We start from the raw sequence: 121,896 nt of genomic DNA on the forward strand, positions 1-121,896 counted from the left end.
AGCTGTTTTTAATCCTTAATTTACAGATGAGGAAATTAAACCTCTGGAAGATTAGGTAAATTGCTCAAGGTTCATAGGGGTAATAAGTAATGGAGTCGGAATTTAAATTCAGGTCTGTCCATCTTCAAAGCTCATAACTACGTTACGTCCTTCACAGTGTGAAAATAGAGTGATGCAAAAGGTCTGTTTAAAATGCTTAGCACACACATAAACGTTTGCACAAAGAAGCTTGGCATTTGCTGTGGTAAATACCTGAAATGGAAGGCCCAGTCTGCCTTTGTTAACTAGAGAAATAGCTCTAGTTATCAGTCTGTAAAGACACTGTGGAGATGTCTCAGCAGAAAATAGAGATGTATATATGATTTCCCTAAATTCTCTGTTTTCTCTCTCATCTACTGATAAACTGTGGTAAGCAGAACAATGCCCCCCCACCAAGGATGTCCCCATCTGTGAAATCTCTGAATATGTTATGCTCCATGGCAAAAAAAATTAAAGTTGCAATTGGAATTAAGGTTGTTAATCAGTTGCCCTTAAAATAGGGAGATTATCATGGATTACCTTGGCAAACCCAGTGTAATCAAAAGTGTCCTTAAAAGTAGACAAGGAAGGCAGGAAAGACAGGTTGAGTGATGTGATATGAGAAGTATTTAACCTGTCATTTCTGTCTTTGACACTGGAAGGGGGCCACAAGCCACGTAATGTGGGAAGCCTTCAGAAGCCAGAAAAAGCAAGGAAATGGATCCTCCCCAGAGCTTCCAGAAAAGAACACAGACAGCCCTGCTGACACCTTGATTTTCACCCAGTGAGAGGCATGTCAGACTTCCTTTTTTTTCTTATTTATTTATTTATTTATTTTAATTTTTACTATGTTCTTTTTGAGACTCTTTTTGAGTCTCACTCTGTCACCCAGGCTGGAGTGCCGTGGTGTGACCTCAGCTCACTGCAGCCTTGACCTCCCAGATTCAAGCAATTCTCATGCCTCACTTTCCCAAGTAGCTGGGATTACAGGCGCCTGCCACCATGCCCCACCCAGCCTAGTTTTGTATTTTCAGTAGAGGTGTTTTTTGTTTTTTTTTTGAAACAGAGTCTCACTCTGTAGCCCAGGCTGGAGTGCAGTGGCACGATCTCGGCTCACTGCAACCTCCACTTCCCGGGTTCAAGAGATTCTCCTGCCTCAGCCTCCAGAGCTCAGACAATCCGCCTGCCTCAGCCTCCCAAAGTACTATGATTACAGGCCTGAGCCACCGCGCCTGGCCTTTTTTCTTTTTCTTTTTTTCTTTTCTTTTTTTTTTTTTTGAGACAGAGTTTCCCTCTTGTTGTCCAGGCTGGAGTGCAATGGCACGATCTCAGCTCACCGCAACCTCCGCCTCCTGGGTTCAAGCGATTCTCCTGCCTCAGTCTCCCGAGTAGCTGGCATTACAGGTATGCGCCACCAGGCCCAGCTTATTTTGTATTTTTAGTAGAAACTGGGTTTCTCCATGTTGATCAGACTGGTTTCAAAATCCTAACCTTAGGTGATCCGCCTGCCTCCACCTCCCAAAGTGTTGGGATTTGGGAGGAATTAGCCGCCGCCACATGTCAGACTTCTGACCTACAGAACTGTAAGATAATACATTTGTGTTGTTTTAAACCACTAAATTTGTGGCTTATTGTTGTGTCTCAAATCACTACCAGTGACAACAGAAAATTAACATACACCTAGTACAGGAAAGGAAAACTTCCTTCTACTCTCTTAGGTTCTGCAGCTGGTTTAAGAATTAAACTGACAAATTAGCTAATCCCAGCTACTTGGGAGGCAGAGAACCCGAGAGGCAGCAGAGGTTGCAATGAACCAGAATCACGATAATATAGATTAAGGCTGGGCACAGTGGGTCATGTCTGTAATCCCAGCACATTGGGAAGCCGAGGCGGGTGGATCACCTGAGGTCAGGAGTTCGAGACCAGCCTGGGCAACATGGTGAAACCCTGTCTCTACTAAAAATACAAAAATTAGCTGGGCGTGGTTGTTCACGCCTGTGATCCAGGTTAGTCAGGAGGCTGAGGCAGGAGAATCACCTGAACCTGGGCAATGGAGGTTGCAGTGAGCTGAGATTGCACAGAGGCAGGAAAATAGCGTCTGGAGGCAGGGGGCATAAGGCTAATTCACACTTAAGCTATAACAGGAAATATCCTCTCCATAGGGCATATGCCATAAATGACTTTGTCCTCTTCATTTACCTTATCCTCTTCATTTACATAGGGCATACCCCAAGTAGAGGGTATTTAAACTCACAAAAACTCTGTAACAGTGCCTGACTCCCTCTGCTCAGGCCCTTTCCCACACTGTGGAGTGTACTTTCATTTTCAATAAAACCCTTCATTCCTTCCTTGGTTTGTTTGTGCATTTTGTCCAATTCTTTGTTCAAGACGCGAAGAACTTGGATATCCTCCACCGCTGACATGTTTTGGCAAACCAGCCAGGAGGGAGAGGTAAGCCCAAAGTTTGGGATTCATTTTTCTCCCTTTCCTTCCTGCTCCATCCATGGAGCAGATTTGGGACTTTCCAACTTGGGACCCTTGGTGGGCAGTGCCTAAACCTGGAAGCAACTGCAGGTTTCTGGCCGTGGCCAGTGAAACTAAGGGGTTTCCTAGTGGAGAAGCCTAACCACCATTGCCCAGATCACTTACGGAATCTGGGTCTTTATTTATTTATGTTTTTTTCTTCTCTTTCTTTTTCAGTCTTACAGTGGCTATTTCTTAGTAGCTCCTTGAAATTGAGGGCAATTGGCTGGGGTCACTCCCTGGTACTGCCTGAAGGCCGAGGAGGGAATGGGAAGAATTGCCCTGCCCCAAAGGGGGAAGACTTTTTTTTTTAATCTTTTCCACGCATGGCCCATGATCTCTACCTGCTGCGCAGTTCAGAGCAAACTTGCACATATTTCAGGCAACTTAAACCTTCTTTTCATATGCTAAATTCTTCCCATGTTGTACTCTACTGGCTAAGGAACAAAAGGCTTACCCGGCATCCAGTTCTCATTACAGTTCTTGGCTATTCTTATAAATCCCATAGTATGCTTTGGAGGGGAAACCTGCATTTGATGCACCCACCTAAGGCCAGAGACGTCTGGAACTCCAAGATTGGACCCTACAGGAGGATGCTCTGTGGGTTCTGCGGACCTCAAACTCTCCAAAGAGGACGCTCTTGGCAGAGGTTCTAAGGTCTAGTATTAAACCCTCCTTAGAATTTTCTCTTGCAGATCGAGCACGGTGGCTCATGCCTGTAATCCCAGCACTTTGGGAGGCCAAGGCAGGCGGATCATTTGATGTCAGGTGTTTGAGATCAGACTGACCAACATAGTGAAACCCTGTCTCTACTAAAAATACAAAAAAATCAGCCAGGCGTAGGGGCGCATGCCTGTAGTCCCAGCTACTCAGGAGACTGAGGCAAGAGAATCGCTCAAACCTGGGAGGCAGAGGTTGCAGTGAGCTGAGATCACACCACTGTACTCCAGCCTGGGCGAAAGAGCCAAACTCGGTCTCAAAAAAAAAAAAAAAATTATCTCACAGTTGCAATGCTGCTTGGCCCGAAAATTGTTTAGAATCTGAAATTTACTGTCTAATAGGAAAGTGTGATGGCATTGCATGTATCCAGGCTTTTGTGCTGCTGTTCTAAGCAGGGGGCCTGGTTAACATGTGACGCCCTCCTTTGGTACTGTTTGGCCCCAGTGCTCCTGGAAGTCTAGGGAGACTGGGAGGCTTAGCCTTTCAATATCAAACTGCCATGGAGACTGCTTTATCTGAAATTTTGGTACAGAGCCTTCCTTGTATTTTCTATTAGATTGGAGTAAAACCACAAGCTTGTATTGCTATCTCATGGCTGAGGTTCCAAAGTATTGGATCTTTGTTGATGTGTGTGTATGCATGTCTAGATGTGTTTATTTGTATGTACACTTACTGTTTTATGTTGTGTCTACCAAATTGGCTTTTAAGTAAAAGTGCACTCATAAATTAAGTAAGTAAGTCTAAGCAATTTTCAAGTTCACGTGACTTAAAGTGCAACTTAATAAGCTAGCTTTAAAATTATTGGCGGAATAAAAATAGAAATGCCTTCAGAATTGTCAGCATACCTTCCAGTGTTAACAGCGCCACTGCATTCCAGCCTGGGTGACAGAGAGAGACTCTGCCTCAAGAAAAAAAATGAAAAGACCCAAAGAGGCAATCAGCCCTCCATATCTGCAGGTTCCACATCCATAGATTAAGCAAACCTCAGATGAAAAATATTTAGAAATAAATAAAAAATAGGCCGGGCGCAGTGGCTCACGCCTGTAATCCCAGCACTTTGGGAGGCCAAGGCAGGCGGATCACCTGAGGTAAGGAATTCGAGACTAGCCTGACCAACATGGAGAAACCCCATCTGTACTAAAAATACAAAATTAGCAGGGTGTGGTGGCGCATGCCTGTAATTCCAGCTACTCAGGAGGCTGAGGCAGGGGAATCGCTTGAACCTGGGAGGTGGAGGTTGCAGTGAAGCGGAGATTGCGGTGAGCCAAGATCGCGCCATTGCACTCCAGCCTGGGCAACAAGAGTGAAACTCCATCTCAAAAAAAAAAAAAGAAAGAAAGAAAAACTACAAATATACAAATTTATAAAACACCAATTCAGTATAACAACAGCTTACACAGTATTTACATTATATTAGGTATAAGTGATCTAAAGATGATTTGAAGTATACAGGAGGGCCAGGTGCAGTGACTCATGCCTATAATCCCAGCGCTTTGGGAGGCCAAGGCAGGCGGGTTGCTTAAGGCCAGGAGTTCAAGACCAGCCTGTCCAACTGGTGAAACCCTGCATCTACTAAAAATAGAAAAATTAGCCAGGTGTGATAGTGCATGCCTGCAATCCCAGTTACAGGCTGAGGCACAAGAACCGCTGGAACCCAGGAGTCAGAAGTTGCAGTGAGCCAAGATCACACCACTGCATTCCAGCCTGAGTGACAGCAAGACCATCTCTCAAAAAAATTTTAAAGTATACAGGAAGACATGCATAGCTTGTATGCAAATACTATGCCGTTTTATAAAAGAGACTTGAACATCCTCAGATTTTTGCATATGCAGGGGGTGGCAACTAGAACCAATGCCCGGTACATACCAAGGAACTACTGTATACCTTTTTACACAAAGAATTATAAATTATGGGGGTGTGACAAGACAAAGGGGCTTTTCGTGTAATGGCAGTAAATTGTGGGACAGTGACTAGGAAATATAAAGGGGGAACCAGTGGAAGTTAAAGGTTATTTTAGTAAGACTGTTTGTATAGGTCTATTTCAGTGTCAATTCCCTTTCTGTGGTGATAAGAATGTTCTCTTCCTTGTACACAGAGGGCACGTTTCTCATGGAAAATTGTATGACCTGCTTTCAGGTAGAAAGGGAGAATCAGAGAGCTTTTCCTGCATCAGCTATTTCTCCAGTAACTTCAGCTCAAATGAATATACCAAAACAACATATTTTGGGGTGGCATATTATGAAGCCCTTTATTTTAAATTTTTCAAAAAGCAGCAAGCACTAAACATTCTCTGCTGCCTGAAGTTTAGCCAGTTGCCAGCTGCATTAGTGCGCTGGCAGCAGAGAAATTCATGTTGTTACAAGGTTGGACTAATCAATGAGTAAGTGCTCAGGTATCATTTTGAGTGGCAGCATTTTAGTTCTGTAAAAGTAATATTAAAATATAATTTTCAAAAAGCTAGAATCATAACTCATGCAAATATAAAATGAATACATGTCAAAGATTTTATACAACTTGTTAATTAATGAAAGAATCTATAAGATATCAAAATCAGTTCAAAGTGCATTTGAGAAGCATGGGTGTTTCTAGGCAATTTAACAAAGGAATGTTAGTAAGATTGCTGTGTTGGATACAAAAATGGTTTATGTCCTATAGGACCATGAACCATAACCTTCAGGATTATCCTTTCCACCACCAGACAGCAGCCAGTTGCAGCTAAGAGTTAATCTCTGCCTCTTCTGACTTGTGAAGTAACTGAATTGTTGGGAATCAATCAAAGACACAAGCCCAGTATTGAACTGAAAGAAGACAGTAACCTCTTCCTTTTGCAACTTTCAGAGAATATTTGTGGCAAATATAAATCTGACTAAGGAAACTGTTAAGAGTTCCCAGAGTCCGAGAGAATGGATTGCCCCATCAGTGCACTCGGCCTCAGTTCTTTTTCTTGACGACACCGGAGATAGCCAGTCATCACACATTCAGCAAACCTGCTCCTCCCTTAGACTTTCCTGGTTTGGAAAGTGGCAATCCCAATGGCCCAAGCAGAAACGTTGAAGTCATTCTTGACTCTTCTCTTTAGATCACCCCCTACATCTGAGTCATCCATTTATTCAATATTCAACAAAAATACATTGAGGGCCCCCCAAGACAGTCACTTTTTTTTCTGTCATGAGTGGCCATTTGTAGACAAAACAGACAAAAATGTTTTGTTTTGGTTTGGTTTTTTTTTTCCTTTTGGTGGAGAACGGGGTCTCGCTATATTACCCAGGCAGGTCTCGAACTCCTGGACTCAAGCTATCCTCCCGCCTCTGCCTCCCTGAGAGCTGGGATTACAGGCGTGAGCCACCGCGCCCGGCCAAGACAAAATGTTTACCCTCATGGAGTTCACTTTGTAGTGGGGGAGAAAACAAACAAATCAGTAAAATCTAAAATCCACAGGAATTCAGATGATGAGAACTGCTGTGGGAAAATTTTTTTAATGGAAAAATATCAGCAGAATTGGGAGATGGGGCTTAGAATTTTAACAGGGTGGTCAGGAAGACTTCACAGAGTAAGTGGCATTTATGAAAAGATGTAAAGGGAACAAGAGAGGGGGCATGTGCGTATCTGCTTCAGGCGGAGGATTGTGTGCCCAGTGTGTCAGAACAGTAAGCAGAGTGTGCCTGGACCAGAGTGAGTGAGATGGTTTAGCTGTGTCCCCACCCAAATCTCTACTTGCATTGTATCTTCCAGAATTCCCACGTGTGGGCTGGGTGTGGTGGCTCACCCCTGTAATCCCAACACTTTGGGAGGTCAAAGCGGGTGGCTCAACTGAGGTCAGAAGTTTGAGACCAGCCCGGCCAACATGATGAAACCCCGTCTCTACTAAAAATACAAAAATTAGCTGGGTGTGGTGGCACGTGCCTGTAGTGCCAGCTACTCAGGAGGCTGAGACAGAAGAATCACTTAAACCCAGGAGGCGGAGGTTGCACTGAGCTGAGATCGTACCACTGCACTCCAGCCTGGGCGACAGAGCAGACTCCATCTCAAAAAAAAAAAAAAAATTGAGGTTTGGGAATCTCCGCCTAGATTTCAGAAGATGTATGGAAATGCCTGGATGCCCAGGCAAAAGTTTGCTGCAGGGGCAGAGCCCTCATGGAGAACCTCTGCTAGGGCAGTGCAGAAGGGAAATGTGAGGTTGGAGCCCCCAACAGAGTCCCTACTGGGGTACCACCTAGTGGAGCTATGAGAAGAGGACCACCGTCCTCCAGACCCCAGAATGGTAGTTCCACTGACAGCTTGCGCCATGCGCATGGAAAAGTTGCAGACACTCAATGCCAGCTTGTGAGAGCAGCCAGGAGAGAGGCTGTACCCTGCAAAGCTACAGGGGTGGAGCTGCCCAAGACCATGAGAACCCACCTCTTGCATCAGCATGACTTGGATGTGAGACCTGGAATCAAAGGAGACCATTTTGGAGCTTTAAAATTTGACCGCTCCACTGGATTTTGGATTTGCATGGGCCCTGTAAGTCCTTTGTTTTGGCCAATTTCTCTCATTTGGAATGGCTGTATTTACCCAATACCTGTATCCCAGTTGTATCTAGAAAGTAACTAGTTCGCTTTTGATTTTACAGGCTCATAGGCAGAAGGGACTTGCCTTGTCTCAAATAAGACTTTGAAGGGGTGACCTGCTCCTCCACACCTGTGAGTGTTTCTTGTTAGGTGGAAGGAGAGACTTGAGAAAAGAAATGAGACACGGAAACAAAGTATAGAGAAAGAAAAAGTGGGCCCAGGGGACTGGCGCTCAGCATACAGAGGACTCTGAGTTCCGTCAGTATTTATTGATCATTATCTTTACCATCTTAGAAAAAGGGAAGTGGCAGGATAATAGGATCATCGTAGGGAGAAGGTCAGCAGTAAGACATATGAATAAAGATCTCTGTGACATGAATAAGTTTAAGGAAAAGTGCTGTGCCTTGATATGCATATGCAAACATCTCCATAAACCTTTTTAGTGCATAAAGAGCAGTATTGGCCGGGCACGGTGGCTCAAGCCTGTAATCCCAGCACTTTGGGAGGCCAAGATGGGCGGATCACGAGGTCAGGAGATCGAGACCATCCTGGCTAACACGGTGAAACCCCGTCTCTACTAAAAAATACAAAAAATTAGCCGGGCGAGGTGGCGGGCGCCTGTAGTCCCAGCTACTTGGGAGGCTGAGGCAGGAGAATGGCGTGAACCCGGGAGGCGGAGCTTGCAGTGAGCCGAGATCGCGCCACTGCACTCCAGCCTGGGGCACAGAGCAAGACTCCGTCTCAAAAAAAGAGCAGTATTGCTGCTAGCACGTCCCACCTTCAGCCCTAAGGCAGTTTTCTCCTTTCTCAGTAAACAGAACATACAATCGGGATTTACACTGAGATGTTCCATTGCCCAGGGACGGGCAGAAGACAGATGCTTTTCTCTATCTCAACTGCCAAGAGGCCTTCTTTCCTCTTATCCTAGTCCTCCTCAGCACAGACCCTTCACAGGTATCAGGCTGGGGGACGATTAGGCCTTTCCCTTCCCACGAGGCCATATTTCAGACTATCACATGGGGAGAAACCTTGGACAATACCTAGCTTTCCTAGGCAAAGGTCCCTGCGACCTTCTGCAGTGTATGTGTCCCTGGGTACTTGAGATTAAGGGAATGGTGATGACTTTTAACCAGCAAGCTGCCTTCAGTCACTTGTTTAACAAAGCACACCCTGCACAGCCCAAATCCGTTAGACCTTGAGTCACCACAGCACATGTCTCTTGCAAGGACTGGGTTGGGGGTAGGGTTACAGATTAACAGCATCTCAAATACAGAACAAAATGGAGTCTCTTATGTCTACTTCTTTCTATATAGACACAGTAACAGTCTGATCTCTCTTTCTTTTCCTCACAAGACTTTGGACTGTGGACTTTGGGGTTAATACTGAAATGAGTTAAGACTTTGAGGGACTGTTGGGAAGGCATGATTGGTTTTGAAATGTGAGGACATGAGATTTGGAGGGGCTGGGGCAGGATGATACGGGGTTTTGCTGTGTCCCCACCCAAATCTCAACTTGAATTGTATCTCCCAGAATTCCCATGTGTTGTGGGAGGGACCCAGGGGGAGGTAATTGAATCATGGGGACCCGTCTTTCCCGTGCTATTCTGGTGATAGTGAATAAGTCTCATGAGATCTGATGGGTTTATCAAGGGGTTCTGCTTTTGCTTATTCCTCATTTTTCTCTTCCGCTGCCATGTACCAAGTGCCTTTTGCCTCTCGCCATGATTCCGAGGCCTCCCCAGCCATGTGGAGCTGTAAGTCCAATTTTTTTTTTTTTTTTTTTTTTTTGAGACGGAGTCTTGCTCTGTCGCCCAGGCTGGAGTGCAGTGGCGCGATCTCAGCTCACTGCAAGCTCCGCCTCCCGGGTTCACGCCATTCTCCTGCCTCAACCTCCCGAGTAGCTGGAACTACAGGCGCCCACCACTACGCCCAGCTAATTTTTTTGTATTTTTAGTAGAGACGGGGTTTCATTGTGTTAGCCAGGATAGTCTCGATCTCCTGACCTCGTGATCCGCCCGCCTTGGCCTCCCAAAGTGCTGGGATTACAGGCGTGAGCCACCGTGCCCGGCCTGTAAGTCCAATTAAACCTCTTTTTCTTCCCAGTCTCAGGTATGTCTTTATTAGCAGTGTGGAAATGGGCGAATACAGTAAGCCAGGAAGAGAGGAGCTGGAAGTAAGGTCAGAGTTGTGACAAAGTGTGGGGAGTGCAAGGGGAGAGGAGAAGGGGGAGGAAGAGAGCAAATAACAATTATAAAAAGTGACTTTAGCTTTGTTGGAGCTCAGAAAATGATACCCCAAAGGATGGCACTTTGGCATGCTGAGTACTTCAGAGACTAAAAAGCCTCTAAGCAAAGTCTCTCTGACCTCCTGCCCTCCTGTCTCTCGCTTTCCTTTGTCCCCTGAAGAGTCACAGAAACCGTATTTCCTCTTCCCCAAGGTTTATCACAGAAACTAGAACTTCTCTCCCCACGAACAAGCCATAAAACCTAGAAAGGTCACTCTCTATGTTCTCCGTTGAAGACCCTCATTCCAAAAGGGTCCTGCCCCAAACCTAGGAGGAAAGAATGCTGCATAGAGAGGCCAAGAAGGATCTGAACAGACAGGCCTTGCTGGGTTTCCCCGCTTGGTCCGTTACCATTAGATCATACCCTTTTGTCCAATCACATTCCTACACCGCTGCCCGTTCTTCATCAGACCCAAGCACAGAAACACAGTTTTCTCTGGGTCTTTTGGTTTTCATTTCTGAAGACTCTGGCGTCACCTAAAACTTTGATGAAGTACATTTGTTATGCTTTTCTCTTATTCACCTTTCTTTTATTATGGGAGTGCCAGCCATGACCCTTATGTGGGTGAGGAAAGATATCACACTTTTTTACCTCTACAGCTTTTGTTGTGACTGGGAACTGTTGGAAGGATTTGAATAGAGTAGTAGTAATGTGATTTGACTTAACATTTTAGCATCATCACTGTGGTTGCTGTGTTAAGAATAGGCCTGAGAGACAAGGATGGAAACAAGTAAATGTTAGGAGGCTGTTGCAGTAGACCAGAGGAGTAACAATAGAGGTGGTGAGAAGTAGTTGGATTCTGAATATATTTTGAAGCTAGAGTCAACCGGATTTAGAGACACAGTGGATGTGGGATGTGAGAAAAAGAGAAAAAACAGAGGAGCCTCCACAGTTTTTGGCCTAAGAATAAACTTCAGAGATTATCCTATAAGAGGATATCTAGAGCTATCATATTCTTATTTTGCTGTTGAGATGGAATTTCACTCTTGTTGCCCAGGCTGAAGTGCAATGGCGCAATCTAGGCTCACCGCAACCCCTGCCTCCCAGGTTCAAGTGATTCTCCTGCCTCAGCCTACTGAGTAGCTGGGATTACAGGCATGCACCACCACGCCTGGCTAATTTTGTATTTTTAGTAGAGACAGGGTTTCACCATATTGGCCAGGATGGTCTCAATCTCTTGACCTCGTGATCTGCCCACCTCAGTTTCCCAAAGTGCTGGGATTACAGGTGTGAGCCACCGCACCCGGTGAGGCGGAGTCTTACTCTGTCACCCAGGCTGGAATGCCATAGCACAATCTTGGCACACTGCAACCTCCACCTCCTGGGTTCAAGCGATTCCACTGCCTCCATATCCCGAGTAGCTGGGATTATAGGCATGCGCCAGCCACCGTGCCCAACTAATTTTGTATTTTTAGTAGAGACGGGGTTTCACCACATTGGCCAGGGTGGTCTCAAACTCCTGAACTCAGTAGTAGAATAGGAGGCATATGGCCTCCCAAAGTGCTGGGATTACAGGCATGAGCCACTGTACCCAGCCTGTGTTAGATGACTTATTGTCTAACCCTTAAAATTTTTATAGTTGTCTTTTTCTTTTAAAATTCTTATTTTTAAAAAATTGGTTTGGTTTTGTTTTTGAAACAGGGTCTCACCCTATTGTCCAGGGCATGATCTCAGCTCACTGCAGCCTCTATCTCCCAAGTTCAAGCAATCCTTCCACCTCAGCATCCCTAGTAGTTGGGGTACAGGCATGCACCACCACACCTGGCTAATCTTTTTGTATTTTTTGTGAGGCTGGGGTTTCACTATGTTGCCCAGGCTGGTCTTGAACTCCTGGGCTCAAGGGATCTTCCCAGGTTGGTCTCCCAAAGTGCTGGAATTATAGATGTGAGCCACCATGCCCAGTCTCCATCTTGGTTCTAACCTCCAAGCTGCCCTTCTTAATCCCTGAGTGTAGGTTGAGCTAACTTTGAGAGGAACTTAGTTTATAGTTTAACTTTGTATGACCACTTGAGACTGAAAAATGACTCCCAAGCACTTAGTCTACTACAGGCAATGAACAAGTTGTCAAACCTGCTCAGTAGTTCAGTTTCCTGCAGGAAAGTATATGTCACTCTGGCATAAGAATGATTTTGAGCTGAAAGCAATTGAGAAAAACCAAACACAGGGCAAGCTCCCTGCCCTCCCTATATGAAAACAGGGCATATATTCTCCTTGTGCAGGCGACCGCCCCCTTTCCCATGTCAGGAAGGGAAGAACAGCTCTTATCCCCAGAGATGGAAATGGCAAGAAAGAGATGACGTGTCTACATGAATACACCTTACTAACTAGCCCTAATCTCCCCTTAGTATTTCCCATATATTTACCTCCCCACAATTTACTACCTCCTAGAAGCAGAAAGTCAGAAACCCCTTTCCTTTGCCTTGTGACTTCTCTATACATTTATTGTCCTTCCTCTAAATGGCATAAAAACCCCCAAGCCTCGCTGCCTCTTCTCTTCTCTATGGATCACCCCCACCTTTTGCCACATTAAACTTATAAAATAAAACCTGGGGCCATTTTATAAAATAAAACAGGCGTGGTGGCTGATGCCTGTAATCCCAGCTCTTTGCGGGGGGCCAAGGCGAGTGGATCATCTGAGGTCAGGAGTTAGAGACCAGCCTGGCCAACACAGCAAAACCCTGATAGAGCAAAGGAAAAACCTTTTTCCTCGTCGGCAACCCTCTTTAGATATGACCAAGGAAGATCTCCCAGAGGGTGGAGCGATAGGCACAGAGAACACCAACTGGTGAGCCCTTCCTGGGGGACAAATTGGAACCTGATTAGGAAATTCCTCATTCCTAGGGTAAGAAACCATCTGCTCATTTGTCTAGAATTTCTACAGAATGCTTTGTATTTCCCTTTCCTAATGGGAGGGTTTTCCTGGCCCCATTCAACCATTGTACATTGGTGGGAGATGGGGCACAGATACCTTGTCTTTTTAGTTCGTACGTCTCTGGATCAAAAACAGCCACGTCTGAACATGGTGCAAGCACTGCCTCGCATCATTCCCAAATATAAGAGCTATCACATGTCACCTAGAGATTCTGAACTTTGAGCTTAATCCTGTAACTGGACAGGATTTGAGGGTTGTCTCTCTTTGTGGGGTATTTTGCATATGGAAAGGAGAGAGAAACTAATATGTATGGTGATCAATAGATAAAAGTGGGCTGGGCATGGTGGCTTACATCTGTAATCCCAGCACTTTCTGAGACTGAGATGGGCGGATCACCTGAAGTCAGGAGTTCGAGACCAGCCTGGCCAACATGGTGAAACCTCGTCTCTACTAAAAGTACAATAACTAGCTGGGCATGGTGGCGGGCACCTGTAATCCCAGCTACTCTAGAGGCCGAGGCAGGAGAATCAGTTGGACCCAGGAGGCAGAGATTGCAGTGAGCCAAGATCGTGCCATTGCACTCCAGCCTGGGCGAAAAGAGCAAAACTCAGGCTCAAAAAAAAAAAAAAAAAAAAGATAAAAGTGATATTATAGATATTAGATAGATATTTATTAGATTGATAAAAGTGATTAAACAGGCCAGGCGCAGTGGCTCATGCCTATAATTCCAGCACTTTGGGAGGCCAAGGTGGGTGGATCACTTGAGCTCAGGAGTTCAAGACCAGTCTGGTCAACATGGTGAAACCCCGTCTCTACTAAAAACTAAAAAAAAAAAAAAAAAATTAGCTGGGCGTGGTGGCCTGCACCTGTAGTCTCAGCTAGTCGGGAGGCTGAGGCACAAGAATCACTTGAACCCAGGAGGCATAGGTTGCTGTGAGCCAAGATTGTGCCACTAGACTCCAGCCTGGATGACAGAACAAGAATCTGTGTAAATAAATAAATAAAGCCTCTGAAAGATAATACAGAAAACTATCTTCATAACCTTGGAGTAAGGAAGTTCTTAAGTCATTAAATATACTAACAATAAAGGAAAAGATTGTTGTATTGAGCGTTAAAGTTGAAAGCATTTAATTATTAAGGCACCATTAAGGCAAGCCATAAATTTCAATCAAAACCACAATGAGATACCACCTTACACCAACTAGGATGTCTAGAATCAAAAAGACAAATGATAACAAGTGTTGGTGAGGATGTGGAGAAATCAGGACTGTCACATACTGCTGGTAGGAATTTAAAACGGAAGAGTGGCTGTGGAAAACATTTTGAGTTTTGCTTTGTGGCAAGCCACAAATATATAAGAATATATAAGAACTCCTAGGCCAGGTGCAATGGCTCACGCCTGTAATCCCAGCATTTTGGGAGGCCAAGGTGGGCAGATCACCTGAGGTCAGGAGTTTGAGACCAGCCTGGCCAACATGGTGAAACCCCATCTCTACTAAAAATGCAAAAATTAGCCAGGCGTGGTGCTGCATGCCTGTAATCCCAGCTACAGGCTGAGGCATGAGAATCACTTGAACCCAAAGTTTGCAGTGAGCTGAGATCACGCCACTGCACTCCAGCCTGGGCAACAGAGTGAGACTCTGTCTCAAAAAAAAAAAAGAAAAGAAAAGAAAAGAAAAAAGTCAGAGAACCCAAAAGAAAAACGGGTAAAGGATTCAAGCAAAATATGATATCCAAATAGTCAAAAATGTAGAAAAATTCCTCAACCTTATTAGTAATCAAATTAGGTAGAAGTGCAAATAAAAACATAATGAAATATAATATCATTACACATGTTCCAAATTAGCTGAAATTTTAAAATGTGATAATGCCAAGAGTTAAAAGCATTTGACATTATCTAGTAAAATTTAAGATTCAACTATTTGTGACCCAGTCATCTCACTCTTATGAACCTGTGCTTGTGTCCACTTGGAGTCATGTACAAGGATGTTCGCAACAGCAACTGTTTATCAGCAATTAAATGGCTACATTGTCATCTGTTCATACAATGGTAAAAATTTGACACTACAGTGAAAATGAATGAAGTATAGCTACAGGCAACAATATATATGAATCTTGAAAACCTAATATTAAGTAATGGAAGCCCAGACAAAAGAATACATGCTGTCTGAAATACTTGTTCATTTATATCAAGTTCAAAGCCAGGCAGAACTAAACTTCGACGTTTGGAAAGGCATACATGGGCATTATAACCAGAAAGTAAAGCAAGGAAATTATTACTGCTAATGTCAATGTAGTAGTTTCCTCTGGGGGCTGGGAAGGGGATTTAATGGCGAATAGGTACATATGAATCCTGGGTTACTGGCAATCTATTCCTAGATCTAGGGAGTGGCTACACTCTTTATGTTAACCTAAATTAATGTTTAAACACTCTTCCTTTAATAAATGGTTTTCTAAAGTAATCTAAAAAACCCAAAACAGGCCAGGCGCGGTGGCTCAAGCCTGTAATCCCCGCACTTTGGGAGGCCGAGACGGGCGGATCACGAGGTCAGGAGATTGAGACCATCCTGGCTAACCCGGTGAAACCCCGTCTCTACTAAAAAATACAAAAAACTAGCCGGGCAAGGTGGCGGGCGCCTGTAGTCTCAGCTACTCGGGAGACTGAGGCAGGAGAATGGCGTAAACGCGGGAGGCAGAGCTTGCAGTGAGCTGAGATCTGGCCACTGCACTCCAGCCTGGGGGACAGAGCGAGACTCCGTCTCAAAAAAAAAAAAACAAAAACAAAAAACAAAAACCCAAAACAACAAAAAACTTCCCAGTTAGAAATTATAGCTGTGAGTGATCAATCTGCTGCTTATCATAGACATTTGTATAGCTCTTTTGTCTATTTGTTGACATTTTTGTGGTCACAATGTGAAAGAGAGAGAGCTAAGTAAATGTCATCCATTTCTACAGCATCTCTATGTTTTAAGATGAAGCTCTGTGGTTTGTAATGTATTTCCCCTAAAGGAAATAAAATTTTAAAGAGTTAACATGAGAATTCAGAGAATCACCATTTGCAAAATTAATTTTTTAATATTAAAGTGTTTATCAAAATAAAATACTTTAAATGTGCCCCTTATACATTTTTAAGTTGACATCTAAAATTTGACATCACAAATGTAAATAGTTACAAAGCATGTAATTACTGGCAGATTTGTAAAAATTGTTTGTAAATTAAACATCATTCTTATAAATATATTCAGTAGAATACATGTAAAAGACAAAGGCCAGAGGCTATCACCTAATTTAAAAATACATGAAAAAGTACTTATTTACTTGTTTGTTTTTGTAGGTTGGGCAGTGGCTCGCCATGTTGTCCAGGCTGGTCTTGAACTCCGGGGCTCAAGCAATCCTCCCACCTCAAGACTCCCAAAGTTCTGGGACTACAGTCACAAGACACCAAAGCAGCTAAAAAGGTCTTTATTTTCATCAAAGTGTTATTTTTAGCATTAAAATTTTGTCATTTTTTTCCTCCTTGATCTAGTATTCACATTCCATTTTTCTCACAGATTTTATCATGATCTATTTTATGCTTGGATTGATCGCCTTTTCCCCTAGAGCCTAAGGAGGGTGTAGCCCTGCCAACAACTTGTTTTCAGCCCAATGAAACCCATTTCAGACTTCTGACCTGCAGAACTAGAAACTAAACTGAAACTACATCCATAACATTTTTTTTTTTTCCAGGAGAAATAACTTTATTTGGACTGAGAGCTGGAGAATGAGAATAGGACCTGAGACAGCGTATTGGGCGAAGGAGGAGAGGTGAGGTTCCCAAACGGCAGTCAAAGCTCATGGACCAAACGAATTCTACTTCCCAGCAACCTTGCAGTTAGTGCAACCAACAAAAGGCCTGCTGGGGAATGTATTTGCCGCTAAATTCCCCAAGTATGCCAACATTACAAAAAAGATAGAGGTTTTTCATCATAATTAAATTTCCACAAACCTCCCCAATCACAAGTATTATAAGCAGAAGTAAAAAACCACGTTTTACAGATCTCAAACTTGTCTTCAATATTTAGCTCATCACCTTCAAAAACTAGTTCCCTTGCTAAACTCATTAGCTATATGATCTATCCAAGCAGCAAGAAGATGGCCAGGCCATGGCAATCCTCTTCCCATTTTCCCTAGCCGCTCAGGGCTGAACAGCAGGGTGAGGCTCAGGTGGGGGTAGGGGTGGAGAGCACAAGGGCTACTTTTCCCAGTACAACATGGCCTCTGAAGCTTGATGGGAGAGCAGAACTGGTGAGACTTGAGAGAAGGGTCCAGGGCCTGTATTCAGTCAGAATCACTGATGGAAGAAGAGAGGGAAGAGGAGGAATGTTTGCCATGCTCGTGGTGCTTATGCATCTTTTTATGGGCTTTCTTCATTTTCTTCTGCATCTTGTCCACTATCACTGCTGGTCCTACCATGCCAGGAGCCAAGGGATTCACAGGAGGCATTCCAGGGGCAGGCGGTGGGTATAGAGAAGGTAGGGACCCGAGGGTTGGCATCCTGGATACCCTGGCTGCGGCACAGGATGAGGGGCCTACCTGGGGGGAAAGCTGGATTGCCCTGGGGAGATCCTGGGGGAGGAGGACGGGGGCCTGGCGGAAAGGGTGGGTTGATAGGTGGCGGGATTGGAACCTCCAAGGTACCCGATGTTGGGGGGATATGGATTTGGCCCTGGCTGCCCGGCATTGAAATTCCATGTTTAGGTGTGTCCTCCAGCCTGGAGAGCTACCAGGACTTCCACATAAGAAATGTCTCTTTTCTGGCCGGGTGCAGGGGCTCATGCTTGTAATCCCAGCACTTTGGGAGGCCGAGGCGGGTGGATCACGAGGTCAGGAGTTCGAGACCAGCCCGGCCAAGATAGTGAAACCCTGTCTCTTTCCACCACCGCCTGGGCTTGATGAGTTCTCCCCATAAAATATGTTTTTTAAAAAAGAAATCATGGCCGGGCACGGTGATTCACACCTGTAATCCCAGCACTTTCTGAGGCTGAGGTGGGCGGATCACTTGAGGTCAGGAGTTCGAGACCATCCTGACCAACATGGTGAAATCCCATCTCTACTAAAAATATGAAAATTAGCCGGTTGTGGCCAGGCGTGGTGGCTCACGCCTGTAATCCCAGCACTTTGGGAAGCTGAGGTGGGCAGATCACGAGGTCAGGAGATCGAGACCATCCTGGATAACACTGTGAAACCCCATCTCTACTAAAAATACAAAAAAGTAGCTGTGCGTGGTGGCGGGCGCCTGTAGTCCCAGCTACTCGGGAGGCTGAGGCAGGAGAATGGCGTGAACCCGGGAGGCGGAAGTTGCAGTGAGCCGAGATTGCACCACTGCACTCCAGCCTGGGCCACAGAGCAAGACTCCGTCTCAAAAAAAAAAAAAGGAAAATTAGCCGGCCGTGGTGGCACATGCCTGTAATCCCAGCTACTTGGGAGGCTGAGGCAGAAGAATTGCTTGAACCTGGGAGGCAGAGGTTGCAGTGAGCCGACATCGTGCCATTGCACTCCAGCCTGGGCAACAAGAGCGAAACTCTGTCTCAAAAAAAAAAAAAAGAAAAGAAATCATTTGTCATCCTAAAGGTCGAAGTGTCTTGACAGTACATTCCAGACTCAGTAATCATTACAATTATTAGTGGTACATAATTAGATGAAAACAATAATGATACAAATTTTGATAAATTATTATTAAACAAAAAAGGAAATGAAGCTCAATTAAATGGATGTCATGTAGAAGTCTTTTTTTTTTTTTTCTTTTTTTTCTGAGACAAAGTCTCACTCTGTTGCCCAGGCTGGCGTGCAGTGGTGCAATCTCGGCCCACTGCAACCTCTACCTCCTGGGTTCAACCAGTTCTCCTGCCTCAGCCTCCCAAGTAGCTGGGATTACAGGCACGCACCACCATGCCCAGCTAATTTTTGTACTTATAGTAGACAATGGAGTTTCACCATGTTAACCAGGCTGGTCTCAAACTCCTGACCTCGTGATCCACCCGCCTCGGCCTCCCAAAGTGCTGGGATTACAGGCGTGAGCCCAGCCGGAGGTAAGCCTGTCTTTTGCAAAGCTTTAGGAGGCAATTGTGAAAGAGGAGGTGAAGAGGAAGAAACAACCTGATTGCTTCACTCTCTTCACACCCATGGGCAGTTTTGGGAAAGTGCCTTTGGAAGTTGAGTTTATGAATTGTTTTCCTTGAAATTATCCATGCCAGGCCAGGCGTGGTGGCTCATGCCTGTAATCCCAGCAGTTGGGGAGACCGAGGAAGGCGATCATTTGAGGTCAGGAATTTGAGACCAGCCTGGCCAACATCGTGAAACACATCTCTACCAAAAATACAAAAATTACCCTGGCATGGTGGTGAGCATCTGTAATCCCAGCTACTTGGGAGACTGAGACAGGAGAATCCCTTGAACCTGGGAGGTGGAGTGTGCAGTGAGCTGAGATCTTGCCACTGCACTCCAGCCAAGGCGGCAGAGTGCGACTATTTCAAAGAAAAAAAAAAAATCCATGACATCATGGTAGGCTGAATAATCATCCCCATATTGTCCACATCCTAATCCCATTAATGTTACTTTATGTGGCAGAAGAAACTTTGCATACATGATTAAATTCAGGATCTTGAGATGGGTGGGAGATTATCCTGCATTGTCTGCATGGGCTCAGTGTAATCACGGAATCCTTGTAAGAGGGAGGCAGGAGATCAGAGGGACACAATGTGATGTACTGATGGAGGCATCGAAATTCACAGATGCTCTGCTGTGGCCTTCAAAGAGGAAACAGGAGGCCATGAGCCAAGGAAAGCAAGGAATGCAGCTCTGAAAACTAGAAAAGACAGGAACAGAATTCTTCCCTAAGCTTCCAGGGGCAGCATGGGCGTGCCAGCACCCTGGCTGCTGCCCTGTGAAACCTATTTCAGACTCCCAACCTCCAGAACCATAAGGTCATAAATGTGTGCTGTTTAAAGCTACTCAGATTGTTGTAATGTGTTACAGCAAAAATAAGAATTTAATACTCCCATTTCTCTCTTGGGAAGTCTTTTTGTACTTATGTTAATACAGACAATAACACCTCTGTTAATATAGACAATATGGAACCTACTGTTCTGTTTGTAAAGTGACCATTTTTCCAGTTTAAAAAAAAAAATGTCTAGGACACCTTATCTTTTTTTTTTTTCTTTTTTTGAGACAGAGTCTTGCTCTGTCACCCAGGCTGGAGAGTAGTAGCTCCATCACGGCTCATTGCAGCCTTATCCTCTCCAAACTCAGGTGATTCTCCCACCATAGCCTCCCAAGTAGCTGGGACTATAGGCATGAACCACCATGCCTGGTTACTTTTTTTTGAGACAGAGTTTTGCTCTTGTCACCCAGGCTGGAGTGCAAAGGCGCTATCTCGGCTCACTGCAACCTCCACCTCCTGGGTTCAAGCGATTCTCCTGCCTCAGCCTCCCGAGCAGCTGGGATTACAGGCAATTTTTGTATTTTTTTTGTAGAGACAGCATTTCACCATGTTAGTCAGGATGGTCTGGAACTCCTGGGCTCAAGCAATCCGCCCACCTCAGCCTCCCAAAATGCTGGCCTTACAGGCGCAAGCTGCTGCACCCAGCTACCTTATCCTTTCTTTCAAATTGCCCCCACCTCCCACACATCCCCGAAGGCTAATGAGGAGAGAGACATTTGATCAGCACATCTGATTTTCTGCAAGATTACAACCTGTTCAGTTGCTGTAGCCCTCGGGTCTCCTGGATATCATAAAACATTCTGTACCGCGGAGCACCACAAGGTGATCCACCCCAGTAATGCTAACACTTTGGGAAACTGAGGTGGAAGAAATGCTTGAGGCCAGGAGTTTGAGGCTACAGTGAGCCATGATCACACCCTCCACTCCAGCCTGGAAGACAGGGAGAGTCCTTGTCTCTTAAAAAAATATATATATATGGCCGGCCGCAGTGGCTCACGCCTGTAATCCCAAGACTTTGGGAGGCAGAGGCGAGAAGATCACCTGAGGCCAGGAGTTCAAGACCAGCCTGGCCACATGGCAAAACCCTGTCTCTACTAAAAATACAAAAAAATTAGCTGGGTGTGGTGGCGTGCACATCCCAGCTACTCAAGAGGCTGAAGCAGGAGAATCTTTTGAACCCGGGAGGTGGAGGTTGCAGTGAGCTGAGATCACACCATTGGACTCCAGCCTGGGCAACAAGAGTGAAACTCCATCTCAAAAATAAATAAATAAATAAAATAATAATTTTAAAATAATTAAAATTTTTAGAAAGGAATTCTGCACTTTGGGTCTTATTTTCCTCATTTTCCAGTTGAAGAGACCTGATTACATGAATTTTTTTTTTTTTTTTTTTTGAGACGGAGTCTTGTTCTATTGGCAGACTGGAGTGCAGTGGCACGATCTCGGCTCATTGCAACCTCCGCCTCCCGGATTCAAGCAATTCTCCTGTCTCAGCCTCCCTAGTAGCTGGTACTACAGGTGCAGGCCACCACACCTGGCTAATTTTTGTATTTTTATTAGAGACAGGGTTTCACCATGTTGGCCAGGATGGTCTCAATCGCTTCACCTCGTGATCCGCCCACCTCGGCCTCCCAAAGTGCTGGGATTACAGGGGTGAGCCACCGCGCCCGGCCCTGATTACATGATTTCTAAAGACACTTCCAATTCTAAGAAATTATAATTCTATTTTCTGCCAGTGATGGGCATTTCTTGAACTTTATCAAGAATGCAGAAAATAGTCTTCACTCCATCTGCTGAGAACTAAAAAATGTACAGGGTCCTGTCTCCCTAGGACCACTAACATGAGAGGCTCTCGCTGAGGAGGGACTTTAGTACAGGATGGATTCTTTTGTATTTAGGATGGTGACTTCCTCACTTGGAAATTCTCTGTGTACATTTAGAATTATCTGGAAAGCAGACCACAAGATGTACAGAACGAATGGCTGAACACAGAAACCAGAAAAATGGAGAACAGTCATCTCAGTTCCAGAGAAGGTTTCATAGGCTGTCTCCCCTTACTAGAACAATCCTCCCACATCCCACCCCTCACCTGTCTCATTCCTGCTGATTCTTCAGCTTGCAACTCAAGTGTCATTTCTGGGAATTCTTACTTCAGCCAAAGATAGGTTAGGTTCCCACAACCTGACTGTGCTTTGTCACATCCATCCCCCTCATGAAGGCCAAGCAGTATTGCTCTCCCTCACTAAGCTGCGAGCCTGGGAAGGGCAGGGAGTGTGGCTCTCACACTCATCCTGTTCCCAGCGCAGTGCCTGCCACTTAGTGGGTGCCCAACAGATTTGCATTTAATGACGGCCCCTCTGCTGGCCTTCAGATTTCAGTGCTTATGGAATAATTATTTCTGTCCCCTGCCACTCAGCCCTGTACTATGCTTTGTGATGGAAAAGAGGAAACCAGGAATAAGAAAATGTGCCCCACAGATTTTGCCAAAACCATAATCTGTTAGATAAATTGCTGAGAGGGAAAACACAATACTTCAAACACTCATTCCATTCAACACAAAATACTTAAATATACATACTTTGGGAAAGTACATCACGTATCACCACAGAGCAATGCTGTTGGATTGCCATTATATAAGGAATATCTCATACTCAGTTTCTGGATTTCTGCAACAACTGGTAAAAGGAAAAATATCACATTTCTTAAATTTATATATGTGTAGGCTGGGTGCAGTGGCTCACGCCTGTAATTCCAGCACTTTGGGAGGCCAAGAGGGGAGGATCACTTGAGGTCAGAAATTTCAGACCAGGCTGGCCAACATGGTGAAATCCCGTCTCTACTAAAAATACAAAAAAATTAGCCAGGTGTGGTGGTGGACGCCTGTAATCCCACCTACTTGGGAGGCTGAGGCAGGAGAATCACTTGAACCTGGAAGGCGGGGAGGTTGCAGTGAGCTGAGATCTCGCCACTGCACTCCAGCCTCGGTGACAGAGCAAGACTCTGTCTCAAAAAAAAAAAAAAAAAAAAATCTTTTTATTTTTTTTGAGACAGAGTCTTGCTCTGTCACCCAGGCTGGAGTGCAGTGGCCAGATCTCAGCTCACTGCAAGCTCCTCCTCTCGGGTTCACGCCATTCTCCTGCCTGAGCCTCCCAAGTAGCTGGGACTACAGGCACCCGCCACTTCGCCCGGCTAGTTTTTTGTATTTTTTAGTAGAGACGGAGTTTCACCGTATTAGCCAGGATGGTCTCGATCTCCTGACCTCATGATCTGCCCGTCTCGGCCTCCCAAAGTGCTGGGATTACAGGCTTGAGCCACCGCGCCCGGCCATAAAAAGATTTTTTTAAAAATTTATACATGTATAATTGAATAAGCACAGAATATCTCTGAAAAGATATACCAGAAACTGAGAATTAGCCAAGCCACACCCACACACTTTACTGTCTACATTAACTTGACTTTGCTATTCCACTGTCTTTACCAACAATACTTTAGTATTTCAGGAAGCTCATACCCCAAAAATAAAAACTGTAGCGGGAATGGTTAATGGATACAAAAAAATAGAATGAATAAAATGTAGTATTTGATAGCACAACACGGTGACTCTAAACAATAATAATTTAGTGTGCATTTAAAAATAACTAAAAGTACTAAAAGTACAATAGTATCATTATTATTTTTTCTTGAAACAGAGTCTCACTCTGCCACCGTGTTGGCCAGGCTGCCTCAAACTCCTGACCTTAAATGATCCACCCACCTCAGCCTCCCAAAGTCCTGGGATTACAGGCGTGAGCCACTGTGCCTGGCCTAATTGTATTGTTTGTAACACAAAGGATAAATGCTTGAGGTCATGGATATCCCATTTACCCTGATGTGATTATTACACATTGCATGCCTGTATCAAAATATCTCGTGTATCCCATATACCCTGCACTCACAAAATAAAAATTTTTAAAAAACTTTTTATTTCTATAGGTTTTTGGGGAACAGGTGGTATTTGGTTACACGAGTAAGTTCTTTAGTGGTGATTTGTGAGATTTTGGTGCACCCATCACCCGAGCAGTATACACTGAACCCAATTTGTGGTTTGTTATTCCTCTCTCCCTTCCCACCCTCTCCCCTCAATCCCCAAAGTCCATTGTATCATTCTTATGCTTTTTTTTTTTTCTTTTTTGAGACGGAGTTTCGTTCTTGTTGCCCAGGCCAGAGTGCAATGGCATGATCTTGGCTCAGCACAACCTCCGCCTCCCGGGTTCAAGCCATTCTCCTGCCTCAGCTTCCCTAGTAGCTGGGATTACAGGCGTGTGCCACCACACCCGGCTAATTTTGTATTTTTAGTAGAGACGGGGTTTCTCCATATTGGTCAAGCTGGTCTCCAACTCCCGATCTCAGGTAATCCGCCCACCCCGGCCTCCCAAGTCCTGAGATTACAGGCATGAGCCACAGCGCCCGGCCCTTTATATATATATATATTTTTTTTAGTTTAAAACACTTTTTAAAATAAAACTTTTAAATAATGTTATTGTTCATTTCAGGAATACCCAGACAACGTATTTTAAACTGCTTAGCTTTCCAGTACACAGTTATCAAATGATTATTCATGCTAAAAAAAACCTTTATAAACCCTCACCTTGCTAAATCATGATCCGTACCCAAACTTAATCTGAACCCTTCACTGAAAGACCCACCTTAATCCAGCCTAGAACCTCATAAATACCCTCCCTTTGCCCTCTCCTCTCAGATGCAGCTAAAGTTCCGCAAGGCAGTGTGCTCCCTTGCTATGACATGGATAAACTCAGCTTTGCCTATCTGTGAGATTTCGGGTGGTATTTCAGGGCGCTGACATTTGGCAAAACTAATAGTATAGGTTACATCGGAGGAGGGAACGGAGAGAAGAAATGTGGAAGGTGTCTTTTTGGACCTTTGAATTTTTACGTGGGCACGTATTGTCTATTCGAAAATAAATGCTAAAACAACAAAAAGTTTAAATGCAGGACACCATTGTGTAATCTCCTCTCTGACCGGAAGGTGTCGCCTCCACCTTTCTTGGGGCTGGGAAAGGGTAAAGCTGTAGAGAGGAAAGGCCCCGGGGAAACAGCGGGGACCTAGATTGAGACTGGAAATTTTAACTCCTGGCAAGAAGGGTCCAGAATCTCTCTTCACAATAATAGCTAATATTTACTGAATACATATTAAATGCCAATGAAGATTTTTAAAACAGGCCGGGCACAGTGGCTCAGGAGGCTGTGGCCAGTGGACCCGTCAAGTCCAGGAGTCAGAGAAAAGTCTGGGCAACATGGTGAAACCCTGTCCCTATTTTTTTTTTTTTTGAGGCGGAGTCTCGCTCTGTCGCCCAGGCAGTGCAGTGGTGTGATCTTGGCTCACTGCACCCCCACCTCCCAGGTTCAAGCAAATCTCTGGCCTCCCAAGTAGCTGACATTACAAGCGTGAGCCACCATGCTAGGCTAATTTTTATATTTTTAGTAGGGGTTTCACTATGTTCGCCAGGCTGGTCTCGAACTCCTGACCTCAAAGTGATCCGCCTGCCTCAGCCTCCCAAAGTGCTGGGATTACAGGCGTGAGCCACCGCGCCCAGTTTTAAAACAGCATTCCTGAGGTAAAATTGGTATACAATTAACAGCACATATTTAGTGTACAATTTGATGAATATTAACGTATGCAACCATGAAACTATCATCATAATCAAGATAATGGAACATATCACCCCCAAAGCTTTCTTGTGCTAATTTGCAATCCCTCCCTTCCTCCCTGTCAGTTTTAAGTACTTTACGTAGATAATTTTGTCTTTACTACCACTCTTTGAGATATTATCTCTCACATTTTACCAAGGAGGAAACTGAGGTATGGTTAGATTAAATAAATTACCCAAAGTCATTCAGCTAGCAAGATGTAGAGCTGTTATTTGAACACAGGCTGATTGACACCAGATATATACTACATCAGCAATTTTCAAACTGGAGTACATGTATCTCTGGGGTGTACAAAGCCTTTCCAACAGGGATCGGGCTGAAATTTCCAGATTTTTGACTTCCACATGCAGTCTCCATCTTGACACTTCGCCAAGAATGTTCTCTACGTGTCAAAGCATCTTCTTTCCCCTCTCCCTGCTCACTTTACAGAAGGTTACTGCCACTCTCATTCATTCTATGGTATGTTGTTCTAGGGTAAACACACGCACACACATACACACACACACACACACACACACACACACACACACACACAACCTCTTGACCACCAAAGATAATTGGAAATATTGTCACTTTGTGTAGATAAAGTACGTTAATGAAAAATCTTTTTGGAAATCAAGATTTATAATTCTTTTAACCAAATTAAAGGCACATCTAATCAAGTTGAGTGCTGATAAATCAGTTTTTGATGAAAGATTATCATAAGGTTTTGGTATAGGCCGGGCGCGGTGGCTCAAGCCTGTAATCCCAGCACTTTGGGAGGCCGAGGCGGGCGGATCACAAGGTCAGGAGATCGAGACCACAGTGAAACCCCGTCTCTACTAAAAATACAAAAAATTAGCCGGGCGCGGTGGCGGGCGCCTGTAGTCCCAGCTACTCAGGAGGCTGAGGCAGGAGAATGGCGGGAACCTGGGAGGCGGAGCTTGCAGTGAGCCGAGATCGCGCCACTGCACTCCAGCCTGGGCAACAGCGTGAGACTCCGTCTCAAAAAAAAAAAAAAAAAAAAAAAAAAAAAAAAAAATAAGGTTTTGGTATATAACTTGAAAGAGTTCACAAAATTCACTGGCATTGCTAAAGCTAAATGCCTTCTATTCCTATTTATATGAGTGAGATTTCTCAAATAAGATACCTAAAGAAATTAAAAATTGGAATACAATTAATCTTGATTCTTGTTTCATTCTAGAAATAAGCAAATTATCGGCCAGGCATGGTGGCTGACACCTGTAATCCCAGCACTTTGGTGGGTGGATCACTTGAGATCAGGAGTTCAAGATCAGCCTGCCCACCATGGTGAAACCCCATCTCTACTAAAAACACAAAAATTAGCCAGGCGTGGTGACAGGCACCTGTAGTCCCGGCTACTAGGGAGGCTGAGGCAGGAGAATCACTTGAACCCAGGAGGTGGAGATTGCAGTGAGCTGAGATTGTGCCACTGTACTCCAGCCTGGGGGACGGAGCGAGACTCTGTGTCAAAAAAAGAAAAAAAGAAATAAGCAATAGTTATCTGTGAAGGTATTCACTAATATATTATTGGATAATTGGAAAAAATCCCAACCACATTCATGTAATTAGCAAATGTGTTTCTAATTTTTACTTTTTGTTATGTCTAATATTTACCAAAATATGTAATATTTTTTGGCCAGGCTCAGTGGCTCATGCCTGCAATCCCAGCACTTTGGAAGGCAAGGAGGGATGATCACTTGAGGTCAGGAGTTTGAGACCAGCCTGGCCAATGTAGTGAAACACCCTCTCTACTAAAAGTACAAAAAATTAACTGGGTGTGGTGGCGCATACCTGTAATCCCAACTACTAGAGAGGCTGAGGCAGGAGAATTGCTTGAACCCGGGAGGCGGAGGTTGCCGTGAGCAGAGATCACACCACTGCACTCCAACCTGGGCAACAGAGCAAGACTCCATCTCAAAACAAAATAAGTGATATTTTTTAACTTCTTATTTTAAAAATGCATGCTGTTTTGATCCAATATGTCTAATTGTGATGTCACCTCAATCCGCAAGAAGCCTTGAATATATTTGAGCCTTATACAATAAAAATGCTTTGATATCTGAAGTTAAATACATGTTTTTATGGCGGAACTTTTGATAAGATGACCAATAAAACTTTTAAGCATAAAAACATATTAAATAAAATTCTCTGATAAAAGTGGATGAAAGCTAGGCACGGTGGTTCACACCAGTAATTCCAGCACTTTGGGAGGCTGACATGGGATAATTGCTTGAGCCCAGGAATTTGAGACCAGCCTGGGCAACATGGCGAAAGCTCGTCTCTACAAAAAATACAAAAATTAGCCTGATGTGGTGGCAAACACCTGTAGTCTGAGGTACTCAGGGGGCTGAGGCAGGAGGATTGCTTGAGCCTGGGATGTTGAGACTGCAGTGAGCCATGATTGCACCACTGCACTCCAGCATGGGTGACAGAGACCCTGTCTTAAAAAAAAAAAAAAATTAGATGTTGACTGAAAATATGCAAAATAATGTATGCTTTTAAAAAATTATTAAAAAAATTATTTTAGGAGGTAGGTAATAAAAAATGTTTGAGTCCATATGTTTCCTCATGTCTGCATCACAGAAAACACAATTATTATTTTTGATTGCTCAAACCAAAATCTCTTCAGGGATGTGTTACTGTAGTGGGAAATCAGAGGCTGGAGAGGCTAAGTGGAGTTCAGGGGGGAATATTTTAAGTGTACACTGGCTCAGCGGACATGCATCTTGAAAGTCTGAGCAGCAAAGAAAGAAAACGAATGTCTTTTATGCACTTTGAGGCGGGAATTATATGATGCAGGAAGCTGGCTTACAAAAGCGAGAACAAAGCAGTTAATTATCAGGTGACATTCTTAGGACTCAGCTTACATCTTGGTAAAACATGTCTCGCAACTGCTGCTTATCTATCTTGTGACTTTGCAGCTGCACAGCAAGAAAAACAGGAGCTTACAGAACTTACAAAATATGTTGGGGAGAGAGATGGTTAATGCTTTAGAGACCTTACAGAGGAGCAGTTAATATTCTTTCTTAACTCTTTTTTCGGGGGGGCTACTTCACACCAATTCTAGCCTAACTTTAAACTGTAAATTTAATTTCTTTTAATTTTTCCATTTTATTATGAACTGAAATGTGTTCCCCAAAATGTATATGGGTTTTTTTGTTTTGTTTTTTTGTTTCATTTTGTTTTGTTTGAGACAGGGTCTCGCTCTGCTGCCCAGGCTTGAGTGCTGCAGTAGCGTGATCTCGGCTCGACCTCCTGGGCTTAAGTGATCCTCCCACTTCAGCCCCCAAGTTTCTGAGACTGCAAGTATGCACCACCACACCCAGTTAATTTTTTTTTGTTTATTTATTTTTATTTTTTTGTAGAGATGAGTCTCCCTGTGTTGCCCAGGCTGATCTCTAGCTCCTGGGCTCAAGCAATCCTCCTGCCTTGGCTTCCCAAAGTGCTAGGATTACAGGTGTGAGCCACCACACCTGCCCTCCAAATGTATATGTTGAAGCCATAACCCCCAATGTGACTATATTTGGAGAGAGAGCCTTTAAAGAGGTAATCAAGGTGAAATGCAGCCATAAGGGTGGGTAATCCAATGTGACTGATGTCTTTTTTTTTTTTTTTTTTTTTTTTTTTGAGACGGAGTCTCGCTCTGTGGCCCAGGCTGGAGTGCAGTGGCCGGATCTCGGCTCACTGCAAGCTCCACCTCCCGGGTTTATGCCATTCTCCTGCCTCAGCCTCCCGAGTAGCTGGGACTACAGGTGCCTGCTATCTCGCCCGGCTAGTTTTTTGTATTTTTTAGTAGAGACGGGGTTTCACTGTGTTAGCCAGGATGGTCTCGATCTCCTGACCTCGTGATCCGCCCGTCTCGGCCTCCCAAAGTGCTGGGATTACAGGCTTGAGCCACCGCGCCCAGCCCGACTGATGTCTTTAGAAGAGGAAGAAGAGAGTTACCAATGCATCATCACAGGGGATAGGCCGCTATGGGCAAAAGTCCAGAGGGGCCACAACTGGTAGCTGTCAGCTGTTAACAGTCCCAGGAACTGTAGGAATAAATGCTTCTGTCTTGAAAAGGGGTGGTTCTGGGTGCTGTGCCACAAAGTCCACTATGCTGTCATTATTCATGGACCACACAATTGTGTACCAAGATAATTTAAAAGAACCTAAGAAAAAAAACCGGACAATAAGCAAATTTAGCAAAGTTGCTGGATTCAAGGTCCACATACAAAATAAATAGGAAATTAGATGTTATTACTGAAATTGTTTACATAACATCAAAAGAACCAACGGCCTGGGAATGAATTTAATATAAGATGTGCAACACCCACTACACTGAAAGCTACAAAACACTGCTGAGAGAAATTGAAGGTGGACTTAATACTTAAAGGATAGAGCATGTTCATAAATTGGAAACTTAATATTATGAAGATGTCAGTCATCTTCAACTCTACAGCTTCAAAGCAATCCTCCCAAATCCCCAGCAGGTTTTTTGAAGAAATTAACAAACTGATTTAAATTTATATGGAAATTCAAAATGCCAAGAATAGCTAGGGCTATCTTGAAGAAGAATCACAAAACCTAGAGGATTGCACTACCCCAGACCAAGAACTATAATAAAACTCTAGTGTGTGTGTGTGTGTGTGTGTGTGTGTGTGTGTGTGTGTGTGATATTGTTGCAAGGATAGGCAAAGTAAACAATGATACAAAACAGAATCCAGAAATAAACTCTCCCATGTATGGCTACCTTATTTATGATAAAAGCAACACGCTATAATGTAGTGGGAAAAGGATGGTCTTTCAATAGATGATCTGAGCCATATTAAAAACATCCATGTAGGAAAACAAGGTCTCTTGACCTAGCTCATACTATGTGCAAAAAGCAATATCAGATAAAATTAAAACAAAACAGCTTTCAGCTGGGTGCAGTGTGATGTCAGCACTTTGGGCGGCCGAGGCAGGCAGATTGCTTGAGCTCAGGAGTTCGAGACCAGTCTGGGCAACAATCTATCAAACTCTATCAAAACAATAGAAAAAATTAGCAGGGCGAGGTGGCATGTGCCTCCTGTGGTCCCAGCTATTCAGGAGGCTGAGGTGGGAGGATTGCTTGAGCCCAGGAGGCAGAAGTTGCAATGAGCTGAGATTGCACCACCGTACTCCAACCTGGGTGACAGAGTGAGAGGGTGAGACCCTTTTTTCTAAAAAAAAAAAAAAAAAGCTTTTATTTGAAAACATAAGGAAAGCATTTTTTGACCCTGAAGTAAAGATTTCTTTCTCTCGATTTTGATTTTGATTTTGATTTTGTAGAGACAGCTGCTTTCAAACTCCTGGCCTCAAGTTATCCTCCCACCTCAGCCTCCCAAAGTGCTAGGATTACAGACGTGAGCCACCACACCCAGGCAAGATTCTTAAATAGAATAATAAAATCACTCACTTAAACTATATTAAAATTAAGAACTTTTGTTCACCAAAAGACATTACTGAAAGAGTGAGAAGGCAACCCATAGACTGAAGAAGATATTTGTAGTACTGAAGTTTATTCTGAACTTTCTGCAAATCTGAAAATCTCACAAAGTCCTCTAATCTATATATGTAAAGAATTTCAAAACCCAGCAATCCCATTACTGAATGTATACCCAGAGGAATATAAATCATTCTACCATAAAGACACATGCATGAATATGTTCACTGCAGCACTGTTAACAATAGCAAAGACATGGAATCAACCTAAATGTCCATCAATGACAGATTGGATAAAGAAAATGTGGTGCATATAAACCATGGAATACTAAGCAGCCAGAAAAAATGTGGTACATATAAACCATGGAATACTATGCAGCCAGAAAAAGGAATGAGACCACGTCTTTCACGGGAACATGGATGAAGCTGGAGACCATTATACTCAGCAAACTAACGCAGAAACAGAAAACCAAATCCCACCAGCCTCGCCAACATAGTGAAAACCCGTCTCTACTAAAAATACAAAAATTAGCCAGGCATGGTGGCACACAGGCATGGTGGCGCACAGGCATGGTGGCACATGCCTGTAGTCCCAGCTACTCGGGAGGCTGAGACAGGAGAACTACTTGAACCCAAGAAGTGGAGGTTGTGGTGAGCCGAGATCACGCCACTGCACTCCAGCTTGGGCAACAGAGCGAGACTTCATCTCAAACAGAAAAAAAAAAGAAAAGAAAAGAAAACCAAATCCCACACACTCTCACTTCTAAATGGGAGTTAAATGGTAAGAACTTATGAACACAAAGAAGGGGACAACAGACACTGGGGTCTACTTGATGGGGGAGGGTGGGAGGAGGAAGAGGAGCAGAAAAGATAACTATTGGGTACTGGGCTTAATATCTGGGTGATTAAATAATCTGTACAACAAACCCCTGTGACACATGTTTACCTATGTAACAAACCTTCACATGTACTCCCAAACCTAAAATAAGTAAAAAAAAGAAAATAGTTAAAAAAAGAAAAAAAACAAACAAACAAAAAAGAATTTCAAAAGAAAGTGAATCCAGAATCATAAACAAAAGCCTTGAACAAACCATTTTTCATCAGAGGATATCCAACCACAATGAGATACCCCTTCACACCCACTAAGATGGCTAGAATTAAAAAAACAGGGCCAGGCGCGGTAGGTCATGCCTGTAATTCCAGCACTTTGGGAGGCCGAGACGGGCAGGTAACTTGAGGCCAGGAGTTCAAGACCAGCCTGATTAACATGGCAAAACTCAGTCTCTACTAAAAATACAAAAATTAGCTAGGCATGGTGGTGCACACCTGTAGTCCCAGCTACTTGGGAGCCTGAAGCAGGAGAACTGCTTGAACCTGGGAGGCAGAGGTTGCAGTGAGCCGAGATCGTGCCACTGCACTCCAGCCTGGGTGACAGAATGAGACTCTGTCTCAAAAATTAAAAATAAAAATAACAGGCCAGGTGTGGTAGCTCACACCTATAATCCCAGCACTTTGGGAGGCCGAAGTGGGCAGATCGCCTGAGGTCAGGAGTTCAAGACCAACCTGGCCAACATGGTGAAACCCCGTCTCTACTAAAAATACAAAAAATTAGTTGGGCATGGTGGGGCGTGCCTGTAATCCCATCTATTCGGGAGGCTGAGGCAGAGAGAATCGCTTGAACCCGGGAGACGGAGGTTTCAGTGAGCCGAGATTGCACCACTGCACTCCAGCGTGGGTGACAGAGCAAGACTCCATCTCAAAAAATAATCATCATAATAAAAAAAAAAAAAAAAAAAAACAGGTAGTAACAAGTATCAAAGTGGATGTGGAGGAGTCAGCTTATACACTGTGGGTGGAAATGTAAAATGGTATAGTTACTTTGGAAAACAGTCTAGCAATTTTTCAAATGATTAAACACAGAGTCACCATATAACTCAACAGTTCTACTCCTACATATACACCCAAGAGAAATGAGAACATACATGCACTTAAAAACTTCTACATGACTAGGTACTAGGCTTAGTACCTGCATGATGAAATAACCTGTACATCAAACCCCCGTGACACAGGTTTACCTATATAACAAACCTGCACATGTACCCCGAACCTAAAATAAAAGGTAAAAAACAATTCTGGTCGGGCGCAGTGGTTCACTTTGTGAGGCTGAGGCAGGCGGATCACCTGAGGTCCGGAGTTTGAGACCAGCGTGGCCAACATTGCCAAATACCCTCTCTACTAAAAATACAAAAATTAGCCAGGTGTGGTGGCACATGCCTATAGTCCCAGCTACTCGGGAGGCTGAGGCAGGAGAATTGCTTGAACCCATTGCACTCCAGCCTGGCTAACAAAGTGAGACTCTGTCTCAGAAAAAAAAAAAAAATATATATATATATATATATATACACACACACACACACACACACATATATATACACACACACATATATATACACACACATATATATGTATATATACACATATATATATCACATATACATGTATGTGATAGCAAAACGGTGGATCCAAGTGTCTATCAACAGACTAATGAATAAACAAAATGTGGCATATCCATACAATTGAATATTATCTGACCATAAAAAAAATGAAAGAGGGCCGGGCACGGTGGCTCACACCTGTAATCCCAGCACTTTGGGAGGCCCAGGTGGGCAGATCACCTGAGGTCGAGAGTTTAAGACAGCCTGACCAACCTGGGGAAACCCTATCTCTACTAAAAATACAAAATTAGTCGGGTGTAGTGGCGCATGCCTATAATCCCAGCTACTAGGGAGGCTGAGGCAGAAGAATCGCTTGAACCCGGGAGGCGGAGGTTGCAGTGAGCTGAGACCGCGCCATTGCACTCCAGCCTGGGCAACAAGGGCAAAACTACGTCTCAAAAAAAAAAAAAAAAAAAAAAAAGAAATGAAATATTGATACTAGAAGTTCAGTGAACCTTGAAAACCTTATAAATGAAAACAAGCCAGTCACAAAAATACACTTTTTGTTGTTTTTTAAGACAGGGTCTCACTCTGTCACCCAGGCTGGAGTGCAGTGACATGATCATGGCTCGCCACAGCCTTGACCTCCTGGGCTCAGGTGATCCTCTCACCTCAGCCTCTTGACTAACTGGGACTACAGGTACCCACCACCATGCCTGGCTAATTTTTGCACTTTTTGTATAGGCAGGGTTTCATCGTGTTGCCCATGCTGGCCTCAAACTCCTGGGCTCAAGCGATCCGCCCACCTCTGCCACCCAAAATGCTAGGATTATAGGTATAAGCTACCACACCCCACCAAAAGTCCACATATTATATGATTACACTCATTTGAAAGTTCAGAATAAGAAAATTCATAGATAGAAAGTTATTTGTTGCTTAGGGGCTGGGCACAGGGAGTGGGGAGATAAAGGATGATAGTGAAAAGGTATGGAGTTTCTTTTTGAGGCAATGAAAATGTTCTAAAATTGTGGTAATGATTGCACACATCTGTGAATTTATTAAAAACCATTGAATTGGCCAGGCGCAGTGGCTCATGCCTGCAATCCCAGAACTTTGGGAGGCCAAGGTGGGAGGATCACTTGAGGTCAGGGTTTGAGGCCAGCCTGGGAAAAAAGGTGAGACCCTGCCTCTACTAAAAATACAAAACAATTAGCCAGGCATGGTGATGCATGCCTGTAATCCCAGCTACTTAGTAGTTTGAGGCAGGAGAATTGCTTGAACCCGGGAGGTGGAGGTTGCAGTGAGCTGAGATTGCGCCACTGCACTCCAGCCTGGGTAATAGAGCAAGACCCTGTCTCAAAAAAAAAAAAAAGCCATTGAATTGTACACTTTATTTTCACAGTCGCACACCACCACGCCCAGATGATTTGTATTCTTAGTAGAGGTGGGGTTTCACCCTGTTGGCCAGGCTGGTCTCAAACTTCTGACCTCATGTGATCTGCCCTCCTCGGCCTCCCAAAGTGCTGGGATTACAGGCGTGAGCCACCGCGCCCAGCCCAGAGTTGTACACCTTAAATGGGAGAATTGCGTGGCATGTAAATTGTATCTTAATAGAACTGCTTCTTTAAAAAGAGGATATCCAAATGAGCAATAAACTTTTTTAAAAAAGCATTCAACTTTATTTTACCAGGAAAATACAATTAAAAATCAGTCTTCTGTTAACCAGTGCACGCTTAACATGATGGCTAAAATAAACAACTCAGGATCTACCAAAGTGTTGCCAAGGGTGTAGAATAACTGGAATTATCTTGTACATTCTTATTGAGAGTGTAAATTGGTCAAACACTTTGGGAAATGATTTTGTAGTATCCACGAAAGCAAAAATCATATATACCCTATGATCTAGCAGTTACACTCCTAGATATGTCCCCAACATAAAGGTGTATAATATGTTCACGAAAAGGCATGTATTAGAATATTCGTAGCAGTGCTACTTATAGTAATGGAAACCAAAAGGTATCTGAGACAGGTCTCAATCAATTTAGAAAGTTTTATTAAGGTTAAGGACATGCCTGTGACACAGCCTCGGGCGGTCCTGACAACACGTGCCCAAGGTGGTTGGGGCACAGCTTGGAATTATACATTTCAGGAAGGCATGAGACATCAATCAATATATGTAAGTTGTACATTAGTTCAGTCCGGAAAGGCAGGACTGAACTCCAAGTGGAGAAGAGGCTTGCAGGTCATAGGTAGATAAGAGACAAACGTTGCATTTTTTTTGAGTTTCTGATTAGCCTTTCACTGAACGCACAATTTACAAGAATAGTCACTTATGCCTTAGTCTGGTTTAGTGAAACAACAGGACAAAGGAAGCAATCAGAAATGCATTTGTCTCATGAGAGCAGACGGATGACTTTGAGTTCTGCCTATCCTTTTTCCACAAGGAATTTCCTGGTGGGCAAATTGTGAGGGAGGTATATAACTTCCTTCGTTTTTTTCTTTCTTTCTTCTTCTTCTTTTTTTTTAATCTTTGTAGGTATCTTATTTAGGAATAGAATGAGAGGCAGGTTTGCCCCATGCAATGCCCATCTTGACTTTTCCCTTTGACCTAGTGATTTTGGGGAGATTTATTTTGCTTTACAGTAGCAACACTCAAACTACCCATCAGTCATATAATGGATGAATAAATTGAGGCACATTCTTACAATGAAATACTATGTAGCAATAGAATGAGTAATCTATAATTACAGCAATATTGATAAATATCACAAACATATTGTCGCATGAAGTAAACCAGAAATAAAAGTAAAAATTTGTACCTATGCCTGTTTTTATAGGCAAAAAGTACAGGCAAATCTAATCTATGCTCTTAGAAATCAGTATAATGGTTTTTCCTGGAGACTGGACCAAAACTGGGGAGTGGGCTTCAAGAATGCTGGAGGCTGGGCATGGTGGCTCACGCCTATAATCCTAACACTTTGGGAGGCTCAGACAGGTGGATGGCTAGAGCCCAGAAGTTCAAGACCAGCCTGGGCAATGTGACAAAACCCCTATCTCTACAAAATATACCAAAATCAGCCAGGCTTGGTGGAACCAGCCTGTGGTCCCAACCACTCAGGAAAGTGATACAGGAGGATCGCTTGACACTGGGAGGTTGAAGCTGCAGTGAGCTGTGACTGTGACACCGCACTCCAGCCTGAGTGGCAGAGTGAGAACCTGTATTAAAAATATATATATATATATTAAATAAATAAAAAAAGAAGAATGCTGGAAATGTTCTGGATGCTGGTTACACGGGTGTTTTCGATTTGTGAACATTCATTGAAGTACACTTATATAGATTTTCTGTTTATTATACTTCAATAAAAAGGTAAAGAAAAAAAAAAGGAAGCCATTAATTTTCCTCACTGATCATCCAAGATGTACAAGGGTACGCATCCGGGCTGAATCTATGAGGTCCTCAAGCAGCTGGGCTCTACTGGTCCCTCTGCCCTCTTACCTTCAGTGTATGGCTTTTTGGTGTTGGGGGTTTGTTTGTTTGGTTTGTTTGTTTGTTTGTGATGGGGTTTGGCTTTGTCGCCCAGGCTGGAGTGCAGCAGCAGCCTCCCGGGCTCACAGCGATTCTCCCACTACGGCCTCCAGAGTAGCTGGGACCACAAACACACCACCATGCCCAGCTAATTTTTAATTTTTTGTAGAGACGGGGTTTTGCTATGTTGCCCAGGTGAGTCTTGAACTCCAGATCTCAAGTGATCCTTCCATCTCCGCCTCCCAAAGTGTTGGGATTACAGGCGTGAGCCACCATGCCCGGCTTTCAGCGTGTGGTTTTTACCAGTGTGGTTGCAAAATAACTAGTCTCCCTCCAGGTATCTTGTCCTTGCTCCAGTAAGGAGGTGGAAGGACCAAAAGCTTTATGAGGCTTTGTCATTTTATTAAAGCAGGAAACACTGGCTGGACGCGGTGGCTAGCGCCTGTAATCCCAGCACTTTAGGAGGCTGAGGCAGGTGGATCACCTTAGTTTAGGAGTTTGAGACCAGCCTGGCCAACATGGTGAAACACCGTCCCTACTCAAAATACAAAAATTAGCTGGGTGTGGTGGTGGGCACCTGTAGCCCCAGCTACTTGGGAGGCTGAGGCAGGAGAATCGCTTGAACCTGGGAGGTGAAGGTTGCAGTGAGCCGAGATCATGCCATTGCACTCCAGCCTGGGCAACAAGAGTGAAACTCTATCTTAAAAAAAAAAAAAAGAGAGAGAGAGAAGAAGAAGAAGAAGGAAATATTTTCCAGGGACTTCCGGTTACTTTTTGTAGGCTGGAATTCTGCCACATGGCCAAACCTAACTGCAAGCGATTCTGAGAAGGTGACGATTTTAGTTGGGCACGTTGCTGCTCCAAATAAAATTGTACTTTTTGTCAGTGATAAAGAGAACAGATAATGGGGTGTGGTGGGGGGAAGTTGGAAGTACCCAGCCCAGGGTGGAAGCTTCCAGAGATCTTATATTTTGATGGGGGAGATGGGAGGGTCAACGGAAAACAGTAGCGCAGCTTGGTAAATCCTCCGCCGGAATCACAGGTGCTGTAGGAGCAGAGAGGTCTTGAGGAAGCCTTGTCAGAGTAGGAAACACACCTTGGGGGCCATTCCTTGAAGGACTAGCGGAAGTCCTCCAAGCGGAAGAGAGGAAGGCTTTTCAAGCTTGATAGAAAGCGTCTTTCAAAGTTATCGGAGATTTCAGTGGAAATTGGGAACCCAATGTTCGGTGTTCCTGAAGTGTGAGGGTCAAAGGCTGAACATGGAGCCGGCGGGGAGGGGGCAGGAAGAAAACAGTCATGAACGTCTGGTATGCCATGAAGAGGAATAGAGCTTTACCCCCAAGAGCTCCTGAAGGGTTTTTTTTTTTTTTTTTTTTTTTTTTTTTTTTTTTTTGAGACGGAGTCTTGCTCTGTAGCCCGGGCTGGAGTGCAGTGGCCGGATCTCAGCTCACTGCAAGCTCCGCCTCACGGGTTTACGCCATTCTCCTGCCTCAGCCTCCCGAGTAGCTGGGACTACAGGCGCCCGCCACCGCGCCCGGCTAGTTTTTTGTATTTTTTAGTAGAGACGGGGTTTCACCGTGTTAGCCAGGATGGTCTCGATCTCCTGACCTCGTGATCCGCCCGTCTCGGCCTCCCAAAGTGCTGGGATTACAGGCTTGAGCCACCGCGCCCGGCCCCCTGAAGGGTTTTAAACAAATGAATGACATAATCAGATTAGGATTTTATTTTTTAAAAAGAATGAGATGGGGTCTTGCTATGTTGTCCAGGCTGGTCTTGAACTCCTGGGCTCAAGCGATCCTCCTTCCTCAGCCCCCCAAAATGCTGGGACTACAGGTGGGAGCCACTGCACCTGGCCCAGATTTTAAATAGCTAGCAGTACATCACCTGACACAATTATAAGGGTTAGTTGAATGGAGGCAGTCATGTGCATGGAGAATATGTGAAGTATAATAATAGACATGGGGTGGAGGAATGTTCTGACATAGAAGGAGCAGCAACAGGGTTTTTGCAACAGTCTGGATGGGATATGACAAATATTTCAATCAGGGCTACAGGAAGAAGGATAGAAAGTTCTCTGTGCTCCAAATGGGACATAGTTTGCTTATTAAGGTAGGATTCTTAGAAAGAAAAAAAAAACACGTGGGCTTCTTTTCTGATACTGGTTCCTTTCCACTTCCTACCAAATCCTTGATGAAGAGGGGAATTCAAGGGGGAGGTAGGAGAAGGGAAACCCTTCAAGAAGCCATTGTTATGGGAAGAAATATTGGTGGGATCCTGGGTTCTGAAGTCCCTTCTCTTCCTTTGCTGTTGAAATGTTGGCCCTCCCTTTCCTTCTCTCCTCTTCTCATTTCCTGTTCCCTAGCTAGTCCTCTACACCCTTGGCTTCTCACTACTTATTTGCTGCTAACTGCCCATCTTTATCTTCAGATTTCTTTCTTTAGTGGTTGACATGACCCTTTATATCCCACTGTCTCAACATCTTCACCATCAGGCCTTACACATTCTCAAACTTAATATAGTAAACTGAACACACTATTTTCTGTCTTTCTATATCTCTCTACCTGCATGGATGGCACCATCCACCCAGTTAAAAGGGATCAGAATATGCCAGTCCAAACTGTGCCACTTTGGCATAAGTATGATTTTGAGCTGGAAGGCAATTAAGAAACACTTAAAAGCAGAGTATAAAATTCCCCTTATGAAGGAAAGTGTCTCTCTTCCCCTCTCCCATATCAAGAGAAGGAGAATAACTCATATCACAAGAGACAGAAAGTCAGCACCATCTTGAATCTGCATAAACAAATCTTACTAAAATAGCCATTATTTTCCATTAGTGCCTCCCATATATTTACCTTCCCATAATTTACTGCCCCTAGATGCCCAAATCCCACTTCCTTTGTCTTGTTATGTATCCACAACTAGTCCTTTGTTAAAATGGCATATAAGCCCCCATTCCTAATTGCTTCTCCTGTTTTCACTTCTTCCCTGTGAAGTTCTCACGTGCTTGTGAAATAACCTTTCCGTTCATCTGCCTTTTCTCAGTTTCATTTGCAGGCCCCAGATACTAAACCTACCAGGTAGAGGAAAAGGGTTTTCTCCTGTCTGTAATCCACCGTCTAGAATTCTGGCAGTCTTCCCAGCCTCTTCCCTTACTCTCCTGTCTTGCATTCACTTAGTCTCCGACACTGGTGAGCCACCTGAGCCCTGTGCTGCTGTAAAACAGGTGAGTTAAGAAATTTACCCATCGTTTTGTTTTCCAAAACCCTCCAACCTTTTGTGTTCCAACGAAACAGCTAACTGCAAAGAACCACCCTGCTCACACATATTCCATAGAAAGCCTCATCTCCATCCTTCCTTATAAGATTCATGTATGACTCTTTTGTTTCGCTGCCTCTATGAAACCTCAGGTCCCCTTCCTTTTCCCTGAGATGTTATTAATTAATGAACATGTTTTCGATTGCAATGGCCCAAATAAAACCACCTCTGTAATTGTCTGGTACATTTTGTCTTTGATGTCAGTAAGTCATTCCTGATTCTATCTCCTAAGCTAAGTAGCTGTTGAACATCCCCTCCTTTCCCTCCCACTGCCCGTTCACCAGCTTTTACCTGGATAACTGTAGCGGTCTCCTAAATGGTTTCAAGGACTCGGCTTTCTTCTTCTCCACCCCATTCTTCACATTACTGCTAGAACGATCTTTCTGAAAAGCAAGTCATTATCCAATCTCTGTTTCCCAGTCTAACTTTGAAGACACACTACCCCCTCCGCCCGCCCCACACATGCACACACACAATCCATGAGTACACTGAATTACTTGGGTGAAATACTGTGCTTTCTCTCACCTCTTTTTTTTTTTTTTTTTTTAGACAGAGTCTTGCTCTGTTGTCCAGGCTCCTGGAGTGCAGTGGTGCAATCTCTGCTCACTGCAACCTCTACCTCCCAGATTCAAGTGATTCTCATGCCTCAGCCTCCCGATTAGCTGGGATTACAGGCGCCTGCCACCACACTTGGCTAATTTTTTGTATTTTTACTACAGACGGGGTTTCACCATGTTGGCCAGGCTGGTCTCGAACTCCTGACCTCAGGTGTTCTGCCTGCCTCGGCCTCCCAAAGTGCTGGGATTACAGGCGTGAGCCACCGCACCCGGCCTCCCATAGCTTTTTGTGCTTTCTTCTATCATTTTTTTTTGTCACATTGTATTATAACTGTTAACTTGTTTGTTTCCTTCCTCCCTCCACTAGGCTGTGAGTTTCTTGAGGATAGAAACTTCATTTTATTTATCTTTGTATTCCCAGGCCTGGTACAATACCTGACATATAATAAATGTATGTATCAGCATTTACTATAAGTACTATAATACCAAGTGTCACTTGAATGCTAAATGCCACCTAATCCTCACAATTGCCTTCTCAAATATGCACAAACGTTTATATTTCAATGAGTTGGACAATGTACATGTTCTCATTAACATCCTTTTATTCAGCGTAGTTGATAATTTAAGCATAAGAATATTCTTTTTATCCCATCTGAAATCCCAAAGATACAAGAATAAAAAGTTTTCCTAATCATTTAACATGTATTCTGCCCACTTCTTTTTTTTTTTTTTTTTTTTGAGACGGAGTCTTGCTCTGTCGCCCAGGCTGGAGTGCAGTGGCGCAATCTCCGCTCAATACAAGCTCCACCTCCCGGGTTCACGCCATTCTCCTGCCTCAGCCTCCCGAGTAAGGCGCTCGCCACCATGACCGGCTAATTTTTTTTTGTACTTTTAGTAGAGACAGGTTTCACCGTGTTAGCCAGGATGGTCTCGATCTCCTGACCTCGTGATCCGCCTGCCTCAGCCTCCCAAAGTGCTGGGATTACAGGCGTGAGCCACTGCGCCAGGCCCACTTAACTTCTTAAGTCTTGAGGATCACCATTTCCTTTTATTCCAAAAGAGGGAATGCTCTGGTAAGTGCTGCAGACCCAAAATGTACGTGGGGTGGAGCTTTTAGTGAGTGGAAGGGGCTTTCATGACTACCTTCTTTTTTTTTTTTTTTTTGGAGACCGGGTCTCACTCTGTCGCCCAGGCTGGAGGGCAGCGGAGCAATCCCAGCTCACTGCAACCTCCGCCTCCCAGGTTCAAGCGATTCTCCTGCTTCAGGCTCCCGAGTAGCTGGGATTACAGGCACGCGCCACCACGCCCAGCTAATTTTGGATGTTTCGTAGAGACAGGGTTTCACCATGTTAGCCAGGCTGATCTTGAACTCCTGATCTCTAGTGATCCACCCGCCTCAGCCTCCCGAAGTGCTGGGATTAGAGGTGTGAGCCACCGTGCCTGGCAACTACCTTTTCTTCAGAGTTCCCTCTGTTCTCTTCCTTTGATAGCCGAGAGGCAAGCCAGGGAATGACCTCCTTTGCGTGTCTTCCCCCATCTGCCCTCACTATAGGAACTCCTAGAAGGACCAGGACAGACACAAGGATGTAAGAGAAAAGGACAGAACAATTAATGCAACTGTGACTCTGGGCTTGGGGAAATATTCTCTTCAGTACACACATTTATTTATTTATTTGTTTATTTATTTTTGAGACAAGGTCTCACTTTGTCACCCAGGTTGGAGTGCAGTGGTGCAAACTCGGCTCACTACAACCTCCTCCTCCCGGGTTCAAGCGATTCTCCCACCTCAGCCTCTGGAGTAGCTGGGACTACAGGAACACGCCACCATGCCTGGCTAATTTTTGTATTTTTGGTAGAGGCGGAGTTTTCCTATGTTGCCTAGGTTGATTTCGAACTCAGAGCTCAAGTGATCCGCTCACCTTGGCCTATTAGAGTGCTGGGATTACAGGAGTGAGCCACCATGCCTGGCCTTTTTAATTTTAAATTCACGAGGTACATATGCAGGTTTAGATTCAGGGTGTAAATATGCAGGTTTTGTTACATGGGTGTATTTCGTGATGCTGAGGTTTGAGCTACTGATCCCATTGCCCAAATAGTGAACATGGTACCTGAAAGTAGGTTTCAATGCTTGCCCTCTTTCCTTCCTCCTCCCTTTTGGAATCTCCAGTGCTTATTGTTCCTATCTTTGTGTCCATGTGTACAACATGTTTAGCTCCCACTTAAAGTGAGAACATGCAGTATTTGGTTTTCTGTTTCTGCATTAATTCACTTAGGATAATGGTCTCCAGCTGCATCCATGCTGCTGCAAACGACATGATTTCATTCTATTTATTTATTTATTTAGATACAGAGTTTTGCTCTTGATGTCCAGGCTGAAGTGCAATGGCGCGATCTTGGCTCATTGCAACCTCCACCTCCTGGGTTCAAGCAATTCTCCTGCCTCAGCCTCCCGAGTAGCTGGGATTATAGGCACCTGCCACCACGCCCAGCTAGGTTTTTGTATTTTCAGTAGAGATGGGGTTTTGCCATGTTGGCCAGGTTGGTCTCAAACTCCTGACCTCAGGTGATCCACCCACCTCGGCCTCCCAAAGTGCTGGGTTTACAGGTATGAGGCACCGCACTGGGCCGATTGCATTCTTTTTTATGACTACATAGTATTCCATGGAATATATGGACCACATTTTCTTTATCTAATCTACCATTGATGAACATCTAGGCTGATTCCATGTCTTTGCTATTGTGGATAGTGCTGTGAAAAATGTACAGGTGCATTTGTCCTTTCGGTAGAAAGATGTATTTCCCTTTGTGTATATACCCAGTAGTGAGACTGCTGGGTTGAATGGTAATTCTATTTTTAATTCTTTGAGAAAACACCAAACTGCTTTCCACAGTGGCTGAACTAATTTACATTCCCACCAACAGTGTGTTAAGAGTTCCCCTTTCTCTGCTACCTCACCAACATCCATTATTTTCTGACTTTAATAATAGCCATTCTAACTAGTGTAGATGGTATCTCATTGTGGTTTTGATTTGCATTTCTCTGATGATTAGTGATGTTGAGCATTTTTTCATATGTTTATTGGCCACTTGTACTCTTCTTTTGAGAAGTGTCCGCTCATGCCCTTTGCCCACGTTTTGATGGAATTATTTGTTTTTTTCTTGCTGATTTAAGTTCCTTATAGATTCTGGTATTAGTTCTTTGTTGGAGGCACAGTTTGTTAATATTTTCTCCTATTCTTTAGGCTGTTTACTCTGTTGATAGTTTCTTTTGCTGTGCAGAAGCTCTTTAGTTTAAGTAGGTCCCATCTGTCATTTTTTTGTTTTTGTAGAATGTGCTTATTTTCTCTGACTTTTCAGTCAGAATTTACAATCAAGGGGAGCGTAATTGATCCAGTGGAGACCCAGGATAAAAGGGTGTATTGCCTAGAGAATCTTTTCTGTTAAACATCATTCATCTTACTTCCCTTATCCCTTTGCCTCCAAACCTGTTTCCAAAACAAAAGCATTGCTCTGAGGAAGTGCTTGCACAGTGATAGATAGCCCACGTGGGGAAAGGCTGGGAGAATCATGCAGAAGAGAAACCGAGAGAGATGGAGAGCGCGTTCTGGCCAGCCACTTTTCTTGTCATCAATCACTGTTTGCCCCGCAGTAGTGCGCTGGGTGAGCGCAGCCTTATAATTAAAATTCTCTATTCTAACCTGTCCTCACATCTTTAAAATGATTCTTTGAGAAGTCTGGGTTAAAAGGTTTAAGGAAGAAGCCAAATTGTGAGTTTTGGGGGAAAGGACGATCATCATCTTTAAAAGAACTTTTGGTTTCCAAAGAAATATGTATAGAACTAAATGCACAGATTTTCTTTTCCATTTTTATTTTTTTAGCCAATTCCCAAAGCCCTAAATCACATTTTCCTTTAGATTTAAACTCTAGAAAAACATTATTATTATTATTATTATTATTTGAGACAGGGTCTTGCTTCATTGTCCGGGCTGGAGTGCAGTGGCACAATCTCAGCTCACTGCAACCTCCACCTCCAGTGCTGAGGCGATTCTCCTGCCTCAGACTCCCAAGGGGCTGGGATTACAGGCCCATGCCACCACACCTGGCTAATTTTTGTATTGTTAGTAGAGACGGGTTTCACCATGTTGGCCAGGCTGATCTTGAACTCCCAACCTCAAGTGATCTGCCCACCTCACACTCCCAAAGTGCTGGGATTACAGGCATGAGCCACTGTGCCCAGCCTAGGAAGACATTCTTGTCTTCTCTAGTTCACCCTCCACCACCGTCTCCTCTCTGGAGAGCCCCCTAAATGGCTACACAAAACAGCTAAACCACCTTTCTTCCCCCTGTGACCTTGCCCATACAGTGCCTCCTCTGAGTGCTTGTTCCTATCCCATCTCCTTGCAAAGGTACTAGAAAGTATTACAGCTGAGGTTCAGACATATTCATCTGTTACCCATTTACTAGTCAGAGAAATTAAATTATTTGATTGAATGAGTTCTGCTTCAAGCGACAGAAGAATGTTCCACCCTCCAGTAATGACATAGAGGACTAATTGAGTCTCTTTCCAGCTTCTGTCCTGAAAAGCAAACAATCAAACAAACAAAAAATAAAAGACATTGTGATACTCAGAAGCTCAGTACATATATAGAGGATACTTGACCTCTATATACAAAATAACTCACAAATGCACAATTGGATTATTAATAGTGTTATCTCACAGGAGTAGAATCAGGTAACCTTTACTTTCATTTTAGTATTTTCATATAACAAAGATGTATTATGTAAAAATATTAGGAAAAGTCCATCTATTTTCAATCTGACAGAAAAAGTATTGTTTTAATACCAAGATTAGCTTTTTCTGACATAAACTATTTTCAAGAGTTTAGGACAGGCTGGGCACAGTGGCTCACACCTGTAATCCCAGCACTTTGGGAGGCTGAAGTAGGCAGATCACCTGAGGCCAGGAGTTTGAGACCAGCCTGGCCAACATGGCAAAACCCCATCTCTATTAAAAATACAAAAAAATTAGCTGGGCGTGATGGCACATGCCTGTAATCCCAGCTACTCAGGAGGCTGAGGCACAAGAATCGCTTGAACTTGGGAGGCAGAGGCTGCAGTGAGCTGAGATCACACCACTGCACTCCAGCCTGAGCAGCAGAGCCAGACCCTCTTTCAAAAAAAAAAAAAAAGGTTTAAGACAAAAAAGGAAAGCTCACTTTCTATCAAAAATAAGCTTCCAAAAGACAATAACAGGGCTGAGTGTGGTGGCTCATGCCTGTAATCCCAGTACTTTGGGAGGCCGAGGCAGGCGGATCCCCTGAAGTCAGGAGTTCAAGACTAGCCTGGTCAACATGGTGAAACCCTGTCTCTACTAAAAATACAAAAATTAGCCAGGCGTGATGGTGGGCACCTATAATCCCGCAACTCGGGAGGCTGAGGCAGGAGAATCACTTGAACCTGGGAGGTGAGCCACTCAACCTCCGCCACTGCACTCCAGCGTGGGCAACACAGTGAGACTCTATCTCAAAAAAAGACAATAACAGTAACTTGAAAGAGGCTCCTCTTCACTTCTGCCACCTAACCCATAACTCCACCCATTTCTCCGCTGGACTTACCTCATTCACAGGGATCAGAATACTGAATTGTTGCCTGTTCATCTGTAAAATGAAATAAGATATATAATTACTTTGAGGGTCTCCTATATTCAGAGGGAAAATGCTTCATAAAAGCTACTGCTTTAGCCCTTTCCAGAGAATCTCTACAGGTTATGATATTCAGAATTACAAGAAAGTTTCAATCACTAATATTTGTACGTTGTGACAAATTATTAATCATAGCAAAAATAATGGAAATAGCCCTTTGAGAACGATGGTTCACATTGTTCTCTTCTTGGTCTAAGGACCACATCATATCAAATGTCTCTAGTGTACGCAACTTAAAAATGGCACACAACTGAATTAAAATATTTTAGGAGATTAGATAATTTAATTATGTGCTACTTGGCTTGGGAAGGAGTATTTGTAAAATTAAGAGAGAAGCCATGAAGAATGAGGCAGAAGTAGGTTGGGAGATGCAGGTAAGATCTCAGCTCTCATTTCGGCCCAGCCCTCTCACCTGGTAGGTAGTAGTCATAGACCTTGATGGTTGCTGGTTTCAAGTTGGTGACCAGCACACTTTGGCTGATGGTAAAGGTGTAAGTCTGAGTGTTCTTACTGAGCTGTGGGGAAGACAGATGAAACAATACCTTAGAACTAAAATGAAAATTACACTCTATGCAACATGGAGTTAAAAGACCCTTGCTGTCTTCATGTAGATTTTCTGAAACCCTGCCAGGAACAGTGGCTCACGCCTTTAATCCCTGCACTTTGGAAGGCCGAGGTGGGTGAATCACCAGAGGTCAGGAGTTCCAGACCAGCCGGGCCAACATGGTGAAACCCATCTCTACTAAAAATACAAAAATTAGCCGAGCATGGTGGTGGGCACCTGTAATCCCAGCTACTCAGGAGGCTAAGGCAGGAGAATCGCTTGAACCTGGGAGGCGGATGTTGCAGTGAGCCAAGATGGCACCACTGCACTCCAGCCTGGGTGATAAAGCGAGACTCCATCTCAAAAAAAAAAAAACAAAAAACAATTCTGAAACTCTCTACCTACCTCTACTGCCCTATGACAGTCTGCCTTAAGACATTGCCTCCTGCTGACTTCCTGGCTCTTTCTTCTTAGGATCTTACAGCTCTCTGGCCCTCTTGTGAACTGGTTCCCTTTGTTCATGGTCTACCCTGACCCATGGTTTCTCCACTAAATTAGTCAAAGTGGCCAAAGAAAGCAGAGGCTTGCATTTTACTCCAACAGTTCTATGCCCCTTACTGGTTTGCTCTCTTCATTCTGGTCCCTGAGCAAATGATACCTCCTCAAAGGGGCTTTCCTTGAACACCTTATTTAAAAATAGTCACATCCCTGGCCTGCCTCACCAGCACTCTTTATCCCCTTATGCTGCATAACACTTATTACTACCGAAAAAAGAAAAGTGCGTGTATACACATATACATGTAATTTTAAAGAACTTGAATATTGTTGTCTCTCCACTAGAATATCAGCACTCTTAGGCCAGGTATCATATCTATTGTTTTCATTGCCACGTCTCCATCACTTAGAAAAGTGACTGGCATATGTTGGTTGCTCAGTAAATATTTGTTGAATAAATTAGCAAATGGAGAATCTAAGGCAATTGTATAAGTTACTTTACTATAACAAGAAAATAAATCCCAGCTACTTGGGAGGCTGAGGTGGGAGGATCATTTAAACCCAGGGGTGGAGATTATAGTGAGCCAAGATTGGGCCACTGAAGTCCAGCCTGGGCAACAGAGTGAGACCCTGTCTCAAAAAAAAAAAAAAATTATAAATTTAGGTATAGAGCTATTAACGCCTAATTGGAAGGGATTTCCAAAGTTCTTCAGGTATAGTGCCTCTCAAAGTGTGGTCAAGAGACCTCCCCTACTCCAGGGATCCCTGAAATTGCATCAGAGTATCTGAGAGGTCAGAATTATTTTTAGAATGATATTAAGACTTTTTTTTCCACTCTCATTCTCTTACAAATATACAGGAGATTGTTTCCTTCTGGGGAAAGAGATTTAAAAAACTAAAAAATAAACAAGTATACAGTAGAGTTATCAGAGGCTACTTTATGTGTAATATTGCAATGGTTTGAACGTAGGAATAAATATAAAATTTCATTATCTTTGATTAAGCCAGATATTAAAGCAAAAATGCAAAACAATGTCACTATTCTTATTTTTTTGTTTTGGAAAATAGTTATTTTCTTTTTCTTTTCTTTTTTTGAGATGGAGTCTCACTCTGTTGCCCAGGCTAGAGTATAGTGGCACGATCTCGGCTCGCCGCAACCTCTGCCTCCTGGGTACAAGCGATTCTTCTGCCTCAGCCTCTCAAGTAGCTGGGACTACCGGCGTGCACCACCACGCCCAGCTAATTTTTGTATTTTTAGTAGAGACGGGGTTTCACCATATTGACCAGGCTGGTCTCAAACTCCTGATCTTGTGATCTGCCCTCCTCAGCCTCCCAAAGTGCTGGAATTACAGGCATGAGCCATCATGCCTGGACAGAAAATAGTTATTTTCATAAAAATGTTATTTATATTAAGATGTAGTGAGTTTATTACTGTTTTTAAATTAATTAATAAATATTTTAAGATTATCTCAGTTTTAATTTCTAACATGATAAAGACCAATAGTTAAAACCCACTTCACTGAAAGCTGTTTGAGGCCCTCAGTAAATTAAGAGTGTAAAGGGATCCTGAAACAAAGAACTTTTAGAACCACTGTTCTTTTCTATCATTTGGTCACCATAACGAATTAAAGCCAATGACTAACATGAACCAAAAGAAAGCTGGGGTAGGGCCGGGCGCGGTGGTTCACGCCTGTAATCCCAGCACTTTGGGAGGCCGAGGTGGGTGGATCACGAGGTCAGGGGTTCGAGACCAGCCTGACCAACATGGTGAAACCCCATCTCTACTAAAAATACAAAAATTAGCTGGGCGTGGTGGCAGGTGCCTGTAATCCCATCTACTCGGGAGGCTGAGGCAGGAGAATTGCTTGAACCCGGGAGGCGGAGGTTGCAGTGAGCCGAGATCGCACCACTGCACTCCAGCCTGGGCGACAAAGCGAGACTCCATCTCAAAAAAAAAAAAAAAAAAAGAAAAAAAAAAAAAAAAGAAAGCTGGCTAGTAGCAGTTTTAATATCTGACTAAATGGCAACTAAGGCAAGGAAAAAAATGTGTGTGTGTGCATGTGTGGTGTAGGAATCTAAGGCAAAAGTATTTGATATAAATATATACACATATATAGTAATGGGGAAAGGATAGTATGTACTAATATAAGGAAAATTTAAGAAGATATGTTCATAATATATATATCTAATTATATAGTCTCAAATATATCAGGAAACGACAGCCAAGAATGTATGGATAAACGGATAAATCAAATATCACAATTAGAGGCCAGGGGCAGTGGCTCACACCTATAACTCCAGCACTTTGGGAGGCCTAGGTGGCCAGATCACTTGAGGTCAGGAGTTCAAGACCAGCCTGGCCAACATGGTGAAACCCTGTCTCTATCCAAAAAATACTAAACAAACAAAGAAATAAACTCTATCATAATTGGATATTTTAACATATGCTTTTCAGAAACTGTTAAATCAAGCAGAAAAATAAGCAGAGTTATCAAACACATGAACAACAGAAATAATGATCTCAGACTTCTAGATCAGAATCCAGGCCCAAGAGAAAAGAAATAGATGTTCTTTTAGAGTGCACACTGAACACTTGCAAAAACAGATCACGGATTAGGTCATGGAAGAAACTTCAGCACATTCCAGGCAATCAGGATCATGAGGACTCTGTTCTCAGACCATAATGCAACAAAATTAGACATCAGGAACAAAAGGATGGCTTTAAAACTTTCATGTGTTTCCCAACAAATTAAGAAATATAAGTGAATGACAATGAAAACGCTACTTGTCTGAGATTGTGGGACAGGGATGGCATGTACCTCGAGGGACATTTATAGTACAAGTTCATTAAAGAATAAGGAAGACTATATATGTGAATAAGGTCATCCTCTGGTGAAATTGATCAAGACCACAAGGGAGAAGATACACAGAAAAGAGGAAATAACCACAGATACCATCATTAGCACTGGCTTTTAGACCATTAGACCTGATGCTTCAGATTAGAAGCCAACTGGCAGATTTGGCAGGACACACTGAGGAGCAAGCAGTTCATCACCGTCTCGGACGTGGTGTCATAGAAATCAGACCCCCCAGGTTCTGCTCCCACCCTAGACACGGACAGATGGGATGACTCGGACAAGCCACTCTCTCTCCAAGTCTCAGTCGGTTGCTGTAAGACTTCAATAAGTTATGTGTGAAAGCATCAGAGACTTGGCAAAGTTTTAAACCGCAACATCATGATTACAGGGTAGTGCCTGATAAGCTAACCCAAGCTATGTCAAAAGAAGCTATACACGGCTCACACAACGTGAACAAAACCCTGGTTCCCGGGAAGATAGGAAACACAGTTAGATGATCGGGTTGGTGGCTGGGCAGGGGGTCGGAAATGGATGTTACCAACAACAGCATCTTTTGATTTGGGATATTCCTGTCTATTGGTTATATACAATAAGGATAACTTTGTTCCTTGTGTGGAGTGGAATATCATGAAAAGGAGCATTGTTAACAATTTTTAGAACGTTGTTAGTCCTTGAGAACTTCTTGCTTTATTAAAATGAAAGGTTATATACGATGTCTGATTAATATTAAGTAATATTAACATTATGTTAAAATGATACAAATGGCTATAGAGTAATGAGGGCTTACTCTGTACCAGGTACAGTCCTAGATATTTTTACATGTCTTAAATAATTTAGTTTTTTCTAGAACTCTACGAGATAACTATTTTGACCCCTACCCACACACATTTTACAGCTAACTTTCAACAATTTGTCCAGTTACACAGCCAGTGCTAGAACCAAGATTGCAGCCCAGGCAGTCTGGCTTCAGAGCTTCTGCTATTAACTACTATAGCATACTCTAGAGTTGCAATGTCACTTGTGGCTATTGAGCGCTTGAAATGAGGCCAGACAGAATTGAGACGCGCTGACAGTGCTGTAAAGGTGTGGTACAGAAAAAAAAAAAAAGAATGTAGATATCTCATTAATACTTCTGTATATTAATTGTATAGTAAAATGGAAATATTTGGGGTATATAGGCTTGCATAAAATATACCATTAAATTTAATTTCATCTGTTCCTCTACTTTTTAAATGTGGCTACCAGAACTCTTTAAACAATGTAAATGGCTCACATTATAGGTCTGTTGGACAGGGCTTCTCTAGAGGCACAACGGGGTGTTTTATGATATACCAGCATGGAGGCAGAACTCATGGCATGGTGTGGACTCGCTCCCAGGCCCCTCATCCCCATGTGTGTGACACCCATATATACAGATTGGAAGAGAAGTCATGAAGATCCATAAGCAATCCAGTTCTTTGATCTAGTTCCTGAATACCTACCTCATCCAAGTAAATGTTAAGTGTGTCAGTTCCAAATTCAACCTTCTTCACCAGGGGTTGCTGGAGAAGCTGCATAAGAGAGGGAGAAAAACAGAGACTAAGAGCCAGAGCCTTCCCTATCCCCTAGGGTAGTCTTCCAAAGCTCTGCCATGATCAAGGAAACAATATATACTGTGGAAAAGGTAGGAAAAGGGAACTGAGACTATTACAAGTTGTGTGTCATATGTCTGCTACAACCTTGCAGCCCATTTAAATAATCCAATCATGAGTTTGTATGTATGTGTATATGTACATATATACATATATACACACACACGTACATATATGCACATATATACATGTACATATACCTACATATGTATATATATACACACTGTGTATATGGATGCCATATATATATGAAAACTACTTTTCTTACAAATGTACATACATATACATACATATATATGTATGTATATACATGCCATGTATATATGTGTGTGTGTATATATACACACACATGCCATGATGCCCATTTTACCAGTTTTTTTGATTATACTGTCAGGTCCCCTCACAGCTAGATAAATGAAGAAAACAGAAGTAACTTACTAACTGACTGGTGCCCTCCATGGGACTGAACCCAGATAGCATCTTCACTTCCACAATCACCATATTGGAAGAGCTACGGCTCCCCACATAACTGAGAGCAGGAAGAAGAAAACACATGTGAGCCTATTACTTCAGTGCACTCTGCATCCCCAACACACATACACACACACACACACACACGCGCACACACACACACGTGTCCCACCTCAGCTCCTCAGACCAGGTGCTCTGCCGGCCACCAGCACCCCAGCCTTCCTCACCTGGTGTGAATAGCGAGACTCAAGGATCGAGGTGAAGTCAGTTGCTCACATCTAGCTTTTCCCATTTCCACGCTAAGACTAAAGGTCTTCATATTTTTAAGAGGGAGAATATTGTATCTCAACACCGTCTGGTAGGAAGAAATAGCCAAATCAGGGTTGGAAAGAGCTTTAAAGATTGTACAGTTCAAACTACTTTTCTTACAAGTGAAAAACAGAGAGCGAGAGAGAAGGCCTAAGGGGAAGATGCCCTCAGACTCTCCTTCCCAATGTACATTCATTCTCATGGATCTCTACTTACCTGTACATAGACACAGCCCTGGCCTGAGGCCTCCAGCGTGTACATTCCAGGGACATCGGGCAGAGTCTTCTGCTGAAATACCAATCTGTTGGCTGACTGTATGTTGAATGTATGCTGGAAATTCTCAGTGGATTTTACAACCAGGTTGATCTCCTCAGATGGCGTGTAGGCGGTAGTGGCATATTTGGCAAGAGCTTGAAGAGCAACTACAGTATCCTGAGGGAAACAACCAAACGTATGCTTACCATTTTGTGAGTCATTGGAATTAACCTTGAACAACTCTATAACCCACACATGTGGTTGTTGTTAGTTGGCTTGGATGATGCCTCCTCTAAGCATTTAGAGAATTATACCCACCTCCTCTGGAGAAGCTGACATAGAAATCACAGTAGCTTACTTTTATAGAAAATCACCATCAACAAGCTACTACTGAACATCCGCAGGCTACTTGGTTAACCTATCGATTCATATTCAGAAAGCAAACAGCTTCAGAATGAGTTATTGCTAGAAGCAAGTGGATAACTGTTCAGTATATATTTTACAGCTTCCTCATTTGGGGAGGAAACAGTATTAACATGATAGCCCTAGAAATTGCAGCCTATGACGTCATTTAACTGTGTGATGATCTTCTACATCACAGTTGGAAGGAGCATCAGGGACCTAGGAAAGTCCTTCCTTGCAGGCTGGCTTCTTAGCCGTGATACCATGTGACAATCTTTTATTTCTCTGGGAATAAGACAGATAACTGTCACTAAGTGAGCCTGGTACAGTGACGTTTGAACTGTTTCATTCTGAAAACATAATTCATATAAATTACAAGGGGAAAGAAAAATGAATAAAGTATTCAACAAAATTGTCACATCTCGCTCTATGTTATGAAAATTTCAGGCCGGGTGCGGTGGCTCAAGCCTGTAATCCCAGCACTTTGGGAGGCCGAGACGGGCGGATCACGAGGTCAGGAGATCGAGACCATCCTGGCTAACATGGTGAAACCCCATCTCTACTAAAAAATACAAAAAACTAGCCAGGCGAGGTGGCGGGCGCCTGTAGTCCCAGCTACTCGGGAGGCTGAGGCAGGAGAATGGCGTGAACCTGGGAGGCGGAGCTTGCAGTGAGCTGAGATCCGGCCACTGCACTCCAGCCTGGGGGACAGAGCGAGACCCCGTCTCAAAAAAAAAAAAAAAAAGAAAATTTCTACATGCTTGATACTGTGTAAAATATCTATTACAAAAAAAACCCCCTATTTCTTCATCTCACAAATGAAAAAGACATTCTTATTTCGACATTATCACTGTCCTACAAAACAGGAAGACAGATCACCCACCCTGGTGAAGCCGTGAAGAAGTTCTATCTGTGCAGCTTGGCCATCTACAAACAATTTTTGTTTACCCTTTGTGGACTGGAGCCAGGGAGGTTTTTTACTGCTTGAACATATGGGGACAATTCAAAGAAAGGGACCTCACTGTCAGCTGAAAAGCCAGTGTGAGTAATATATATGACCTCTTGTGATAGCCAAGGATTTCATTGAAAAAATGATTCTGACATATACCTGTCACTGCGAGTTGTAAACATTTCATCTACTGCTTTCCAAAAATATTATTATATATTTTATTTTTTTAGGACTGAACAAGAAGAAAGGAGTCTTTTCTAATCTTTGGCCAAGCATTTCCCTGAAACAGGGAGGCATAGTACCATATAATTTTTTTAAGTTTCAGTTAGGTCATTACCACATTTAAACTTGGTGCCTTTAACATTTTTACCAAACATGCAATCTATTAAAAGATGTTCATTCTTTCAGGTCTGATTTACATGTTATATCTTCAGTGAAACTGGCCAATTTCAACAAATCAGATTATAATCTTCTTGAGGACAAGAAATATATTTTCTTAGTTACTTCTGTAGCCTCATCAAAGTGATTTGGACATAGTAGATATTTAATAATATTTTCAGAATAAATAAATTAATGACTACTCTCTTCATTATAATCTAAAATAATTTTTTTATGATTTGAGTTTATCATACAATTCTACCCCTCTTTTTTTTTCCCTACTGCCACACCATTCATTCAATTTCCCAATTTCCCCTTACCCCTAACCTAGATAAAACAGTCTCCTGATCTCTTCAAGTCCAACGTTTCTCTCCTCTAAATTATCTCACACACCAAGTGGCTAATTAATCTTTCTGAAACAAAGTTAAAATTGTTGTTGTTTTTGTTGTTGAGACAGAGTTTTAACTCTTGTTGCCCAGGCTGGAGTGCAATGGCACCATCTCAGCTCACCGCAACCTCCGCCTCCCAGGTTCAAGCGATTCTCCTGCCTCAGCCTCCCAGGTAGCTGGGATTACAGGCACCCACCACCATGCCTGGCTAATTTTGTATTTTTAGTAGAGATGGGGTTTCTCCATGTTGGTCAGACTGCTCTCGAACTCCCGACCTCAGGTGATCCACCTGCCTCGGCCTCCCAAAGTGCTGGGATAACAGGCTTGAGCCACCATGCCCGGCCCCAGTGTTTCACACTCAACAAAAAAAGAAAATTAAATGCATCTGGTACTATTTATGTGCTCATATAACCCATTTTATGAATACTTCTATATATTTTTCACAGGCTTTTCCTCTCTAAGGCCCTGGACCGAGAGGGCAAGGACAATACCTTTTCCTCTATCTCCATACAAGATCTAATTCTACCTGTTAAGTGGCAGTGGGAGAACAGGCTGTTTACCTGAGTAGAAGAGAAGCCCCCATATGCATTCCGTTGCTTGGCCAACCAAGCCACTATGCTAGTGGCCTTGGCTATCTCCTTTTGAGTCAGGCTGGGCTTGGTAAGCTGGGCCAACAATGCATATGCTGTAAGTTCCACATCTAGAGCCATAGGCTCAGACCAAGGGCTGGCATTCGATGATGGAGTAGGTTTGTGGCTCCAGTGAATGGATTCTCCTATGGAAAAAGAAACATAACTAGGATGTCCTTAGAAGGAACTGGCTTTCCCACATTCACTTTGTAAATGCAGCATCTTAGAGCAGAGAAAGTACCAACTGAGAATTAAACAGAGTAGAAAAAAATGTCTTAGATGTAGCTGATTCATTGACCTTGATGTAAATGCAAGGATGCATGTGTGCGCATGTGTGTAAAGCTAGAAGCATCAATAAACGTTCCTGCCTCCAGCAATTACATGAAAACCACTCTTGTTACTTTATCAGTTTTGATGTTAATGGAAATAGGTAAATAGAGGCTTCTTACAAGAATCTCTGTGTTTGGGGGCAATTTTTGTTTGCTTACAGTTTTATGAATTTTTCAGGATTTATTTTATTTAATCAAAGATTTAGGCTGGGCGTGGTGACTCACGCCTATAATCCCAGCACTTTGGGAGGCCAAGGTGGGCGGATCACCTGAGGTTGGGAGTTCGAGACCAGCCTGACCAATATGGAGAAACCCCATCTCTACTAAAAATACAAAATTCACTGGGTGTGGTGGCAAATGCCTCTAATCCCAGCTACTCGGGAGGCTGAGGCAGAAAAATCGCTTGAACCCAGGAGGTGGAGGTTGCGGTGAGCAAAGATCGCCCCATTGCACTCCAGCCTGGGCAACAAGAGTGAAACTCCATCTAAAAAAACAAACAACAAACAAACCAGATTCAACATTTTAGGTAGAACAAAAATGGCAGAGCATATGTAAGAATTCTGAGAAACCATGAAGAAATGCTAATGAGGCCAACTATATGAAATATGCTTAGAAGGCAGTCCAGTGATGGCGGGCACCTGTAGTCCCAGCTACTCGGGAGGCTGAGGCAAGAGAATGGCGTGAACCCGGGAGGTGGAGCTTGCAGTGAGCTGAGATCACGCCACTGCACTCCAGCCTGGGTGACAGAGCCAGACTCCGTCTCAAAAAAAAAAAAAAAAAAAAAAAAAAAGGACATGAGACCAAAAGAAACCTCTGTGACAGCCAAGATGACAGTTAACGGATAACTTGAAGAAAAAATAAAATAACAAATGGAAATGAGAAGGGTATAAGTTAGAAGACTAATTAAACAGAATTTTAGAGATAATAAGTAACCACAGAAGGGCAATCTAATTGGAAGAATGTAACAGGAAACATGTGAGCTTGCAATACAAGATAATGGAAAAGAGATCATCACAATAAATCAATATATGGTGGAACAGGTCCCATTGTCTCAGACACACATTTCATGACTAGAGCTTCTTACACACAAGAGGAAAAGCTACCCCACCCCCTATGAGAGGACAGTTCAGCCATGACACTCATATAAATGAAGGCTGAGACTGCATTTCTGCCTGGAAGAATAATTTTAAATACACAGTCAGATAAATTAAATGCATTACAAGATCTGCCATAACTTCACATAGTATTCTAAATACATTTAAAGTGGTCCAGGCCAGGTGCAATGGCTCACGCTTATCATTCAGCACTTTGGGAGGCCAAGAAGGGTAGATCACTTGAGGTCAGGATTCTGAGACCAGCCTGGCCAACGTGGTGAAACTCCATTTCTACTAAAAATACAAAAATACAAAAATTAGCCAGTGTGGTGGCAGGCACCTGTAGTCCCAGCTACTTGAGAGGCTGAGGCAGGAGAATCACTTGAATCCAGGAGGCAGAGGTTGCAGTGAGCCAAGATTGCACCACTGCACTCCAGCCTGGGCAACAGAGCAAGGCACCGTCTCAAAAAAATAAAAAGCAAAATAAAAATTAAAAAAATATTTAAAGTGGTCCTACGTCAAAGAACTTTCAAAGGTCTCCAAAAGGGTAATTCCACAATGACAATATACTTTCTGACTAGCTTCTTCAATGTAGTTTCTCTTCCCATTAGAAGTATAAAAATGTGGCCGGGCGTGGTGGCTCATGCCTGTAATCCCACGGGCAGATCACCTGAGGTCAAGAATTCGAGTCCAGCCTGGTCAATGTGGTGAAACCCCTTCTCTACTAAAAATACAAAAATCAGCTGGGCATGATGGCACACGCCTGTAATCCCAGCTACTCGGGAGGCTGAGGCAGGAGAATTGGTTGAACTGGGAGGCAGAGGTTGCAGTGAGCCGAGATCACGCTATTGCAATCCAGCCTGGGCAACAAGAGAGAAACTCGGTCTCAGAAAAAGAAAAAAAAAAGTATAAAAATGCCCTGTGAGCACTTGCATGTGTTTCTCACAAACTTCCCAACAATAATTTTATGACTTAACAACTGTTACTAAAATGAATCCTAGAGTTCATGTGTGGGACAGAGGATACTAAGGAGATTATAGATAACTCACAGCTTACGTTCCCAATTTCAAACAACTCTTAACAGGACCAACATACCTGAGATGATAGCCTGTTGATCTAACTGTTTAAGGAGAATGTTTCTGATGTCCATTTCCCCAGCCAGGGAGAAAATGTAAGCCAACAGGGCCTGTGTGTAGAGGCTGGTGGTGGAGGTGGCCGAATTCTTGAGACACTGTAGACCCTGGCTCACCATTGGGTCCTCAAAAGTGAAGAAGAAGACCATAACTTATAAGGCATTCCTTAAAAAATGGGAAGTAATCAGGAAATCATCTTATCCTTCTTGACCATAAAAGGGTGACTAGGGACAAAGATGGGTCAATGTCTCTAGGAATAGGCATGAGAAGGAGGGTATCAAGAGGAGGAGCCAGGAGAACTTACATCTACGTCCTTTCCCATCTCCAGCAATGCAGCTGTAACATATGCAGTCAAGGAGACCTCATCATCAACACCACCCTAGAGACAAACAGGGAGACAGTGAGTCAGGGCAGCAGGCAGCAGCTGCAAGAATTACGTGGAGATTGCAAAACGGCATCCCCTCTGAATAGATGAATTATTTTTAAAAAGAAAAAAAATAATAAAGAAAGTTCTTCTTTCCACAGACTTTCTGCAGCTCAAGCCTCCAGGACACACAAAGAGGGAACAGGCTGGACTTCAGTAACTGCAGAGCCTTAAACAGCCTGCAGGAGGCAGCACATGGACTTCAGCTGAGTGGGTGTTGAAGAAACCCGAGAGGAGTTAGGAAGCATAAGAGGTTTAAAGTAGGGAGGAATAAGAAGAGAATCTGCCGCATCACTGCATCTGAGCCTCCTCACACGCAGCTCCCGTCAAGCAGGACAACGCACAGCCCTTCTCCAGGGGAGAGTAGGTGAGACCTTCCCTGCTTATTGCCTTTCCCAGAAATATCAAAGCAAATTTTAAAAAATATCAAATCAAATTATTATCCTCATTCTATAGATAAGAAAACAAATACTTAACAAGATTAAATAGCTTGTGGCCAGGCATGGTGGCTCATGCCTATTATCCCAACTTGAAGCCAAGGCGGTGGGGAGGATCCCTTGAGCTCAGGAGTTTGAGGCCAACCTGGGCAACACGGTAAAACCCCATCTCTACAAAATGTACAAAAATTAGCCAGGTGTGGTGGCATGCGGATCCGTGGTCCCAGCTATTCAGGAAACTAAAGTAGGAGGATCATCTGAGCCTGGGGAGGTCAAGGCTGCAGTGAGCCGTGATCATGCCACTGCACTTCAGCCTGGGTAACAGAGTGAGAACGTGTCTCAAAAAAATAAATAGGTAAATAAATAAAAAAGATTCAGCCGGGTGCGGTGGCTCACACCTGTAATCCCAGCAGTTTGGGAGGCTGAGGCGGGCAGATTACCTGAGTTCAGGAGTTCAAGACCAGCCTGGCCAACATGGTGAAACCACGTCTCTACTAAAAATACAAAAATTAGCCAGCCATGGTGACACATGCCTGTAATCCCAACTGCTCAGGACGATGAGGCAGGAGAATTGCTTGAGCCTGGGAGACGGAGGTTGCAGTGAGCCAAGATTGCTCCACTGCACTCCAGCCTGGCCAACAGAGCAAGACTATCTCAAAAATAAATAAATAAATAAATAAATAAATAAATAAATAAATAAAAAGATGAAATAGCTTGCTCACAGTTACATGGCTCATCTGCAGCAGGACTGGAATTTGAAACCAGGACATTTAATTCTGGAGTTCATGTGCCAAACCACGAACCTTGGCTACACAGAGGATGGATTTCTCAATGGACTGGCCTCCTCTCATAAGAAAGTAGGAAGAGGCTGGGTGCGTGTGGGTTACACCTGTAATCCCAGCACTTTAGGAGGTCAAGGCGGGTGGATCACTTGAGGCCAGGAGTTTGAGACCAGCCTGGCCAACATGGTGAAACCCCATCTCTACTAAAAATACAAAACTTAGCCAGGCATGGTGGTACATGCCTATAGTCCTAGCTGCTCAGGAGCCTGAGGATCACTTGAACCCGGGAGGTGGAGGTTGAAGTGAGCTGGGATTTTGCAACTACACTCCAGCCTGTGCAACAGAACGAGACTCTGTCTCAAAAAAAAAAAAAAAAAAAAAAAGGAAAGAAGGAAGAATACCTCTGGGATCTTGCTCTAGTCAAGTCCTTTATTTTAGTAGAGACGGGGTTTCACCATGTTGGTCAGGCTGGTCTCGAACTCCTGACCTCATGATCCACCCACCTCAGCCTCCCAGAGTGCTGGGATTACAGGCGTGAGCCACCGCACCCAGCCCCCAGGTATATTTCATACAGCGTGTAAGAGAAGATGAAGACGAGAACTTAGGGGAGACTAATAAGATCCTGCAGAGGAAGTCTAATGAATCCTATAAAGAGATTTTTTTTTTTTTTTTTTTTTTTAACACTCAAGATTTTTAATCTTTGCCCTGGAATAGCAATGTAAGTGATTTCTCTAGAAAAGTTTATTCAAGTCTTTCTTGCACTGAGTGTGTTCTGAATTGAACGAGTTTTCCTGCAGGATCTACGCCTCACCCTGTTTGGGACAGGTACAAGCAATAGTGAACAGAAGAGAGCAGTGCCTCTGGAGTGCAACTGCCGTGCTTCCAATCTCAGTCCTGCCACTTATTAGCATGTACCTTGGGCAGTTTACTTAGTCTCCATCCCTTAGTTTCTTCATCTGTAAAATGGGATTAATAATGACATTCCAATACCTAGCTCACTGATTTGTTGTAAACATTAAATAATGTCAAATAAACCACATGCCTAGAACAGTGCTCAGCAGAGTAAACCTCTTACAAAAGACGTTGGGCTGCCTACTAGTCCTCGCCACAGGAAATGGCTTTCCCATATGGATTTGGTGACATAGTAAGAGGCCCAGAGATCTTTTAGTCCAGTAGTCTCAAATTTCAGTGTGTATCAGAATCATCCGGATGGCTTGTTAAAACACAAATTTCTGGCCCACCCTCCCAGAGTTCATCATTCAGTAGATGTGCGCTGGGAGTCAGAATCTGCATGTCCAACAAGTTCCCAGGTGATGCTGATGCTCCTGATCTGGGAACTATGCTTTGAGAACCATGCTCCAGTCTACATTCTCTCTCTCTTTCTCTCCCTCTCTCTCTCTCTCTCTTTCTCTCCCTCTCTCTCTCTCTCCCCTTTATTTTTTATTTATTTATTTTTTGAGGCAGGGTCTCACTCTATCACCCAGGCTGGGTGCAGTGGTACAATCACAGCTCACTGCAGGCTTGACCCCCCGGGTTCAAGTGATCCTCCCACCTCAATCACCCAAGTAGCTGGGACTACAGGCATGCACTAACATGCCTGACTAATTTTTCAGTTTTGTTTTGTAAAGATGGGGTTTCACCATGTTGCCCAGGGTGGTCTCAAACTCCCAGGCCCAAACAATCAGCCCACCTTGGCCTCCCAAAGTGCTGGGATTACAGGCATGAGCCACCGCACCCAGCCTTCATCTGTATTCTCATTCTACAGATATGAAAACTGAGGCCCAGACCAGCTAAGCATTTTGACCATGGACACCCAGAGCCACAGTGGAAACCAGAAGAAAACTGATTCCCAGGCCAGTGCTTTTTTGCTTCTGCTCAGTCAGAGGTGTGAGGTCCTTTGAGACAGTGGCCGGCTGCAGGCCCCTGGACAGATCCGCACCTTCATAGCTGTGTGAAGGAGAGTTCCCACGTTGGCATAGCAGCCGCTGAGGAGCTGGTTTCCTGCCATCCACTTGAGAGCATCCTGGATGTTCTTGGGATCAATGAAGATGAATTTCTGAGCTTGGCCAAAGCATTTTGTGACAAAGGCTGTCAGCCTACATGGGTAAAGAGGAAAATGTGGCATGAAGGTGAATTTCCAGGTGAGGGTGCAATCATTTTTTCATGTATTTGGGTGCATACTTCCAGAAGGGGAACTGAGGGAACATATGCCACAGCAGGCCCAGAAAACAGAGGCATGAATGGGCACCAGTGAGGACAAGAACAGAGGAGGCACAAGCTCAGGGAGAAGATCGAGGGACTTGACCATCCATGAGGGTGAAATAAGCAGTATTAAAGAGGTAGAAGACTGAGTGCAAGAAGGAATGGGGTTAAGGGGAGAAGTATTGGAATAGTTCCAGAGGGCTCAGGAATTATGCTGTGGAGTACACAACTCATTGGGAATTGGGCGATATTACCATGTGTTTCCATTTCCATCTCGCTCCCCAAAGGCACTGTATGAGCCATTGCTGTGTTTGTACGTCAGCTCCTTCTGGTACCCTGGGAAGCCAAATGTGGTTTTAGATCACAGTGACAACTTCAAAAAACACCGCCGTGCTTTTCAAGGATATGGGACACTTCAGGGGCTGGAATTCCCTGTATCTTATCAATCTGTCATAGGGCCTAGTGGAGGAGAGTGTCCAAGAAAGAAAGATTGAACCAACTTACCTATCTCCAGGAAACCCACTGCCCGAGACCTGATTTCCTCCGTCAGCAGCCCTGCCTTCTCCAGGTACTGCAAGACATAGATGATAGGAGCAAACAACACCATGTTCTGCTCGCCACAGCCACTGGGCATCTGCACCAGACCATCTAGGTTCTGCAGGGCTGTGCCCATGATGTCTCCTGGGATCCAAAAGGAGAGAGAGAAGGTGGGGGTACAGAGAAGAAGGAACCCTCTAAGAGTTATCATCATTCACTTAACAAACATGTATTAGCTATCATTTAGTAAGTACCTACTATGTGCCCTGGGAAGACGACAGTAAATCAAACTCAGTCTCTACCCTCAAAGAACTCACAGAGGAGCAAACCATTACAACACATTACAATTTTTATTCCTTATAGACAATTTCAATACAGTACTACAATATCATACTGGATATGTAGGAGGTGCTAGAGGACACAGAGAGGTGCATAGGCTGTCTAAGAGAGTTCAGGGCTTTTAAGAAGACATGTCGCTGAGCTGATGAGTGATGTGACAAAACTTACATCACTTAGGCTCAATCTCTAAGTTCCTCTACCACTGCACATATGTTCCTCACCCTCCAAATCACCAAGTTTCTCTAAAACACAGTCCTGACACTCTTCTCCAAGTTGTCACTGACCCCTTCCTATGCTTCCCAAGCCAGTGAGCCTGACATACGTGACTCATTAACATCTGCACTGTAGCCAACGAGCTCCATTCAAATCTATAAATGTGTCCTGAATGTCAACTATGTTGCAGGAACCGTACTAGGAACAGAAAAGAAAAAGATGTGGCCCTTGCTCTTCAGGAGACCCCAACACAGTGTGGAAGACAGACATAGACACTGAACTCTAATAGAACAAGACAAGCGCTATGTCAGACTGATGAATAAAACAGACAAAACAGAGACGTTGTGACTGCAAAGGATCTCAACAGAGGGCGAGCGAGTAAAGAAAGAGTCTAACATTCACAGGGCTCCTACTACATGCTAGATATTGTGCTGGGAACTTTAATATTGCACTTAATCTTTACACCAGTCTGAGAGGTAGGTTATTGTTACTGTTTTACAGAAGAGGAAAGAAGGTCCAGAACTGTTCACTAACTTGTTCAGGGTCACGCGGCTACTAAATGACAGGTTAGATATGATTTTTAAGTTCATGCTTTTCAATCCACTTCCTCCCTTGCCCAAAACAGTAAGTGTGCTGCCTATTGTAAATATGGTTGTATCTTCCCTAAACTATACCCAAATTCCTCATTTTTAAAAACGGCTGCTGCAAATATTTTGTCTTCCCTTCACCCGATTTATAGACTGTCTAAACCTAAATACATATCAAGCTTCAGTGACCTTAACTTCTTCCTACCCTGACTCCTTTCTTTTTTTTTTTTTTTTTTTTTTTTGAGATGGAGTCTTGCCCTGTCACCCAGGCTGGAGTGCAGTGGTGTGATCTCGGCTCACTGCAAGCTCTGCCTCCCGGGTTCATGCCATTCTCCTGCCTCAGCCTCACAAGTAGCTGGGACTACAGGCACCCGCCACCAGGCCTGGCTAATTTTTTTTTTGTAATTTTAGTAGAGACGGGGTTTCATCGTGTTAGCAAGGATGGTCTCGATCTCCCGACCTCGTGATCTGCCCGCCTCGGCCTCCCAAAGTGCTGGGATTACAGGCGTGAGCCACCACGCCTGGCTTCCTTTCCATTTTTAACTAGAATACAAGTCTAATCCCGTCTGTATTGTTGCCTACACTGTATTTCCCTCCTATATAAAATACGCTCTTTTTCCTTCAATCACTTATCATTAGTCACATTCTCCAGATAGGTCCGCATGTCCCGCCCCACCCCACACCTTTGCAGCCTCCATTCTCCTTTTTGTTTCTGAGCCAAGAATCTCTAACTGCTTACCCAGAACTGTAACATAAGCCTTGGTCGAGTCAGGAACAACATCCACTGGGAGGTCCAGGGAGACAGATTCAGATGCCACCTTTCCTGTGAGAGGCAGAAAAAAGGTGACACAATAGATGATGGGGAATGGCAGGGGTTCTGAAGCCAAAATTGTAGAACTTTCTATAATCCAGGGATTTGTGTGCTCGGTGCTTTCTCTGGGATGCAGAAAGCACTGGGTACTATTCATAGTGATAAATTCCACAGAGAGTCATCATCGTGCTGTACACTTTCTCTTCTTCCTCCTGCCTCCCAGTTAATCAGCCCCATGAGGAATGGCACCCCAGACTCTCCAGTTCCTTCTGGTCCTGTGCATTCCTCCTTTTGCCTATGAAAATCTCCTGCCGCCAGATGTGCTGGCTCACGCCTGTAATCCCAGCACTTTGGGAGGCCAAGGTGGGTGGCTCACAAGGTCAGGAGTTCGAGACCAGCCTGGCCAATATGGTGAAACCCTGTCTCTACTAAAAATACAAAAATTAGCCAGGCATGATGGCATGCACCTGTAGTCCCAGCTACTCAGGAGACTGAGGCAAGAGAATTACTTGAACCTGGGAGGCAGAGGTTACAATGAGCTGAGATCGCGCCACTGCAATCCAGCCTGGAGGATGGAGCGAGACTCCATTTCAAAAAAGAAAAGAAAAGAAAAGAAAAGAAAATCTCCTGCCCTCTAAGGGAATTCTCACCACCAATCCTGCTCTGAGTCCACCCACCTTTTGGGCACAGCAATGAGCTGTGTGTCTTCTCCACAAGGACTCCTTCAGGCTGGCATGAAGAGAGACACAGATAAAAACAACAAAGATGAACGTCAGGAGAGATGGCACTAAAGGAAAGGGAAGGGAGGCCCCCCGCTGTGTCCCCACGGCTTCCCTCAGAACTGCAGAGAAGGGCTTCTCATTGAAGCTCAGAAGAACTCCGTGTCAACCAAGGATGGGCCCTTTCTCTAAAGTTCTTTCTGGGCAAGCGCTAGAGCCAAAGACACAATTAGGCAACTTCTGAGGGGCAAGATTGACAATGGGCTTCATGACGGGACAAAAAAGGCAGCTATTGATGAAGACAGACATTTTAATCAGGGAAACTAACATTCATTGAGTGCCTATGATGTGCCAGGTTTTAGGTGCTTTCATAGGCCATGGGTGTGGATTAGGCAAATGTTCAAGGGGCCAGGGAAGGAGAAAGTTGAAGCTGCCCGATTGGACTGGAGTACGGTTGCTGTGAGAGACAAACTCGCAGCAAGAGGAGATGTTGAGCATCCCTCAGTTGGTTGCTGTCTCGACCTCTGAAGCAAACTCACTTTGACGAGAACTGGCTTGATGAGCGTGTCACTCCGGCCCTTTTGGGGAACAAACCCCTTCTGGCCCCCACATGGTTCATTGCTGTCCAGAATCTTTGTACTAATAGTAAAGTTAATGTGACCTGAGAGAAAGAAGGAGAAGGGAAGCCATTAGCCCTATTGCCAGAGGTACCAGCGAGGTCCGTTCCCATTTGGATCAGCATTTCTGAAACTTTAATGGGGATCTTGCTACAGTGCAAATTCTGCTGCCACAGACCTGGGGTGGGGCCTACATCCTGCATTTCTAACAAGCTCTCAGGTGATGCCAGAGAGGCTAGTCCGGTGTGGTAAGTAACCTCTAAGGACCCTCAGAGATCCTTGCATCCTGATATTTGCATCCCATTGAGTGTGGGCTGGATTGAGCGACTCACTTCTGTTAAATAGAACAGGGCGAAAGTAATGACTCTTCTGAGATTAGGTTACAAAAAGACTGCAGCTTCCATCTTGGGTGCACCCCTTTTCTCAAACTGCCTGCTCTGGGGAAGACGGCTGTTGTGTGATGACGCCGCCCAGCGGAGAGATTCATGTGATGAGATACTGAGTGAGGCCCCTAGCCAACAGCTGAGGTCAAGAACTGTGTCCTTCAGTCTAGCAGGCTGTGAGGATCAGAGACTTTGGGATGAGCTTGAAAAATCAATCCTCTCCTAGTCAAGTCTTCAAATGAAACCACAGCCCTCACTGACAGCTTGAGTGCAACCTCATGAGATACCTTGAGCCAGAAGTACCCAGCTAAGCTGCACCCAGATTAATGACCCGTAGAATCTGTTTGATAATAAATGCTTGTCCTTTTAAGACACTTAAGTTTTACAATAATTTGTCAAGCAGCATGAGATAACTCATACATACGAAGATCAAACTTTGAGTTGCAAGGATTTCACCTATGAGTGACTGACATCCCATAGAGTTGGGGGTGAGGATTAAATGAGTTAAAGGTGAGGTGACTCATTCTTGTAATCCCAGTACTTTGGGAGGGTGAGGCAGGAGAATCGCTTCAACCCAGGAGTTGGAGAGCAGCCTGGGACACATAGCAAGACCCCTTCTCTGCCAATTGAATTAGCCAGGCATGGTGGTGAAATGAGCCTATAGTCCCAGCTACTCTGGGAGGCCTAGGTGAGAGGATCGCTTGAGCCGGGGAGGTTGAGGCTGCAGTGAGCCATGACCACACCACTGTATTCCAGCTTAGGTGACAGAGTAAAATCCTGTCTCTCTAAAGAAAATAAAAGGCCAGGTGCAGTAGCTCACACCTGTAATCCCAGAACTTTGGGAGGCTGAGGCAAGCAGGTCACCTGAGGTCAGGAGTTTGAGACCAGCCTGGTCAACATGGCAAAACCCCATCTCTACTAAAAATACAAAAATTAGCCAGGTGGTGGCACGAAACTGTAATCCAGCTACTTGGGAGGCTTGGCAGGAGAATCACTTGAACCTGGGAGGTGGAGGTTGCAGTATGCCCAGATTGCGCTATTGCACACCAGCCTGGGCAACAGGCTTCCTCTCAAAAGGAAATAAATAAAATAAAAATTAATTAATCAATCAATTTAATGAGTTAATATACATAAAGCAGTTAGAATAGTGCCTGGCCCAGGGACTCTTATAGTAAGTCCTTGATTAGTTACATGACCATGTACTCCTTGTCCAGCTACAAATATTAAAAGCTCTCCCTTTCACACTCAAAATATTCCTGTTTGAACAAATTTGGTCACCTATCAAAGAGTGTTTGTATTGACTTATAACAGCCTTAGGAGGGAGAAAAATAGAAGTAAATAAAACAAAGAGGGAGGAGGAAGCAAAGCAGATGTGGCAGAGAAGAAAGACCGAGTGCTTAGTCACTGGGCTTCTGTTGCAGGCTTTCCTCACCCATCTACCGCTTCCCTCTCTTACCCAATTTGACAGCTGTGATGTTCCAGTGATAGGTTTTAGCTTCATTAGCACAGAGACAGCTGGAGATCTGAGAATCTGCCCGTGATTCTAGCTGGTACTCATGCGATTTAGCCAGGTCAGTCTGAACCTAAGGAGGAGGTTTAAGAGACAAAGGGTCCAAACGAAGGACGTAATACATAGAGGCCTGGGAAACCTGGGGGCCGAGATACTGACATCTCCTCTCTTTCCCAGGGAAAATTGGGATGCTTCCAATTTAGAGACAAACTTATGCGGGAAGCGTGATTCCAGGGCTGACACCTGACTCCTGTATCCCCAGCTCTCACCCTGATGCAATCCTTTAGGTAATTGAAGATGGTGGCAGTAAGACGAAAGGATTCCCCACGGACTACTGAGTAAGGGAGAGTCAGGTCCACAAAGAACGGCTTGAAAGCAGTTAGTCCAACAGTGGGTGAAAGCCCGAAGCCTCTCGACTGGGAAGTGCAGAAAGTCATCGCCTTCCACTCGGTGATGGCATCAGGAACTGTGACGTGGACCGCCTCCTTCCCGGAGTTACTGTGAGAACACAAGGACCCCCGTGAGGCAGACGCAGCGTGGGGCGAGAACTGTTGTGAATTAAGCCACAAATTCGGTGGTGTGTGCTGGTTCATGCTTGTAATCTCAGGTCTCTGAGAGGCTGAGGTGAGTAGATGGCTTCAGCCCAGCAGTTTGAGGCCAGCCTGGGAAACATAGCGAGACCCTATTTCTACCAAAATTTAAAAATTAGCCAGGTGTGGTGGTGCATGACTGTAGTCCCAGCTACTTAGGAGGCTGAGGCAGGAGGATGGCTTGAGCCCAGGAGTTTGAGGCTGCAGTGAGCTATGATTGCGCCACTGCACTCCAGCCTGGGTGACAGGACAAGACCCTGTCAAAAAAAAAAAAAAAAAAAAAGCTACAAATTCATCTGCAGAAGTGAATTGTTAGTGTTGTTGTGTGCGAAGAAGTAAAGAGGCAACTGAAGAGGTGAGTCTCAGTGTGAATCCTCCAGTGAGTGAGGCTGCACTCATATGGAGGAGGGGGACTGTGTGGGGAGTCAGGGGTGGGCATCTCTGTGCAAGCACATCTGACAGAGAGGCTGGTGCCCTCTGAGTCTGTGAGGATGCGTGTTCTCAGGGCTTGTCAAAATGGACATGCAAGCAGTGGGCAAAAACTGATGTCAATATGTACCTTTAAATGTGTGTGGTTCAGTAGTGAGAACACAGGGCCTGCAATGCGTGAGTGTGGAATTGTGTGGATTTGTTTTGAGTGGTTGTAGATGAATGCATAAGAATTCAGGTAGGCTGGGCACAGTGGCTCACACCTGTAATCCCAACATTTTGGGAGGCCAAGGCGGGTGGATCACTTGAGGCCAGGAGTTCGAGACCAGCCTGGCCAACATGGCAAAACCCTGCCTCTACTAAAAATACAAAAATTAGCCAGGTGTGCTGGCAGGCGCCTATAGTCCCAGCTACTTGGGAGGCTGAGGCACAAGAATCACTTGAACCTAGGAGGTTGAGGCCTACAGTGAGCCAAAATCGTGCCACTGCACTCCAGCCTGGGTGAGAGAGCAAGACTCTGTCTCAAAAAAAAAAAAGAATTCAGGAAAATAAATAAATTCCCACACCCCATCAAGCTTTCGTTGCTTAAGACTTAGAGCCATTAGGAATGCATCTGATTCTGAGTTTTGTACAGGCTCTACGTTGTAGAATCTTACGTTTTTTTCTGGTGGTGGTGGTTGTTACAGGGTTTTGCTTTGTCACCCAGGCTGGAGTGCAGTGATGTGATCTTGCTTCACTGCAGCCTCCACCTCCCAGATTCAAGTGATCCTTCCACTTCAGCCTCCTGAGTTGGACACAACTACCACCTGGCTAATTTTTAAAATTTCTTTTGTAGAGACAGAAGCTCATTATGTTGCCCAGGCTGGTCTTGAACTCCTGGTCTCAAGTGATCCTCTCTCCTCAACCTCCCAAAGTGCTGGGATTACAGGCGTGAGCCATGCACCTGGCTCTTTACTGTACTTTTGAGTCATCACTTACCCAATAGGAAACAGATCCCAGAGCCAGGTCTCCGGGAAGTACTGGCGAACCTGAGAATCCTCTGCTTGACGTGAAGAAGTTGATGACGCAAAAGCCTCTGGATGACCACCACCTGCTGATGAAATTGAGAATATGAAAACTTTAGGAAACAGGAGACTTGTTGTGACATAAATTGGGATGGAGGGATTACTAGAAAGAAATTTAGAGGGAAGCAGAGAAAATCCAGTCAGAGGCAAGGAGGAAGGACCAAAGAGGAACTAACTAGTCACAAAGGTCATCGAGGGAAGTGATAGCCAAGGGGGTTTGGCCAGGGAATGGATACATAAGCTTCAGGCTTCAAAAGCTCTCCCCAGAGACAGAACCCTCGGGAAACTTTCTGTATCTGTGACCCACAACCCATTAGCATTCTCAGGCTAGAGGCTCAGTGCAAGAACAGGACACAAAGAGGAAACGTGGAGAGTTCCAGGATTGTTAACATCTCAGAGAATCCACACACCACAGAGGTAGCTTACCGCCCATGGCAGTGCTGTATTCTGGAGATCTGTAGCTGCAATCTACTGGCTTCTTGATTTTGGCATTGGACAGTATTTTCAGGCCCATGTCCTGATAGGCATCAGAGAAATAAGTATTAAGGTGGTCCCTTCCCCAGCTACAAAGGCTACTGCCCAGGAATTCCACCATCAAAGAGTAGAAACAAAACATTCTTTTTGAATTAATGGTGAAACTGGGTGTTCTTACCCGGAACTCAGCCACTGAGACTGGTTGGCTTCTGTTCCAACTAGCATGAGAGGCTTCAAGTTAAACTTATTTCATCATTACATACATTTAATGGTTCTTCCAAATATTATTCACTGTGTCCTTATTATTTGACTTACGTTCTGAACGTGCTGAGGGTAGGGACCATATCAGTGTACTCAATTCAACAAAAGTACAATGAGCATTATGAGGGGTCAGGCATTAGAGAGAATACAAAGGTGAACAAGACCTAGTTCCTGACCTCAGGGACCTCCTGGTCAGACTTGGGTCACACAGCATCCCAAATCCTGCTCATAGAATAGGTGCAAATTATTTTTTATAATAATAGTAAGAGATCTCTGGTCTACCTTCCCTAATTTTCCCTCCTGATTGATCTCATGAAAATCAGTGATTGGGGACAACAAAAGAGGAAGAGTAGGTCTAAACTCTCTCACAGTGGTTCTCTTCAATGCAATTGGACATCTTCTTCAAGCGTAAGAGCCAACAGAGGCCACCTTACACGTCAGAAGCTTCTTTCAAGATTTGGTTCCCGGCCGGGCGCGGTGGCTCACGCCTGTAATCCCAGCACTTTGGGAGGCCGAGGCGGGCGGATCACAAGGTCAGGAGATCGAGACCATGGTGAAACCCCGTCTCTACTAAAAATAGAAAAAAATTAGCCGGGCGCAGTGGCGGGCGCCTGTAGTCCCAGCTACTCGGGAGGCTGAGGCCGGAGAATGGCGTGAACCCGGGAGGCGGAGCTTGCAGTGAGCCGAGATTGCGCCACTGCACTCCAGCCTGGGCGACAGAGCGAGACTCCGTCTCAAAAAAAAAAAAAAAAAAAAAAAGATTTGGTTCCCATCAGTGCCCATATGAGTCTCTCTGCTTTCTTAGATATGAACTTTCCTTTGCCCCTTCCCACCACCATCTTTCCCATAAGAACAAAATGGGTAAGAAGACGTACCTGGAAAAAGCTGAAGAGGTCCGTGCCTTCAGAGAACCAGGGCCTCCAGATAGCAGAACGCTGGCTCGAATGCCCTTGGGGCACTGGGTCAATGAGGGGCTGAGGAAAGTCCCATGGGCCAGACACTGGACACTGATCATATTCAGCCACTTGATAGGGGTAGTGGTCATACCAGAATGGAAACATCCCATAGACCTGGGACAAGGGGAGAAAGGAAATAAAGCATTGACATAGTGACATCAGTTGAGAAATTTCTCTCAGATTCTGGTGCTCAGTTTACTACTCCTGTATCATTTCTCTTTATTACTCCAGAATTATTTTTATGTTTTTTTTTTTTGTCATAATTACCTTTCTCACTTTCTAAAACATTAACCTCTATCTCACCTATTTTTTTCCTAATCCTATCCCCTATTTCATTCTCTCTCTTGTTTTTTTTTTTTTTTTTTTTTTTTGGAGACGGAGTCTTGCTCTGTCACCCAGGCTGGAGTGGTGCAGTGAGATGATCTCGGCTCACTGCAACCTCCGCCTCCCACATTCAAGCAATTCTCCTGCCTCAGCCTCCCCAGCTGAGTAGCTGGGATTACAGGTGCCGGCCACCACACCCAGCTAATTTTTGTATTTTTAGTAGAGACAGGGTTCACCATGTTGGTCAGGCTGGTCTTGAACCCCTGACTTCAGGTGATCCGCCCGCCTCAGCCTCCTAAAGTTCTGGGATTACAGGCTCATTCTCTTTTCTTATCTCTGCGTTCATACTAACCATGCCTTCTCTTATTCTTTCTTTTTTTTGGTTTTGTGTTTTTGAGACGAACTTTCGCTTTTGTTGCCCAGACTGGAGGGCAGTGACTCGATCTTGCTCACCGCAACTTCCGCCTCCCGGGTTCAAGTGACTCTCCTGCCTCAGCCTCCCCAGGATGACAGGCATGCGCCACCATGCCCGGCTCGTTTCTTTTTCTTTTTGTATTTTTAGTAGAGACAGAGTTTCTCCATGTTGGCCAGGCTGGTCTCGAACTCCCGACCTCAGGTGATCTGCCTGCCTCGGCCTCAAAAAGTGCTGGGATTACAGGCGTGAGCCACCGCACCCAGCCCTCTTACCCTTTCTAACTTCATTTTTACGCCAGTCTTTTTACCACCTTATGGCAGTGCATTATTTCCCTAAGACTTTCTCTCCACTGCCTAAAACCTACCTCTTAATTGTCTTCTCCATCAACTCCCTCTTCCCACTCTGTCAGCAGACAGTTACTCACAGAGCGGTTGCTCAGCTCTCTCTCCGGCCTGAGCAGTAAGACACTCTCATCCACCGCCCGGAGGGCGCACAGGGACCCAGGAGCTGCCTGCAGCTGTAGCTCCACTTCTGCTCCTGGAAGCTGCTGGGAAGGGGAGAAGCCAAGGGAAACCTGGGGAAGGGAAAGGTATAACTTGGGGATCAGGTCAGCCCGGAAAGGAGGGGAAACAACATAATTTGGGTCATCAGCAAATATGCCCCAGCTACGACATCCAACCCATTCTTTCACTCTTGTACTTATCTTTCTTTGTAAAGTCTAACTCTTCAGGACTTGTATGCCATGATGGAGTTGGGAAATGACAGCAGCACAGTACAAGGACAGAGAAAGTTTATAAGACAAAAACTGGAGAGAACATGTGGAATAACTGTATAGAACATGCGGCTTCCCAGTATGGCTCTTTTTTTTTTTTTTTTTTTAAATAGAGACAGGGTCATGCCTATAATCCCAGCACCTTGGGAGGCCAAGGCAGGTGGATGACCTGAGGTCAGGAGTTCAAGACTAGCTTGGCCAACATGGTGAAACCCTGTCTCTACTAAAAAAAAAAAAAAAAAAAAAAAAAATTAGCCAGGCATGGTGGTACATACCTGTAATCCCAGCTACTTGGGAGTCTGAGGCAAAAGAATCACTGAACACAGGAGGCAGAGGTTGCAGTGAGCCGAGATTGCACCATTGCACTCCAGCCTGGGCAACAAGAGCAAAACTCTGTCTCAAAAAAAAAAAAAAAAAAAGAGAGAGAGACAGGGTCTTGCTCTGCAGCCTTGAACTCCTGGGCTCAAGCGATACTCCTGCTTCAGCCTTCAGACTAGCTGGGACTACAGGTATGCATCACCACACCCAGATAATTTTTTTTTTGAGACAGAGTCTCACTCTGTCACTCAGGCTGGAGTGTAATGGCATGATCTTTGCTCACTGCAACCTCCGTCTCCTGGGTTCATGTAATTCTCCTGCCTCAGCCTCCCAAGTAGCTGTGATTACAGGCGCCCACCACCATGCTAGGCTAATTTTTGTATTTTTAGTAAAGATGGGGTTTCACCATGTTGGCCAGGCTGGCCTTGTACTCGTAACATCAGGTGATCCACCCACCTCGGCCTCCCAAAGTGCTGCACACCCAGCTAATTAAAAAAAATTTTTTTTATAGACAGGATCTTGCTGTGTTGTCCAGGCTGGTCTTGAACCCATGACCTAAAGAAATCCCTCTGCCTTGGCCTCCCAAAGCACTGGGATTACAGGAGTGAGCCACAGTACCTCATCCAGCGTTACTTTTTAAAAGAAAAAGTAGGAGAGAGATGGATTTCAACACAAACCCCAAACATTAAAGATATAAATATAACACAACATCCAATGTCAACATTATCTTCTTTCCCTGACCTATCTTGTCTCCAACCCCAGCACGCACAAGATCTTTCTCTATGCCCAACCTTTGTCTTCACCCTTCTCCGCTACCATTTTACCTGATTGTCAAAGCACATCTCGACTGAGAACTGAATTTTGTCAGCTACAACACCTCCACTAGGGAAAATGGCATAGATCACCAGGGAAGGGTCAGGGGCCAGTCTCGAAGTGAAGGTCAGTGAGAGAGAGAAGGAGCCTTTCAGTCCTGAAAGAGAAGAGGGAATATACAGGGAAATTAGAATGCACGTCCAACCTATCAATGGCATCTAACTGTATGCACTTTTCATTGAGCCAGTGCAGGTGGCACGGTGCAAATTACTTCTCATTTTTCTCTTTTCCTGTGATGACTGTTAATGCTCCAATTCCATTGCTTCTGTGTATAAGAATTGTTTTCTGGAATTCATTTATTTATTTATTTATTTATTTATTTATTTATTTATTTATTTATTTATTTTTGAGATGGAGTCTCGCTCTGTCGCCCAGGCTGGAGTGCTGTGGCCAGATCTCAGCTCACTGCAAGCTCCGCCTCCCGGGTTCACGCCATTCTCCTGCCTCAGCCTCCCGAGTAGCTGGGACTACAGGCGCCCGCCACCAGGCCTGGCTAATTTTTTTTTTGTAATTTTAGTAGAGACGGGGTTTCACCGTGTTCGCCAGGATGGTCTCGATCTCCTGACCTCGTGATCCGCCCATCTCGGCCTCCCAAAGTGCTGGGATTACAGGCGTGAGCCACCGCGCCCGGCCCTGTTTTCTGGAATTTAAAAATATCCTGTTCACTTCCAGGAAAAGCATGTACACTCACCTTTCTTCTTAGAGTTCAGGTGCTTCTGCCCCTCCATCACCAAACTTCCTTTCCCTATTAACTAAAGAAGAAAAGAAAAGAATCAACCACACACAGAAGTTATGGTAAGTTCACCTTGGACCAACTTCCAGAGCATCTCTGCATCCTTTCATGAGGAGAGGCTCCTTTCGCTGTTCAGAGCCCGGGTCAATTCCCCACCCAGCATCCACTAGCTTGACAAATGCAGGGTGCTGCCAGCGGGTCCTGGTGGCTCCTGCTGCAGTCGGAGGTCTGGCTGAGAACCACGCAGGTGGATGGGAGGAGTCTGACAGCATAGAAATTGTTCCACACCATAGATAGCTGTCTGCCATTTCTTGAAGATCTCCAAATTTTATTTTCTTATAATCCTTGTAACATAAAGTCAGCGAAAATCTATCCTCATAAGTGTTTTTTAATTACAGCTCAATTTAAAATTCAGTGGAAATAATTTCATCCTAAACTACCCTGAGCCCTTCTGACATTGAACCCTCTAGAGGGGAAATCTCCTCTCCTAACTCCCCGTTCCTGTCCACTCTCACTTGAAACAGAACGCAGTGATCTTGTTTGTAAGCAGCCTCTCATCTCACGCTCCTGCAGGGCTCCGTGGTCGGTTCCTCGGATGCCTGCCCGGCATTAGCCATTCGCCCTAACTTCACTTTTCTCCTACACCTCCCCACACTTCGGTCCTGAAGACAGAGCCCACATTATCACCTGGACTTGTCATTTTCCACCTATCTTTTCTCTTTTCGTTGTATTAGGATGATTTTTTTTTTCCCACTTAATGACGACACTGAAACCACAGAAGCTGCTGCAATGATCCAGAGGAGAGAAAGTCTCTCATTGACTGAGAGGAGCATAAGGGAACAAAGAGGCTCCAAGCCATCAAACCTGAGGTTTCCATTCTACTTCCTGACTGTCACCAAGGTGACCAGGAAAGCTGCTTATCCTTATACACTGCTTTCAGGCTACCAAGTTATGATTTTATTTCCGCAATGAGGCTGCTATTGATGTGAATTTTAACCCCATATCATCTATTTGATAATATTGACCAATGGAACACAGAATGAAATGTATCCTGGCTGGGCGCGGTGGCTCACTCCTGTAGTCCCAGCACTTTGGTAGGTCACGGTGGGTGGATCACCTGAGGTCAGGAGTTCAAGACCAGCCTGGCTAACATGGTGAAACCCTGTCTCACATAAATTTAAAAAAAAAAAAAAAAAAAAGTATCCTGAGTCCCATGCCCTCCCCACACTCCCTCCCAACTACCCACTTTTTTTTTTTTTTTTGTCCTGGCCAGCACTATTTTCTCAGGTAATTCCTCATTTTATTTTCCCACACAATTTTCCTGTGTTCCTGCTCAGAGTCTCTTTTTTCCCCCCAATGCTTTCCATCTCTTACACCTATACTGGGCCATACAGTATCTCATATCTCACATGGGAATATTAAATACTTGAAATGTGCTCAGTCCAAACTGAGATACGCTTTAAGTGTAAAACACATACCGAGTTTCAAAGACTCAGTTGAAACAAGAATGTAAAATATCTATTAAAACTTTTTATATGGCTTTCATGTTAAAATGTTAATATTTTGGATATAATGGGTTAAATAAAAAATATATTTAAAATTAATGTCAACTGTTCTTTAACTTTTTTAGTGTGGCTTTAAAATTGTTTTTAATTAGATGTGCATCTGCAATTCAGACAGCCTAGGTACCCTCTCTGGCTGGCTCTTCTCATTCTCCTTCCTTCCCAGCATACTTTCACCCATCCCCGTTTCCTGGCCTCACATAGTAGGAGAAGCTGATCTCTTGGTCAGGGCTTGCATCAGCTGGGTCGATGTAATAATCCACCAGCACTTCCTGGGGCTGGCCACATTTCAAGGGGCCGTTGAGCCGGTGGATGCCAAGGAAGCTGTGGGTTGTGTTGTAGAAGGGTCGCAGGTGCAGGTAGGCATTTTGGTAGTAACGTGGCACTTGTTCCGGATTATATACTAAGTCTTCCATTTGAAACTTTCCCTGAGAGTGAAAGAGAGAGAGAGAATTTTAGCATGCACCCCAACCATAGAAACTCCATGGACTTGTTACGGTTTTCAAATAGAGCGCTTTCTCTTAAATCTTCACTGCCCGAGAATGGCATGTGGGTATTTCCTTAGCGGTCCAGCCAAGGATGGATAAAGAATCTATAAACGTAGTAGTGTGCAGCAATATTTTGGTATGTAGGAGAGTGAAAGAATGGCTGAATTATAGTTACTAAGTGAGGGGAAATTGTGGGTGATGTATCTTCACAGATACTCCTGGGATAGATGAACATGACTTAGATCATATAGAAATCAAAGATTGTATTTCAGGGATAAGAAAACTAGGTACAGAAGATACTAAGATTGAAAAATAACTATTTTTGAGTAATTGAGTGATGCCTAGAGTAAAGAAAGAGTCAAATTAGCCACAAGGCAACTAGTATATGTTTACTTAAGTCCTGTGGTTGAACGATCTCATTAATGGCTCCAATTCCTCACACATACCCTGCACCCTTCAAGATCAACATCCGTTAGCCTGTAGTCTTCCAGTACCCTCCTAGTCTGACTGTGGGCCCACTGTGTGATTTGTTGGGAATGGGATGTTAACATATGCAATGTATACAGGTTTGAAAAAGCCCTGAACATCAGCTTTTGCACTTGCACCTCATCACTGCCATAAGAATATACCCGGGCTAGCTGGCTCCTGCATGAGAGGTATGTGGAACACCAGCCTATGGCCAGCCGATCTGCAGACAGGTCTGGAAATCGAGATCAGCAGAGCTGCCTGGCTGAATGCCCCAGATGCACAAGCAGTGAATGCTTTGTGTTGCATGATACTGAAGTTTTTAGCTGTTTGATAAGAAGCATTGTTGCGGCAGTTCATAATTAACACTTATAAGTTATCTAGAATCTAGAGTTCTCTTGTTTGCTGTTTTTATTAAGTAATGAGGGGAAGGGAAGGGGAAAAAGAAAGAGAATGACTGAGTCACCTTTTCCTCCCTACTCTAACTTCATATATAGATAGGATCAGATAGAGATGGGGGTAAGTTAAAAGATGTAATAATAGAAATAGTAGTTTTCATCTCAGTAAGGACTATTTATCTGATTGATATTAAAACAGAAAGAATCTAAGGAAAACTTTTTGTCAACGGGGGAGCAGGACTTGTCAGTGAGAGAGATGTAATTCCAAGCAGAGAGGAGGATAGGAAACAGGAAAATTCTGAAGTTTTCCTTCAGGGAAGCCTTACTTTCTAGGAAGCTGGTCCTCCATCCATGCTTACCTCCAGAGAAACATCTGCCCCATTCCAACTGGATGTATCCACCGTAAAGGGAGCCAGGCCATTGTTGTCAGTAACCAGGGTCTGGTTGAAGGTTCCGTTCATGCCATAAATCACCAGAAACACTAGATGGTTCTTGAGGAGGGAGTCATCATGGCCCCTAACTCTTATCTGAAGGACAAACGTCATTAGGGATTAGAATTAGGTTTGGAGTAAACTTGAGTATGAAGTGAAGTGGAATATTAGGTTGGTGCAAACTAATTGCGGTTTTGGCACTAAAAGTAGTAACAGAATTTCTAAGAATACATTTCAGGGAAGAGTCCTGAAAAAGATAAATGTGATTCTAGCTTTTGAACTAGGATCTGTGAAGAAGTGAAAAACAAACAGAAGTAACAGCCCAGGGCAGAGCTAGATTTGCCCCGTGGCTAATGAAACTTTAGGGCTCTTCGTTTGCGCAGGCTCCTTCAAACTTTCTGCACACTGTTTTTGGTTTGTTTTTTCTCTCCTTCCTTCCTTTCTTTTTTTGAGATGGAGTCTCCCTCTGTCACCAAGGCTGGAGTGCAGTGGGACGATCTCGGCTCACTGCAACTTCTACCTCCCGGGTTCAAGCAATTCTCCTGCATCAGCCTCCCAAGTAGCTGGAACTACAGGCATGCACCACCACACCCAGCTAATTTTTGTAGTTTTAGTAGAGACAGGGTTTCACCATGTTGGCCAGCTCGTGATCCACCCACCTCGGCCTCCCAAAGTGCTGGGATTACAGGCATGAGCCATTGCGCCCAGCCTATTTTGCTTTCTTTTTCTTAAAGAGAATCCCCTACCCTCCCAAATTGTGTAATCCTTAGGCTCTAGAAATAATTTGCACCCATCCTTGGTCTGGAGAAATGATAACTGAGGAATAAATGCATCTCTATATGTGCAATATTACTGTGTGGACCAGTTGTACAGGAAGTAAAGAAAGATAAGCTGAATGAGGAGGAAATTCAGTTAGATATCAGAAAGAAAACACTAACAAAGAAAATTTAATTATTTATTTATCTTCTTTTTTTTTTGAGACAGTCTCACTCTGTCGCCCAGGCTGGAGTGCAGTGGCATGATCTTAGCTCACTGCACCCTCTGCCTCCTGGGTTCAAGCAACTCTCGTACCTCAGATTCCCAAGTAGCTGGGATTACAGACATGCGCCACCATGCCTGGCTAATTTTTGTATTTTTGGTAGAGACAGGGTTTCGCCATGTTGGCCAGGCTGGTCTTGAACTCTTGGCCTCAAGTGATCTGCCCACCTCAGCCTCCCAAAGTGCTAGGACTACAGACGTGAGCCACTACACCCTGCCAGGAATTTAAAAATCTCTAAAGAAAATTGCTGATCGGACACAGTGGCTCACTCCTGTAATCCCAGCACTTTGAGAGGCCCAGGTAGGCAGATCACCTGAGGCTGGGAGTTCGAGACCAGCCTGACCAACATGGAGAAACCCCATCTCTACTAAAATACAAAATTACGTGCCTGTAATCCCAGCTACTTGGGAGGCTGAGGCTGGAGAATCGCTTGAACCTGGGATGTGGAGGTTGCGGTGAACAGAGATCACGCCATTGCACCTCCAGCCTGGGCAACAAGAGCGAAACTCTATCTCAAAACAAAAACAAAAATAAAACAAAACCAAAAAAAAAAAAAAAACCAGAAAGAAAAAGAAAACTGCTTAAAGAGCTATACATGGCTGTCAAGGAAAATTTCATATTAACCTTGCCGAGATGCAGGAGACCAGGCTGGACAATTTCTCTAGAAACCCTGCAGCTCTTAAATACAAAGATTTAGACATTAGAAGATCAGCCCCTGGCATTAGAAAGACCCCTAAACTGGCATTAATATTCAAGGTGCTTCTCCTATGGGATTAGGGGCAGCACAGCACAGGGAGTGGAGAGTGTATACCCCGGAGGCAGGCTTCCTGGATTTGGTCATAGTTCCCACCTATTTGCTGATAACCTTGGAAAAATCACTTAGCCTCTGTTACCTGTCTCGTTACCCATAAAATGGGGCCAATATAGTGTCTGCCTCATTGCATTATTGTAAAGATTAAAGTGAATACGCGTAAAGTACTTGGAACAGCGCTAAGTTAGCTATGTGGCTATAGCTGCAGGAAGGAGGTAAGGTAGATGGTTACGCATTTTTTTTTGTCTCTGTAGAGAAAAGTTTTAACATACCTTCCCACTGAAGGGGAAATTGGGATGGTAAAAATTGCTGGTGTCTTCAAAGATCATTGATCCCATTTGTGGAGAAATGTAGATATTCTGAGTGGCATTGGCCTCCAAGCCTGCAGAGGGAAACCAGACGTATAAAGATCTAGGCACCTGATAGTCTCATCTTTGTGTTTAATGTCAAGTCTCTGAGAGAATGGCGGCAGAGGGATGAAGTTGAATGTATTTCTGGCCAAAGATCCAAACCAACTTCGCCTCCCCAGTCTTTTGGAGAAGTATGTAGTATTTCTTATAGACGGCAACATGGGATCTGGCATTTCCCCTTGACTGGGAACCAGGAACAAGGTACCACCCAAACACTCAAGAGGGGAGGTCTTGTGTCCTTGGAGTAATTATCTGTCCCTGGGACCAGCCCTTTTTATTTCGCTTTTCTTTTCTTTTCTTTTTTTTTTGAGACAGTCTCGCTCTGTCTCCTAGGCTGGAGTGCAGTGGCCTGATCTCGACTCACTACAACCTCTGCCTCCCGGGTTCAAGTGATTCTCCTGCCTCAGCCTCCTGAGTAGCTGGGACTACAGGTGTCCGCCACCACTTCTGGCTAATTTTGGGGTTTTTTTGTTTTGTTTTTGTTTTTTGTTTGTTTGTTTGTTTGTTTGTTTTGAGATGGAGTCTCGCTCTGTCGCCCAGGCTGGAGTGCAGTAGCCGGATCTCAGCTCACTGCAAGCTCCACCTCACAGGTTCACGCCATTCTCCTGCCTCAGCCTCCGGAGTAGCTGGGACTACAGGCGCCCACCACCACGTCCGGCTAGTTTTTTGTATTTTTTAATAGAGACGGGGTTTCACCATGTTAGCCAAGATGGTCTCGATCTCCTGACCTAGTGATCCGGCCGTCTCGGCCTCCCAAAGTGCTGGGATTACAGGCTTGAGCCACCGCGCCTAGCCTAATTTTTGTATTTTTATTAGGGATGGGGTTTCACCGTATTGGCCAAGCTGGTCTTGAACTCCTGACCTTGTGATCTGCCCACCTTGGCCTCCCAAAGTGCTGGGATTACAGGCTTGAGCCACCACGCCCAGCCTCTTTCACTTTTCTTAATGAGCCAAGGAGTACCCTACTTACCTGTCCCTTCCTCCACAACAGTAGCCACAATGTTGATTTGATGGTTGTACGCATATCCAATAAGGTCAAAGGTGGCCATGTCCACAGGTGCTGAGAAGCATCCTGTTTTGTCAGTCTAGTGAGGCGATCAGAGACAGAGATAGAGAGCAGATGAGGAATATAATCTCTACGTCCATTTTATAACGTTCTGTAGAAGGAAATAATTTCTCATCTCCACACTTTAGTTTCTAATATAGAAAAACTCTCCTCCAACATGAACTACACACTTGCACATAGATAATCATGAAATGACTTTGAAGCTTCAAGATTTGGGAAAGGGAAAAAGAAATGACTTCAAAACTGGAAAATTGTGTCTTACAGGGGTTTAGGTAAATTTCTTGGTTCCAAGGAAGACTCTAAAAGACTCCCTGTTGAGGATAAAGATCGCTGCTTTGTTCTTTGGAACTGGGATAATAATTCTGGGAAATGATTTCTACTTTGGGCTGTTTACCACTTTTCTAGATTGTTGCCTTCTTACTCTTTAGGACATGTGGATAGGTTCTTTTTTTGGGGGAGGGGGTGGGAGGGGCAGAGTCTCGCTTTGTCACCCAGGCTGGAGTGCAGTGGCGCCATCTCAGCTCATTGCAACCTCCGCCTCCCAGGTTCAAGCGATTCGCCTCTCTCAGCCTCTGAGTAGCTGGGATTACAGGCGCATGCCACCATGCCCAGCTAATTTTTTGAATTTTTAGTAGAGATGGGGTTTCACCATATTGGTCAGGCTGGTCTCAAACTCCTGACCTCGTGATCCGCCTGCCTCTGCCTCCCAAAGTGCCGGGAGGATAGGCTTGAGCCATCACACCCGGCCGATATGTTCCTTTTTTACCTGTCATTTACTCACCTGTCCAGAGAAGTTCCTGCATTTGTCAGGTAGCTGTTCCCGTTCCACCTGTCGATACCAGTAAGTATGTGCCTTCTGACACACAGATACCTGCACTGCCCCTAGCATGGGCTTTCCATAGGTGTACCTAACCAAGAAAAGCATGAGGGGTCAGAGTTGGGAAATTCCACTCGAGATCCGGCTCTTCCTCCGAACACCACTTCTCTCTTCTCACACTCCAGCCTCTGAAAGAAAGCTCTGACAGTCCAGGCCAGTGTGGTGGCTCATGCCTGTAATCCCAAAACTTTGGGAGGCCGAGGCAGGTGGATAACTTGAGGCCAGGAGTTCAAGACCAGCCTAGGCAACACGGCAAGACCCTGTCTCTACTAAAAATACAAAAATTTGCTGGGCATGGTGGCTCACACCTGTAATTCCAGCTTCTCCAGGAAGATGAGGCAGGAGAATCGCTTGAACCCAGGAAATGGAGGTTGCAGTGAGCCGAGATCGCCCCACTGCACTCCAGCCTGGGTGACAGAATGAGACTCTGTCTCAAAAAAAAAAAAAAAAAAAAGAAAGAAAGCTCTGATAATCCTACCTTTTCTAGCCCTCTTTTCCTTCCCTACTTTACTCAGTCTTAGAGTAGATCCACTCCACAATTAGCACCATCTTAAGAATGAAAACAGTATCTTTCTTTCTCCTGATCCCTATTTATCTATGGGATTCAATATTGTGTCTTGTAAAGACCAAATCAATACTGTCTGAGTGAGCAGTGGGAAAAAAAGAGCAGAAACACAACTATAAAATACGTTATTGGCGGGGTGTGGTGGCTCACGCCTGTAATCCTAGCACTTTCGGAGGCCGAGGCGGGTGGATCACCTGAGGTCAGGAGTTCAAGACCAGCCTGGCCAACATAGCAAAACCCCGTCTCTACTAAAAATTCTAACATTAGCCAGGCATGGTGGCGTGTGCCTGTAATCCCACCTACTCAAGAGGCTGAGGCAGGAGAATCGCTTGAACCCGGGAGGTGGAGGTTGCAGTGAGAGGAGATCACACGATTATACTCCAGCCTGGACGACAAGAGCAAAACTCTGTCTCAAAAAAAAAAAGGTTCTGGGATAAGTCATGACTCTGAATTACACAAAATACCCCAAGTTTTGGCCCCCCTATAATCCCTTTCCCCATGTAATTCCCTCATCATATCTCTTGATGCATCTTTAATCTCCACCAGATCTCAAGCTTCTGCTCTTACCTACAACAAATTTTTACTAAGAAAGATTCCTGCACCGTTGATAACTCCTTGGGTTCCACCACTTCCACCTTAAACTTCGGCAGCACTGAAGAGAGTAAAAGGAGAAATGGAAAAAGAATTGGAGGAGGACGCAGTCAGATAGGCAGTGAGCAGAGGGGTATAAACACAGTGAAAATTAAATTAATGGATCTAATGAAGGAGGCATTATTTAGGTAGAATTCTCCTAAAGTCATTAGCTGGTTTAGCATTGATTCAAAAATGAATACATAATCCTTTCCCAGAGTAGATTTTACTCTACCTTTGCTGATTTTAAGATGAGATTATACCCAGTACTTTGGCTTGTCCATTCCCCCACCTACCATATTCCTCCACACTGAAAGTGCCAAAGGTCTTGCCCTCAGCCACTGCCACAGTGTAGGTGCCCAGCATTGCCTCTGGTGCCAGTTGGAAGGACAGGTCTACAATGCCTTGCTCAGGTGCCACTTCCAGCCACTGTGCAATCCTGTTGCTGTTTGGATCCTGTCCAACAGAGAAACTGCATGATGTGCCTACCTGTTCACTTCCCACTCTACCCTGCAAAACGCAGGTAAAGAAGCAAAAGGCAGGTAAAGAACCCCACCCATTGTTCAAGACCCCTGTGATCTGTGTCCAGGAAGAGTAGCTCCCTATGTTATTTATAACTTTCTTTATGACTGAATGAGGTAAATACTTCTATAGATCCAGCCCCCATTTGGGAGGAAATTTTGTAGATTTTAATGATCACACTGAGTCCTCTGAAGTGTTATCTCCAGTTTTAGAAAGTAGGACCCGGGATGTCATTTACAAAGAATGTTTACTCTGTTTCTGGTCCCTATTAGGGGACAAGGCTGAGGAAATTGATTGTAAGATACCTAAAAAATGGGTGATTGAATGGAAAAATGGAGGAGATATTGTGGAGAAATCACCCTCTAGATCCTTTCCTTTAAAACACTTCTCACAGGTGTTTATGTTATCATGTACCTATTGAGAATGCCTATGGCAAGGGCTGTTACCTTAGACTAAGGGGAGTACAGAACCAAGCCTGGTTAAGTTGGCTGGGCACAGAGAAGTTAGGGGAATGAGAGAGCGGTGTAGTCATTACAGAGGCTGGTGTTCTTGTCTACTGAAATGTAGTTGTGAGAGACCAGGAGGGCAGAGGCGAGAGAACAGGCACAACTTAGGTGGATGTGGGTGCTCGGTGCTGGGCAGTCATGGGGCTCTGGGCCAAGATCTCAGAGTTGCTTCTGTCTTCAAGGTTTACCACCAAATTCTCATTCTTCCTCTTCCACAACTGACAGAGAAGAGAAAGAAACTTCCACTTACCTGTAGTTCCACCATGGAGTACTGAAAAGGAAAACGAGATAATGCGGGTTAAAGAAGGGTGACAGCAGTAAGAGTAAGTTTGCTGAAAGCAAAAGTTCACAAATAATTCTTAATTTCCCTCTTGCCCATTTCTTCATTTCTTCCTTTCTAAATGGCTCTTTTGTGCCCTGAAAAGAATAACAATGGGGGCACAGACTTCTCGGGAGGGAAACAAGGCAGAAGGAGGGGAAGAGTGGGGGCAGGAATCTCAAAGGAATTGCCAGTCTCCAAAGATCTGAGGAACTGGAGCATCAGACCAGTCTCAGTGCCCTGTGACTGAGCTCTTGCACAAAAAACATGCCTAAAAGAAGTATTAGCACCAGTGGGTTCCCCAATGTTTAAACCTTTTCTTGGTAGCCAACCATCTCCTGGCCTCTTCCTTTACCATCTAAATGCATGTGGGCAGGAACCTTACTTTCTTTTCTTTCTTTCTTTCCTTTTTTTTTTTTTTTTTTGAGATGGAGTCTTGCTGTGACACCCAGGCTGGAGTGCAGTGGCGCGATCTCGGCTCACTGCAAGCTCTGCCTCCCGGGTTCAAAGGATTCTCCTGCCTCAGCCTCCTGAGTAGCTGGGATTACAGGTGCCCACCACCACACCTGGCTAATTTTTGTATTTTTTTTAGTAGAGATGGGGTTTCACCATGTTGGCCAGGCAGGTCTCGAACTCCTGACCTCAGGCGATCTGCCTGCCTTGGCCTCCCAAAGTGCTGGGATTACAGGTTGAGCCACTGTGCCCAGCCCAGGAACCTTACTTTCAAGCAATGCAAATAATTATTTTTAAAATTGTTTGTAATAGTTCCATTGGAGAATCACGTATCAGTTTCCTCAAGACAGTAGTTGCTAAAAAGATGCGTGAGATTGAAAGCTGGAATTTAGTGAATAGCAGGAGAGGGACTCAGAGAGAGTGCAAAGGTATTCAAAAGAGAAGACCAGTTAGGATCTAACTTGGAAAGAAGAGAATGAAATCAAGACAGTGCTTGATTTTTTTATTCTTGGGCCAAGTACCATGTGATGCCAACCAGTGAAGAAGCTGAACCACTAAATACAATTATCAGCCTTGATATTAGGGATAATGGCAATTCTTCAAAAAAAAAAAAAAAAGTCAAAAAATAAGGAGATATAAGGATCAAAATGAACTAGGACTTCCACAAACCTGGGCTATATAAACATCAGGAAGAGAATATCACTAAGATTCTTATAGATTTCCATAAAGTCAAAACAAAAACAAACAAACAAACAAAAACACTTCTTTAGGCCAGGCACTGTGGCTCACACCTGTAATCCCAGCACTTTGGGAGGCTGAGGAGGGTGGATCACCTGAGGTCAGGAGTTCAAGACCAGCCTGGCCAACATGGTGAAAACCCATCTCTACTAAAAATACAAAAATTAGCTGGACATGGTGCCACACACCTGTAACTCCAGCTACTCCGGAGGCTGAGGCAGGAGAATCACTTGAATCCAGATAGTGGAGGTTGCTTGAACCAAGATCATGCCACTGCACACCAGCCTGGGCGACAAAGTGACTCAAATACAAAAGACAAAACAACAACAAAAAACACTTAGATAACAAAGTACTTTTCTCACACAGGGGATCAAGAATCAGGAAAGACATCAGTTGGCCAGAAATAGGCTCTGGAAGAAAATAAGTGTTTCACGAGGAAAGTAGCATTTCTGAGACCAGTCATGGTGGCTCACGCCTGTAATCCCAGCACTTTGGGAGGCTGAGGTGGGCAGATCACGTGAGGTCAGGAGTTTGAGACCAGCCTGACCAACATGGTAAAACCACATTTCTACTAAAAATACAAAATTAGCCAGATGTGATGGTACGTTCCTGTAAACCCAACTACTTGGGAGGCTGAGGCGGGAGAATCCTTTGAACCCAGGAGGTGGAGGTTGCAGTGAGCTGAGATCCCGCTACTGCACTCCAGCCTGGGCAACACAGTGAAACTCCGTCTCAAAAAAAAAAAAAAAAAAAAAAAAAAAAAAAGGAAAATAGCATTTTCGACTGAAAGTTGCCTGGAGTTTCTGAATAACTGAGTACAGCAATCAAGTTAGACAGGGTTAGTTAATATCAGGCTTACTTTACTTGTTTGGGGATAAAATATTGTGCTGTGTAAATGAAACTGACTTTGCAAAATTAAAACTGAGGAAATTATGACAGTCAAAGGAATCAGACTTAACCGACACTATCTTGCTTCTAAGCCATTCCACTCGTCTCACCTTAGGTACCCCCACTACACCCCCCATCAGCAGGAAGAAGCCAGAGCAATCGACAGGCTTTTCCCATCTTCAGAGCCCACACCTTAAGATTAAGGTATTATAAAACCCAAAGGGAGGAACTGAAGCCGCCTTTGCAAAATTATAACTGAGGAAATTATGAAAGTGAAAGAAGTCAGACCTAACCAACTCCATCTTGCTTCCAACTTTGAAGCTGTCCTTGTGGATTCCTGGGTGTAGGCCAAACTAACTTTGGGAAGGAATTCAGTTCATGGTTTGACTCTGAAACAAAATTGATAACAGCCCTTTCCCAATAAGACCCCCTTCTTGCCTGGGGTCCAGTCTGTCTTTGCAGGACTAACAAATTAGCTACAAGATTAGAAATTACAGTTTAGGGATCATGCAGCCTCGGCTCCAAGAGTCTGAACGTCCTCAAATTGCTCCTGGGGATAGTATCACTATAGTAAAACCTAAAATCAGTGCCTGAGATGTTTTCAGACCCTGCATTCTGGATCAGCTGACATCACCCAGACCAGTAATCTGGCTCAACCAGTTCTGCCATCCCGCCCGGGAGGAGGAAGACAGCAAGAAAACCTCACTTTGACCATCTATGACTCCATCTCCAACCTGACCAATCAGCACTCCCCACTTCCCAAGCCCCTACCTGCCAAATTATCTTTAAAAACTCTGATTTCCAAATGCTCAGGGAGACTGATGTAAGTAACAATAAAACTCCAGTCTCCCGCACAGCTGGCTCTGCGTGAGTTACTCATTCTTCATTGCAATTCCCCTGTCTTGATAAATCGGCTCTGTCTAAGCAGCAGGCAAGGTGAACCCATTGGGTGGTTACAAAAACACAATTTTTATTCTAGCTTTCTTGGTAAAATTCCTTTTGTTAATCTCGGTGTTTCAACTGAATTTGGAGGGAGGGCTTGGCTAGAGAAATAGAGCGGGGAGGAAGGAATAATTTTACAAGAGAAAGAGAACCTGACTGTGGAAATCAGAACACCTGGAAGTAATCCCGCATCATTTGAGCAAAGGAAATATATCGTAACAGGGGTGGTGAATGAGATCAACCCTGAGGGTAAGTGAGTCTAAAATAGTGCTGCTGCCGGCCACACTTTGAACCCGGCACTTCCTTGTTGCAGCTCTAGAGAAAACAGTCTGTTAAGAAATAAGTACTCAGACCAGGTGCGGTGGCTCAGGCCTATAATCCCAACACTTTGGGAGACTGAAGCGAGAGAGCCCAGGAATTCAAGACCAGCCTGGGCAACAAGGTGAGACCCCCATCTCTACAAAAAATAAAATAATTAGCCAGGTGTGGTAATGCACACCTGTGGTCCCAGCTACTGGGGAGACTGAGGTGGGAAAATTACTTGAACCCGAGGCAGAGTCAAAGCTGCAGGGAGCCATGACTGTGCCACTGCACTCCAGCCTAGGCGACAGAATGAGACCTTGTCTTAAAATGTTAAAAAAAAAAAAAAAAAAAAGTAAGAAATAAGTACTCAACATTATACTGAACTCCTACAAAAGAAAAGCTACAGGTGATGGGAAGAAGGAACTAAAAGGAAATCTATATTGGGAAAGAGAGTAGCGTGTTAGGGCATTACTAAAGAAAGCAAGGTGTCTGGGAGATAAGTATCTCAGAAGCATGTAGAAATGACACGTGTTCCAACTTGAGATCAAACCTATTAAAAGACTTATGATTCTAGCGATGGGGAGCCCAAGGAAAAGTCAAATATTCGCTAAATGTTGCTACCTTTTAACCTTTGGCATATATTTATTTAATGTTGCCTTAAGATAATTATCTATTTTGTAAATTATTTTACCTCATAGAAACAGAGGGGAAGCGGACATTCTCCTTTTTGCCTTAAAAAACAAAAACAAAAACAAAACAAAACAAAACTTTTTTCAGTCCTGAAGAGAAGCTCTTGAAGTTTGTGAAAACTCTTAAAATGAAAGGAGGCTGAGCTACAGCTCTTGTCTGTAATCCCAGCACTTTGGGAGGCCGAGGTGGGTGGAACACTTGAGGTCAGGAGTTTGAGACCAGCCTGGCCAACATGGTGTAACCCTGTTTTTACTAAAAATACAAAAATTAGCCAGGTGTGGTGGCGCGTGCCTGTAATCCCAGCTACCCAGGAGGCTGAGGCAGGAGAATTGCTTGAACCCAGGACGCGGAGGTTATAGTGAGCTGAGGTCACGCCACTGCACTCCAGCCTGGGCCACAGAGCGAGACTCTGTCTCTAAATAAACAAATACATAAAATAAAATGACAAGGAGAGTAACCATCTCTCAAGAACCTGATTGATGTGTAGATACTGAAGCTGAGAACTGGTTACCTCTGCTTATTCCTAGGCTGATTTAGGCTAGCTTGCTGAGGCTAGTCCAGCACTTCCAGTCCCACACGCACAGCAGTCTCCAACCCAGAGGGCCTTGCCTTGCCAAACCCAGGCTGAGAGGACTTCCGCCTTGGAGAGAATCTCTCATCTTTTTCCCTATTCTCTCAGTCTGCACCACTCCCTTTCCTCCTCCCAACTCACCTTGTCATTCACTGGAACAAAGTTGCTATCCATGGTGACAATGCGGAAATACACTGGAAGGGAACAGGCATCGTTAGCAAAGGGGCTGTTTCCTGGCTCAGAATTTTCCTTTTTTTTTTGAAACAGGGTCTCACTCTGTCACCCAGGTTGGAGTGCAGTGGCACAACCATGGCTCACTGCAGCCTCAAACTCCTGGGGTCACCCAGCCTCCGGAGTAGCTGGGACCACAGGCAGGCGCCACCACACTCGGCTAATTTTTGTAGAGACGGGGTTTCACCATGTTGGTCAGGCTGGTCTTGAACTCCTGACCTCAGGTGACCCACCTGCCTTTGGCCTCCCAAAGTGCTGGGATTGTAGGCGTGAGCCACCGCACCCGGCCTCGTGCTCAGAATCTTTCCTCCATCCCTCCTCCTTCCTCACACGTGCTCTGAGTCAGCAAAACCCCAACAGGTGTTACTTTTTTACAAAACCTACTCTGAGAGTGAGGTAAAGCCCAAACACAGGCCTGGAGCTCAGGAGGCAGAGCAAGAGGCAGAATAGAAGCCTCCACTGACCACCCTCCTCATGCCCCACAGGAACACCAGACTGAACAACTGTCCACACGAAACAGCACCGTCAGAAGAACCAAAAATCAGGTGAGTGATCACACTGCCTGGTTTTAACTTCATATCACTGAAAGAGGCACTGAAGAGGGTAGAAAAGACACACTTGAAATGCTGATACACCCCCCGCCCCCATCCCCCAGCGGTGACTGTGTGGCACAGAGACAGAATCGATGAACTTGGGGGAGGGAGAGCACTTCAGTGACTGTGGGACTTGGCATTGGAACTCAGTGCTGCTGCATCACAGGGGAAAGCACACAGGGCAGAACTCAGCCAGCGTCCATGGAGGGAGCATTTAGACCAGCCTCAGCCAGCAGTGAATTGCCCGTCCCAGCAGTTGGGAGCTGAGTTCCGATTAGCCCCTGGGGCTCCGAATAGTCAGCAGTGATAGCTGCGCGGTACTTGTCATGGACCTTGGGTGAGACTCAGAGACACGCTGGCTTCCAGTGGTTCAGCACGTTCCCAGCTGTGGTGACTATGGGGAGGGGCTCCTTCTACTCGAGAAAAGGAGAGGGAAGAGTCAAGGGGACTTCGCTTGTAGCTTAGGTAGCAGCTCAGCCACAGTGGGGTAGAGTACCAAGCAGGCCCTTGGGGTCCCCAGTTACAGGCCGTGGCCCTTGGATGGCATTTCTGGACCTGCTGTTGGTCAGACGAGCACTTACTGCTCTGAAAAAAGAGTCCCAGGCCAGGCACCATCACCACCAGCTGACTAAGAGCCCTTGAGCCTCGAGAGAACACTAGAAGTATCCGGGCAGTACTCGTCGTGGGCCTGGAGTAGTTAGTGGTGGCCACAGGGAGAGACTCCTCTGTGGAAAGGGGAAGGAAGAGTGGGAAGGACTTTGTCTTGTGGCTTTGGTGTCAACTCAGCTGCAGTAGAACAGAACACCAGGTAGATTCCTCAGGTTTCTGACTCTAGGCCCTGGCTAGCAGATAACATCTCTGGACCTTCCCAGGGTCATGGGGAACTCACCACCCTGAAGGGGAGGACAACAAGCGTGGCTGGCTTTGTCACCTGCTGACGGTAGAGCCCTAGGGCCTTGAGCAAACATAGGCAGTAGCCAGGTACTGGTTACCACAGGCCTTGGGTGAGACACAGGACAGTGCTGGCTTCAGATATGACCCAATGCAGTCCCAATACTGGTGGCCACAGGGGTGCTTGTGTCACCCCTCTCTCCAGGCAGCTCAGCACAAAGAGAGAAACTGTTTGTTTTGGAGAAAGTAAGGGAACAGAACAAGAATCTCCACTTGGTAATCTGGAATTCTTCCAGATCTTATCCAAGACCATCAAGGAGGTACCTCTATGAGCCTTCAAGAGCCAGAGATACTGAGCATGGGGTCCTCCCTAATGCAGATGCACTGCAGAGTCCAGAAACTTAGATTGCAACACCCAGGGCCCTTCAAATACCTGGAAAGTCTGCCCAAGAAGGACAGGTACAAACAAGTCCAGAATACAAAGACTACAATAAATACCTAACTCTTCAATGCTTAGACACCAATGAACATCCACATCAAGACCATCTTGGAGGCCAGGCACGGTGGCTCAAGCCTGTAATCCTAGCACTTTGGGAGGCCAAGACGGGCGGATCACGAGGTCAGGAGATCAAGAGCATCCTGGCTAACACGGTGAAACCCCGTCTCTACTAAAAAATACAAAAAAGTAGCCGGGTGCGGTGGCAGGCGCCTGTAGTCCCAGCTACACGGGAGGCTGAGGCAGGAGAATGGCGTGAACCCGGGAGGCGGAGCTTGCAGTAAGCGGAGATCGCGCCACTGTACTCCAGCCTGGGCGACAGAGAGAGACTCCGTCTCAAAAAAAAAAAAGGGGCCATCTTGGAAAAAATTACCTCACCAGATGAACTAAATAAGGCACCAGCAACCAATCTCGGAGAAACAAAGAGAGTGATCTTTCAGATCAAGAATTCAAAATAGCTGTTTTGAGGAAACTCAACAAAGTTTTAGATAACACAGAGAAGGAATTCAGAATCCTATCAGATAAATTTAACAAAGAGATTGAAATAATACTGAAAAATCTAGCAGAAATTGTGGAGCTGAAAAAAATCAATTCACATACTGACCAACACATTAGAGTGTCTTAACAGTAGAATAGATCAAGCAGAAGAAAGAATTAATAAACTTGAAGACAGGCTTTTTAGAAATACACAGTCAGGCTGGACCTGGTGACTCACACCTGTAATCCCAAAACTTTGGGAGACCAGGGAGGGCAGATTACCTGAAGTCAGGAGTTCGAGACCAACCTGGCCTCAAAACCCCATCTCTACTAAAAATACAAAAATTAGCTGGGCCATAGTGGCACGCATCTGTAATCCTAGCTACTCAGGAGGCTGAGGCAGGAGAATCCCGGGAGGTGGAGGTTGCAGTGAACCAAGATCGCGCCACTGCACTCCCGCCTGGGTGACAGAGGGAGATCCTGTCTCAAAAAGCAAAGCAAAAAAAAAAAAAAAAAAAAAAAGACCAATCTGGCCAACATAGTGAAACCCTATCTGTACTAAAAATACAAAAATTGGGCTGCGTGTGGTGGCTCACATGTGTAACCCAGCACTTTGGGAGGCAGAGGCAAGGCAGGCGGATCACCTGAGGTTAGGAGTTTGAGACCAGCCTGGCCAACATGGTGAAACCCTGTCTTAAAAGTACAATAATTAGCTGGGCATGGTGTCAGGTGTCTGTAATCCCAGCTACTTGGGAGGCTGAGGCAGGAGAATTGCTTGAACCCAAGAGACGGAGGTTGTAGTGAGCTGAGATTGCGCCACTGTACTCCATCCTGGGCGATAGAGTGAAACTCCTTTTCAAAACAAAACAAATAAAAATACCCAGTCAGGGGAGAAAAAAGAAAAAGGAATGAAGCATGCCTACAAGATCTATAAAAATAGCCTCAAAAGGGCAAATCTAAGAGGTATTGAATTTTGGCCGGGCACAGTGACTCACACCTGTAATCCCAGCACTTTGGAAAGCTGAGGCAGGTGGATCACCTGAGGTCAGGAGTTCAAGACCAGCCTGGCCAACATGGAGAAACCCCGTCTCTACTAAAAATACAAAATTAGCCAGGCATGGTGGTGCAGGCCTGTAATCCCAGCTACTCGGGAGGCTGAGGCAGGAGAATCACTTGAACCTGGGAGGCAGAGGTTGCGGTGAGCTGAGATCATGCCATTGCACTCCAGCCTGGGAAACAAGAGTGAAACTCCGTCTCAAAAAAAAAAAAAAAAAAAGAGGTATTGACTTTAAAGAGGAAGTAGAGAGAGAAATGAGATGGGAAGTTTATTCAAAGTGAAAATAACAGAGAACTTTCCAAACCTAGAGAAAGATATCAATATTATTATTATTATTATTTGAGATAGTCTTGCTCTGTTGCCCAGGCTGGAGTGCAGTAGTGTGCTCTTGGCTCACTGTGACCTCCACTTCCCTGGTTCAAGTGATTCTCCTGCCTCAGCCTCCCCAGTAGCTGGGATTACAGGCATGGGCCACCATGCTTGGCTAATTTGGTATTTTTAGTAGAGACGGGGTTTTGCCATGTTGGCCAGGCTGGTCTCGAACTACTCACCTCAGGTGATTTGCCCACCTCAGCCTCCCAAAGTGCTGGGATTACAAGCATGAGCCACCAAGCCCAACTGAGAAAGATATCAATATTAAGTACAAGAAGATTATAGAACACCAAGCAGATTTAACCCAAATGAGTCTACCTCAAGACATTTAATAATCAAACTCCAAAACATCAAGGAATTTAAAATAAAAAAATCCTAAAAGTGCAAAACAATAGACGTGGTGGCTTACGCATGTAATCCCAGCACTCTGGGAGGCCGAGTGGGGAGGATAACTTGAGGTCAGGAGTTGGAGATCAGCCTGGCCAACATGGCGAAACCCTGTCTCTACTAAAAATACAAAAATTAGCCAGGCATGGTGGTGCTCACCTGTAATCCCAGCTACTCAGGAGGCTGAGTCAGGAGAATCACTTGAACCCAGAAGGCAGAGGCTGCAGTGAGCAGCCATTTATTACATTCCAGCGTGGGCAACAGAATGTGACTCCATCTCAAAAAAACAAAACAAACAAAAACAAAAATTAGCCAGGCATGGTGGTGCACCCCTGTACTCCCAGCTACTTGGGATGTTGAAGCACAAGAATCGCTTGAACCCAGGAGGCGGAGGTTGCAGTAAGCCGTGATCCCACCACTGCACTCCAGAGCCTGGGCAACAGAGGGAGACTCTGTCTCAAAAACAAAAAACATTCAGTAACATTTCTATATGCCAACAGGGAACAATCTGCAAAATAAATTAAGAAAGATAATCCCATTTACAATAGCTATAAATAATATAAAATACCTAGGAATAAACTTTACCAAATAAGTGAAAGAGCTCAACAATAAAAACTATAAAATACTGATGAAAGAAATGGAAGAGGATGCACAAAAACATGAAAAAAGATTTCATGTTTCTGGATTGGAATAATTGATATTGTTAAAAGTCCATACGACTTAAGGCAATCTACAGATTCAATGCAATCCCTATCAGAATACCAATGACATTCTTCACCGAAATTCTACAACCTAAATTTTAGGAATATTGTTAAAAACAATTGTAAGGCCGGGCGCGGTGGCTCAAGCCTATAATCCCAGCACTTTGGGAGGCCGAGACGGGCAGATCACCAGGTCAGGAGATTGAGACCATCCTGGCTAACACGGTGAAACCCCGTCTCTACTAAAAAATACAAAAAAACTAGCTGGGCGAGGTGGCGGGCACCTGTAGTCCCAGCTACTCGGGAGGCTGAGGCAGGAGAATGGCGTAAACCTGGGAGGTGGAGCTTGCAGCAAGCTGAGATCCGGCCACTGCACTCCAGCCTGGGGGACACAGCGAGACTCCGTCTCAAAAAAAAAAAAAAAAAAAAAAAAATTGTAAAATTTTTATGGAACCACAAAAGACCTAAAATAGCCAAATCTATTCTGAACAAAAAGAACAAAACTGGAAGAATCACATTATGTGACTTCAAATTATACTGCAAAGCTATAGTAACCAAAACCACATGGTACTGGAATAAAAACAAACACATAGACCAATGGAACAGAATAGAGAACCCAGAAACAAATCCACACGTCTACAGTGAACTCATTTTTTATAAAGGTGACAAGAGTATACACTGGAGAAAGGACAGGCTGTTCAATAAATGGTGCTGGGAAAACTGGATATCCATATGCAGAAGAATGAAACAGGACCCTCATCTCTCTCCATATAGAAAAATCAAGTCAAAATGGATAAAAGATTTAAATCTAATACCTCAATCTATGAAACTATTATAATATAAGAAAACCTTGGGGAAACTCTCCAGAACATTGGTCTGGGCAAAGATTTCTTGAGTAATACCCAAGGATCACAGGAAACCAAAGCAAAAATGGACAAACAGGATCACATCAAGTTAAAAAACTTCTGCACAGCAAAGGAAACAATCAACAAAGAGACAACCCACAGAATGAAAGAAAATATTTGCACACTGCCCATCTGACAAGGGATTAACAACTAGAATATATAAGGAGCTCAAACAGTTCTATGGGAAAACATCTAGTAATTAGATTAAAGAATGGGCAAAAAGATCTGAATAGACATTTCTCAAAAGACGACATACAAATGGCAAACAGGTATATAAAAAAGGTGCTCAAATCATTGACTGTCAGAGAAATGTAAATCAAAACTACAATGAGATATTATCTCTTCCCAGTTAAAATGGTTCTTTTCCAAAAGACAAACAATAATAAATGCTGGTGAGGATGCGGAGAAAAGAGAACCCACATACATTGTTGGTAGGAATGTAAATTAGGACAACCACTATGGAGAACAGTTTGGAGGTTTCTGAAAAAAACTAAAAATAGAGCTTCTGTATAATCCTGCAATCCCACTGCTAAGTATATATCCAAAAGAAAGGAAATCAGTATATCAAAGAGCTGTCTGCACTCCCATGTTTATTGCATCAGTTTTCACAATAGCCAAGATATGGAAGCAACTAAGTGTCTATGAACAGATGATAAAAAATGTATTAAAAATGTGGTACACATACATAATGGAGTACTATTCACCCATAAAAAAGAATGAGACCCCGTCCTTTGCAACAGCATGAATGGAACAGGAGGTCATTATGTTAAGTAAAATAAACCAGACACAGAAAGACAAATTTTGCATGTTCTCACTTATTTGTGGGAGCTAAAAATTAAAACAATTGAACTCTTGGAGATAGAGAAAAGAATGATAATTTTCAAGTGTGTGGAAAAAATAAGGTAAAAGGAAAAAAAAAATTTAAAGAGAGAGAGAACAGAACGATAGTTACCAAATGCTGGGAAGAGTAGTGGTGGGCAGGGTGAGGGGTGGGGTGGGAATGGTTAATGGGTACAAAAATATAGTTAGATAGAATGAATAAGATCTAGAAATCTTGTAGTTTTTAGCACAATAGGGTGACTACAGTCAACAATAATTTATTGCACATTTAAAAATTAATAAGAGTATAATTGGAGTGTTTGTAATACAAGGAAATGATAAATGCTTGAGGTGATGGATACACGTGTACCCTGATGTAATGATTACACATTGCATGTGTGTATCAAAATGTCTCATCTACCCCATAAATATATATACACCAGCTATGTACCCACAAAAATTTTAAATTAAAAAAAAACAACAACAAATCCAAACATAGTTTCTCTTCAGGGCGCCTGACTTTGAAATCTCAGAATGAAGTGCCCCTGTAAGGAAGAATGAACAAATACAAAAAAACAAAAAACAAAAAAAAACCAGTAGCTCAAGCCAAATGCCCTCAGTGCTTTCTTAGCCATTTACAAGCAGCTTGTTGCAAGGCCCAGCAACCCAATTATACTTGCCAAATTCTATTCCAGAAGAAATGTGTACTTTTGATTTAGATACACACACACAGTAGCAACCCCCACCTACTTCTCTTGCTTGTGTAACGCAGCATGTATTCAACACCTGTAATACTTAATCCCCCAGATTTTCCTCTCTTCTGCACTCCTTGTTTCTTAAGCCTCCTATCAAACCACAAATGCCCTCTTTACCCCTGTGCACAGCGGTTTCCCCAGTTTTCAGTCAAACCCCAAATATGTGATTCTTACCTTGCTGCCCTGGGGTGTAGATAGGTTTGTCAGTCTGTACGAAGGTGCCACTCCCCTGTCTCTGAATTAGAACCTTTTTCTTCTCCTCAAAGCTGATGTTATTTCCAACTCCTGACACCCGGATTGTGGCCACTTCTTCTGTGCCACCAGCAGGAGGTGGTACCTGACCAAGAAAGGGGACTTCTGGGGCGGAGTAAGGGATTGGGGGAACAGAATCAACTGGTCTCAACCCAACAGTGAGTAAAAGGAAGGAGTTGCGTTAGATGGGGGTAGCAAGGACAGAGACATAAAACAAATTACCAGGAGGAAGAATTAAGATCAGGAACTAAAGGGAGAAATCCAAGGTCAAGGAAATTGTGGGTGAGTTATAGCCGGGGATTGAGGTTGACAAAAAATAGGTTTAGAGGCCATGGCAAAGGAAAACACAAATTATGCTTAAAGTAGATTATATTGAGCCTAGAGAGAAGAATAGGCAAGTAAGGGATTAGAGTTAGAGCAAAGGAGAACAGGCAAGTAAGGGATTCGAGTTAGGGCTGAGTCTGTGCTTACAAGAAAGGAGATACAATGTAAGTGCCTCTTCTTCAATCCAGAGTGTTCTAGCAACTTCTGGGTCTTGTCCTTGGTCTCCAGAGTAACCGTGAATTTAACATCACAGTACCCAGGGCTCAGATCCAAACAAACCTTCTGAACGGAGGGGAAGTTTAGCTGGGCTGGTAATGTCACCAGGTAGTTTCTATGAAAGGAACAGAAGGATTTCAGGGCAATAATGATTCATTCACGTCAGGAAAAATTAAGCACTCTCCTAAGCGCTCAGCACGTAGCAGTGAATTAGACAGACCAAGCCCCTGCCTTCCTTATGCAGCTCATTTTCTACAAGAAGCAGAGAAACAACAACGCAGTGCACAGTCTTAAACTTCTACCATCAGGAGGCCCTCACCGAGAACACACGCCGAAAGCACCAAGGAGGAAATCAGGCCTATTTCAGAAAACAGGGTACGTTTTAATATTTCTCTTTTTTAAGGCTTCCTCTTCATCCCTCAGCCTTCCTCTCTGGGTAAAGGATCCGTGGAAGCAAAGAAGAGAAAAAAGGAGGAGGAAATTAAGATAAACCAAAGTGTATCTCCCCATCTCCATATAAATGTTTGAGAAAGTTCGGCAAAGAAGCCACTGCCCTAATAAACCAATTCTGACACCAAGCACTCACGGAAGTTCTTCTGCAATGGCTGGCAATAGGGCCAACATTCCTAGAAGGAGATGAGCCCACATCTTTGTGGGTGAGACAGATTTTCCAGGGTCGGGACCAGAGATCCGCTCTGCGTAGCTTTATATACGAATTCCAGGTAGGGTGTGCAGCGATGACTGATGCTGTAGTCAATCACCTCCTGGCACCTGGGACACAGGAGGACCGTGTTCCTCCTTCTCTAACCGCTGGCTTAGCTGGTGGACCAGGGTAGGGCCACTATTCACTTCTTTAAACTTGTTTCTCCCCGGAACATCTGTACTGGTTCAGCCAGTTTTGGGGGAAAACCAGAGCTGAGTATTCATAATGGTAAAGCTCTCAGAACATATTTTGAACTCCTCCCTTTTTTTCTGGTTTCATTCCAATTCCTGTTCTCATTTAATGTCCTTATTTTCTTTTATTATTCAGTTAAGGTGTAGTTGGGAACACAGGTATGAGAACAGTATCAATAGAAAAGCAATAAACTTGGCCAGTCACGGTGGCTCACGCCTGTAATCCCAGCACTTTGGGAGGTTCAGGTGGGCGGATCACGAGGTTAGGAGTTCAAGACCAGCCTGGTCAACATAGTGAAACCTGTCTCTACTGAAAATTTAAAGAAAAAAAAAAAATTAGCTGGGCATAGTGGTGGTTGCCTATAGTCCCAACTACTTGGGAGGCTGAGACAGGAGAATCACTTGAACCCGCGAGGTGGAGGTTGCAGTGAGCCAAGATCATGCACTCCAACCTGGGTGACACAGTGAGACTCTGTCTCAAAAAAAAAAAAAAAAAAAAGTTAATACTACTCAGTATTATTGTGACTGTATGGAAACAGGAACACATACAGTCCTAGAGAAAACAGAATGTGGATAACCTTTCTCACGGCAATTTCGTAATACACATCAAAGCCTTTAAGATTTGCATATTCTTTGACTCAGCAACTCTTACTCTGCAAATGTTTCTTGAGGAAAAAAAGGACAGCATGCATGTATGCACAAATGTATCTACACTGAGTTTTTTCACACTGTTCTTTCTTTTTTGTCTTTTTTTTGTATTTTTTTATTTTTTTGAGGTAGAGTCTCACTTTGTCACCTGGGCTGGAGTACAGTGGCACAATCTCAACCCACTGCAGCCTTGACCTCCTAGGCTCAAGCGATCCTCCCACCTCAGCCTCCTGAGTAGCTGGGACTACGGGTGGGCACCAACACTCCTGGCTAATTTTTTTGTATTTTTAATAGAGACGGGGTTTCACCATGTTGCCCAAGCTAGTCTTGAACTCCTGAGCTCCAATGACCACTTCAGCCTCCCAAAGTGCTGGGATTACAGGTATGAGCCACCATGCCCAGCCCACAGTGCTCTTTACGATGGTAATACTTAGAAGTCACCTAAAATATAAATTAGTCTAAGTGTAGTGGCTCACGCCTATAATCCCAGTTTTTGGGAGTCAGAAGCTGGAGGATTGCTTGAGCCCAAGAGTCCAAGACCAGCCTGGGCAACATGGTGAGACCCCGTCTTTGTAACCACTCAATGGATTCACCTTGCCCGCTGCCTAGACAGAGCTGACTTATCAAGACAGGGGAATTGCAATGGCGAAAGAGTAACCACGCAGAACCAGCTGTGCGGGAGACCGGAGTTTTATTATTACTTAAATGAGTCTCCTTGAGCATTTGTGGATCACAGTTTTTAAAGATAATTTGGCTGGTAGGGGCTTGGGAAGTGGGGAGTGCTGATTGCTGAGGTTGGAGATGGAATCATAGAGGGTCGAAGTTAGATTTTCTGAATGTCTTCTGTTCCTGAGGCGGCAGAACTGGTTGGGGCAGATTACTGGTCTGTGTGGTGTCAGCTGATTCCATCGAGTGCAGAGTCTGCAAAATAACTCAATTACTGATCTTACATTTTACAACAGTGATGTTATCCCCAGGAGCAATTTGGGGAGGTTCAGACTTTTGGAGCCAGAGGCTACATGACCCCTAAACTATAATTTCTAATCTTGTAGCTAATTTGTCAGTCCTGCAAAGACAGACTGGACCTCAGGCAAGAAGGGGGTCTTATTGGGAAAGGGCTGTTATCAATTTTGTTTCAGAGTCAAACCATGAACTGAATTCCTTCCCAAAGTTACTTCCATCTACGCCCAGGAATCCACAAGGACAGCTTAAGGGTTAGAAGCAAGATGGAGTCAGTTAGGTCTGATTTCTTTCACTGTCATAATTTCCTCAGTTATAATTTTGCAAAGGCGGTTTCAGTCTGTATAAAACATTTCTTTAAAATTAGCTGGGTGTGGTGGTGCACGCCTGTAGTCCCAGCTACTCTGGAGGCTGAGATGGTAGGACTGCCTGAGCCCGGGGAATCAAGGCTGCGGTGAGCCATGATAGCGCCACTGCACTCCAGCCTGGGCAACAGTGAGAACTTGTCTCATTAAAATAAAATAAAATAGATAAAATAAAATTAAATAAATAAAATAAAATAAAATAAGCGAGGATGCTCTCTGGGATGATGAAAGATCACCATATACCAAACCAGCTTAAACAAAAAAGCGTTTTTGGTGACTCGAATGGATCCAACAGGACGAATGAGCTTATGGAACCAGAGCAACTTGAAAGACTTTACAGCCTGGGATTAGAGACTTGGTGCAGCCAGGGCTGACTCCTCCTCGTCTTTCTCTCTTGTGTACTTTCTCTGGTTGGCTCATTTTCCCCTACTGCACACAAGCTTTTCTTCAAGTCATAGGGAGGATGGCAGCTGGGAGCCCTCAAGCTGGATTTGTTCAGCTCCATGACCCCTAATGGCAAAACTTTTCACCTATGTTATAAAATTCCTAAAGAAGAACTGTGTTCCTCCTCCTCTCACTGGCTCACCTCTGAATCAGTCACCGTAGCCAGGAGGGTATGATAGACAGGGCCTGGGTCATTCTCCCACCTAGAGGCCAGGGTGATGGGGTCCTGTGATTGGCTACCCCTTTAGAGCCACATGGAGTTGGGGAGGGGAAATTATTCAAAGAAATCACTACAGTAGGAAATGTGTTGGTGTAAAGACCTGGAAACTTAAAACATTAAGTCTATTACAATGCCCAATAATGAGTTTAGTTGAATAAACTGTCATGTTAATATAAAGCAATACTCTGCAGCCATTAAGAATAATGTTTTCATGAGAAGGGGCATTATTTGCAATACTAATTGAAAGGGGTTGGGGCTGGTGCAGTGGCTCACACCTGTGATCCCAGCACTTTGGGAGACTGATCCATAGGAGTTCGAGACCAGCTTTGTCAACATGACGAAACCCTGTCTCTACTAAAAATACAAAAATTAGCCAGGCATGGTGGTGGGCGCCTGTAATCCCAGCTACTCGGGAGGCTGAGGCAAGAGAATCACTTGAACTAGGGAGGCAGAGGCTGCAGTGAGTTGAGATCACGCCACTGCAGCCTGGGCAACAAGAGCAAAACTCTGTCTCAAGAATAAAAGAAAAGAAATGGGTTGGGGAAAGTGATACAAAACGACATGTGGCAAGTTCCACTTTAACTTGGAATATAAAAAGCTAGAAAGAGTGTGGCATGGTGGCTCAAGCCTGTGATCTCAATGTTTTGGGAGGGCAAGGTGGGAGGATTGCTTGAGGCCAGGAGTTCGAGACAAGCCTCGGTAGTATAGCAAGACCCTGTCTCTACAAAAAAAAAAAAAAAATTAAAAATTAGCCAGATGTGGTGTCCCATGCCCAGTTACTTGGGAGGCTGAGGCAGGAAGATCACTAGAGGCCAGGACTTCAAGTCTGCAGTGAGCCATGATTGTGCCACTGCACTGCAGCCTGGGCAGCAGAGCAAGACCCTGTTTCTAAGAATAAAAAATAAAAATAAGCTGGAAAAGTGCATTGCTCCCTCTCTGACAATAGGAAAAAGCCAGACAAACTGAAAAATTACTTTTCTTAAACCAAAAGTTGAACCTAAGAGCTGAGCTGAGCTGGGCGCGGTGGCTAACGTCTGTAATCCTAGCACTCTGGGAGGCTGAAGCAGGCAGATCACAAGGTCGGGAGTTCGAGACCAGCCTGGCCAATATGGTGAAACCCCATCTTTACTAAAAACACAAAAGAATTAGCCGGGCATGGTGGTGCATGCCTGTAATCCCAGCTACTTAGGAGGCTGAGGCAGGAGAATTGCTTGAACCCAGGAGGCGGAGGTTGCATTGAGCCGAGATCACGCCTCTGCACTCCAGCCTGGGTGACAGAGCAAGACTCCATCACAAAACAAAACAGCTGAGCTGAGGTTGCAGGTGAGCTAAGTAGCCTGAAATTCAAGGAGATACAATTCCTCATGAGCAGAGACCTGATGGGTGGAGTGTCTCATCAGTGCCAGAGCATGGGAGGCGTTTGGTCTTTCATACAGACATGCAGGAAGAAAGCAGCTACATTTTTCATACAGTGCTAGAGGCCTGGTGCAGATTAGAGTGACTATAAGGAGCCTCTGGGTGTCACAGAAGCAAGGGAGGGCTTTACTTACCCACAGGCTCCTTTCCGTGACCTCTACCAGGTGTTCACAGGAAATACTGGGGGCCCAGCGGGAGACTAAAAAGAGCCCCCTCAGTACCATGAGCATCAAGGACCATATTTGCTCTCATTGCAGAAAAGGCCCCAGCTGGCCACGCTCCTCTCTTGAAAGCCATAAGACCCTGGGGAGGAGTGACAAACACTATTGCTCTCAGGGCACAGGTGTTACCAAGGGAAGAGCGGGGAGGACCCTAGTCCAAGGGAGGGACAAGGAGCAATTGTGAGCCCAGAGTTCTAAGTTAATACTTTTAGAGGTCTCCTGAAACTGAAGGAGGGGCACAAAAAAAATCTTTCCCACCCAAGACCCGCCACAAATTCAAAGCAGAGTTTGGCAGCCTGGCATAAGGAGTAGGGAAATACTCATCCCCTACGGCCCAGGCATATAAACGTACCTAAGAAAGAAGATAAAGAGGGCAACAGAGAAGGACCCTGTCCCCTCACCATTACCTTAGCAAGAGCAGCAAGTAACTAAGCAGTCTGCCCTGGCAGAGGGCATGAACATGTGGAGAAATGACCTCTGTGGTGCCTGTGTGGTGTATAGAGGAGACGGGAGCTGAGGGTGGGGCACAAACATTGAGAAATCCCCAGCATTTCAGATGCCACTCTAAGCATAAGGCATCACAAAAGGAATTTGAAGCCTATGATGTACCGAAAGTAAACTTGGCAATTACAAAACCTGAATCCAGTTCACCTTTTAACTAGATTAACTCAATCCACCAAGCTAACTGCCTGAGAAAAGGTGTGTCCATTTCTAGTCACAAATACTATTTATCTAAATCTCTCCTGTTCTACACAAGATGTTTGGCAATCAATGAAAAATTATAAGTTGTATCAAAAGAAGAAGATGACAACAACGCCCTGTGAAGATACAAAGTAATCAACGGAACCAGGCTCAGAGCTGTCCTCCATGTTATAACTAAGAGAGAGAGACTTTAAAATGCCCTGGAGTAATATGTCAAAGGATCTCATGAAAAAAAAAAAAGGGACAACGGACATGAGGAGAGGGTGTCAGGGGTGAATTTCAAAAGAAAGGTGGGCCAGGCACGGTGGCTCACGCCTGTAACCCCAGCACTTTGGGAGGCCGATGCAAGTTGATCACGAGGTCAGGAGATCGAGACCATCCTGGCTAACACAGTGAAACCCCGTCTCTACTGAAAATACAAAAAAAATTAGCCGGCATGGTGGCGGGTGTCTGTAGTCCCAGCTACTCAGGAGGCTGAGGCAGGAGAATGGTGTGAACTCTGGAGGTGGAGCTTGCAGTGAGCCGAGATCGCGCCACTGCACTTCAGCCTGGGCGACAGAGCCAGACTGTGCTCCAGAACAAAACAAAACAAAAAACACAAAAGAAAGGTGGAAGTGACTGACTTCCTGAAATACTAAACATGGTAGCCTTTATAGAAGTGCCAAAAAAAAAAAAAAAAAAAGATATGCAATATCAGGCCAGGAACAGTGGCTGAAGCCTGTAATCCCAGCACTTTGGGAGGCCAAGGCAAGAAGATCACTTGAGCCCAGGAGTGTGAGACCAGCCTACGTAACATAGTGAGGAGACTTTGTGTCTATATAAAATAAAAACATTAGCTAGGTGTGGTGACTTACATCTGTAGTCCCAGCTACTTGGGAGGCTGAGGTGGGAGGATCGCTTGAGCCCAGGAGGTCAAGGTTGTAGTGAGCTAAGATTGCACCACTACACTCCAGCCTGGGTGACAGAACAAAATCCGGTCTCAAAAAAAAGAGAGAAAATGCAGGATCAGAGATGAGCATCTCTTTCTTCAGGCTCATTAATAACCTTGACAATACGAATATAGCTGAGGAAATAATCGATTGCCTTGAAGTTAGGTCAATAGAAATTACTCAACCAAACACAACAAGAAAAAAGAGTGAAAATCATTCGAATTCTTTTCAAATAATTTGAATTTTTATAGCACTTGAAGAGTATTTAAGTGCTGTAAAACAATATCAAATGGCTTAGCATACATGTTATCAGAATCTTGGAAGGAGAAGCGAGAAAGAACAAGCAGAAGACATTTTTGAAGATATAATAGACGAGAATTTTCCAAAAATAATGAAAGACATCAAAAAACAGATTCAAGAATTATAGACAATTTCTCCATGTTTCCCCTAATTCACACACACTAGGCACACACATACATGCACACACCAAACCTCTTGGTTGGGTTGTAAAACTTGCGATGGTCTCTGGAGGCTCTGTTTGATTTGGACACGGGGAAAACCAGTATATTCAATTGAGTTTTGGGTCACTCTACCACTCTACATAAATTCCATAAACATTTTTTTTTTTTTTTTGGAGACAGGATCTCGCTGTGTCTCCCACGCTGGAGTACGGTGGCGTGATCTCAGCTCACTGCAACCTCCACCTCCCAGGTTCAAGAGATTCTCCTGCCTCAGCCTCCTGAGTAGCAGGGATTACAGGCATGTGCCACCACACCCGGGTAATTTTTGTATTTTTCGTAGAGACAGGGTTTCACCGTGGCCTCCCAAAGTGTTGGGATGACCGATATGAGCCACCGCGGTCTTGTTTTCCTTGGTTCCCATCAGTCTTCCTGCTAAGAGCAGTCGCCCAGGTCCATGAACACCCACTCCCCTGTAGGTGGTGAGCACCCCTCCAGCAAGAGTTGCTGACTCCCCTTTCCCACTTCCATCAGTCAAATCGGTCCACCAGTGATTTTTACCTCTTCTGATCTATTTTAAAATCTATTTAAATGCAGCTATCAGCCAGATAATTTGTCTGGAATTTGGTGAGAGGAAATGTCCAGGGTTTAATAATCTCCCAAAGTTAGGTTGCATAAAACCCTACTGTTGACATCTCATGGGGTGCATATGGGCGAAATGGAGCCGTGTGGAAGGCTATTCTGTAAAGGGGCTAGCGTGCTTGGATTTGTTCTGGGTATCAGAATCCCGACTTGAGAATTTTTGCTTATATAGACACCGTAATATGTTACCTCGAAGGCTTCTTACACTTCAACCTTTACTGTAAATAACACAAGTATTTCTGGAGTAAGAATTACGTCAATTATATATTATCTTATCTTATGCAACATATTATCTTAGGCATAACTATAATATATATATACATATATACACACACACACATATATATAGTTTTTGTTTGTTTGTTTGTTTTTTGAGACAGAGTTTCGTTCTTGTTGCTCAGGCTGGAGTGCAATGGTGCGAACTCAGCTCACCACAACTTCCGCCTCCTGGATTTAAGTGATTCTCCTGCCTCAGCCTCCCAAGTAGCTGGGATTACCGGCACCCTCCTCCACCACCACTCCCGGCTAATTTTTTTTTTGTATTTTTGGTAGAGATGGGGTCTCACCCCGTTGGTCAGGCTGGTCTCGAATTCCTGACATCAGGTAATCTACCCCCCTTGGTCTCCCAAAGTGTTGGGATTACAGGTGTGAGACACCATGCCTGGCCTATAATATATATTTTTAATTATTATCCAAGGGTACTGACATAAATTTCCAATTTATTCCTGCCAAAAAATTAGTGATGATAACTGCCAATCAGTACAGCTAAAGAAAATGTTTTCATTCTGGTGTATTTGGGATTCTTCTTTCTTTATATTATCCCAGCCTTCCTCACTCACTTCTGTGTATTTTGTATTTTGTTCCACACCATTCTGCTCAAGGATATTATTTTCACATTTCCAGATTATTTCTGTTTTTCACTGGTAGTCTTTGGTCTTATGACTGCGAATACTTTCTTTGACTATTTTGCTTTTCCATGAAGGGCTTTCCAAAAAGCTATTAGCCCCCTTTACTTGGTAACCTCCCAGGAGACAGCTTAGTCCTGTCTGCTAAGGGATGCTGTTCTCAGCAAGTCAGTTTTCTGCTCTCCTCACTGCAAGGGAGGCCAGAGGAGAAGGGCCTGTTTCTGTTCCACCCAGGACTGTTGATTTGAGGTTCTGCCTCCAGAGAGCAGGAGGCTAATCAAACCAAGACACAACATTAAGGAAAAGAAAAGAACAAGCAGAATCTGGGGCCACTCCTTGCTTGCCACTGTTTCCTCCCTCCTCCTTACTAATTACAGGCTTCACCCTAGTCCCTTTTCAAATTCATTCAAGTGAATATGCGATGTACCAAAGTTTGCATATGAATGCATCAAGGAAAATAAGGGTGCCACCCAGCCCCACCCATGCTTAGACAGGACATGAACCAACATTTGGCTTCCTAAAGTCAGAAATGACAGAAAACTGAAAGTTCATGTTAAAAGAGGGAAAAAAGAAACATGGAGATCACATGCTCAGATTATACGTAGGGAGAAAAGCTTTTTTTTTCCCAAAAAATATTTATTGAACACTGTTATGGGATAAATTGTATCCCCCTCACAATTTGTACGTTGAAGTCCTAACTCCTAGGATCTCCGAGTGTGACTTAATTTGGAAATAGGGTTCAGCCTGCCCTGGAGATTTTGGACTTACCAGCCTCCACAATCATGTGAGCAAATTATAAATCTCTCAGGGTGTGGGGCAATATATAATATATATAAACAAGCAAACTATATACATATATACAAACTATATACATATATATGTATATAGTTTGCTTGTTTTTTTATCTGAAGAAACCTGACTATGCAAACCTTCAGCATGTTAAACATTATAGGAACCATATCTGAAGATATTTTCTTTGACTTCAAGGGAAACATTTCAGAACATAAGATATTCACATATGAAAAGTCCAATAACAAAATACTAAAGAAATGCTACTGAATAACATATGACTGAATCCCTAAAATGTGCTACTGATGATAAATATGACTCATTTTAGAGGACTATAAGCTGGGTTACAGTTGTCAGAAAAAGTTTAATTGCATGTAAATCAGCAAGTAACTGAGAAGTTTCAGGGAACCTCTTTCATCCAGGTGTTTCTTATGCTTTTATCCTTCTTACTCTTCTAACTTTAAATCTTTCAAAGAAACAAAAATCTCTCTTTCTTCTTTGAAGGACAGGGTCCTTCTCCCTTAGTCCTAGCCATAACATTTCCTCTAAGACACTGCCTTGTCTATACTAAGCCGTTTATCTGATTTTTCTGAATTAGATGGTACTATTTTGGGGGGTGGGAGAGAGGAGGAGAAGTAGTAGAACAGATGGAAGTGCTTCCTGTAAAGTATAAACTGTTTCAGAAAAAGAAATCTATGAAAGGGTTGATGGGTGAAAGGAACAAAAGATTTCCTTAAAATTCAGCAGTATTTGGCACATAGTAAGCATTCAATACATTTTTGTTGACTGCCTTAAAAGAATAAGTAAGAAATAAATTTTTCAAAGCTAGATATTTAGATAAAACTATATAATGTCACCAACCACTATCTTATTACTGTGGTAATAAGACGTTAGATTTACTAGACAAATACTTTGTTTTATTTTATTTTTCTTTATTATTATTATTTTTCTTGAGAAGAAGTCTTGCTCTGTCGCCCAGGCTGGAGTGCAATGGCATGATCTCAGCTCACTGCAACCTCCGCCTCCCAGGTTCAAGCAATTCTCATGCCTCAGCTTACCAAGTACCTGGGATTACAATGGCACAATGTCAGCTCACTGCAACCTCTGCCTCCTGGGTTCGAGAGATTCTCCTGCCTCAGCCTCCTGAGTAGCTGAGATTACAGGTGCATGCCACCACTCCTGGCTAATTTTGTATTTTTAGTAGAGACAGGGTTTCTCCATGTTGGTCAGGCTGGTCTCCAACACCCGACCTCAGGTGATCTGCCTGCCTTGGCCTCCCAAAGTGCTGGGATTACAGGGTGAGCCACTGATCACGAGGTAAGGAGTTTGAGCAGCCTGGCCAAGGTGGTGAAACCCCGTCTTTACTAAAAAATACAAAAATTAGCTGGGCATAGTGCGGGCGCCTGTAATCCCAGCTACTCAGGAGGCTGAGGCAGGAGAATCACTTGAACCTGGGAGGCAGAACTTGCAGTGAGCCGAGATGGTGCCACTGCACTCTAGTCTGGGTGACAGAGCAAGACTCCAACTCAAAAAAAAAAAAAAAAAAAAAAAGATAGGAATCAAGTGACTTGAATTATGAGAAGCAGGAACTGATATTAAGTTTAGCTTGAAATACTCCAAAAACGTGATTTCAAAGGGCAAACATGTTGAACAGAAGAATTTCAGGAGTTTAGATGTGTACTTGGAAAATAGTATTCCTACTAGGATTCATTGAAAACTTGCTATATAATACCATAATTTTAAAAATATATATATTAAGATTTTTAATGTTGATAAAGGTGTAATAAAATGTGTACCTAATAAACTGATGGTACAGTTCTGTTGCAATCTTTTCATATTAATTTTTTAAATTGTGGTAAAATATACATAACATAAAATGTATCAGCTAAACCATTTTTAAGTATACAGTTCAGTAGCATTAAGTATTTTCACATTGTTGTACAACCATAACCACCATCCGACTCTAGAACCTTTTAAAATATTTTTTGAACACATGAGGTCTCACTCTGTTGCCCAGACTGGAATACACAGTGGCACAATCATAGCTCACTGCAGCCTTGAATTCCTGGGCTCAAGTGATCCTCCCACTTGGATCATAGTGGCTTTTTCAGCAAAATGTTATTTTTCTTCTCTAGAAATCAGGATACATGGACACATGTTCTGCTATGCAGCTCTGTACTTTTTAAGCAAGACAAATAAATAACTTGTACTCTCCTGAAAATACCAAAAATACCAATTTTATATAACGTAGGGTTCTTTTGAAGGCTACTTGAAAATTATATGAAACCATAGGAAATAGCATCACTTGATACTGACATGATAATATATTATTGTTATAGGTCTGATGTAAGTCCTGTGCTCCTTTTTTAGGTTTTGCTATATTCTACCAACAGTCTCTTCTGAATTTATTTTTTTGTTTTATTATTTAGATTTATTTCATAATCATAAACTTAACTCTGCAATCTGTTGGGAACAGGCCCCAAAATCTGGCCATAAACTGGCCCCAAAACTGGCCATAAACAAAATCTCTGCAGCACTGTGATATGCTCATGATGGCCTTGATGCCCATGCTGGAAGGTTGTGGATTTACCAGAATGAGGGCAAGGAACACCTGGCCCACCCAGGGTGGAAAACTGCTTAAGGTGTTCTTAAACCACGAACAATAGCATGAGCAATCTGTGCCTTAAGGACATGCTCCTGCTACAGATAACTAGCCAGACTCATCCCTTTATTTTGGCCCATACCTTTATTTCCCGTAAGGAATACTTTTACTAAATCTTACGACTGGCTTGCTGTCAATAAATATGTGGGTAAATCTCTGTTCAAGGCTCTCAGCTCTGAAGGCTGTGAGACCCCTGATTTCCCAGTCCACACTCTATATTTCTGTGTGTGTGTCTTTAATTCCTCTAGCGCTGCTGGGTTAGGGTCTCCATGACCCAGCTGGTCTTGGCAGCAATCCCGCTAGGCACAGAAGGGAATAAGGAACACATGGAACCCAAAGGGAACTGCAGTGAGAGCATAAAGATTCTAGGATACTGCAAGCAAATGTGGTGGAGGGTGCTCTCCAGAGCTGCGGAGGAATGCTCCAGTGGTTAAGATTAAAAAAAAGTCAAACTTTAATTAGAGTTGTCCACAGTCAATGGTGATCTTGCTGGTCTTGCCATTCCTGGACCCAAAGTGCTCCATGGTCTCCACAATATTTTTGCCTTCTTTCACCTTGTCAAAGACCACATGCTTGCCATCCAACCACTCAGTCTTGGCAGTGCAGATGCAAAACTGGGAGCTGTTTGTGTTGGGTCCAGAATTTGCCATGGATAGCCAGGACCTATATGCTTCAGGATGAAGTACTTGTCATCAAATTTCTCCCCATAGATGGACTTGCCACCAGTGCCATTATGGCGTGTGAAATCACCACCCTGACACATAAACCCTGGAATAATTCTGTGAAAGTAGGAACCCTTACAACCAAATCCTTTCTCTCCAGGGCTCTGAGCACAAAAGTTTTCTGCTGTCTTTAGAAACCTGTCTGCAAACAGCTCGAAGGAGACATGGTCCAAGAGCTTGCCAAGTAGCTGGGACTACAGGCATGTGCCACAACCTCTGGTTAAATTTTTTTTTTTTTTTTTTTTTTTTTTTTTGGTATTTTTAGTAGAGACGGGGTTTCATGTTGACCAGGAGGTCTTGAACTCCTGACCTCAATTGATCTGCCTGCCTCGGCCTCCCAAAGTGCTGGGATTACAGGTGTAAGGCACCATGCCCAGCCAGCCCCTGAATTTCTGTAATACTTTCTTTACCACTCACGTTGACACCTAATTTTATACTACCTTGCAAATTTGTTTTTTAATTGTTCATAAGTATTTTTCCTTCTCTCCATAACCCAACAGGCTAATAAAGACAGAGATTGTAGGGCCAGGCGCAGTGGCTCACACCTGTAATCCCAGCACTTTGGGAGGCCAAGGAGAGTGGATCACCTGAGGTCAGGAGTTCAAGACCAGCCTGGCCAACATGGTGAAACCCCATCTCTTCTAAAAACACAAAAATTAGCTGGGCGTGGTGGCAGGCACCTATAATCCCAGCTACCTAGGAGGCTGAGGCAGGAGAATCACTTGAACCCATGAGGCGGAGGTTGCAGTGAGCCAAGATTGCGGCATTGCTCTCCAGCCTCCAGCCTAGGCAACAAGAGCAAAACTCTGTCTCAGACAAAAAAAAAAAAAAAAAAGAGATTGTCACTTATAGTTTTTTTATGGTCCTTCAGTACAAAGGAGGGAAATTCTAGGAGAACCATTTGTTTAATACTGGTTATGTTCCACACACTACTAGGATTATTTAACTCTCTTAAAGAAAAACCTATCATTGATTATCTTTTGCAGATATAAACATTGGTGTACAGAGAGGTTAATTTGCCCACTATTACAGAACTAGGATGTGGCAAAGCTGATTTTAGAACCAATTCTAATTGAAGTTTGCTTACTATCAAATGTCAAATGATTAGGCTAGGATTATTAAAGACTATTGTGCAAATAATAGACTTGATTGGTCTTACTTATTGCTTGACTTCATGGCAAACTCCCTTAACTGGGAAATCTGCATAGATCTGCTCTGGGAATAATATGTTTATGTTGTCAAGAGTTAGGCCTGTTCAACCCAGAGTAGGAGCATTATATTTCATGCTCTCTGGCAGAGATGCTTTACATAAAGTGATCTAGAATTCCACTGCTTACACATACACTGAATATATAAATATTTATGACCTGTGCCCAGTAAATACGTATTGTTTTCGACTGGCTGATCTTGGTGTGTATTTTCACTTAAATGGGTTTTCCTGTAGAATTAGGTATAAAGTGGGGAATATAATGAAGTGAAAATTGCTTTGGAAATATTGAATTGGCAGACTTTATGCTTTCGTTATGATCTCATATTCTAATTATACCAAAAATGGATTTTGATTACAATCCCCAAGTGTGTGTTCAAATATTCAATGGATTTTTATTGAACTGGTACAAATGACTTTTCTTTTTGATACATTATAGTCCCTAGATGTTAATTAGATTTGGCAATTCTTTAATCCTACTACACCCCTACGATGATGCAACTATCCTTCACTAGATCTAGTGTCACTCAGGTCAATCCATGACTTCTACTGCCTTGTGAAAGCAAGGCATTATTATTTATTTATTTATGTATTTATTATACTTTAAGTTCTAGGGTACATGTGCGCAAAGAGCAGATTTGTTACATAGGTACACATGTGCCAGGCTGGTGTGCTGCACCCATCAACTTGTCATTTACATTAGGCATTTCTCCTAATGCTATCGCTCCCCAAGCCAACCACTCCCCAACAGGCCACAGTGTATAATGTTCCCCGCCCTGTGTCCATGTGTTCTCATTGTTCAGTTCCCACGTATGAGTGAGAACATGTGGTGTTTGGTTTTCTGTCCTTGTGATAGTTTGATGAGAATGATGGTTTCCAGCTTTCTCCATGTCCTTGCAAAGGACATGAACTTATCCTTTTTCATGGCTGTGTAGTATTCCATGATGTATATGTGCCACACTTTCTTTATATTATTATTATACTTTAAGTTCTAGGGTACATGTGCACAATGTGCAGGTTTGTTACATATGTATATGTGTGCCATGTTGGTGTGCTGCACCTGTTAACTCGTCATTTACATTAGGTATATCTCCTAATGCTATCCCTACCGCCTCCCCCAACCCCATGACAGGCCCCAGTGTGTGATGTTCCTCACCCTGTGTTCAAGTGTTCTCATTGTTCAATTCCCACCTGTGAGTTAGAACAGGTGGTGTTTGGTTTTCTGTCCTTACAATAGTTTGCTCAGAATGATGGTTTCTAGCTTCATCCATGTCCCTACAAAGGACGTGGACTCATCCTTTTTTATGGCTGCATAGTATTCCAAGGTGTATATGTGCCACATTTTCTTAATTTAGTCTATCATTGATGGACATTTGGGTTGGTTCCAAGTCTTTGCTATTGTGAATAGTGCAGCAATAAACATACATGTGCATGTGTCTTTATAGCAGCATGATTTATAATCCTTTAGGTATATGCCCAGTAATGGGATGGCTGGGTCAAATGGTATTTCTAGTTCTAGATCCTTGAGGAATCACCACACTGTCTTCCACAATAGCTGAACTAGTTTACAGTCCCACCAACAGTGTAAAAGCGTTCCTATTTCTCCACATCCTCTCCAGCATGTGTTGTTTCCTGACTTTTTAATGATCACCATTCTAACTGGTGTGAGATGGTATCTCATTGTGGTTTTTTTTTTTTTTTTTTTTTGAGACAGAGTCTCGCTCTGTCTCCCAGGCTGGAGTGCTGGAGTGCAGTGGCCGGATCTCAGCTCACTGCAAGCTCCACCTCCCGGGTCCACGCCATTCTCCTGCCTCAGCCTCCCGAGTAGCTGGGACTACAGGCGCCCGCCACCTCGCCCAGCTAGTTTTTTTTTTGTATTTTTTAGTAGAGACGGGGTTTCACCGTGTTAGCCAGGATGGTCTCTATCTCCTGACCTCGTGATCCACCCATCTCGGCCTCCCAAAGTGCTGGGATTACAGTCTTGAGCCACCGCACCCGGCCCTCATTGTGGTTTTGACTTGCATTTCTCTGATGGCCAGTGATGATGAGCATTTTTCCATGTGTCTGTTGGCTGCATAAATGTCTTCCTTTGAGAAGTGTCTGTTCATATCCTTTGCCCACTTTTTGATGGGGTTGTTTGATTTTTTTCTTTTAAATTTGTTTAAGTTCTTTGTAGATTCTGGATATTAGCCCTTTGTCAGATGGGTAGACTGTAAAAATTTTCTCCCATTCTGTAGGTTGCCTGTTCACTCAGATGGTAGTTTCTTTTGCTGTGCAGAAGCTCTTTACTTTAATTAGATCCCATGTGTCTATTTTGGCTTTTGTTGCCATTGCTTTTGGTGTTTTAGTCATGAAGTCCTTGCCCATGCCTATGTCCTGAATGGCATTGCCTAGGTTTTCTTCTAGGGATTTTATGGTTTTAGGTCTAACATTTAAGTCTTTAATCCATCTTGAATTATTTTTGTATAAGGTGTAAGGAAGGGATCCAGTTTCAGCTTTCTACATATGGCTAGCTAGTTTTCCCAGCATCATTTATTAAATAGGAAATCCTTTCCCCATTTCTTGTTTTTGTCAGGTATATCAAAGATCAGATGGTTGTATATGTGTGGTATTATTTCCGAGGGCTCTATTCTGTTCCTTTGGTCTATATCTCTGTTTTTGTACCACTACCATGCTGTTTTGGTTACTGTAGCCTTGTAGTATAGTTTGAAGTCAGGCAGCGTGATGCCTCCAGCTTTGTTCTTTTGGCTTAGGATTGTCTTGGCAATTTGGGCTCTTTTTTGGTTCCATATGAACTTTAAAATAGTTTTTTTCCAATTCTGTGAAGAAAGTCATTGGTAGTTTGATGGGAATGGCACTGAATCTATAAATTACCTTGGGCAGTATGGCCATTTTCACAATATTGATTCTTCCTATCCATAAACATGGAATGTTCTTCCATTTGTTTGTGTCCTCTTTTATTTTGTTGAGCAGTGGTTTATAGTTCTTGAAGAGGTCCTTCACTTCCCTTGTAAGTTGGATTCCTAGGTATTTTATTCTCTTTGAAGCAATTGTGAATGGGAGTCCACTCATGATTTGGCTCTCTGTTTGTCTGTTATTGGTGTATAGGAATGCTTGTGATTTTTGCACATTGATTTTGTATCTTGAGACTGCTGAAGTTGCTTGTCAGCTTAAGGAGATTTTGGGCTGAGATGATAGGGTTTTCTAAATATACAATCATGTCATCTGCAAACAGGGTACAATTTGACTTCCTCTTTTCCTAAGTGAATACCTTTTATTTTTTTCTCTTGCCTGACTGCCCTGGCCAGAACTTCCAATATTATGGTGCATAGGAGTGGTGAGAGAGGGCATCTGTGTCTTGTGCCGGTTTTCAAAGGGAATGGTTCCAGTTTTTGCCCATTCAGTATGATATTGGCTATGGGTTTGTCATAAATAGCTCTTATTATTTTGAGATATGTCCCATCAATACCTAGTTTATTGAGAGTTTTTAGCATGAATGGCTGCTGAATTTTGTCAAAGGCCTTTCCTGCATCTATTGAGATAATCGTGTGGTTTTTGTCTTTGATTCTGTTTATATGATGGATTATGTTTATTGATTTGCATATGTTGAACCAGCCTTGCATCCCAGGGATGAAGCCAGCTTGATAGTGGTGGATAAGCTTTTTGATGTGCTGCTGGATTCGGTTTGCCAGTATTTTATTGAGGAATTTTGCATCGATGTTCACCAGGGATATTGGTCTAAAATTATCTTTTTTTTTTGTCTCTGCCAGGCTTCGGTATCACGATGATGCTGGCCTCATAAAATGAATTAGGGAGGATTCCTTCTTTTTGTGTTGATTGGAGTAGTTTCAGAAGGAATGGTACCAGTTCCTCTTTGTACCTCTGGTAGAATTGGGCTGTGAATCCATCTGGTCCTGGACTTTTTTTGGTTGGTCTCTTTTAATTATTGCCTCAATTTCAGAACCTGTTATTGGTCTATTCAGAGATTCAACTTTTTCCTGGTTTAGTCTTAGGAGGGTGTGTGTGTCTAGGAATTTATCCATTTCTTCTAGATTTTCTAGTTTATTTGCATAGAGGTGTTTATAGTGTTCTCTGATAGTAGTTCGTATTTCTGTGGGATCAGTGGTGATATCCTCTTTATCATTTTTTATTGCATCTATTTGATTCTTCTCTCTTTTCTTCTTTATTAGTCTTGCTAGCAGTCTATCAATCTTGTTGATCTTTTCAAAAAACCAGCTCCTGGATTCATTGATTTTTTTTTTTTTTTTTGAGATGGAGTCTTGCTCTGTCACCCAGGCTGGAGTGCAGTGGCACCATCTCGGCTCACTGCAGGCTCCACTCCCATGTTCATGCCATTCTCCTGCTTCAGCCTCCCGAGTAGCTGGGACTACAGCTGCCCACCACCATGCCCAGATAATTTTTTGTATTTTTCGTAGAGATAGGGTTTCACCGTGTTATCCAGGATGGTCTCTATCACCTGACCTCATGATCCACCCGCCTGGGACTCCCAAAGTGCTGGGATTACAGGCGTGAGCCACTGCGCCTGGCTTCATTGATTTTTTGAAGGGTTTTTTATGTCTGTGTCTCCTTCAGTTCTGCTCTGATCTTAATTATTTTTTGCCTTCTGCTAGCTTTTGAATGTGTTTACTCTTGCTTCTCTAGTTCTTTTAATTGTGATGTTAGGGTGTCGATTTTAGATCTTTCATGCTTTCTCTTGTGGGCATTTAGTGCTATAAATTTCCCACTACACACTGCTTTAAATGTGTCCCAGAGATTCTGGTATGTTGTGTCTTTGTTCTCATTGGTTTCAAAGAACATCATTATTTCTGCCTTCACTTCGTTATGTACCCAGTAGTCATTCAGGAGCAGGTTGTCCCATTTTCATGTAGTTGAGCAGTTTTGACTGAGTTTCTTAATCCTGAGTTCTAGTTTGATTGCACTGTGGTCTGAGAGACAGTTTGTTATAATTTCTGTTCTTTTACATTTGCTGAGGAGTGCTTTACTTCCAACTATGTGGTCAATTTTGGAGTAAGTGTAATGTAGTGCTGAGAAGAATGTATATTCTGTTGATCTGGGGTGGAGAGTTCTGTAGATGCCTATTAGGTCTGCTTGGTGCAGAGCTGAGTTCAATTCCTGGATATCCTTGTTAACTTTCTGTCTCGTTGATCTGTCTAATGTTGAAAGTGGGGTGTTAAAGTATCCCATTATTATTGTGTGTGAGTCTAAGTCTCTTTGTAGGTCTCTAAAGACTTGCTTTATGAATCTGGGTGCTCCTGTATTGGGTGTATATATATTTAGGATAGTTAGCTCTTCTTATTGAATTGATCCCTTATCATTATGTAATGGCCTTCTTTGTCTCTTTTGATCTTTGTTGGTTTAAAATCTGTTTTATCAGAGACTAGGATTGCAGCCCCTGCCTTTTTTTGTTTTCCATTTGCTTGGTAGATCTTCCTCCATCCCTTTATTTTGAGCCTATGTGTGTCTCTGCACGTGAGATGGGTCTCCTGAATACAGCACACTGATGGGTCTTGACTCTTTATCCAATTTGCCAGTCTGTGTCTTTTAATTGGAGCATTTAGCCCATTTACATTTAAGGTTAATATTGTTATGTGTGAATTTGATCCTGCCATTCTGATGTTAGCTGGTTATTTTGCTCATTAGTTGATGCAATTTATTCCTAGCATTGATGGTCTTTACAATTTGGCATGTTTTTGAAGTGGCTGGTACCTGTTGTTCCTTTCCATGTTTAGTGCTTCCTTCAGGAGCTCTGTAAGACAGGCCTGGTGATGACAAAATCTCTAAGCATTTGTTTGTCTGTAAATAATTTTATTTCTCCTTCACTTATGAAGCTTAGTTTGGCTGGATATGAAATTCTGGGTTGAAAATTCTTTTCTTTAAGAATGTTGAATATTGGCTCTCACACTCTTCTGGCTTGTAGAGTTTCTGCCAGTAGATCCGCTGTTAGTCTGATGGGCTTCCCTTTGTGGGTAACTCGACCTTTCTCTCTGGCTGCCCTTACCATTTTTTCCTTCATTAAAACTCTGGTGAATCTGACAGTTATATGTCTTGGAGTTGCTCTTCTTGAGGAGTATCTTTGTGGTGTTCTCTGTATTTCCTGAATTTGAATGTTGGCCTGCCTTACTAGGTTGGGGAAGTTCTCTTGGATAATATCCTGAAGAGTGCTTTCCAGCTTGGTTCCATTCTCCTTGTCACTTTGAGGTATACCAATCAGACGTAGATTTGGTCTTTTCACATAGTCCCATATTTCTTGGAGGCTTTGTTCGTTTCTTTTTACTTTTTTTTTCTCTAAACTTTTCTTCTCGCTTCATTTCATTCATTTGATCTTCAATCACTGATACCCTTTCTTCCGCTTGATCAAATCGGCTACTGAAGCTTGTGTGTGTTTCACGTAGTTCTCGTGCCATGGTTTTCAGCTCCATCAGGTCATTTAAGGACTTCTCTACGCTATTTATTCTAGTTAGCCACTTGTCTAATCTTTTTTCAAGGTTTTTAGCTTCTTTGTGATGGGCTTGAACATCCTCCTTTAGCTAGGAGAAGTTTCTTATTACCGATCATCTGAAGCCTTCTTCTCTCAACTCGTCAAAGTCATTCTCCATCCAGCTTTGTTCCTTTGCTGGCAAGGAGCAGAAATCCTTTGGAGGACAAGAGGTGCTCTGATTTTTAGAATTTTCAGCTTTTCTGCTCTGGTTTCTCCCCATCTTTGTGGTTTTATCTACCTTTGGTCTTTGATGATGGTGACGTACAGATGGGGTTTTGGTGTAGATGTCCTTTCTGTTTGTCAGTTCTCCTTCTAATAGGACCCTCAGCTGCAGGTCTTTTGGAGTTTGCTGGAAGTCCACTCCAGACCCTATTTGCCTGGGTATCACCTGCGGAGGCTGCAGAACAGCAAATATTGCAGAACGGCAGATGTTCCTGCCTGATCCTTCCTCTGGAAGCTTCGTCTCAGAGGGGTACCTGGCTGTATGAGGTATCAGTCGGCGCCTACTAGGAGGTGTCTCCCAGTTAGGCTATTCAGGTGTCAGGGACCCACTTGAGGAGGCAGTCTGTCCATCCTCAGATCTCAAATTCCATGCTGGGAGAACCACTGCTCTCTTCAAAGCTCAGTTGGAAATGCAGTAATCACCTGTCTTCTGTCTTGCTCACTCTGGGAGCTGCAACCTGCAGCTGTTCCTATTCGGCCATCTTGGAATCTCCATGCCACATTTTCTTAATCCAGTCTATCACTGATGGAAAAGCAAGGCATTATTTTATGGGTTTTTTGTCTGTTTGTTTGTTTGTTTTGAGATGGAGTCTTGCTCTGTTGCCCAGGATGTCGTGCAGTGGCATGATCTTGGCTCATGGCAACCTCTGCCTCCTGGGTTCAAATGATTCTCCTGCTTCAGCCTCCTGAGTAGCTGGGAGTACAAGTTCATGCTACCATGCCCGGCTATTTTTGTATTTTTAGTAGATACGGGGGTTTCTCCATGTTGGCCAGGCTAGTCTTGAACTCCTGACCTTGGATGATCCACCTGCCTCAGCTTCCCAAAGTGCTGGGATTACAGGTGTGAGTCACTGCGCCCAGCCTAAGGCATCATTTTATGAACTTAAGTTTTTCCTTCACTTTTTGGTAATTAACCACAAGACTAAATGTTGGGGTTCACTTTGGGTATAACATCCTGAGCCTCTCCATAACTTTCCAGGCACTTTTTATTTTTTACCATTGGGATACAGATTTTCCCCACAATGGATTACCTGTCCTCCAGCAATGCTCATTGTGTTCAAATAATTTTCAGTTGGTTATTCCAAGTAAATATGTCAAATAGTTTATGTTCTTGTTCCCAGTCTGTCTCTCTCCTTCTCTTTCTCTCTCTCTCTCTTTTTTTTTCTTTTTTTTTGAGATTGTATCTTGCTGTGTTGCAAAGGCAACACAGTGACTCAAGTGATCCTCCCACCTCAGCCTCCCAAATAGCTGGGCCTACAGAAACATGCCACTGTGCCTGTCTCCCATTCTCTTTTCTTGTATTAGAATTTTGTGGCTGCATGTAACAAATGCAAGCAAAGGAGAAAAATCGGCTAGTCATAGTGGCTCACATCTGTAATCCCAATACTTTGGGAGACTGAGGTGGGAGGATTGCTTGAGGCCAGGAGTTTGAGATCAGTCTGGGCAACATAGGAAGACCCTACCTCTATAAAAATAACATTTTCAAAATTAACCATGTATGGTGGTGCATGCCTGTAGTCCCAGCTACTCAGGAAGGTGAAGCAGGAGAATCTCTTGAGCCCAGGAGGTCGGGGCTGCAGTGAGCTGTGATCACATCATTGCACTCTAGCCTGGATGACAGAGTGAGACCCTGTCTCAAAAAATGGTGGCGGGGGATGGGGGAGTGAGAATTTATTGGAAGAATACTGAGTTATTTCATTTAATTAAACCAAGGAAATAAATTATGGTAGAAACAAATAATAAAATTTTATGTTGCTGTTTAAAACACTGAGATAGTAGTATACCTGCTTGTATGGCAAGATAGTCAGGATGTAATGTTAAGTTACGGAACACTGCTTATATCATGATCCCATTGGGTTAAGAAATGCTTATAAATGGATATACAAATTTTGGAAGTATATGCAAGTAAATGTTAACAGTTTACTTGCATATAACAGTTTACTTGCAGTTAACAGATTTCTCTAGGGAGTAAGGTTACCAGAACGGGAGGGGTGTCAGTGGATTTTACCTTCATTTATTCTCTCCTTGAGAACTATTTGTACACTGTGAGCTTTGGCAGCCATAGAGGTAAACCACCCAAACCTCCCTTAAGAAAACCTGCTGTAAAATGGTGCAGCTGCTATGGAAAACAGCATGCAAGTTTCTCCAAAAATGCAACTACCATATGATTCAGCTATACTACTTCTGGGTATTTATCAAAAAAAAAAAAAACTTGAAATCAGGATCTTGGATATCTGCACTTCCATGTTCATTTGCAGCACTGTTCTTAGCCAAGGACTGGAAACAACCTAAAGTCTATTGACCAATGAATGAATTTAAAAATATGTAGTATATACACACAGTGGAATATTATTCAGCTTTAAAAAAGGAAATCCTGCAATATGCAACAACATGATAAAATTGAGGACATTATGCTAAGAGAATAAGCCAGTCCCAGAAGGATAAATACTCCATGACTCCACTTATATGAGGTATCTAAAATAGTCAAACTTATAGAAACAGAGAGTAGAATGGTGGTTGCAGGAAATGGGAGGTTGCTAATCAATGGATATAACATTTCAA

At 43.8% G+C, this 121,896-nt stretch overlaps 1 protein-coding gene and 1 pseudogene across 3 annotated transcripts; both read right to left on the minus strand.

The window, feature by feature from the left end:
- Nucleotides 1-17,178: 17,178 nt before the first annotated feature.
- LOC107126614 (proline-rich protein 13 pseudogene) lies at nucleotides 17,179-17,697 on the minus strand (annotated as a pseudogene).
- Nucleotides 17,698-44,792: 27,095 nt separating this feature from the next.
- A2ML1 (alpha-2-macroglobulin like 1) lies at nucleotides 44,793-99,110 on the minus strand. Of its 3 annotated transcripts, XM_005570054.4 has the most exons (36): nucleotides 99,016-99,110; nucleotides 98,361-98,544; nucleotides 97,812-97,974; nucleotides 90,095-90,147; nucleotides 85,300-85,320; nucleotides 84,318-84,477; nucleotides 83,959-84,043; nucleotides 82,731-82,857; nucleotides 81,854-81,968; nucleotides 80,746-80,855; nucleotides 78,552-78,719; nucleotides 77,042-77,269; nucleotides 75,238-75,298; nucleotides 74,498-74,643; nucleotides 73,008-73,157; nucleotides 71,764-71,958; nucleotides 70,580-70,670; nucleotides 70,068-70,182; nucleotides 68,340-68,568; nucleotides 68,017-68,143; nucleotides 66,100-66,221; nucleotides 65,519-65,570; nucleotides 64,770-64,853; nucleotides 62,859-63,035; nucleotides 62,609-62,690; nucleotides 62,092-62,248; nucleotides 58,814-58,888; nucleotides 58,472-58,634; nucleotides 55,885-56,099; nucleotides 53,168-53,383; nucleotides 52,870-52,997; nucleotides 52,610-52,700; nucleotides 52,022-52,090; nucleotides 47,056-47,158; nucleotides 46,557-46,598; nucleotides 44,793-45,517 (listed from the first exon to the last, which is right to left on the minus strand). In XM_005570054.4, exons 1-35 carry the CDS (start codon nucleotides 99,075-99,077, stop codon nucleotides 46,558-46,560), a joined length of 4,365 nt encoding a protein of 1,454 aa, XP_005570111.3. In that variant the 5' UTR covers nucleotides 99,078-99,110; the 3' UTR covers nucleotides 44,793-45,517; nucleotide 46,557. The 3 variants fall into 3 exon arrangements, with proteins under 3 accessions (XP_005570111.3, XP_065379816.1, XP_045220654.2); XM_065523744.1 differs by lacking the exons at nucleotides 98,361-98,544; nucleotides 99,016-99,110 and having other exon boundaries at nucleotides 97,812-97,953; XM_045364719.3 differs by lacking the exons at nucleotides 98,361-98,544; nucleotides 99,016-99,110 and having other exon boundaries at nucleotides 45,051-45,517; nucleotides 70,068-70,179; nucleotides 97,812-97,953.
- Between the last annotated feature and the right edge of the window lie 22,786 nt (nucleotides 99,111-121,896).

The sequence above is a fragment of the Macaca fascicularis genome, chromosome 11 (assembly GCF_037993035.2).
Source record: "Macaca fascicularis isolate 582-1 chromosome 11, T2T-MFA8v1.1".
Taxonomy (NCBI): Eukaryota; Metazoa; Chordata; class Mammalia; order Primates; family Cercopithecidae; genus Macaca; species Macaca fascicularis.

Bases quoted from the DNA above. Each gene is read 5' to 3' on its own strand.
- A2ML1 (XM_005570054.4), bottom strand. From the start codon at position 99,077: ATGTGGGCTCATCTCCTTCTAGGAATGTTGGCCCTATTGCCAGCCATT. The intron at 84,478-85,299 runs GTAAGTGGAAGT...TCTGTTGGACAG, and splicing joins ACTCCATGGTGGAACTACAG to GATCCAAACAGCAACAGGAT. The intron at 52,998-53,167 runs GTAAGTAGAGAT...TCTTCCTACCAG, and splicing joins AGGGCTGTGTCTATGTACAG to ACGGTGTTGAGATACAATAT.